Source organism: Pungitius pungitius, chromosome 7 (genome assembly GCF_949316345.1).
Source record: "Pungitius pungitius chromosome 7, fPunPun2.1, whole genome shotgun sequence".
NCBI lineage: Eukaryota > Metazoa > Chordata > Actinopteri > Perciformes > Gasterosteidae > Pungitius > Pungitius pungitius.
Genome location: NC_084906.1, coordinates 774,648 through 881,346, shown reverse-complemented (window position 1 = coordinate 881,346; position 106,699 = coordinate 774,648). Strand labels below are relative to the sequence as shown.

Here is a 106,699-nt window from a genome sequence, read left to right as displayed (position 1 = left end):
CATATTACTGCTTTGATATATTAATATTAGGGCCGGGACTCGATTAAAAATATTAATTAATTAATTAGAGGCTTTGTAATTAATTAATCGAAATTAATCGCATTTTAATTGCATAAATATTTGACCTGAGAACAGTGAGAAGTAATTTTTTTCACATGGATTTTTATTTTTGTTCAACCAATTCCAGCAGACAAGTGTGTTGTGTTGTGGATTCCAGCCTGAGAATCTATGAGAATTGAGGTTGGATTCAAAAGCATCAACAGGTGTGTGGTGGAACAGTGCAGGGAGATAGCAGGAAGGCTGAAGTGTGGAGGATCCTCAGTTCAAACCTGCTCTCTCAGAAGGAGGGTTTGGTTGCAGTCAGGGCTTCAAACTGTAAACTTTGAAACAGTTTTGAGGTTTAGTAAACAATCCCAAGGTCTAATATGAGAAACGGACACAATGAGGCATGTGCTTGAATAGCACAAGGGAACAACTGAAGGGCTGCAGGCTCCAACCTGGTGTCTGAGGTTGTGGGTTCTTGGCCCTTCATGCAGACATCACTTCTGCTTTGAAAGAGTTTTGAGGTTTGAGTAGCAGTCTCAAGGTTAAATACGAGAAACAAACTTTTAATTGGTGCATAGTGAGGTAGTGCAGCACAAGAGCTGAGGAGCTACTGTCCTTACCCTGTAAGTTGTGGGTTCAAGTCCAGTCTTGGGTTTGAGCCTTTGGCTTTACTTCAGGTTTGAGTAGCAATCTCAAGGTTAAATACAACAAACAAAGGGTTGGTTAGTGTGTGGTGAAGTAGCACAGTGGAAGAGCTGCTGCCACAAGCCTGCACTGCATTTGAAGGTTGTGGGTTCAAGCCCAGTCTTAGTTTTTTAGCCTTTGGCTTTACTTCAGGTTTGAGTAGCAATCTCAAGGTTAAATACAACAAACAAATCATTGGTTAGTGTGTGGTGAAGTAGCACAGTGGAAGAGCTGCTGACATAAGACCCTGCACTGCACCTGAAGGTTGTGGGTTCAAGCCCAGATGTGAAAATAGCATTTAAAAGAGTTTTAAAGTTTAACTCACATGCTCAAGGTTAAATAGGAGAATCAAAGTTGCCAAAATGTGACCAGGACTGGTAGTGTAGGGGTGCAAGCTAGAGCCCAGAAGCCTCTGTGCGCACCGCCAGTGGGTTCAAATCCCGCTCGTGCCAAGTCTTGAGCACACTACCGCGGAGGTAGTAGTGGGGGCATTGTCCCCACGGTTGTTTCTGAGAAGTGAACCCTAGGGGTTATGCAAAAACACAAGGCGCGTTCACTTGAGTTATGATGGCATGGTCAAGAATGATGAAGAATCTTTTGCTGATGAATTGAATTTGATGTTAATTGCTTTGCTTTAGCCTTTTAGCACTTATTAGCAGAGGTGGGATCAAGTCACTGTTAGGCAAGTCTCAAGTCATTGCCCTCGAGTCCCGAGTCAAGTCGAGTCAAAGACGAAGCAAGTCCCAAGTCGAGTCACAAGTCGTACCATTTTAGTTTCGAGTCATTTCGAGTCCTTTTATTATAGTGGGGACGGGGAACCCTGGGTGATGGTGCGCTGCCTCACAGACCTAGACTACGTAGGGAAGGGTAATGGTGGATCGACTGTGACTGTGTTATAGTACTGTAACGCTCACCCCAATGCTGCAGCGTAAATAAGGAGGCGATGACTGGCTTTATTTATATAAAACAACTCAACTTCGGTCACTGTTGGCCCCCCAAAACTCGGGTTGTCTCGCGTAACTACAGCTGGTAACGTGAACACATGCAACATCTGCATAACTGATTAACTAATAACTTTAACTCAGCTCATTACACTACTTTAAAACGGACGTTGACATAATGTTGGCGAGGATTTCCATCGGAGTCTGAATCCGGGTTCAAAAATCCCGATTTTTGTAACCATGAACGAGCTGTCTCGTTGATACGGTCAAATGGACTGCAGTGATTGGATGTCGTGCAGGCAGCGCGCGCTCCCTGCATACAGGTGGCGCACATTTTTTTGACAGATGCAGATAAACAGGGCGGCGCGGTGGTGTGAAAATGTTTTCCCCCAGTTTTCATGGGAAGTAGCAAGTCTTCTCGAGTCAAAAGGCTCGAGTCCAAGTCAAGTCACGAGTCATCGGTATTCAAGTCCAAGTCGAGTTGCAAGTCTTTGTACGTTTTGTCGAGTCGAGTCTCAAGTCATCAAATTCATGACTCGAGTCTGACTCGAGTCCAAGTCACATGACTCGAGTCCACACCTCTGCTTATTAGCCATGCTACGTAGCCTATAGGGTTCCACCTTTTTGACGGGAGAGAAGGCCACACTGACATGAAACTTATTACAGCCTCTGAGGGCATTTTTCAAGACAATCACATGTTTGTCTACTTCAGGGCATCCTGTGCACAACCTTAAACTGACAGTCTGGCACAGGGTGTAGATTTGTTTACCCTTTTTAGTGCATCCACCCTCCAATTCTCTGTTACATTCAAATTCAACTCACTTGTGCCTTCACCAATGCAGGAAGGATGAATATTGATGATTTCCCATTCACGGGGCCACCCGACACGGTCTCGTCAGCTTCTTCGTTCATGTTCACTGTGGTTTGTTGTTGTCTGAAGTCATGAACGCTAGTTGGTGCTCCAGTATAATCGGTCCCCCCGAAACTCATCCAGTGAGAAACGTTCCGCGGTGCAAAAAATAAGTGTAGAAATGCGTAAAAAATGTTTAATGTGTTATTTTTTGTGTAATTAATTAATCTTAATTCACATTGTAATTAATTAATCGTAATTAACGCGCTAAAGTCCCGGCCCTAATTAATATATTTACTTTCAACAGAAAAACTAATTCAAGCAACCATTAGTTCAATAAAGCACAAACCAATTGCACCAGTGGGGGGGCCAATAAATGTCCCTCCACTCAATGGATGGTGAGCATTGTTGCTGCGTGTCCTTTTAACCCGGCGGACTGCATTGACCGTCACATGACCGTCACGTGAACCCTTCACACGCACTCGTGACCGGGTCACACGGCGGTCAATGATGATTGGACACACGCATGGACAACAGTACTTAATGACTTTATTAATAATATGATTTAAAAATAAAAACAGTAAAATAACAATGTTTTGTCTTCGTTAAAAACTTGCATCATTATGGCCACATGGTGGCATTGTAATGCCAAGTTTTTTTTTCTTCAAAAAATACCAAATTATTCAGCACATCCAGTTTGTTCTTCTTGGACCACATATGAGAAAACACATTTCAGACATTTCTCCCCCACTTAAAAAAAAAAAAAAAAAAAACTTTTATAAATACAGGCATGTCCCTGTCCCCTTGTCACAGACACATCATGACGACCACTGACACAGGATACATCCCATCTGCACATGCCCCCCCCCCCCCCAACACATATTTGCAACCACCTGCTTTGTGGTTTAGCTTTTTCCTCATCCTCTAAAGATCCACACAGTAGATATTCTACCTTTGCTGTATTATACACATATTATATATAATATAGTCTCAGCTGAAATGTTCCACTCCAACAAAGCAGCAAAGGGTTGCAAAGTAAACGGGACAGGGGGTATTTCTCTGCAGCCTTTACACCCATTTGCACTTTTTTTCGGTGTTTAATGTTGCTCCACATAGATACAAAAGGGAAAATGTAACTGTTACAGTGGTTTACATTAGGACCACCAGTTTCAATCATCAACCCAAGTTCAGGAGATATCGTGTTCTATCGGTCCTTTTGGTTGGCAGGCGGCTGGGAGTACTACAATACCCATAAGCCTCAGCAGTCATCGCAATGGAGAAGGCGCCACATCGAGGCACAGTTGAGTAAAAAAAAAAAAAAAAAAAAAAAAAAAAAAAAAGAGGCCTGCAGCGCTTTGGAAAATGTGTTCTTCCTGCATCCAGTGATGTGACCGTGGCGCCGTTGGAGAGAACGGAGCTGCGACCTCGAAAACCGTGTCCGAAAATGTGACGGCAGAAGACATTATTGATGAGAGAATCGTTTTTTTTTCTTTTCGCCAAAGACGAAGTTGGAGTCTCAGTGAGCCGCTGGCAAGGCAGAGGGGAAGAGCAGCTACAGGAGGGGCACATTTCCACATGTCATTTTGTGGCTTGAGGATTTAATTGGACGAGCGTTGATGATTATTGGAACGCTGGTGGGATCTGATGCGTTTTAAAGTGTTCGGGTGTGGGTGAAGCGCGATGAGTCGAGACCAATCGGTTTGGAGGAGACTATGTTTGTAATTTCCAATATTATTTTGTTCATTTATCAGCCGTATCTAAAGTGCAATGCATACTGGTACATGTAGGCACAGCCGGCACGGCACCACAGCCGGAGGGAACTATATTAAAATAAAAACTGGGGAATTTCTTTCTTTAACGGATTACATTTAACATCAACACTCATTCAAGATGCCCGTTAAAATAGGTGGTAAATTTTCATTTTGCGTCACATTGGCAGAATTCCTCCTTAAAGGGACCCAAAAGTGAACGTATTGAAGAGATTAAACAATCAGTGGTCCCAAAAGCATCAGCTTGCGCTTCTGCCTGCGTTTAGCAGTGCACAAGATGGAACTTTATGCCCACTGATTGTAAGTTTCTCACCTCGCAGAGTTGAAGTTCACTACATTTTCAAACGCAGTATTTAAATCATTTGGACTTAATGATTGAATGGTGTGAGTTTCAAGTTGATTCATGCTGCAAAAGTGCTCGATCTCTGAGTAATGCAACACTGTCCGTGGGATGAAATGAACGGCATTTTTACTTCCGCTAGCAGCAGTGCTGACAACAACTTTGTTTCCTATGATGCATTTCTTCAGGCCCAAGTTAAGATAACTCAAAATGTTGGGCCTATTTTTGTTTGTGAATGAAGGAGTAGAAAAGAAAGACTCAAATCCCCACTGGACAGAAAAAAAACAGTTTTTTAGCAGAAAGGTTTAGTTCCCTGAAACAAATGGACTTGTTCTCAAGTTTAGCTCATCCAGCAAACAGTCCCCTGCACCTGCTTCTTGGTGATCAGCCACACAAAACATTAAGGGAACATCCCTCAGAACGTTTCACACCCAGAAATGTTTGTTTTGTGAATAACTGACAAATCATGCCAAAAAAATGACAATTAAATAAGAAAACAAAATGACAGAAAAAAAAAAAAATCAATTCATATTGTATTGCATGTAAATATTGTATAAAATCCTTAAAAATACAGTTCAGGTAACTACTTAAGTACTGAAGTCATCACAGCCAAAAGTGCAGAGGTCCATAAATAAAACATTGACAGTAGGGCTCCTCTCGAGTCCCCACGTAACCTCCCTTTCTCAACCACCACAAGGGACTGAATGAGTGCCTGGTCAAAGGTCAAAGTTCATGAACTAGGACTTAAAAGTTCCCACATCGATGCACAGAAGAGGACAGGAAAGTCTGGTTTGTTAAAACGTCTCCTATCGCTGACAAACACACTCCCAGATGCACGCACACCAGTCGCAAAGTTCACTCTCGGTGCTCGGGTTGTGTTGACGGAGGCACACCTCGAGAGGGTGGGGTGGGACGGGGTGAGGAGTGCGGGCAGGAGGGAGGGGGAGGGGTTACTGCAGGGCACATAAGGCGGCAGGAATCCGGGTTTTTTTTGTTCCTCTTTGAGACACAGTTTCCATGCTCAAACAGCGCTGACAGTGAGAGGGAGTGCGTTCATGGCGCTGAGCGCAGGCAACAGAAAAAGGGTTAAAGCTATCGAGGCGTCAGAATAAAAAACCCTGTTGGCAGGAAGGGAAAAGAAAGAAGAAAAAAGGGGGAGGGAGGGAATTGCTCATGGAAGGTTTATACCACAGTGGGCTGCTGTGTGTGTGTGTGTGTGTGTGTGTGAAGCCTAAAGGGGCCACAGGAACTAACACAACAGGGGCCTGAATCAAGAAGCAAGTTCACCTCATTCTGGCTTTCTTTGGGGTTTTCCTGCATCACAACACACCGGTGACCCTGGAAACCGGTCTCACCCGGCTGGCTCGTGGTTCTGTTCACACACAATTAACCAAAGTAGGGTGGAGTTTGTTTACATAATAAGATAAAACGTTTGACCTCTCTGAGGAAAGGTCAGTGCAGAAGTAAAAAAGACTAACTTTTAAATGACACTGTTACTTCTGCAAGGAGATAGAGAAACATCTTAGTTATTGATCATTGTTCTATAGGAAAGTATTTGACATACTAGATGACATGTAACCATAGCAACGATACTTGGTCATGGTCCTCACGTTGACGTCTATAGAAACACTGTTGAAGTCCCTCCATCTTCTTTTGAGTTGTACACTGGATTGTTAATGAAAAATAGACTACTCTGGATCTATTAAATAATTTAAAATACAAGCAACTTTAAATGTTAATCAACATTAATCACTGCTCACCTTGCTTTGGGAATCTGGGGTTAGCTTGAATAAAAGATTGGAAGTTGAAAGAGAAAACTAAATATATCGTAAAGGTCCGATATAGATTGCATGTAAAGTGAAGTGAGTTTATTATTATTAATTGCTTAAAGGTGATTTGATGTAATTCTTGAAAGGTTGAGAGGTCTAAAGCAAGCCGGCTTTGTGGGATCGGTCAGTTTGAGTTGAAGTGATCAATGAAACCCTCTGATCTTGCTCTTGATGCAGAACCCCTGAGAGACACAGCTCAGATTATCAGGGAGAGAACACACAAGCGGGGTTTTCTTCAGCTTATCTGTCTGCCCACGTGCCCTTTGTTGATGCTCTTCAAGCGCCTGGTTTCATGGGATCAAATGCTTCGAACCGCTTGATCGCCTATTCAACGACAAACGTCTCACGGAACACACGACACAGCCGAAGCAACCGTTACTAGCCATCATTTATGTAACTACAAGTCACCCGACGCATCCTCTTAAAAACACTAGGAACATTAAAAAACGGCCACCATAGGAGTCAAATCGTGGTCTTAAAACTTGTCGAGGGGTTAATTGATAAGAATGCCACGGATAACATCAGCCTACAGACACACTGGAAAAAGAAGCAGGGGTGGAGGCTATTAAGACAATACTGGATATTCAGGCATCTGTTTATATCACCTGTATAACACTTGTTTCCTCAAGGGGAGTATTGGGTGGGCGGTGGGGGGGGGGGGGGGGGATCTCAATCTGTGTAACCATGGCTAACAGAGTGCACCCCCCCCCTTCACACTGCAGGTAGCAGAAAAAGGCACTAGAGTGGGGCTGTTGCTATCCATAGAAAAGTAAAAGCAATTTACATTCATAGCTCACAGGTTTCTTTACCGCAGTCTGGGAATAAATACACAAAATGCACTTGTAGAAAAATAAAATGTAAAAAAGCCTGGCCCCCCCTTTTTTTTCCTCTCCTCATTTTTGGATTCTGGGAGTATGGCTACTTTTTCACGTCTTTTTGAACCCCCCCCCCACCCCCACCCTATTACCCACCACTTAGAAGGCAATTTAGGAGTGATTCTCCACGAGCAGTCGAGCCCTTTCATGAACGCCAATATGAGGATAAGGGAGGAGGAGAGATGGAGTGGGAGGGGGGGGGGGCTGTTGGTAGGAGGTCAGGGCTCAGCTTTCAGTGCGAGGAAGTAGGAGGGGGGGGGGGGGGGGGGGGAAACTCCATGTTCAGACAACAGAGAAACCTCATCCAAAACCAAGTCTTTCACACGCACACACAAATAAAAGAGTATGCCTAGAGAGAAATGAGCTCCAGCTGACAACAGGGGGAAGGGGACTGTTCTGCCGAGTAAGGAGTGTTCGTGTGAAGGGGGAGGGAGAGGAGGAGTGGGAGTCTTGGGTTTGCAAAAGAAGGAGTGCAGGAGGGTGAAGGAGGGGGTGTGAGGTGCATACCACAGCTCTGCAGACTAAAAAAAAACAAAAAAAAACACATGTAGTGAAAGTCCTCTGTAGATAGCCCTGCCAGTCCTCCCCCCCCCCTTGACCACCTCCTTCAGCTTCCCCCCCAGTGTCACTTGAAGGTGGTGCGTCCTCGTGTGTGCTTGTGTTTGTTGGTGTGATTCCATTTGTCTGTTCAATGGTTCAGTCGGGCCTGTGAAACAGCTGTGACATGATGTGGCTTCTCTTCCCCAACTTAAAAAGGGGAGTGGGTGGGGGTTGGGGAGGGGCATGTTGGCGAGTCTACCTCCGCCGACGCAATCCACAGGCCGGGTTCCCCGCGCCGGTGTCCACTTCCTGTCACGTGGCCGTCGCCTCCAAGTAGCTCTGTAGTTTGCGGACAGTGGACTCGTCCAGTGAAAAGAGGTCAAAGTCAAAGGTGGTGTTGGTCACGTTGAAGTGGCCCGTCTCCTCAATTAGGTTCACAATCTAAGAGAGGAGGGATCAATTAGCATTTGCCCAAATCACTTTGCCCTTGAGCCACATTAACAGGATATTATATATATATATATATATATATATGTATTTTTTTTAATCCCCACCATCAAAGCCCATATTCCGTCAGTAGTTGTCAGCAGCAGTAAATCTACTACGATTTTATTGGCTATTTCCCATTTGATAAAAGTCTGATGATTTTTTTTCCACCTGTCCAACACTTGTAACCTTCTGTCATAGTGAACTAAAATAAATTGCTCACAGGTGACGCAGTGTGCGCTACATTCACGTTCTTTTGTGAGGCTGAGCGGTTAAAAAAAAAAAAAAAGATTAGTATTAGTAATAGATTAGGAATATGAATATATTTTATTTATGGTCACTACATGGCTTACCCCTTTTAAACAGTGCAAGTCATTGGTTTTTCCATTCAGTTGTATCATATAAATGATTCCATGGTTATTACTTTTTCCTGAAAGGGTTAATCATTCGGATGCTAACAATTCTTATAATTCCATGTACAACATTACCAAGCAAAAAAGAAGCATGAACACACACACCTGCTGTAGGACATTACGTTCTCTTAAAGCCATCAGTCTGCGATGAAGGTCCACCAGTTCTTCTGTGTAGGCCTGCAGAGATAACAGAACACGGTCAGTAGAGTGACAAAGATGACGCAGTCATTGATTTTAACTGGAACTGTGTGTCCACATGGGGAAATGTATCCGCCTGACCCCTTGCATGTAATTGGATTACTATTTTCAGAGTAAAGTGGGAAATGACTATTTAGAATTCAAAATCATTGGAGAAACATTAAGGAAAACTGTAACTAGCAAGTTAAGTGTGTCCCTCAAATTAAGTATTTGCAGCAGAGTCAAAGTCAATTTTAATTATACAATTTTGGAAAACTAGATTTTTGGACTGCTGATCCTACACTCACTGCATTTGCTGCACAATAGTGAATCAAGCAATTAATATAGAACGGTGTTTATGGTGCATTGTGTTCAGTGTTATTCAGTAGCCCCGCCCCCCTCTTTGAATGTAAATCGCTGTGGGGATTGACCTTTCCTTTAATTTGCTTTAATATGGAGAGGTGATATAGGATTGGTCACTTCATGAATCATCTCGTACACCAAAGAGAGAAAAGGGTTTTCTTTCTTTTCAAGGGTTAATGGGCCACAGCCTGTCTGCACATCTGGATCAATTCACTGTCCGTGACTCCATCTTGAATTCGTTAATGCACTCAATGAATGTGGTAAAAATACTGCGTGTGTGTGTGTGTATGTGAGGAAAAGCATTAAAAAAAAAGTTTGATTTACCCTTCCTACCTTGTCGTATCCCTTCTTCAACACCTTCTCAGAGCGAAACGAGGAATCTGGACTCTTCCTGCCTGAAACCTGCAGAGAAAAGGAGGAAGAGGAAAAAAGGAAAGGAGGAAGAGGAAGAAGTGATACAACCAGTAACATGAGACCATCTGGGACACTGGATATGCAAGAGATGTGTGTGTGTCTGTCTGCTGAATATCTTTAGGCTATGTATGTTGGGCAGGAACCAATAAATTGGAATTATTAACATTTTATTTATATTATGTTCTTTGTCAAAACAAATGCCTTTGACCGTTTTACTTCTGATCAAAACATACAAAATACATTTTCGGAGTCAATCCCCACATAAAAACAACGTAATGCCTCAGGAAAGTCCGGCTCATGTAGGAGCTTCAGAGTACTGGACAAAGACAAACTCAATAATATTAGTGAGAATAAATGTCCATGTCTGTGAATGCTTCAATGAAAGCAGGCAGTAAAAGGAGGACGCTGGGACCTACTTTGTTATTGGAGGAGCTGTGTTTCTGCGGCGGGGGGGCGGGGTCTCGACTGAGACTGTGCGAGCCGTCACTGCTGTCGCTCTCGCTGTCCAGGCTTAGTCTGAAAGCGCGAGGTCAGAGGTCAGAGGTCAATCACACATGGACACACACGTCACATTGTCATTTTGTTTAGCAATATATAACCTTTATTTACTGCTAAAATTACAACAGATTATGATTAGACACGCTCAATAAAATCTTCGACATTCTGTGCGATATCAATTATGAGGAATTTTCCTGTGTCATGAAGGCCCCGAACTGCAAAAATCTCTCTCTATATCTAATATATATATATATATATATATATTGAGAAACGTCACAAGTAGCGTAACAATCTTGAGTTTCTCAAAATGTCACTTCTTAAAAAGTCCGTAGTAAACAGTGTTTTTGATTGAAGCCCCTGACATTTAAAGAGGGAGACTGACCGAGAGTCGCGGTTGGGGGGGTTGGTCTTGATGGGCGTCCCCTCCTCCGAGCTGCTGTCGTCGTCATCGGACTCTTCTGACTGGATCTCCTCCACCATGGATCGAAGGGGGCCTGGAGGAGGTGGGCAGATGAACACAATGAGACACACCGACCCGTCACACGAGGCGCGTCTCTGCCACATGACGAGGTGAGTGGACTCTACCTTGTCCTTGTTTCTGACCCGGCTCAAAGTCTGAATCTGAACTGGAGTCCGAGCTGGAACTGGAGTTGGAAGGACTTGAAGGGGCTGACTGCTGTAAGGGAGAGGATCAGAAGATGATGATGATAAAAACATCTAAGATTGTGGATTAATGTGAGGTCTAATCTCAAATGGTCTTTCCATGAATTAAATAGTTTAAAAATACAATTTAGCGTGCGCAAAAACTGTAGGTGAAATAATTCATTTAACAATCAATGAATCAACCTCTGACTTGGACGATGCTTCGTCCTCTGAATTCGATTCTTCCGACTCGGGGAGCTTCTTGGGCTCCTTCGGCTCTTGCGTGTCATTTTTGCCTTTGGCCCAGCGACCCTTTTCCTTGGGCGGTTTCTTCTCTGCGTACGGTTGGCCGGCCGCAGACGTGGACGAGACGCGAGGAGAAGTTCCCGTAAAGACCCCCCCGCTCGACCCCTTTGGCCCCTCGGAGCTGCCCTTCTTCTGCTTCTTAGCGCTCGGTTTGGGAGACTCAACAGTGGAGGGTCGTTTCCCCGGGACTTTGGATTCTGCAGGACCTCCTCCGCCGCCCCCTCCACTCCCAGCACCCCCTCCTTTTGGGGACGTACCTTCTATCTTCGACTCCTTCAGGGTGAGTTTAGGCTCCTTGAAGGCGGCCTTCGGCAGGACCTTCACCTCTTCTTTCACTTTGATCTCTGACGGCTTTTTGGAGGATGACGAGGATGAGGAAGAGGGAGGATCGCGGCCACTCTTGCTGCTTCCGTCTCGGTCGTTGTCTCCCTTCGAGGTGGCTTTGCTCTCAGAGTCTTTTCGGGGCCGTTCGCGGTGCTCCTTGGTCAGTTTGTGCGGTTTGGGTCCTTTGCTGCTGCCACCACTCCCCTCTTTGCTGGGTTCCTGGAGGGAGAAAACAAAAGCACAGGCGTTGATAATTTACCTTTAAAGCACACACCCAATAAAACGAGACGGACTCCGCAGCACAAAGGCCTCCGCGAGGCCTCGCCCGTCCACTCTGTCGTCACATTATTTGCATTGAAGGAGATGTCAGTGTGAACTTTAGCCAAAAACAATTCCTCTCAGTCCAAAGAAAACTAATGAAACCGTCTTCTCTACACAATAACACAACTGCAGTTCATGCTAAGAGACCTGCGACGCGTTACGTGGACGGAGTGGTGCTATTAGCTAAACGTTGAATTCATTAACATGTTGACCATGTTAACCATCTTTATGCTAACATTTTCTAAAACACAAGGTAAGCTTAGGCTGACAGGAACATCGTGTGTCTTTGCTTATAAACCATCCAGACGTCATTATGGTGGCGCTAAAGGCAGCAGCGGAGGATCCCATAAGTCTGTGGGAATGATCATTGGGGAGTTGAGACTGTCTGAATCCACACAGAACAACTATCAGATAGATTTCCATGAAATTTGGTACAAAGTGGTGGATCGACTAACAGACCACTATCCCTGGAGCCACAAAGAGGAGGAAAACACACACAGAGAGAGAAGATCACCATATAACACTCTAAAGCTGGACTGACAGTATAAGAGCCTCTGAAAGCTCTGATACCAAAACGAAAGCAACAGTGGAAAATGTAACGGGATCAGTGTCCGGTTTTCTCCTGATAGAGTTCTTCTCCATGGAGTTGATCAAAAACTGCTGGCTATGATTAGAAGTCTCAGTGGGAGCTCGAGACTGATTCAATTAGTTCATTTAGCCCCTACATCACCTCCGAAAAATGTCAATAGAAACTGACTGGAATGATCGTGGAGTTGTGACACTTTGTGGCTCCAAATGAAGGAGTAGTTCAACCAACCTTCGACACGTGAGAGGTCTTTGTCTTCTTGGGGTCGGAGAAGGCAGAGAGGGGAATGGTGGGGAGCATGGGGTAGTCTGGACTGGGCCTCGACACGGCTTCAGCCCCCTCCGGAACCACCAATACCTGAAATCAAGAAGAAAAAAAAGATGCTTGTGTGTCCGCTATTCCAAATATACGAAAAAAAAGCAAAAACGATTTCTCGGAAACAAAGTTGTAATAATTTGAGATGGATGCAGTGCATAAAGTGAACTGCAGCAATGAGGTGAAGCTGCTGCGGAGCCCCGATCTCTGCCTTTAAACCTGGGTCTGTCCAAGGTGGGCTGGTTGCTGCTGGCTGAGCTGAAGGACTTCCTAGTGAACCCGTGGGATTTTGTCTTAATTGGCAGAATCTCGGCCACTGGACCCCGATGAAAAGCATTAAAAAGGAGGAAGAAATGGCCAATGGCCGAGCTTGTTTACGTATGTACGTCATATGGAGGCTTTGTGTAAAACAAGGGTTAACGGTTCTTTTTGTTAAATGTGTACAAGACCTCCCTATGGCTCCTTATTGCGTATGAAATCATTTTATAACTTACATCACCATCTACCGTCAATGAACTACAAGACTTGTTAATACCTTCTACGGCCTGTTTTGAGGAAACTATTGACAACTCCATCATCAGCTCTGGACTCGAGTCAATCATCATCATGTGTGTGTGTGTGTGAGCCTCACCCCCCCGGCTTTGATCAGCTTTCTCCTGAATTCTTTGGTGGGGTTGTTGAAGGTAAGCTTCTCACAGCGCAGGTGGTTGACGGGTGGGTTGCCCTCCAAGTTGAGGAATAGGTCGTAATTGAAGCACACTTTTTTTGGCTCCTCCTGAAGGAAGACAACAATGCAAAAACAATGTTTTTTAGTCATTTTAGTTTCAAACTTCCTGTCCCAGCTGGTGGGACATGAACCTGCTTGAGGTCGTCTTTCTGTACTACACAGCTATATTTTACAGCAAAATAAAAAAGCTGAATGAATGAACTATCACACAGGAAGTAATAAAACAAACAGAAACAGCACACTCATAAGAATCAGCAAACATTCCAGAGAGAAGAAGTGGAAAGGTGGACAATAAAAAAAGGCAAGGAAAAGCATTAAGAAACGCTTGAGAGATTTTATAAAATGCAGATGATATTTACACTCTTCTTGCTGGCACTCAAAGTATTTCTCTTGATCTTCTTGACAGTTGTATCTATAATGTATAACTTAAATCCACATAAGAGGATGATGTAGCATTTGTGGGTGCGGTCCAGAGGTTTAATATTACACACAGCTGTAAGAGACGATGGTACACTAATGGGCACATACCTGCTAAATATATAAGGGTTTAAGCTTGCTGACTTTCATCATTCATGTTAATGGATTATGGTGCCAGTAATGAGGTGTGTGCTGCTTTTCTTTCTCTCGCTTAGACTTAAACATTCACTAACACAATCAGGCTTTCTGATTGGTCGGGTTCTTATTTGGAGTGTGTCCAGGGTGAAGCCATTCACTACAGTTTAAACCATTACCGAGTTGCACTAAATCAATCTGCATGTACTTACACTAGTCTCATAATTCTTGGCTTTGGACAACGACCTGATTTTTAAAAGATGTAAAAAAGGAACAATCTGTGTCTTTTAAACTTGTTATGGAATTAACTTACCGATACATTTCTGCTGGAAAAACCGGTTTTCCTCAATCAGTCAGTAAACATTTCAGTGATGTTCAACAAATGTGTCAACAGAATTTATAAATATTCTATAGTCAAACTACCACTAAACATGTAAATCAATTTATACAATTCAATATTGAAACCTAAACAACATGTTTTTCATTAAAAGCCATTCTTTTTTTCATTTCTATAAATACGGCAACAAGGAGCTTTACACTGCGTGTCCTGCCAACCTCACCTTGTTCTTAAAGTAAACCTCAATAGGCATAAGGAACCCGGCGTAGCCCGACTCCTCCACTTTGTACGGAGGCTCCTTGCATACTGCAGACAAAAACACGTCAGTTTCATTACTCGCACCAGTAAAACGGGTTAATGGGGGTACGCATCTATTGACTAGGACAGTCTGAGCAAACGTTACGCCAACATCAACTCAATGTGATGATTGAAAATAGATAAACAAGTCACAGTGATGAGTCAAAGGCATTTCTTTGAAGAACACAAAACAGTATCACATAATAATACATGATATACGAGTTCCAACTTGAAAGACATTTGAGCATTTACACCAGGGGCAGAGACGTACATGTCAGGAGACACAAGACACATGGATTATTTCCTTGCTCCATTATATCCACTAGTGGACTATTTGTGGAGGCTGTATGCGTACTTTCACCTCTGTGAATGATCACGTTAACGGTTCAATTCGAAGCAAGAACCTCATTGCACCTGCTTGAATGCTGATAAAAAAAGAATGCGGAAAAAACATGGAATCTTAGAAAGTTAACCCTCCCTCTATCTTTTGATTTGCCACTTTCTTCGATATATTTCTGTGTTTATTGTTTGAATTTGTGAAATGAGTTCTCATCATCCGTTTTTTTGAAGATCATCTAAAGCACTCGATTAGCTTCTCTGTGACAGCAGGTGAATTAAAACGTTGTGTTCTCACCTCTCTTGGGTTTGGGGAAGCTCTCGTGCAGGCGGAAGACGACCTTGTCTACAAAGTGCTGGATGTCGCCGGTCTCCGGCCCTCGGACGAACACCATCCAGTCGTGGGTGAAGCCTTCCGATGTCACTTTCTTCCTCAGCTGGGCTCTGTGGCCCAGCTCCAGCTTCACCTGCACTGTGCACTGAAAAAAAGACAAAATATCAAAACAATGTCGCTTTGCAAGGCCTGTAGACGTGGGAAAATGTTCATATGTCAAAAATTGTTGAATGGGAACTACACAGGGAGGTTGTTTCGATCAAGAAACGGATATACGTGTTAAGTAATGAGCAGAGAGAAATGCACTGAGATTGTTTTCTTCTTCTTCTTGTTGGTTGTCTACGATAAAACAAGTTTAAGTCATGTCAACTTTATTTTTCAAGCAAAAGATCACAGGCAGCGCTGCTAATGAGATTCTACGCCGTTATTCACTGGCTTCTGATTCCACCTTGAACTGAAACCTCTGAATGGCTATTTTTGGAGAATGTGGACTTTTCACTCGAAGAGGCGAGGCTGAACACTTGGTCAGGACAAACACTAAGCTGGACATGTGCTGGGACGCCCCCTGTGGAATGGGACTGATTAGACAGATCTATAAAGGATTGTCCGGAGGAGGGGAACCAAATCTCTGCAGAGAACAATGACAGCGACGCCACAAGTAAATGACACTGTGCTGGTGGGGACTGCCATAGCAGAGATGAGGCCATGGCATTGGGAGTGAAATGGGGAAAAGGTGTGGGGGGGGGGGGGGGGGTGACGAGAGGGGACAGAAAGCTACTTTATGTCCAGGGGAGGGCTAAAGAATGTGTGGATTTCGCCCAAGCACAGAGCAGCTCGTGAGCTGGGACTGAGTGGGGGGATTAAAGGGGACGGGATTGAGATGAGCTAGTCTGGCACTCTTTCTCTCACTGACACACACACACACGCACGCACACAAACAGACACGCACACCCCCCCCCCCCCCCCCCCCGCCTGGCACTCTGCCCAGCCATTCTGTGGCAGTAATGCCCTTAAACTCCAGACTCCACCACACCCACACTGTGCAGCCATGGAAGTCCTCCAATCCTCACCAGCAACTCTTCCACCCACAGACAACTCTACACAAATCAAGGTTTAAGGGGGACCTGGAAAACAGGATGATGATGACAGTGACATTTTATTAGAAAAAAATATATATTTTGTGAATAATAAAATGCACATAACCATCACGTAATTGGAATTCGCTCTAAAATGTTATGGATTCTTCTTTGTTTTGTGCAAAATCTTCTTCCACGCATCATGAAAATGGGCCAACGCGTTTTTTCTGCGATCCCGCAGACAAAAAGCCAGACAAATCTGTTCAAATTGAACTTAAAAATAAAAGCTTAAAATGTCTGTTGACGGACGTCGACATGAATGAACTGAGCCGTCTCAAACTGCGTGAAAATATGATGAGCGTGACCCCGAACACCTCTCAGCGGAGTAATTCTGACTGCTGATCACAACATTGAGAGCCCAGGGAGAAACGTTAGCCTGAGAAAACAAACACAATGAAGGTTGAAATGATCCGAAAAGTGGTACACTGCCCAAAACATCAATCATTCTATTCCACTAGCATAAGATGGATAAAATGAATGTTACAATACATTTATTGAGTTTCCCTCTACAGATGACATCAGAACCACTCACGTTGACATGGTGCACGCATGCTCTCTCTCTTCCCTCAGAACAGAGCTCCAATTGAGGGAAAATACAAATTCTGGCAGACACACTGGCTCCCATGAAAACAATGAACTCCCAGCTGACATGTAAATAACACCCCTCGAGACCATGTTAATCCCTGCCAGCTAATTTCACAATTACACATTTTTTTCAAATCAGAAAGTTTCCCCCAGAGGAGACACACAAACTCTTGTGACAGCAGCAGTGTTGTGATGAAGCTACAGGCTTCGGCTAAATTCACCATCGTCACAACAAAGCCGCACAACCGTTGGTTGTTTTGGAAGGCTGTCCATCCCAGAGACACACGCAGCAGTCACAGACCCTCAGCAGCACCAGAGGAAAACAAGCCAGAACTGTAAATAGTGTGTATGTGGATTATCAAAAGCTGCACAGCCACTCATCCTGTCGTCCCAAACAGCAGAGTTCATCATGCAGAACTCCAAAAAGGGCAAAGATCTGAGTATTTGCACACAAAGTCATGACGCTGTTTTACCATCCACACACGAAGCCCTCCGTCTGTGTCCTTACGCTGTAATGTGCAATAAATACAATATTTACAGACTGAACTTGATTATCTTTATCCAGGAGACTCAACTGCATGTCTATTTGGCTTTTCTCAAACGAATGGAGCATAATTAAATGACTCAGCAATGCATGTTAATTTCCATTAAAGTTATAATGCACAAACTACAAAAAACAGGTACGAAGTAAAGCAATTCCTTAAGAAACTTAAACTACAGTCTCAAAAATTACAATAAAGTTAAATCAACAACAATAAAACATTAACAACTGAACTTTATAATGTACATTAAGGTCGATGTAATAGTCATCAGCAGCTTGGGCCGCTCTACGTTCAGCTCATCATAGCAATAAATGGACAACAGGGCATCTATTTGAATAATACTTTGAATTTAAATAGCTAACATTCATCAAAGAAATCATCCAACTTCAGCACTTGTATGACTTGTAGCGGCAGACCTCCTCTGGATGAACACTCAGATCTAGTTAAAACTTCAAAGGGGCCAAAGCTGAATGGGGACTTGCTCCAAGGAAGTGGCTGAGCCACTTTCCATGGTTGTGTGTGTGTGTGTGTGTGTGTGTGTCATGTAACCCATTCTGAAGCAATATCTCCCTCGCAGTAGGCACATATGCAATTTGGTTTTCTGCTAGATAAATTATGCAGCTTTTTTAGAGATGGCATTAATCGCTATAAACTGTGGCAAATGTACACATGCAGTATTAATAGATTTGAGGAAGCAAAAGGGAAACAAGTTCCTTAAACCACGGTTTACATTCCAGGTGCTTTGCTTTGCATGAAAAAGGGTCTGCACACAAGACGACACGTTTGTCAGCTTTTTTCCGAGGCGGTTCACGCATCGCAGTCAACAATCAAAAACGTGGGACGCCTTAAACGTTCACCAAGTGTTGGCACACCACGCAATGCCATTGCAGAAGTTGTGCGGTGGTCGCTCGCTTCTTTTTTAGCCGCGCATGTGAGCTTCCAGGCCGCTGGCGGTGGAGACACAACCCCGCCTCTCCGGCACCGAGACCCGGAGAGGACAAACCGCTTCCCCCGGCGCCTCGTAGCGGCTCCTCAGCCTTTAGCGAACGGCCGACACTGTCTTGATAGGTGGGCTGGCTAGCTTAGCTTAGCTTCTACCCCCCCCCCCCCCTCCTCAAAAAAAAAGAGAAAAAACTCGGCTCAAATCGGTCTGCATGGCGTTCAAACAACGTGCGTGTGCGTTTCAAACGCAGCAGAGCGCAATGCACACAAGGTGTAAATCTCTTTGTGTGCCTGGTCGGGGCTACAGCTAGACAACGCTGCTGAATGGTGTGGTAGACTGAAGCTAGCTAGCTGTAAATACCGATGTATGAGTGCCCAGCTAGCATAGCTCCAGAGCCAAACAACTACGAGTTCATTAGCAGCAGGAGCATTTTTTTTCCTTCTGGCTAGCTGAACAGAGGCTTCATTCCTGTCCTGCCGGCGCGCACCCGGCTGGCATTTTCTCCGTGAACGTTTCAGATTTCACAAGGAGACACAAAAGCCACTGTACCTGGTTCTCCATGTTTCTCTGGCCTCAGTGATTGTTGTATTTATTTACAGCGGCGTTTTTGGAGCGTCTCCCCAGCCTCTGCTCCTCATTGTGTGTCAATCCAGCCCAGAAGCGGAAGGCAGACGGCTCCCCTCCCCTTCCAGACGGCTGCTGTGGCAGGCGATCAAAACAGAAAGCTCTCCCGGCCAATCACCAAGCGGAAAATGTGAGCACTCTTGAAAGGGACCAATGGAAATGCCGAAGAGGCGGGACACTTTCTGAGCTGCAAATACAATTAAAGCATTTTCTAGTGGTTTTCTCGAGTGACAGCGAAATTGTCCCAATGGTTACAGCTCTGTTTCAATTGTAAAATGCACATGATGCTAATTGATTAATCGGTGTTCGATTGCATGGCTTTTATAAGACAATGCAAAAACAATAACTTTTACCTTAATAACAAAACTTATTTTATTTTATCATAACTTCCTTCCTTTGTTTACAAAAAAATATGTGCATTATTGTCTGTGTGATGAATTTGCAAAGAGCTTCACAAACAAGTGAAGGATATTACTTTCCCCTACAATCGATGCCCACGCAATTATAATATCTTTAGTTACCCAACATTATATGAAACATTTAAAAGGGTCAATGCTATAATAATCCAATAATATCACATTGACATGGACAAAACAGGCATAACGCTTATACTTTTGATCTAGCAAGTGTTTTTTTTCCAGAAAATAATCTGATTTTCAACGCTTACTGAACAGTCAAAATATATATTCCATTGCAGGTGAAAAGAAAACATTTCAATGCAGTATATTTAGCAGGACCCTGTAAAGGGCAGTGTCCTTCCTCTTCTTTACCTCTAATAAATGGTTTCATCTTAAAGGAAGGCAGTACTTTTCTGATTGAAGACATCTCTCTTACCATACAGAGTCAGTGAGCGGGGGCTAGTTGCAGTCAAGTCTCTGTGGTTCCCAGACTTTGATGTGAGATTATCGGGCCTCAGCCATGGGACAGAAAGTCAGCACTCTCTCTTTGGCTTGGTTTCCTCGCCTTCTTCCCCGCCTTCTCAAATAGATGCAGTTTGCCTCTCAGTCTAATCTGAGTCAAAGACCCAAAAGAGTCCCACTGATATGGAGATATTAACCTTTAAATCCTCTTTTTAACATGAAAGAGGGGGAAGAAACACAAAATGTAGACATGCCCCACAGTTTCAAACACATAAGAGGAGTTTATCATAATGTAGAGTTTATTTTAGATTTTAGAAGTGACATTTACAAAAACAAAGAACGGGTATCCATTCTAATCGTTATTAACTAAAAATATAGTTGCATCAAAAAGCACTCAATAACACCTGTGTTTCTGTGTCTATGAATCAATGAATATGAATATGAATGAATAAATCCTAACTACTATAAGACTTTGTTACGTACAGTTTACTTGAGCGAAGCACTACGGTGACATTTGGTTTACATAGAGGTGCCTCAACATTATTTCACAGGCCAACTTTCAATTATGTACAAATATAAGCTAATTAAAATGGGATTAAAAGTCATTTTGACAACATTTTTTGACAAAACATTATTAGTAATGTGCTTGTAGACCTATTCATAGTAAGTATATTTGTTTGTATAAGCACAACTGTTAACTGTACATATTTCTTTTGCATGAATAATTAATCACTGAACTGTTTAAAAGCCTATTTTTCTGGTAAAGTTTAGAGAATATTCAGGTACATTTGCTTCCATTCACATGATCCTTCCTGAAGGAAACAATGGACGCAACAATAGAATATGCACACAGGCATTCTCTGGACTTCAATGCTCATCAGTGACCTCCTGTGGTTCATCAGATATTCAGAAGCTACAAGAGCTTTTAGAAAAGCCTGTCAAAGTTGGTACTTGTCCAGGCAGGGAAGTTTATCCACATCTTCTGGAAGGACTGGTTCAACATTTTGTGCAGTCATTTATGGCACCTGGACAAGAAATGGAATTACTTTGAGGGGAATCTCTGACTCCACCATCAGGTCAAAGTTTATATTTGTCTCATTTTTTTGTTATACCTAATAACATTAAAACCGGCCGAAAGTCATTCTCAATTGCAGATGAAATACCAGATTCTGTCTATAAATATCCTTTAAGTCAGGGTTTCTCAGAAAAACAATAGTACATTAATATATTCGGCGATGCATTTTATTTGCATTCATGGCTTGAAAATAAATAACAGCAGTTGATTTAAATGATCAAACATTCACACACTTAACCGTCAAACACTCTTAAGAAATACATTCAGGACGCCGATAGACACTTTATGAAACCATTCATTTTGCAGGTTCTTATTGTTTGAAAGACATTGTGTTAAAATGTCTAAAGAATACAAGTCTCATTATGCACACAGAAATGTAACTCTAAACACCAGCTGCCCTCCAATTCTGTTGCCTTACATGCCTTACTTTCTTGCCTTACATTTTGTGATTTAGATCACAAAAATTGTGGTCTAGAGTTAATCTGTGCTGTAAAGGTTAGACGTTCTAAATAAAGATCTAGATCATTTTAACGGCTTCCCATTCATATACACTTGTAATAATGAAGTGTTCTAATTTAAATGTTCAGCCAACGTCACAATTTACTCTAACTTAAGCGTGTTAGCAGCGTTTCTGTGTTTTGGTTGTGCCCCTCAAGACAATGTGAGGTAATCCAACAGCCCATCTATCACATGGCCAGTACTGCAGTCCGGGCAGAGAGTACGGTATCTCATAGTATGCATCCAGGTAAGCAATCAACGTGCTGGCGTAGGCCACGGCTATCACAATCAGAATATGCCTGCGGAAAAAACACATATGGAAGATCAATACACAAGGACGTCATTACAAAAGATACAATTCCACGTGGATACCACTAATTCACTCCAGGTGAATGATTCACCTGGACCACACACAAGCTGGGCTGGTCTAATGATGGACGTAAAAACACTGTGTTGGAAAGGAAAGGGACACAAGTAAGCAAGGACGTACCAGATGCCGTGCAGGTAGCAGAAGTTCAGCCTCTGCCAGAAGCTACAGCCAAAGCGGTCACTGACCCAGCAGGAGATGGCGAGCAGCCACAGAGCCACCGACAGCTTGGCCAATCGCACAGCCTTCAGGTCGGTGCAGCTGAGAAAGAGAGAACACAAGTCAAAAGTGGACCAATAACAGCCATGGAATGAACACAACCTCTACGTGTAGGTACCTTCTCATCTCGAGAACCACAACGTAAACCAAATGGAGGCCTAAGCAGTTTAAAACGTAGGCGTTGGCGGTAGGTTTGAAAAATGATGACAACGTGGAGATGACGGTGACCAACAGGACGAGGCTTGAAAAGGTGGACCTGTGGATGAAGGAGAGAGAATATGCAAGCTGTGAGGCAAGGGCTCCTGGTTTTGAATGAACTATTAATGATCAAAATTATAACAGCGATGGTGCTGATTAAAACCTACACCTAAATGTCAGTGTTCGTGGCTCTATCCTCATCAGCATACTGTAGATATTACTCAGAATACTGCAGCATATCACTTATGCAGGTTCTTCCTTACTTTAGGTATAACGTCTGCTTTGTTTCTATCTCTTTTGGTCTCCACATGATGGACATGTATGGCTCATCAGCTGACTAATTGCTAACAATGCTTGTTTACTGTATGGCGCTGAGCAGGTGGAGCGGGTTTTTTTCAAAGCTTTTGTAAACTGAACACAGCTGTCCGGCGCTGTGAGAGCACTGAGAGTCCAACCAGAACAGTAAAGATGCATAGCAAGTTTGCAAAAGGGCCCCTGTGACCTCTCTGGCCAGGTAGGACCTTTTAGGTAATCCATCATTTAAAAGGACTAACCCCATGACTCAAAAGTGTGAGGGCAGTGGGATTCTTTCCAGGTACTCATCAAAATGTAATTAATCTTTCTCATCTTGTAGTGTGAAATATTTAGACAGTTTGGGTGGAGCTTCATTCTTTTCACAACCGTTTCGTTCACGTTGAGGTGGAGCAGGCAGCTCCACATTGTGCCATTGTGACAATGACAAGCTGCAGCTGTCAGACAGGCTCCACCACAAATGCAGATTGGGTTTCAGCCCGGCGCGCCTCGGAGAAATCTATCATCTGTTGGTTGGTATTTGTCTTACCAAGGTATTATGGCGCTGTGTGTCTCCTGGGTAATAAATGGAGATGAAAAAAGACCAACACAAACTCTGGGTTCTTGGGTTGATGCTCTACCTGTCCTTAATAAAAGAAGGGTAGAGTCTGCGGGGGAACCAGAGAGCGTATCCCACCGCCAACACCCACAGGATGGACAGCTCATCCAACATCTGGCCAAAGAAACTAAGTGTCATGTGGAAGTATGCAGAGAAGAGTCCTGCAAAAACAAAAATAATATAGAGACTAAAGATGGAGTGATGGAGGGGGGGGGGGGGTATGAATCAAGTAAAGAAAAACGGACTATTCTTTAGATTTAAATCAGGTGATGTATCTAAAAAGTGGAAAAAAACACCACAAATTGTAGGAAGAAAAAGAGACTGACCAACGAATAGCATCAAGCTCCAGACCATGTGAATCGCCATGTTTCTTTCCTTAGCGTAAGGGTGCAGAAGGTAGAGCATGATGGGAGATATGATGAAGAAAAAAAAGCTGCTCATCTGCAGGGGGAACAACAGTCAACAAACTAAATAAACGATCAAACCTCCCATCCCTGGGTTCTTCAGTGAGATCATGGATATTTGACATCTGTTTATTCTCTAAAAAGGGTGAAAAAACTAGAGTATTCTGTGAAGGTAAGTAGTACTTCAGTACTGAAATGCAGTACTTACCGTGTTGAAGTACTCCACTACATGTTCAGAGTGTTTGTAGTTGTCTTCACACCAGTCGATCTCTGAACTCTCATAGGCAAAAACGCCTGCCATCTTTTCACTGGAGTAGACACCTGTCAGTCAGAGGGGGGGGGGGGGGGGGCAATTACCACTTATACCTAAAGCACACTTGGTGTTTTACAGACTTTAGTTTCAGCTGTTTCCATTTTCCATAAACTTGCCGCCTATCCAGGAGGCTTGTTTGTAGAGGTGGTTTATGGAAATCAGTTTGCAGGGTTGTATGTCGTTATCGCTCGTATTCAAATGTGGCTTCGCACCCTTTCTCAGAACCTTCATAATACCCATTTTAATAGCCATTTGCTGTGAGAAGGGGATAGTTAGACACCACAGTTTTCATTTAATTTACGTTTTTTTACGATACCATATGGTTGCATAACTGTTGGAATGAATTACAATATAATATTATGCCTAATAAAGTGGCAAGTAGGAAATACAATGTATAGAACTCGATTCAATATTGGGTTACGGAATAGTAAATTGGAGACACATTGCTATATGAAATAGATATAATCATCTTATGACGATTTATCCAAGCATTTTCACTCAGTAACTACAAGAACATGAATGGTCTCTGATTTCTGGTGCTAGTTTCACACTCTGAGATGAACATGAAAAGTCTAATTAATCCTTAGTTTTATGGTCGCATTATTATAAACCAATGTCTCTTACCTCCCATGGTGCTGTTGTCCCAGCCTTCAGACCGTGAGTTGTGCTGTGCTCCAGGAGGTAAAACAGGTGCACCGAAACGCTACCGGTGCTGTTGCGCCAGAATGTGACGTCACAAATCAACGCGCTGAGCGGCTTCTCATCTCTGGGACAACAAGTCAGACGGGGAAAATGTCTTGAATGCACTCACCTGTACACACCGACTTCATGTGACCTTTTAAGAGGGAAACATCTCCTAATGAAGACACTGAGGGTGAGGTCAAAACACTTTAAAATGCTGATTACTGAACAATCCTGTATTTTAGCAAAACATTTTTCCTACATATCATAAACGTGTTATTTGAATACAAAAAGCAGACCAATAGGATACAGAACAGCAGACTAATTATTGAAACAGGTGGTAGCTTCAGGGCTTTTCTCGAAAAGAAGTTCAACCGGTCCATTGACCATCGTTGGCTCTGCCCCACACCAGCGATGGAAGTTTCAAAATAAAAGCATGAGCATTCTGCGTGTGCAAAAAGAGCAGGTACTGCGTTTTTTCTTGCTCTTATTTTGAAACTAGAAAGTTCTGCATGATTTAGAAGAATTAAACACAGTGGAATATGAGTTGTAATATCATGTTCGGAGTTTAAATCAACTATGATTTGACTGTTTCAAACTTTTTGAATGAATGTCTTCAATCACTCACAACCTAATTAAACTATAAAGTACATTATTTCCTATAACCCAGTCAATGTGCTACATTCAAGGTCAATAACGTCTGTACAGATATATACATAACTTACTATTACATACATTGTTGAACATATGTCATATATAGGTTTTTGCTTTATATTTCCATAAGTTTGAGAGGTTTTATTAGTTATTGAAAATCAATTTTGATATCCTGTAGCCCTTGAGTGAACATTTAATTGAAAATTGGGAAAAGTAGTACACAAATTGAACAAAAGAGAATAATTCATAATCAGCGTTGTAACATTTTTTATTTATCCATATAAAAAACAAATATTGATTGCTTGTGAAGAAATTACATTGATTTACAAAATCAACCAAATATTAAAAAATAAAAATGGCAAATGTAAAGTTAATAAATCACCTTTATTTTTTGAAAATCAGAAATATTTCATAACTTACTGATGAAAGCATCAAACCAGTGCAAAAGTCCTTGAGGTAAAATATGAAAATATATTTATTTTACTGAAGTGAATGATATTTGTAATGTTAATTATAACTTTTAAGTGAGGCCTCAAGTATGGGTTTTGGGTTGCTACAGACCCAACATGTTCAATATAATTTAGAATATCAATTATTACTTCATTTCGTGTTGTTATTCTAACCGTACCCATACTGAGCATATTGGGCATTGCTCTGGAGAACACCTCCAGGGAAAATACGGACACTGTATACAAAAAGCAATGCCTTATTTGCTGGTCACCTTTGGGAAAGTAACGTCTCAAAGAAAGGTGTTGTGGGAGTAACAGTGAAGCCAAAGATGGAGATTGTTGTTATCATTCAGACGAAACCCGAGCAGCTCTTTGCAGTGGACCTTTAAAGGTTGTGTCCATAGCAACAATGTCTTCTGTGCTCTATTCCCACCAACAATGTATATGAGCCTGTAATATCAGTGAGGTCCAGCTTTAAACAGTTCCCATCATGGATGAAGCTCTGACTTGCAGCCATTAAAAGAGGCAGTTTTTGTGCTCAGTTTCTTAACAGACCAGGAAAGTCCACCAGGAAAGGCCGAGTCCTGTTCAGATCTTCTCCACATAGTTACCAGGGAAGAGACCTTGCTTTCCTTGAACCCTGCCGGTCCACCAGCCTGATGGATCTACAGAGGAAATAAATAAGTAGATATTAATACCACGAATCCCAGAAGGTCAATACATTTAGAGCCTACTGGTGATTTATTTGGATCTGTATTCACTCTGCATCTTGCATTCTTATCATCCACACACCCTCTTTGATGAGGTCGAACACGTCGTTGACGTCGAAGCTGATCTCGTCCGTGTCCTGGCCGATGTACTGGTAGATGGCGCGGCACTGGGGCCCCTTTGGTTGAGGCTGAGGCTTGGGAGCCGGCGGAGGCCGCTGACTGATGCTCCTTTTCCTCTGCTTCCTGTTCCAAAGAGAGAGCAGTTTGAGACGAAAGAAGCGGCTGAAGAGATGAAAGGGTGAAGTTCAAGGGTCAAACCACAGAGAACATGCTTAGGTTTGCATGTCTCCATTAGGGAAAACTTTAAATGATTTATGCTCATGCTTTCTTATTAAGCTGTAAGTGAAAACACACGAGCTCGTCATGCAGCAGCAGAGAGACAATTATCAGTTACTCTCAGAAAAACAACAGCATTTATGTCACCTCGAGGGTCGGCTGACCGAAAAGGACCAGTTTTCCCTTATCCTATGACGGCGGTCATTTAACTCAATTTGACTAACTAAACGGGTTTATCGATCTCAAAAGCAAACTCCCTCATTGGTCTGTGCTCAGCAAGTGTCGGGACTCGCCGTGACAACTTCTTTGAACTGATCATTTTTTGTGTGACGGATCAGCTCCACCCACACACGCTGTGATCATCCCTTCCTTCCCCTTTCTTTACACATCTTACCCGGACATGCCCTGGTCAGGCACATTGAGGAAGTCCAGGTTGCCGTGGTTGTTCTGGGAGTGGGCCGGCACCCTGGGGGCCCTCTGGGAGCCCAGTTTGGGCAGAGCCGCGTTGGGTGGCCGCGCTTGTTTGTGCGGGGAGGAATATGTGGCATCTGATGGTTGTTTGGGGAGGGCTCTGGAAGAAATGGCTGCTCCATTCTGGTGAGCTAAAGGGCGAGAACGTAATTGTCAGGGGTGGAAAAGTGTTATCATGATAGATATATAGGTATTATCACATATCTATAATCAATAGATACAAGTATTCTTAATGCAGGCAGATTGGCTCCAGTCAGTCTTATATAATGGGATTGTTACTGATGATTTATTCATTTGTTTGCTGATTGATTTCTAGGCATTTACAAAATTGTTGGTTAGTTTAGGGAAATGCTCAAAGAACAACAAACTATACTTGAGTAAATGTACGTAGTTACATTTAAGTTTAATTGGTGTTTTAATGGGGGACCTCACCTCTGGTGGCAGCATTATTCCTCCCTCCACCACGGGACTGTGGAGCACTCTTCCGGCTCGGCTCTGACGAAAAACATGGCTGGTTACAATTAACCGTCAGATGAACAGCAAAATGTACTTTTGTTCTGGTTCTATTGTAAGGGTCTGCCGTATCCCGGTGGTTGGGTCTAACTTACTGGACGACTTGGGTAGGCCGTCCCCTACTGTGATGCAGAGGGTCTTCCCTCCAGCTTTGAGCTCGGCCACGTCCCCTTGGCCCCTCTGAAACACCACCACCCTGGAGCCTCCTCCACCCCAGCCCTCCTTCTTCACTCTGAACTCCAACCTGCGGGGGGGGGGGGGTGGGGGGGGGGGGACAAAGTGTGTTCGTGTTTCCTGTATTTGCTGCAAACACCAGGTTGTCTGAGCATGTAGGTGCCTCTACCTGTCGGTGAAAGAGATTGACAGTTTTCTCTTGTTCACTTCCTCGTAGCGTTTCAGGAGCAGACTGAGGAACTCAGTCTTGAAGTTGGACTCCAGCAGACTGTCGTACTGCGACTCGTGTAGGATGAAGAAATCATCCTGCCTTGTGCTAAAGACAAAGAGAACAAGACCTTTAAGAGCTCCAAGGACAATGCAAACTAACATAGTTCGCTTTGTAAAGCTTTTTTGAAAAGGTAAGGTTAAAGTTTTGGAGTGTCTTTCAATGTCTTTCAATAGCTGAAGTCAAAAATGTTAAAGATGTGTGAAGCTGTACTTCATTACAAGTTACAGTGGTGATTAGGAAAGTCTTACGTTATATATTATTAAACATTGTGTTTTATTTTGCCAGCTTTGCATATCATTTGTACTTTTGAAAAGGAAATGTATTTGATTAACAATATTAAAAGGGAAACCCTGAAATGTAAAGATCTACATTTTGTTCAGTGAATTCTCAAGTTAGCGGTTAGCTTTTTGTCTGCTATATTTACTCCTGAAGCAACAGAGAGTTCTCACGCAGTGGTTGATGACTGTAAAAGCAGCAATGCTTGTTCTCGTATTTTCCAACCCAACATCAACCACAGACGGTGGTTGCGGTTGATGTTGCGAAACCTACCTTTACCGTTATAAACCTACCTGAGAGAGACGCCGCTGATGCTTCCGAACTCCAGTTTCCGTTTGAGCACCTCCTTTATCTGTCCCTTCTCGGGTCCTTTCTTCACCTTCTCTCGACCAATCAGGTAGATGCCCTTGGGGGTGAGGATCAAGTCTCTCTTGATAGACTTGGTTGTGACGAGAAAAAAAACAGAAGTGAAAACCTCCAGCTTGCCAGAAAGAAGAAGTCCACAAAGGGCAGTCTTACTTCTGACTGAGACCAGTCAACACAAGCTTCACCTTGAACCTGCGATCAAACTTGTTGACAGAATCAGCGAAGTCGACGCGCTCCCTTTTGGCGAGGAACTGTCGCAGCTCGGGCCTCTGCTCCAGGCCCAGGTAGTCCCCCACGAAGTTTCTGTTGATGCTGTTCTTCCTGCGCTCCTTGGAGTTGTACAGGATGTCTGAGGCTGTGATGCAACCATGGACAAAAAGTCAGAATCACTGCGCAACGCGTTTACTTAGAGAGCAACGGCATTTTGTCTCCGGAACTCACCCTCCTCTCTCATCTGTTCGTACTTCTTCCTGGCAATGAATTTTCTCCAGGATTTCTGAATGATTCTGGCAAAAGTGTCAAACTTCCTTTCCCTCATTTCTTCCAGCAGGAAAAGCTGTGAAACATGAGGTACAAGGAAGGACTTTATATTTGTCATTTATTATTTCTTAAGCAGATACAGATCATTATTGCTGATGTTTAAGTGACATTTACTGTTGTTTTGAACTACAATACATCCTGTTATGTAACTTAATTTTCACGCATGCATCATATTTTATGAAGTATCATATTGTCAAGATAAGATCTTTATTTGTCAATGATTGCAGTTTTATAAAAGTATACAATATTTCCCTTTGAATTGGAGTGGAACTATAAAGCAGCGTGGATGAAGATACTGTACAATACTAGTGAGTTAAAGTTGATCAAATTCAAAATTAAAGTACTTAAATTGATTCATTTAATTACATTGCACCACTGATCAATATAGAGTTTTTTTTTTTACCGATTCAGGGTTCTTGACAAAGATCTTGCTGCGTCCCATCTGGTACTGGTCGGTGTCCATGTTGACAGACCGGAGGAGGTGAAGGACCCCCTGCTGCTCAGGACCCCTCCAACACGGCCATGTCTCCGCTGTCAGAATAGCATACCTGGACACAAAAAGTCACCTTGTTTTGAACTCTGTTCTTCTTCCAGGATGAACACAATCACACATCACACATTCTCCCAACAAAGGATTGAACTCACCTATTCAGAAACTTATTGAAGACTCTGCGGTACGCAAACCCAGCCCGTCTCACGCGTATGTTTTCCCGCAGTCCTAGATATTCAACCTGATGTCTGCCTCTGGAAAACAGATGGAACGCCACCATTCATCAAAAGGTGTGTTTTGAGCGTGACCGTGTGTCACAGTGACGCCGCTGACCTGCTCTCCTCCCAGTCCTTTGGGCGCTTGGTCTCATTGGGTTTGATGCAGCGGATGTAGTGCGGAGTGCATTTCATCAACGTGTTCACCAGATCGTTAGCTTGTTTCTGTTGGAAATCGATTGTTGCATATTCAAATATATTGAGAGTTATTTTGATCGAAAGGGCCTTTTCATGGTTGATCTCACTTTAAATTCTCACCTTGATCTTGGAGCTGGCTGTGGTTGGCCGGCCTTTCTTATCCGTGTTGAGGTTTTCAGGAAACAAGCCACAGATGAAAGGACTGGAGAGACACATTTTATGAATGAACATAAGAAACCACAGAAAAGACCGACTTTTGGGCCTCAGGGCAGCATCTTGTGTGCCAGAACTACTACCAAACTAAAAGTTGTTCACTACAAAGCCAAGTTTATTTTTGTTCCTCCCCATTTTTGTCATGTTGAGTTTTCTCAATTATTTGGGATGTTCCTCAACAATTACACTTACTATTCGCTGCTTTGCATGAGCTCAATGAGGTCCGGGAACAGCACATCCCGGTTTCTTTCACAGAAGCCGACGATATCGTATGATACCTTAGAGGAAATTATAAAAACATCAGATTATATAACAAACAAACACTATGTGGTAGAGAATATTCTCAGGTTATATGCTTCCCAATTCTGAAATCAAATGCCTTTGCGATTTAATGTTTAAATGTAGCCAACTTTCAAGCTTTCTTTCAAGCTTTCCAATAGATGAAATATAGAATACATCTATAATATTTCTGCTGCTGGAGAGTCAGTTTGCCATGTTTCACGTTGTACCTTTCCAGCATAGTGATGTATGACAAAGCCAGAGTTCCAGTTGTTGAAATGTCCGTGTGTTCCCACTGCGGCCTGCAGTTTCTGCAGCAGAGTGCCGTCTGCACCCTCCCCTTTGGCGTGCATGGTGGCGCACACGTCATCCAGCACACTCATTATGCCAGGAGGGTTCTGCAAGGAAGATGGCTCGTATGAATCTTACTAAAATCAATCACCACTTGCAAATTATTTGACAGATTGACATATATTTTCAAACATAGAGACTAGAGAGTCATTATTTGGTGTAATAGTAGTAGTAGATTGCACAAGATTAATATTGATTATGTCCTATTTAAAATATAGAAAAATACACTTAAAATACATGTGACATAGTGTCTCACATGAGGTGATTGACATGCTGCTTCTTCAAGCACATCGCCCTGGTCCCTTGCAGGAGAAGCACTTGTTGTTCTTGTTCAAACCACTTTAAATGGATCCAAGTACCCTTGTGTTCATTAATGTGTTGGTCTCTTGGGGAGGGTAATAAAGCTAAGAGCTCACCAATTTATTTTCAATGAGGTCGCAAACAATCTTGTTGTTGAAGTACTCAATGGGAGTCCACTTGATACCCTCTTGAACGTACTCTTCCTGAGATACAAAGAAACGAGCATACAGGGAAGCAGACTGAAAAACATTTCATGACAGTGGATTTTAATTATTCACAACAATATTGAGCGTAAATTGAATAAAACTCTCTCTCTCTCTTCGGAACCCCATCTACCAGCATAGTGTAGATGTAACGGGACAAAAGATGTGGCAGCATTTGGAAAATCAACTACAACACGGTGGTTACCTGCTCGGCCTTCAGCGTCAGCTCAATGAAGATTTGTTGCAGTTTCTCATTCACAAAGTTGATGCAGAACTGCTCAAAGCCGTTTCTCTGCCAGGAGGAGAACGCAATCCAGTCAAGATCACAGTAAAACAAATCTGCTGAGCTGTACCATGCACACAACTAACATCTGTTATTTTTGCAGCAGCCTATAAATAAGTTATAAGAAAACTAACCTGGAATATCTCAAAGCCATAAATGTCAAGTACTCCGATGCTGAATTCTTCATGTGGTTTTTGAATGGCTTTGTTTATGGCCTGGATTCGACAGAGAAGGTAAAGCCAGAAAGAGAAATATGAAATTATATTTTGTACGCATTTATCTCAACTTGTGTAGGTCTCTTAAACAACCCCGGGATGCTACTGTGATAAAACTACCTCCACCAGGTAGTCAAAGAGTCGTGCATAGAGGGCTTTGGCCAGGGCGTCTCGTGTGTAGGTGGCCTGCTCCTGGTTCAGGGTCACATTAATGGACTCACTCTTCCCTGCCCACTTGGACTCCATCTTCCTGCTGGTCAGTTTGTCCTGCAGGCGGCTGGGATCGATGCCCAGCAGATAGGCAGGAAAGGCAAGCACTAAAGCAAACGAAAGCAAGCGGTTTTTAATCCACGCAAATATATTATGCCTAAATGAGGCTCATAATAAAGATTCGGATGTGTGCAAGATTGAAAGTGCACATACAGCCTGCCGACGGGTGTTTCTGCAAACACAACTGAATAAAATCTGCAGCAGAATTATTTGCACAATCACAGAGAGCCATTATCTAGTGTGCCGGGACTCCCCAGGCTGCAAACAAAGGCCAAGATAACCAAGGTAACACCGGTGTGCACCGACTCTATCAATTATCAGCGCCGTGTCTGCCGTGGGGAGCGCCATTACTCACCGGGGCATTTTATACATCAGGTGGGAATGTTTGTGCACCTGCATGGATGAGACATCACAGGTGTGCGTGTGACCCACTCACAGTCTGTGCTTTCCACCTTCCCATAGTTGCCTGCCTCTATGAAACTGATGTTTCCCAGGTGCAGGATGCCGGCGACAATGTGCAGGACCTGAGTCTGGTGGTCACCTGGGATCCCAATCACCTGCATGGCCTCCTGCAGACCACAACACGAAAGCAGACAGTGGAGCCATCGGTTTGCAGCAATTTCACCAATATTCAGTGGAAATGTTTCATAATCTGAAGGACATCATTTGTTTTAGTTAGTTTGCCTAAATATTATATTCCTTTGGATGAGCACCCTTTCAATGAATCCAAATGTTACTTTCATACATAATGGTCAAACTGTACTACATTCAATTGTTGTCTGCATAGCGATGAAGTTCAACACGTGGTTCAGCAGCACCAGAGACTATTGGCAACACCTAACATTACATCAGAAACTAACCAAGTTTGGGTTTAACCATATTATCACAAGATATTATCAGTAGAGGCTAGAAGAGTACTTCTTGTAGCTTAGAATAAGGCCGTGTATACTCCCTGGGCCTCAGCCTGCACCAGATCTACAGGTTGGAGGGATTTGCATATATTTGTATCTTCTTCTTTTTTTACTATTGGTTGAAATGCACTTCTTGTAAGTCGCTTTGGATAAAAGAGTCAGCTAAATGACATGGAATGTAATGTAACTATTCATAACATATCATTGATCGTGCACCCACACCCAGCCAGATGTTCTCCTGTATGCTGCATACGTACCATAGTCTCTTGGAAATCTTTGCTGTCATTGGTCCCATCCACCTTGTAGGTCCCAGACTGGTTGAGGTAGCAGTAGTAGTCTGGGGTCATGATGCCCAGGCCCTCTTTCTGCTGATCGTTGGCGCCCTCTATCATCTGGAAGACAGCAGTGTAAGTAGTGAAGAAAAGTCAAACACAAATCACAATGTGCACAGACAATAAGAGGAATAGTTCCACCTAACTGCCATTGACTGGGGAGCATGAAGGCTAGTTTCCCACGATAGAGCTGTGACTCTAACCTGATAGTAAATGTGGAAGTTCCTCTCGTTCTCGTTCTGGCTCACCACCCTCGACTTCTCCAGCAGGAAGTTTGAGATTTTGCCGCCATCTGGCTCTCCTCCTCTGCTGAACTGAATCTCAAAGTACTTCCCCTGGTGAAGGCAAAAATCACAGGAGACAAACATGCTGTCAGTGGATGAATTTGTCATCGATTTCCCATCGTTGTGCGATTGTCCTGAGCATCGTGCCACAAATAAAGAAAGCATGGATTGAAACAAAATGTCCCAACCTGCTGCTCTCTGACTGCGATAGTGCTTCAAAAAGCATCGGTTTTTCAGATGTTTCACCCTAATTTCTACATCAGTAACTACAAAATAGTCCCTCCACATTTAACAGCATTAACCCGGATGCAAAACTAGTCAATCGGTGACAGGAAACTGCACAGTGATGTGGGTTGTAGGTGTGAAATTAAAGATACGGGAATCCACAGATGGGAAATGAAAGGATGACATGAAAAAAACAACTTCTGCAGTGCATTGCAACGCAATAATTGTAGACCAATTGTCTCTTTTGTGTATAACATTTTATACCCTTTTCTACCGCCACTATATAGTATTATATTTTATAATCCTCTCTTTGTGAGAAAACAACACCAATTCATGATATCAGCTCTAATGCAAGAGTAAGTAGATCACCATCCTCTGGGCTCCATGAAGGAGTTTATCTGAATATACCTCAGTATAAAGTACATGATCTTCTTAGTGCAGTTAAACCTTGCGTCTGCAGGTGGGGAGCAAGGGTTGTACTCACAAACCGACTGGAGTTGTTGTTGCGGACGGTCTTAGCGTTACCGAAGGCTTCCAGCAGAGGATTGGACTGCAGGATGATGTCTTTAACATGCTGCGACACACACAGACACACACGTGAACCAAAGCGCACTGCAGGGAGTCTGAAGCCACTGGTTCCCGTCTCTACCTGAACTTTTGATCCTCCTCCGGATACTTTCGAAATGTAACTCATGATGTATTTGGCTGCCACCGTCTTTCCTGCGCCGCTCTCACCGCTACCACAAAATCATCAAAAAAACACAGCCAGGTGTTACTTTAAACTAACACCAACACTGGATGGAAGACAGGACAACAGGGCAGATGTGATCACCTAATGATGACGCATTGATTCTCTGCATCGATCATCATGTTTCTGTACATGTTATCAGACAAGGCGTAGATGTGGGGTGGATTTTCATACTGGGCCTAACGGACAAAAAAAAAGAGAAATGTACAGCAATGGAGTGAAGAACCAGAAGGTGAACGTCATGATTTAACAGGTCATGGCAACAAAAGGCTTTACTCACAGCTCCTTGGTACATTTCGATCTCTCTGTCAGTGAAGTAGGGCATCTGTTTGAACGGGTTCACTGATATCAATACGGACCCAATGTACGTCTGAGCAGCCCAGTTCAGGAATAAGCTAGTAAATCACTGGTACCATTGAATGGTGCATGTGAATGAATAAACATTAAAACACCTTTTATTACATGTAACTTAATCGATTGAGGCAGCTCTGAGTACATCAACTTATTTTAGTACGTCCAAATGAGCTGATTAGTACTAAATAGAAAGCACAGCTGTCATTTGGATTTGCAGGAAATTGATAGTCAACAAATAGACCCAATAATGATTAAGAGTGAAAGGATCATCACAACTGTAATGATTAAATGTGTTCGGGACATGGAGGTGTGTACCAAGCTACTTGGCAGTGACAGTTCAATCAATACCCTAAATGTCAACCTCATGGTGGTGAAACTCACCAAAGTCCCCTGGATGCAGCCTGTGTGAAGTTTGAATGTCTAGAACAATGAGTTGTTGAGATATTTGAGACATGGGCAGCTGTGCGATGCTGCCAGCCTGGCTGATGAATGACAGACTATTATTCTGGGGGGGGGGGGGGGGGTACTTGTGTCATGAGTCCTCCACGACTTACACCCGACAAACTCTAAAGTTGTTTGTATCGAGGCAGGAAAAGGGCTAACTCGTAGTTAATGATTGACGATCCACGCTGAAAATGCCAAATCCTGTGAATTTATAACTTGTGCTGCAGCATGGGAGTTTCACCTGAGGCAAAAACAGCTGCCCTTGTTTGTATAAAATTGAAGTGAACTCATTTCCTGACTCTAAATATGGGTTTGAAGTTGAAATGTTCTCAGAAGACGGAAGTGAGCGGTTGACTCACACAGTGAATGCAGAAGAGGAAGAGTGTATGGATTATATTTATGCCCTTGTTTGGTTGATTTTTTGACGGTATTTAACGTGGAGGGAGATGTTTTACGGTTACAGTGTGGAGCTTTGAGGGGCTATGGAACAAAATGTATTTCACATAAATGGAAATCAAGGGTTTGTGGTTCATTTTTCTATTTTCTGGTGCCTTCTGAGGCCTCCTGTCCCACCGACATTATTACTTCCTGCTCACCAAAATAAAACATATCATTTTGTTTTCGTTCCTATTAGTTTGCGTTGTAAATAATCTTGCTGATGTCCCAGCAGCTAAATTGTTAAAATTGTAAATTAATATGAAAACAAAATAAATGAATGAAACAAATACTGCTTTCGGGATACAAAGATGTAGTCGTCCAGGTATCTTTTTTTGAGGTTATCCACGATGGCGTCCTCTGTGATCTTGGAAAGCAGAACCATGTCGTCCACTCCGCTTTGCTTCACATTTTGACTCTGCCAGTGGTACTTTGCCTAAATCACACAAATGAGAGACAACGTCTGAAAGAGGCTGGTCTGTACACTCGAAACAAAGCAACGCGACCCGTTCGAAGTTGTAAAGCAGACGTCGTACAAAATTAGACTTCCCAGGCTCCAGTAACGCAGGTAACTCCAGCAGAATGAGGTCACCTGTGGACGGACACGCGGGGACACACATGATCCTACAGGCAGGGTTTACTATCGGGGCTTGGAGTGAGACAGAGACAGGGAGAGAAAGATAGAGATGGAGCTAGATAGACGGTGTGGTGCTGGGTTTGTTTTCGGGCCTCTTGTCTCCTCGGCTACTTTCCCTTCCTGCCTTTACGTGTTTTTCCTTTCCTTGTGAGGTCGGCCTCGCCCCTGATGTTACCCTCCCGTGTATGATCACCTCCTGCACCTCCCCAGCGTCTCCCGTCTGCTGCCTCATTGTCGATTGGTCCGTTTTTGTGCCCTGCTGTTCGGTTGATATCTGAGATCGATGGTAATCACTTTTGGACTCGCTGTTAGTTTTGTTTTGTTTTACTGTTAAAATCCCCTTTGATCATCCCTCTGTGTCTCTCACCATTTGGCTCCTCCACATAGATACACATCACATGTATATTAAAACAATAACGACTAGTTTGGCATAAGCATGGCTGGGTGGTAACAACAGAACTGTGGTTGCCAATTACGGGAAGTCGTGGCCTGTTGCCAAGCAACGGGTCACTCGTGACACGACATTTCAGAGAACCACCAAACTCTGTGTCTGACTCTTTGTTAATGAGGTGAATACGAACAGTGTGTGATCACAACACTGAATGGTAGTGTATTTGTTACTAGCAGGACGCTCACTGTTGTCTGTTGCTACGTGCTAACGTCGTCCTGCAGTGAACTCGGCTGCTTTTCCTTTTTAAAGATGTCTGTTTGATGTGCGTCATACAGGTCTGTGCTGTAGCGTGCCAACGTCATGGGTTTAGAAGTTTTCTTTCACTTAATTCCCTTCTTAGTTGTTTGGTTTTCCATATTTTGCAATAAAATGAAATCTAAAAAATCAATATGAAAAAATATATATTTCTGGAATATCATAAAATGTATCCATCTTGAACATAAATGTATACATTTCATTTTAACAGAATTCAAGAGTAGAAATCAAATTCAAACCTTTGAAAGTCATTCTGTTATAAATATCTTCCCTTTAATATAACTACAAACTGTGTACTGTTTACTCATTCATCCAGATTCAATGCTCTGACCGAATAGGATGATTTTCGATGCAATTGCTCTGCTTACTGCATCCTGTTAATAACCTCCCAGTTCAAACACGTTTTCTACCTCAGTGAATTCCTTTCTATCTCCAATATGAAATCTGTTTCCATTGAGAAACACGTTCTACTCTTTAAAGTCTAAACTGTTACTCTGAAACTTTGCTGGTGAGCTAAAAATAGTTGATGCCTTAAGAGCCACAAACACATCGTGGTGTTTCGGTAGAAGTCACACCAGCAGAGATCTAAAAACAAACCCTTGCATTATTAAACCAGAACCTTCTGCAAAAAAACAAACAAAACTGTATATTCCTGCCTCTGTTGCTTCACTGTGAGCAGGTCAGTGATGTTTGAATGGAGGATGGTGTACAAGCAGCGTCCTCTGCCTGTCTCTCACCTTTGACTTTGGTTTTCAAATCGATAAAAGCTTATGCAGATAATAGGAAGGTGTTTTTTTTTAAGCAAATGCACTGGTGGGGAAATGTATCAACACAATTTGATGATCTTTCTTCGAAAGTCTACTGAAGGAGTATAAATTGAGGACTGGCGATTGCCTGAGGACTTTGGCAATAAGTCTTTGTTTGGGAGTGCGAGTAGGAAATGTAAGTTCTTCTGCAGTCCACTTCCCCCTCTCACACCTCATCGCTGCCTCTTGTGAAACCCCATGAACATTGTTCATGCTACTGGTTCTCTTCCTGCAACGGCCTGCTGCTCACAGGGGGGGGGGCTGCCAAGGCGGTTTTACTGAAGTTTATCTTTTAAACTGTGATTAAACTACAGTAACAGCACCGTGTTCGAGATAATCTATTTTACTTCCCATTTTAACATCAACTCACTCAGTATGTATTCTGTGTGTATTTCTACTGTTGCCACTTTAAGTTAAAATCCACACACGCGTTTAAATACAACAAATCAAAGTAACACAAAGCAATCAATTCATTTGAGTTGTCTCGACTGTCAATGAAAGGGATCGTCCTAAAAAAAAAGAGGAAATTGCTGTTGGTGTGAAGGAGCTGGATTTCTGCGAAGAGATTTCCTTTTGAAAGACGCCATCGCACCGTTTAGCACTTAAAGAGCGACTGACTGAACACCTTAAACAACCTTTCATGGCAAACCAAATTAAGATTAAATGTAATAATCATGAGGTGTTGAAACTTTCACAAAAAGCCTCTTTAAAATGCAGCTGTTTGGTGGAACAAAGCATCGAGGGGGGGGGGGGACTGTTAAAATGTATGATATGTGTAAAGATAAAAGACTAATCGGGTCCAATGAACGTTACAGCTGCCTTAACGTGTGTGAGAGAAAGCAAATGAAGGTGTGGTACATTACCATCGTTCCAGCAGGGCCTCCTCACTTCCTCAGGTGTCCACTGTCCAGAGGGTGTGTGTGTGTGTGTGTGTGTGTGTCTGTGTAAATCCTCTTGTTAAAATCCACAGGGTGACCTCTTCAGACTGCAGCCATCAGAGCAGGTCAAACGTCAGAGCCAACGAGCCAGCGGCCTGCAGCACACAGCCCCCACTGACACATTGAAAACCTTTACTTCCTCCTACGGCCTCACAGGCAGTGTGTGAAACAAGAACTGCACCCGCGCACACACACACACACACACACACACCACACAAAGTCACCACCACTGCCGCTTCTGTTTATTCTGTCATCGGAGCGAGCGCCGAAAATAAGAATGAGCTAACGGGACGATGACGGCGTCCGTGTCAGCAGATCTGAGGGTTGACTGAATGGCACCAATTCGTTTTTCGATCCAAATCATCTCGAGTCGACGGCATCAACAACCGCCAAGTGAAACACCATCATCAGCCCCGTTGCCAAATGATGGTGTTTCACTTGTGAGCCGCCTGCTTGCTCCACCCAGGCTGTGGTTATTTCACGTTGGGTTCGTTTCACGTTGCTGCGTCCAACGCCCACAACAACAACAACGGCTGCTGCAGGCTCACACAGGTGTGCGTGTGTGTGTGTGTGTGTGTGTGCGTGTGTCAAACTGCGTTGTTTTTAGTGTTTTATGTCAAATAGTTCTCTCTTGTGCCCACAAAGCAAACCCACGGCGGATCAATGTTGATCCGCTGGGGTCAATTTGTGAAATAAGTAATGTGTTCACATTTACAGCCCTGATTCTTGACAATAGCACTTATGTAGACCTCATACATTTGGGTTGAGATGGGTTAGAGAGAATATGTCATTAGAAAGACTACGAAGCAGACGCGGGGTTGTGCTCCATGATGTTCTCACACAAACAGAAGCCGTTTGGAGTGCTTGTTGACATGGTTTAACAACCACGTCGTGTAGCTGGGATCTAGAATAAGGCGGAGATCAAAGGTGAAGGAGGCCCTACAAGGACGTCCAAAGTGAAGCGGGTCAGAAGGCGCCGCGCTGCATCCCACTTCCCTTTGTTCCTAGTTGCGTGTTTCTTTGTTGTCATCTTGTATCTGAAGAAGCGAGGCTACAGAGGTTTGGTCCACGAAGACGTTCATCCGTGATACTACGGCTGGTCATACAGGCTCTTTGGATGCTGCTATTTTTGAAAGGCTAAATTAAAACATGCAAAACAAGTTTCCTCAGACTAACAAGTCAAACAGTGTTGAGATGAAGACAGCGTAAAGAAAGTAGAAGAGAACAAATACACGCAACGGATGTGAGCCTCATTGGACAAGAGGAAGACGTTATTGCTTAAGCTTTTCCACGAAGTCTGTCTGATTCAAATATAGACGACGATGATCTCAACAATTGTCATGTGCCTTTCAAGTCATTAGAACTAGAAGTAACCCGAGTATAAAATGACTCAAATGACCAGATCGGATTTATTGGAATCAACAATGCACCATGTTTAAATCAATTTAATATTTCCTTTTAAACAGATGTACATGGGGGGCAAATGGAGTCATCTTCTATACTATTGAAAACATAGCGTTCATGTCATGTTATAATCAGCATGTGACAAAATAAAATGACAACTACCGGTACTGTCCATCTTCTTAGTGTTAACCTTAATTATAAGCACAGGTAGATACATAGAATAAAATGCCTTTCAGACACTAAAATATAAATCTCTTCTGAAACTTTATGTGCAACTGAAAATTATACAAATGGTATTTCAAGATGTTCAGTCATGGAAAATTGTGTGTGACGTGACCGCACACACTGATGTCATATAAATGAACTCTGCGAACATATAAAATCACATAATATTCCCATGGGTGGGTTAGCATACCATCTGACTGTCAGATCCTCATAACCTACTTTTATTCCGGAAAGTCAAACGTCTGGTTAATGCCTCAACCATTGGTTCATTTTCATTGTTAAAAAAAATAATTTAGCTTGGAAATGTTGCCCCTTTGGATTGTTCCAGTATTTGACCTAATTCAACAATTTGCATGGTTAGCAGTATCTTGTGGATTTTGATTGACGAGTGGCTACATCAACCACATGCGAGGGTGGAAAGTAAAAGCATATATTTTGATAGAAATGAACCATGGGGCCCATAGAGGAGCCTCAAAGGCAAGGTTCCAAATCTGCAGATTAGTAGAACAGAAAGCACAAAAAATAATTAAAAGCACACTTGTTAAAAAAAATAACAATGACAACAACAGTGAACTGATAGCACCACAAGAAGCCTCACACAGTGATGACTGATCTCTAAAGCAGCTTAGGCAGCATTTCTAATATTGTTTAGGACGGAGAAACAGCTAAATCTGCATTTTTATTTACTCCATATAAAAAATAAAAAAACAGACTTACACAAATTTAGGTGAGTTGACATTTTTCTAATGACCTTAAGGGTCGACATAATCACTGGACCTTCGAGAGCTCACACAGGGGTTTTGCAGTTTTAGAGAATTTTAGTATCAAACTGCGTTGATCCAATAGCGCAGCAATACCAATATTTATACACCATCGATGTACAAAATGAGGATGTACGAGTGATTCATCTACAGACAATCATCACCTGAGTCTGCAAATGCTCTGGACTTCATGGTACTTTATTCCAGCAGATTGTTCAGCTGTCCCGTTTCAGTGGAAAAGCTCTGACTGTTGTAAGCACTGCGTACCCGGCACTGGACAGAGTTACACACCACGGGGCGCTTAGCAGTTAAATCGTCAGATATTTCCCTCAGCAGTTCGGAGAGAGTGTGAATATTGTGATAACGTTATTAGCACCTTCAAATGAGCAGTAACACGTGGCAAAATGATCCAACAAGAAGAAAGGAAGGACAGCGCTCGTGGACTTTCAGATAACGACACCGAGCCCAGTTCAGTTTTTTTATAAGATTCTTTGCCCAAGCTAGAAAAGAGCGTGAGTCGGCACTGGCTTCATTACTAAAGAAGTGTGTCTGTGTGACAGAGCACGGTGGAAGTGTGTTTTACTCAACATGATAACATTTAAGCAAACTAACCAAGATGGCATGACCACGCCGCTTTGAGACCTTCAAAGCTTCCACAGATTCAGATTCTTATAGAAGACTCCCACAGAGACACTAAGTGAACATAAAACACATCACTACATTAGTCCTCTGACTGCTGACACTGTGCAAATCCAACTCTGCTCTTACTTCAGCGGAATAAAAGCGAGGACCTAAAAAAATACATTGATACGAAGCCATGAAACAAAGTGATAACGTAAAAACAAATCTTTCATTGTATAGCATCAGATATTCCTCCTCGCCACCAAACAAATGTGAAAAAAAAAAAAAACTATTTCCTTTACAAAGTGGATTTTACAACTAAAACAAATACCACCTGTTCACGTCAAGGTTTGAGAAGAGTGCTGCGACCAGGAGAAGTATAGTAGCACCAAATATTACAACAGAGTTAGGAAGAAAGACCACGTCTATCCCTCCCTCCCTCCAGTGGAATGTCAAACGCGGCGGCTCTGGCTGTTTTGGCAGAGTTCGGCCCGGAGAGTCGCCTTGGTTAAAAAAAAAAAAAAAGGGTCCCACTTTAACAGTAAACGGACCAGGTGTCAGTCTGAAGGGGTCCAGGTGAGGTCTCACGCTCCTCTGCCAGGGGTAGTGTGAGGGCTGCTGTGAGCAGGCTCGGGGCTTCAGGCTCATGAACCCCATGCTGTGAGCTCCACAGGGTCCAGGTCAGTGTCCCTGGCAGGTCTTGCAGCACATCTGTCTGAAATATGGTCTGCTGCAGAACTTGAACCTGAGCACTAGGGGGCAGTAGGCCACAGTGTTCACATCTTTACACTCTGCAGGGAAGACAAACAGCGAACAGCTTTATTAATGTTTTAAAATGACTTTTTTTAGAAACATTGCAGGATTTCAAATCAAAATACCAAGATATTGTCACTTTTATGCACCTTTATTGTTCAGACTTATACGACTTGTATGGAATGACATAAATCCTCCCGACATTTGGCCTGTGGATTAAATAATTAATTAATCAACTTCTTTTTTTTGTCTGTATGCTAATGTTCTATAAACATACACTTCAATCAAAACGGATTAAATTGTATCTGAAGACTAATACACTAACACCAAGAAAAGGCTGACCAACAGCTCACTGTGTGTATTTACCACATTTTGAGTGGGGGGGTAGAAGCTTTTAAGTGATATTCGATTTAAAGCACTTTTCTTGACCGGAACATTTCTTGGATGTTCTTTCTATGCCACATGAGGTGGGGCAATGATTTGACCTCTGACCTTCAGGGTTGTCTGTACTGATGGGCAGACTGAGGTCACATTTGCTCTTGCACTGTTGCATGGCCGACGGCCGCTGATGCTCCAGACACTCATTGGAGGGCTGGCCGTTGGGGGTCAGACATTGCACCGAACGCATCTCCTGACCCAGACCACACCTGGCAGAACACTAAGACAATGGAGGGGGGGGGGGGTGTATTTAAGTACAAAAAGGACATCAGCTGTTGAACAACGTCCCATTATGAACATGAGTAGGACCAAGAATAAACCAAAAGCCTGTGTTACCTCTCCCCAGGGACCCGTCACCCACTGAGGGGGGGGGCATCGCTGCAGGTTACAGCGCACCCTGGAGGTGGGCCGGCCATGTTTGGAGCATTTGGAGTCTGGCAGACTCTCACCGCTCTCACCCCTCTTGCACAAGACCACACGGTGCCTGTAGCCGGGACCACAGCTGGGCGTACACTGCAAACAGAGCGAGGGAGGGAGGAAAAAAAACATCAGGCAGGGGGCCGGCGAAGGGAGGGTGCAACATGGGGTCATTGCGGTCATAAGAATTAAAAAAAAAAAAAAAAGATATCTTCCTGATTCACTCGGCAGAGAGCAGCAACTGATTGAGAAAGCGATGCAAGAGCCTGGCTGCTTCCTGAAGGCCAGCTGGACATGATCCCTCTTCTGAGTCTGCTATTGCTACATTGCACACGATGTCACGCGAGAACATGTGTAGAACACGACGCTAACACACCAACACACCAACACTCGCTGATAACAGAGTCAAGTAAGGTGAGAGGTTTTCAGGTGCAACGTCTCAAAAGCATAGTTTCCATGTCTGTAAAGACATAAAATGCACTCCATCAGGTGGCTCAAACGAAGGGTTCTAAATTCAAAAGGATTATGGAAGTGTAACAATACTTTTTCGCCATGATTCGTGTGTTTGCTCTGTGCCGATTGCGTCATCCGAGAGGAATCCGCCACAGAACGAAAAATAGTTGTTTTGAACCTCGGCCATGATTTCAATATAAAAATCAAACCACATGCGAGATGGGGGACCTCTGAGGTGTGCTTACCTCTGACCAGGCCAGGGCCAGCCACTCAGGGGGGCAGCTTTGGTTGCTGCAGGGCTCAGTGAGAGAAGGGCGGGGGCTTGCACAGGCCGAGTCGTCCAGCACCTTCTCCTCCGCCACCGAGATCCTCCTTTTACACAACACCTCCCGCGTCTGCAGGCCGCTGTTACAGCTGCGGCTGCAGTCCGACCAATCGCCGGTCCGCCAGCTAGCGGCAGAAAGGGGGCTTTTCGGTTTTTTAGCTTCCTCATTTGCGTTTCATAATATCGCGTGGACATCAAACCGTACAACACAGGAATTACCAGTTCAATAGGAACCAAAAGCCCAACCACACATAAACCAAACTTGATACATCTTGTATTAAATGCAAATAAAAGTTTAGATCTTTCCAGCAAGAGAGCACTCACGATGGGGAGCACGGCTCAGTATTGCAGGATCTTCTCTTCTCCTTGGGTTTGATCTTCTTGTCACAGAAGTGATTGTAGACAACCGAGTGGTCCGCCTGCTTCCTGCACACCACCTGCTGCGTCTGCACACCTGACCAACAGGAGACAAAGATGCAGGAGGCCGAGAGGTCGCTCAACATTCATTCTTCGTGTTAAGCATTTTCAGTAACGGGCATCAAATATCCGTTATCTGTTTCTGTGCTTTTGAATGGACCCTGGCTTTAGTGTAGTGCTGACAGAGGACGGCCTTCCTGATGATGCAAAGCCTCTTGATGTTTGAACTAAACACCCAAGCAAACACCCTCCTTCCATCAGTGCTTACAGAACGCTGCCATGTGCCAGAATGATCTATCTGCTCTCATCAGGTAAAGCAGCATGCATCATTAACCCACAAAGGCCGGAGAAGAAAACATGGACTCCACAAACACTCAACACGGGTTACCAAACAGATTCTATTTAGCCATTTAATCCATAACCTTTATGTGACATCTGCCCCCAGGTGAGTGGGTTCATCACGCCACGGGGCCGTTCACCTGCCCACCCAATCACAAAAGACCCCACAGGGTAAATCATTGCATTCTGGGGCACAAGACTGGCTTTGGCTGATTGTGGTTGGGCATGTGTTACTCTTCCTCTACGGTTAGGACAGCGTGCTTGTGTGTTACTGTGCGATTGTACCTCCGGCACAGAGAGCTGAGCAGCGTGACCACGAGGTGTGGTGCCAGGCAAAGCCAGTGAGAGGTTCCCTGTACTGGGGGGGGTTGAAGCGATAGTGGATCCCCGGGTTCTCCTCCCGCACCAGCACCTGCACAAACAGCCAAGCAACCACTTCACACCACGTGGCGATGGACATGGCGTCTCTTCGGAGAGGTGGGCTTCCGCTCGCTTCCTACCATGACAATCAGGGTCATGTTGGTGGGCCCCAGGGCTTCCAGAGTTTCTGGTCCATCGGTGGGCCGCCTGTAGTGGAAGGTGGTGCCCGCAACATTGAATCTGCGAGGCGTGTCGATGGTCAGCTTCCCGTTGATGAAATACTGGTCTCCTTTGCTCTTCAGCACTGGACACGGAGGAGAAGGAGACGTGCTTAGAGGAAGAAGTCAAATCTAAATCATCGGCATGGGAGGGATCTTTGAAGCATGAGCTTTTTATTTGTTGTATTACAATAGTTGGATCGTGATTAGCCAATGCTTAAGTGGGAAAAGATCAGGTGTTACTAATAAAACTAACAATGTGTTCTGTATTATTCAATTGTCCCAGTGAGTCACGACGGCGCAAAAAACGTCATTTAACGGCTTTGTTCCAAACCCGATTTCTCTCTCCTCAATCTGAGCTCTATTCTGAGACATCAAGATGGACATCCCAATTCCTAAAATGTATCAGAAAAAGTGAGGATGGAGGACCATGGATCGAAGAGGCATGCTGGAGAAGATAAGATCGAGGAAACAAAAGGTTTTTTGGCTCACAGAAGAAAAACATTTAAAAAAGGCGTGAGCCACAGCTGTAATGACCTGGACCTCATAATCCTACTGTGTTCTCATACAGAAATGTAGGCTTCAACTAATAAGAGATGGTGTTTACAAGTGCAAACAGCTGCAGATGTCAAATTAGTTCATTAATAGAAGTCAACGTCAACTTTCTCTACTTATATTTCTATATACGTTGACATGAGAGCATGAAAATCCTCTTACCAAGGTAGTTGAGGGAGATGTTGAGCTCTTGTAGGTGGATAAACACGGATCCTTTAGGAATTCTGACCACCTCTTCATAACCTGAGACACACAAAGTCAAGGTGAGGCGAGGTGAAGGAGGCCTATTCACTCATGTCACGTTCATGTCACGTTCATGTCACGTTCATGTCGCCTCCACCCTTCATGCATCGGCTCTGCTGTGCAGCCCTGCAAATAACTTGCCTCACTCGAGAATGAAATGATTCCTTTTCCAGCTTTGACCACAACAGGAAAGGAGAGGTTTTGGCTTGTGACCTGTGTGTGGAGCTATATGAGCTTGGACTGACCCTGCTCTGGGTTTCTATATTAGTCAGAGCTTCAGGTTTTTGCCCTGAGAGACAAACAAAGAGAGGGCAAATGTGCAAAGTGCGTTCATCTGGTAACAATCTGGAACCTGTTTGTGGAAACAAAGAGCAAAAGGAGCTATTGACCTTCAGCGACCCCTCACTGCCTACCGGTCACAGGCTGGATTCATTCATTCATTCACTAGCTGCAAGAACATGGCCCCAACTTCCATTTGTCATTCATGTTGTTTTTCTTTCTGTTTTATGGTGTCGGTTTAATCCGAGGCGCTATTAAATCCGCTATTTAAGGTCGTAGGAGTTCAAAGAAGTCAGTGGCTTTTTATGGAAATGTGATTCTGCCAGTGATGAATTCTTCTGTGTCCTGAAAAGGCCTGTAGTCCAAGTTCTTAGTTCACTCTTGGGGGGGATGGGGGGGGGAACTAGAAGTGAAGATGGTGCAAGGCGTGATGAATTCATCCGATGTGCCCGACGTGGTCGTGCACCTTTGAAACCTTCCACACGCCACCAGAGATGTGACACAAATAGTTCACTGACATGAGCACCATTCCATGTCTTCATTCACAAACAAGGCGTCATCCAAATCTTCATTCGCTCAAATCAAGTTTCTATATTATGCATGTCATTCTTGACACCTTGAGTCAGTACATTGTGTTTGTTGGCCTTCTAGTGAGGATAAAGCAAAGAACGTGCAGTCAGTGTCGTGCCAAGTTGTCTGCAGAGGATCTCACAGTGGATTCCATCCCCAAACACACAACTAGGGAAACTTAACTTTTCAGCCTTACTAACTAGGTCACCAATAATCTCAGATATTTTGAGGCTGGTTGAGACCTCAGCTGGGGTTGAGAGGCTGGCCCGGTCTCTGTGGTAAAGAGCACAGCTGCCTCCCCAGGGTGCCTCCCTCCTGAGGGAGGGCTGAATGGTGTTAACAGCTGGGTGAGAAACTCTAAAGTTGGTTTTGCCTGGAATAGACGCACCTCAAGCCACAGTGGTCAGATCGCTCTTAAATCTGTCTGCTACGGGTCATTAGGTGGCTTTTGGATAAATATATGTATGTGCATTCAACATATGGGCTGGTTTTATGTTGTTTGTTCATATGGGACATTGAGGTGACTTCAGAGACTAAAGTGCTAAACAAGTAGAGTCCTTTCACCATCACGCCTGACTTGTTACGCTGTCACACTGTTGATCTAAACATCTTTTATTCCTTAAAAGTCTGTTAAACTTGGTATCATAACTCACTCTATCATATAGTTAGAACACTTGGCGTTACATGAAGGATTGAATCTGCGTCCTAATATGTCATTAGTAGACAAAATATCTGGTTTCATTAAAACGCAAATGATACACAATGTTCTTGTCAACCTCATACAACAAATACTGATGGAACAGATATGTAATATTTCATCTAGATTGTAATAAAACATAATATGAAGAAGCAGCTCAAAGTAGACCAGACTTGAAATATTCTTAGGGAATATCTACATCAACTGTTTAATATACACATCATTGATCTCTGAGCACATCTCCTGCAGCTTTGTGGAGATAAATAACTGCAGCAGCATGCTGCGGTGCAGGGAGTTTGCATGAGAACAGACAATTATACGATACATTTTGAATGTCTGGGGATCATAACTCACATCACAAGGCACCTGTCCAACATGCATTCACTGTCCACAGCAGCAGAATCCAAAGGTTGCGTTTTATTTTTTGGACAGCAGTGCATTTAGGTTGCAAAACTTCTTATGTTACAAAAGCAGAGAATTTTCCAAATGCACTTTAACCCCCCCCCCCACAAAAGGAAAACAGGAAAGATGAAAAAAAAACTGTGGCAGCAACTCCCAAAATGTGTGCGATGGCGAGTGCTTTGGCGTTTCAGTTCCGTACCTCCTTCGGGCAGCGAGTTGTTGAAAAGCCCCTCCACAGAGACGCAGCTGCTCCCGTCCCCCCCGCAGACCCGGCAGCGGTCCTCGCGAACCTCCGAGCCCAGAACTCGATCACAGCCCACGTGCTGCAAAAAAAAAAAAAAAAAGAAAGGAGAAGGGCGAAAGAAGTGAGCTGCAGGGTCACTTGGGGTCAAGGGCCACAGTCAGGACGTTGAGAAGTGTCAGAGGCCGGGCTGAGGGATTACCTCTAATGTCTTCCAGACCGCTTTTCCAAAACACAGAAATATCAGATGGTAAGTCCAGATGTGTTTTCTGATCCTGTGCAGACATAATGCTCTTAGGTTGCTAAACTCATAGCTGTCGACATAAATAAGTTTCATGATGAGCGAAGCAGGTGGTTTTACTCAAACTCTTTAACAGTGAACCAAACCTAAACAAACGTGGAGGGAATGAATGGCAACTGCTCGCACACTTGTATATTCATATGGAGGTTGTTTATTGTAGAGAGGGATAGTGAAGCTTGGGTTTATTATTACTTTTACACTGATTACAATTCAAAACCAAATATCCAGCTGAAACTGTGATTCGCTGCATGGCTAAATGATGTGGGTGAGTTATTGAAAGTTAAAATGATTTGGGTCCAGTTGGAGGAGTCTAGTTTCTAAATGCAGACGACGCGTTTCCCAGAGCGCATTGGGACCGATGATTCCACAATACGGAGTATATAAGAAAATGGAATGAAAAAATAAATAATAAATTCAAGTGAGAGATGGGACATGGTGAATGAAACAACAGATGTTCACACCACAATTAACAAATGAATCATCTATTGATGTTGGTTTGTGTCTGTTAAATTTAAAATGGAACTTGAATATCTGTGAACCGAGGAATCACTACAGAAATAAACTTATACCAGTTAAGTGTGTGTCTGGCATAGTTAGGTTTATAATTAACATCTACCAGCACGGTCTGTCTTTCTTGCCTTAATTGCCTTTTTGTTCAGATAAATGCTTAAATAAACAAAGATAAATACATTTTGAGGACTATTCTGTGTAATAACAAATGTTGTGTTCAAGTGGAGTTGACCATAGCAAATATTCTGTATTCAAGTGCATTACATTATCATTATTCTTCTTCTGAGCCCTTTGATCTCATAGAAAACCTCCCCCCTGAACTATGAAGTCTACTCAGGTACAGCTGACTGCACCCTTTCCCTGATGAATCTGTCCCTCTGTAGAAGTATAAGCTCTGATAGGCCGTTCATCTGCAGCGCCACGTTGTGTTCAACTACACCATCTGTTCCCAGGTATCTCCAACACGACACATCCTCCCGTTTGGTTCCTCTTTCTCAGGCACTTAGAACTGAAGGCAGCAGCATGCAACGACTGGGAGAGATTCCTCCACAGAGGTCTCCGTGCACAAAGCCTACGAGAGGCGAGATGATGGAGCAGAATGAGAGGATCTGACTGGACTCGCAGATTGAAAAAGTGAAGGGGGAAAAAAAGGAGGGAAACGGAGAAAAAGTCAGAAGGGGAAAGAGAAATGGAGAGAGAGAGAGAGAGAGAGAGAGTGCAGTGAATGAAAGGCTGTCTGCAGAGAGCAGAGCTGCTGAGCTGCAGGGTCACTGAGTTCCTCCGGTGCAGAACAAAGCCGAGGGAAAAACTGAGGCAAGAACAATGACGAGATGCTGATAAACAAAACCCGAGTTCAGCCTCCCTCTCTCTGCCTCTCCTCTTTAAGACTTAAAAAAAAAAAATGGAGATCATGGGTGGTAAGAGCCAGGAGATGTGGAGCTCTCGGTACTCAGCAGGCAAAACAACAGGCTACAGAGCCTCACTTAGACTTACTTTGTGCAGAAGAGCTAAATCCAGAATAAACATCAAGTGGACCCAACAACAAAAGGGGAATCAACAGCATCTCCGCAAACTTTGCTACATTACCATTCTTTTTTTTTTTTTTGTCAGACTGAGTTCCAGGAAGCGGTTGGCGCTCCGTGTGGTCGCCGCTTCAGAATCAGCAGCAGTGAAATGTTTTGTTTTCATTAACAGCTGGGATTAGGAGAGCGCTTTGCTAATGGGAATCCAAGATCACTGCCAACGTTAAGGAAATTCCTGCGTTAAGCAGCTGATTGTGATGATGGTCAGCAGTCAGTGTGCAAACCAGACAGTGGCTGCCGTCCACGGTCTAGACAGCCAGTATCAACAATATTGTCTCAGTCTTGTGTTGATCCCCCATTGTGCTGTTTCAACTTAAAGTGTCTGCTCACATGCAGATGTCGAATGGCTCCGATGCATTTCAATAACACGCTGGCATGTGAGCTTACACACACACACACACACGCACACAGAAGGGTCTTATCTCACCTTACACTCTCCGTTAACACACACGTCCAGAGAGTCGTCTCGGCAAGGCGTGCCGTCCACCACAGCTGGAGCACGCTCGGTGTAGAAGTTGTATCCTTCTGCCAAGCAGTTGAGAGAACAGGGCTTAACCCCACCTGCACACACACACACACACACACACACACACCGATTTACTACATCTATCGACATTATAGCACACACACGTGGTAACAAAGACAAGGTTGTCTTCACACGTCAAATGGCATGCACAAGATCATGATTTTTTTATTTCTTTTCCTATGTTTTAATTGAACTTTGGGACAAACATCAATGACAACTCTGTGATACTATAAAACATCATGAAGCTATCATCACAACAGGACAACTACATGGACCCTTTGCCAAGGCCAGAATTGAACTTTTGCTGTGTCAATGTAAAAGTCAATAATAACTTTGCCAGCTGTAATCATCCAAACAGCTACTAAACTGAGCTTGAAGGGATATTGTTTTGTCAAAGCCAAAACATCACTATATGAGCTCTGTTCCCCCCACGGCCCTCAAATGTGATCTTTACCCAGTGAATGTAATGGAAAAAGGATGAACGCTTTCGAGACATCTGTCCAAGAAGTGAAATTGCATTAGCTCGCTAGCTTGTGGCCAGCAATTTGCAGTCTGAGCTAATAAAAATATTCCAAACCGTGCCGAATTCAATGTGATTTTCACTGAGACAGCAGTCAAACCTCCTGAGGAGCTTCTGCCCAAAAAAAACACAAGTTGCAGGTTCACGAGCAGCTCTGCAAGTCATGTTGAGTTTGATCTGCTGTTTTTACGCCTTTTGGGACGTCTAATTCACTGTCAGCCGACAGGAAACGGTAAAACATTAATGAGACAATAAATAACAAGTAGTGACAAACTGTTATATTCGAACAATCATTATTTTATAAAATCAACAATTCTAAACAAATATCATGAGATAGAGACATATGAAGCACCAAATCCTACTAATTAAAGAGCTTGATTCCAGACCATTTTGATCATGTGTGATCACACACACACACACACACACACACACACACCTCTCCTGACTCCCAAATGTAGCCAAGTATGGAGGAAACAAACCTATTCATACACACACCCTCCTGCTTGAGCTTTTCCCATCCAAGCAGTATAACATGTATGACATGTATCAGTGGATTTAGGCATGTGGGCCTGGTCAGGACTGGGCTGTGCTCGTTGGTGCTGGCAGCGCTGAAGCAGGTACAGTGTGTACTGGAACAAGAGGATGAGAGTGTGTACTGGCTACGTTTCCCACCGAGCATAGCTCTGGCGAGGGCAATCTCAGCTTGCAACAGGGTCTCATAGCTCGCATGGTGTGTTGTATGGAGTGTGAGGGTTGAATGTGAAGGCTGCGAAGACTGCAAAAAAGCAATGTAGAGCAAAATAAAAGCTGCTTCAACCACTGACCTTATGAATGACCTGGCGCAAGGCTGGATCTGTTCTCAGTGTCAGGAGTGAGTGAGTGAGTGTGCATAATTGTGAACTAGATCAAGAGAGAGACTACAGCATTGATGACAAAGATAAAAAAGCAAGCTTGAGTTAGACGGCTTACAGTTGAAGGAAAAGAGCTAAAAGAATTTGAGAAGTGTGAGCGGGGTGCAGAAGACATGGAGGGGGCTGGCGGTGTGATCCAGCCTTAACGCAGGGCAGAGTCTGTGGCACCGCTCCTATTTTAACAGCTGCAAGGGATTTCCATTGTAAAATCAGCTGACTTGATGAAAGGAGCACTTGTTGCCTGAAGTTGGAAATGGCTGGCTGGCCATCTCTGTGAGCCATTATGTTATTGGAGGGCTAGATTAAAGGCAGTTATGCCGTTTAAACTATTTATCTTTTACGTCCAGCGTAGTGCTCATCAGGAACGAGGAATTCTCGCAAGGCATTGTGGGAATGAATGGCGCTCTGCAGGCCAGCATCTGCAGGCCAGACAGAAAGTTTGCAGCTTCTATTCACTTTCTCTCACACACACACACACACACACACACACACACACACACACACACGGTAATTATCTCTTGGCTCAAATCGTCCCGTTTGTCTTCATCTGTTCACCTTTAATTCTTCTAATCAGCTTTTAGCTTTTTTTTGTGTTGTTTCAGGAACATTCTGACATGTTACATTACCAGTGTCTCTGAAGATTATCTAGTAGCAGAGTTGCGGTTGTTTCACCTCATCACTGCTCTCTCTTCAATTACTGTCCCCGTTTTATTGATACATGATAACAAAAGTGAAACACAAAATCCACTGTCAATCGTCCCCCTTGACCGTGAATTATCATCACGACTAGTTTATTAGTTGGAATAAATTGAAATGTAATTCTATAGAAACTTCTGAAGGGAAAATCCAGCGTGTCGAGCAGCATTGGGTTTTTCTTTTGGCTTTTAAAGGTGTTCATCACAAACTGTGAAGTTGCTGAATGTGAAACAATGAAAGATGCTAACACACTCCTTACGATTGAGAGGCATGTTAAGGGCAAAGAGGAAACCTGCAGATAGTTACACACACACCTTGGACAGAGATGGGTTACTCACTCACCCCCTCTGTATGGCTTCCAGGTGTAAAACTTTCCCCGGAAAGGAACGCTGTCGAAATCAGAGCATTGAATAATCCGGAAATCCTTGGAGCCTGCAGGGCACTCCTGCAACAAACCCCGTGATCCACATGTGGACATGTAAATACACGCAAGCCCACGCGTCCACTGCAATGACCAAGCACAAGTCAGGATTTTACTGCCAGTTGAAGATGAACAGCAACACTCACGTCAATATTGCAGGACCTGAAGCGCTTTCTCTCCCCCAGACAATACTTTCCTCCAATAGTTGGCCTACAACCAAACACAAAGGGAATCAGGCCAGTCAGTCACATCTGACAACAATTTGAAAAGATCTAACCTCGGCCCCATCACCACACACCACTGGCTCCCGATCTCGGCTTTGTCTGCCTTCATGTGTGTTTCCAATCTCACTGTCTGTCTTTTTCATTGCTTTTTCAGAGGCACAACAACACCTCTTCATAAAAAAATGCAATAAAAGAAGTAAAAAGGAGCCAGAGTGAACCAATGTCGAATGGCTGCCTCTGCTAAACCTTCAATGACTTCTAACAGAGGATCCACCAGAACACCGTTGGCCTCAGATTGGGTTCAATTCATTTTAAACATTAAATATCAGTTTCAGCTGAAACAATTCAAGGTGAGGGATATGGTGACTGAAAAGCCAGGGTGCCAGTGATGCTCAGTGATGATTCACCTATTTCACATGCAGTAGAAACAAAATAAATATCATCCCTTGTGCTTGTTCTTACTTACCGAACCTCATTATTTGGGACCGCTCATGATAATAATGAAGCGTTGTATTTTTTCACAGTGCCCTATTGTATCAATAACTCATAGTTTGCTAGTTTGTTTCAACACCTTTACATCACAAAAAGAGGAAAATGATGATGGTAAACGATGTTTCTTTTCGAAACTGTGATGGAAAGACACTTTTTCCTGCAGAATTTGGGGCCCGGATACTTTCCCTCCACCTCAGTCAGGTCCCTCGATGATTGCATCCGGAACGATTAGAGTGACCAGTAACAGCCTGAGAGCATTAAGAACACCCATCCTGAAAAGCACCTCATTTGGAGCAATGCTATGACTGCAATGTATTCTGGGTAGCTAACTAGGACGAAATGAGCGTTGACCCCTACCTGGGGCTGTCACAGTGTCTGATAGACGAGGAGACTCCCCCTCCACAGGTCCTGCTGCACTCCTCCCAAGGGGACCACAGCCCCCAGCCCCCGTCCACGCCCTCTGGACGCGTCCCGTACGCCACACACACCCTCTTGTAGCACCACTGGGGCACAAACACACTTTTAGAACAGCGACTGTATTGTCATTATTATTTCGGTCGGTAAGACCATTCAGTCACAAGGTGCAAAAATAATCATAGTGGAAGAAAAAGGTTCATTTGAGTATTTACCCCTTTCTCGATGGTGTTTGTCTGACAGATAGTTCCCTCTGCAGCGGGAATGCTGCTGGTAATGCAACGGTTGCTCTTGCTCATGCACCAAAGTTCACTGCAGACTTCCTGTGTGTGTGTGTGTGTGTGTGTGTGTGTGTGTGTGTGTGTGTGGAAGGAGACAAAATAGAAGACAAACAACCCGTGTTGACGAGAGCAGTCGCAACTCCCATTCTGCTACAGCCATTGCCTCTAGTACACAGGATTATATTTTATTACGTTCATATGCTCTGACCACATGGTATCTGTGTAATGAGTCTACAAAGCTGTGTGCTGTTCAAGATGTCTTTTCATTCTGAACAATAAAAGTTGACCACCGATGATGAAGCGTATGCCGTTCAGCCAATATTCAAGATGTTTCCCATTGTAAAAGGAGGCCGACCTACATGGGAGAGCTGGGGAAATAAAATCAGGAGTGAGCCCTGAGGTAAATAACTTTAATTGACATGGAGCCGGCTAACAGAGAAGGATTAAGTCAGCGCGGTTGCATCAAGAATTAGAGATGAAGGTACTAAATTTAAAAAGGGAACTGTATTAAATCATTTTTATGTATTCTACAACATCAATCATCAGTTGTGCTTAATGGCTCAGTTGACTGAGCCTCTTGGAAAAAAAGCAAAGATGTTTTGATGTTGAATGCATTCGGTCACTGGGAGAAACATTGCTCTACAAATGGAAATTGCACTTTCTTGTTTGGTGGGCCGACCTTACTTTGGTCCAAACTGAAAAACCTCTATACACTAATGCTGTTCTTATTTGCATATATGTAATAATAATAATACATTCTATTTGAACAGCACTTTACAAGGTACTCAAGGCGCTTTACATCCCTAACTGTTGAACCTGAAAACGTTATTTTGAGCATGGTAAAAGGATGAGGTTAGCATTTAGCTCTCCTGCCGCTAGCGTGGGGAAAAGGTCAGCTGGAAGAGGAGTTCGTAGGGCGTCACATGGACACAGCACTCACCGCGTATTTACATTGTCGAGATCTGACGCCGTACTGGAAGCGGCACTGTTCGTCTGCGTCGTAGGCCTGACCCGGTGCCGTGGTGGGGTACACAAACTCCTGCTTGGGAGGGACGTTGTTCAGACAGGAGCCCATTCCTGAGCTGAACCGCACCGGAGAGAAGAGAAAAAGGAGTGAAAAAAGACACTCAATTCAATTCAAAATCCATCTATTTGATCGTATCTCTCTGCATCCGAATTGTTCCTTCTCGAAACCTCTCGTTCCAAATAATTGGCGGTGTTGCAGAAATGTGAAAGGCCGACTCACTCCAGGAAGCTGGTGATGTAATCCCGGCTACACGCGGACCAGATGAACGGGTTGGTCTTCATGGTGATGTGGTCAGCCATCAGCTTGGCGGTCTCCTGGCTGCGGGGCCCGCAGGCGTTCCCCATCCCGTCATGGTTCATCCCGAACCTAAAGCCCGTGGTCACACAGCGATACACTATGAGGCCTTGTGGCCTGGTGATACTTGTGGGCAGCAGGGACATTTAAGACATTTAAGAATCAAACTGCCCCCAATGTGAAAGATTATAGTCCACGAATCAACAACTGCAACAAATGTCAAATCTATGATCCCGTTTCATAATTATCCTCAAAGGACAGCAATTATCTTTCCATTAAAGCACTCAGGGTTTCGTTTGTGAAATATTGGAAATCAGCTGAGCCAATAGTTGCAGATTAATTAAGATCGATAGATTACCCTCATTTCAGGTTTCACACCTGAAAGGATAGAACAGAGCTCTAGATTTATATAAAAATGACTATGATGAAAGTTTACTTAAGTGTATTAAATCAGTTCTGTCTTGAACAGTCTGCTCTTTTCATGTGGGTTTCATCTGCCACAAAGAGGCCTGCATTTAATCTAATGCTGCACTGTGATGTCAAAACAATTGATATAACAATTCCAAACAAATGCTCCTGGTCTTGAGGCTGAGGAAACACATTTGATTTATCGGCACACTACCGTATGTGCAGTTATGTTGGCTCGTGGGCCTTGTGGTCGCAGAACTCAAAGGGTACCTGTGTTAACCATTAGAGGCACAACTACAAATGATCCCCCATCTGTCTCCATGTCTCTGGGCTGTGTGCAGACATAACGCCACGGATGACTCAATCCACCCTCAAAGGCCGAGAGATGACAAGTCACCTGGAGACCGCCTAGATGTGTCAAATAAAAAGAAGCAGCGTCTCCATACGAGTCACATGTAACTAGTTCTAGATCTAAAAAGTGTGACCTCAAAAGAAAATAAACGGCTACGGACACATTCTCAGCGGCTCAAAATGCTCTCTCTAGAGATTTGGAGGTGTAATCCGAGGAGGAAGAGGGATGACATTAGACCAGAACATGAGAAACCTCAAGTATTCCTTCATTTTGTTTCAGTTAGAAGTTAGAAGGTAACTTCAGAGTTTTCCAACTCATCCGCCCTGTGGAGCATTTTTGACCATATCTTGTTTTGGTGCTCTACAACTCTGGCTTAACGTAGCAAAGGAAGAAATGCGTTTTTAAATGGAAATAAAGTAGTAACTTTATTGGTAACTACTGTTTTTTGTATCAGACAGCGGAAAAAAGGTCTTAACTTAATCTGCACTATTTGCTAAATATATTTACAAACCAATTGGACTTTAATTTGACTCAACAGGCCTTTTTTTGAGACTCAGGAACAAGACGGTCCTTTAAAAGACACGGGTGACAGTAACCCGATGTGCTTGGCAGGCTTACAGCGTGTGTTTCACTCACGTGTGTCCGATCTCGTGGGCGATGGTGAAGGCCGTCCCCAAGCCGATGTCCTCATTGATGCTGCAGCTCCTCTCTGGCTCACACATCCCTCCTACAGGGGCCAGACCTGTCGCACACACACACACACACACACACGTATAGGGTTGCAATAATATTATTATGATGATTAGTATCATTATCAGCTGAAGACATATTTGCGTTCAGATGTATAAACATTTTGGCCAGTTTTCTTAACATTGAAACTTTAGAAATTCAGACCTGGGTGTTTGATGTATGGGGTGAGCTTAGGTATTTACTGAAGAGGGTTTACATTTCAGCTTAGGGGGGAGGCTTTGCTTTATGTCAGTAGTAAGTACAGTAAGTATAACGTATGAGAAGTGTGTGTGTGTGTGTGTGTGTGTGTGCACCTAGGGTTTCACAGGGCTTGTTCTTTTGGATGCAGATGTCGTATCTGCAGATAGGAAGGAAAATCAACCAGGCTGTTAAACTAATCATCGGATGCACACACACACATATATAGAAGCAGCATCAGCAAGGCTACAATTACAGTTAGACATTATGCAACCACGTACAAACATGTTGGACATGGACATGCAGTACACTCACAGATGGGGACAGGGACGCTCACACAGAGTGGACAGCAGAGATAGTGGACAGATATAGATATAAAAGAACAATTGCAGGAAATCGTGGACGGTTACTGTGGTGTCATCTGTCTGGACAGTTTCCCTCCTCTGCTTGATAAATCCCGTCATAAAAACCACGAGACATTCATCTGCCTTTGCTCTTAGCGAAGCTCATTTCACATTCTGGGAGGAAGAAGAGGAAGGTATTTGTTTCAGCCCAGTCCCACAGCACCCTGACCAAACCACTGTTGTGTTGTTTGCCGTTGCACATTCCTCACTCAATAGCATCAGTGTTTTTATCTGCTTCATACGCATCCACCACGCTCGTCTCGGTCTTCCAGCAGCAGTACCAGTGACACAGATTTTAGAGACAAATTGGGAGAAAGCAGCGTCGTTATTGAACGAAAACAGCTTTCCTTTCATTTCTACCCTTCTCCATTTTGTCTGGGCTGTTTCTGATTCTCCAAAAAAGATGTAACAATTTAGCTGAGAGGAAACCGTTTAACCCTTTGAGGATCGGGAAAGCAGACGTGCATACTTTTATTTAAGAGGTTGCAGAAGGTTTTCCACCCACATAAACACGGCGACTTGCCTTCCACCCGCACTTCGTGACCATGGTCACACAAACAATGTCTTCATTCTAAATTACCTTTATCTATATATGAAGAAAACTCCAGAGCAGAGTTAGAGTCTTTATTTGTTCCTCCTGGGAGAAAGGTTTGCCTGTTTGTATTTCTGACCTGGTGATAAGCACAGCAGTGTCATGGTGAGCGATCCCGTTGTCTGGTATGGCGTTACCGTAGCTGCTCCGGTGCTGAATGTTCTTCTGCCACTTACAGAAGCTGTCTAAAGACTTCCCTGCATGGTGGTTGATCTCTAGCGTTGGCTGGAAGAGAGACGGGGGGGAGGAAACGTAGAGTCAAAAGCAAATAAGGGGAAAACAAATGTATTCAAATCAGAAAGACACAGAAATGGAGGTTAAAACTCCAGCAATTTGATATTGACACGAGGGGTTAAAGAGGTTGTTGCCGTGCCGACAAGGAGGGATTGCAAATATATATATATAATGATATGGTGACGCGTCCTGCAACCAATGGGCAGGTGGCAGTGACTTTTAACACTTATTTGAAACATTTTAATAATCCAGATAGAAACTTCCGTAGTAATTGGAGGTCATGCATGGTGAGAGAACATTCCTAAAATTTGGATTCCAGGATTAAAACGCGTAAGGAACCGTCCTCTCTTCTATCGAAAAGCAAGTGTGCGAGCAGGGTCGGGGTGAAGGCGCGTTCTGCTGTTACGAGAGTGCAGAGAGGAACAGGAGAAGTAAAGGAGGGAGTTCTCTGCTGGCCACAGCTGGCCAGAACTCGTAACCCAGGAATGCGTGCGGTGACATAACTAGTAATTGTCTCATCCCACAGTCCCTCATTTCTGGGCCCGCTGCTGGCCTGATTTCATTTTCCAGAGGCAGCTTGCCGTTTTCAGACCTGGAAACCGGCAGCAGAACCGCCAGCCGAGACCACTTTCGATCCGGTCCCGACCTCAACCTCGATGGCCCGTGGGGAATGAATGACAAGACTACTGCCCACCGCTAATGATCCCGACATTTACACATCCAAGCTGTAAATTCTGAGGCTAATTTTGAGGCAGTATGAACAGTATGAATCACATATGTTCCCTAATAAGACGGCTCTGGAGGAAATCCCAGAGCCGCACAGTAATAGCCATTTAATTCAGTGCATTTCATCTCTCAAATTGCTGCAAGTACAAACATTGCGACCGAGCCACGGTTAATGATGGGCTACTAAGGTCAGTCACTGGGTAGCCAGATGGCCCAGTTATCGGTGTTTGCCTGGTCGTTCACGTTTTATGAGCCTGTCTTGTGGTCCAGTTGTGGGTTCTAATTCTGCACTCTATCCAACCTCCGCTCACTCACTTATAGCAGGAGCCAGGCCGGGCACACCAATTATTTGAGCTAAATGCTAACTTGAGCATGCTTAGAATTTCCAAAAACCAACCATCTGATGTTCTGTACCTTATTTCAGCGTGTTAGCATGCTAATTAGCAGCGAGCACAAAGTGCAGCTGTAGCCAATAAGAATGTCATTAGTTTGCGGATGGTAATAAACAGCAAAAGTCACCAAACATATGGTTACAAGGTGGAGATGAGGAATATCCATACAGAGTCAACCTCACGGTGGCGCTAGAGGGATGGTCAGAGGATCACCAGAGTTTATGTATAGTGTAGTATATGTGTAGTTTACGTAAGGCCGTCTATCCAGAGACAATATTGGTAAAAACCACATCAAGACCTTGACGAATCTGGTGAACTTGGATGTTTTTTGCATTAGCCAGTAGATCGTAACTTACGTTTTTGACAATGGTCACAGAGGTCAAACTGCTTTGTCTTACAGGTACAAAAAAAAACACATGTCGTGACTTTTCAGTCGTTCTGATCTCCCTCTTCCTTGCTAGCCACCACCTACACATCTAATGGGACGGTGGTGGAAAGACACTTAAACCAAGAATCATACACAACGAGGACGTCACAGAAACATGTTGTGCAATCAAGAAGGTAACAAGGAAAACAAAGAGGCATACAGAGAGGGTGGTTCAGCATGTACCTGGTCTTCCATGAGCAGAACGAGCCGCGTAACCACAATGTTGACTGCATTCCCCAGGCTAGAATCCTGGAACAGTTTGGCAACCTGACCTCCAGGGAAACAAGAAAAGACCAGTCTTAAAAACAGCTGATACATGACACCAGAGTTGAGAAACATGAGAAATACACATCGGAGCGAAGCATCATGAGTTAAGATGCGTAAAGGCCCAGTTTGCTAAGAAGCAAATCCTTTTTTTCCAAAGATCAAATGAAAGAACTAAAGCAGGTCCATTAATAGAATAAAGAGTTAAACTACAACTAGCACTAAAGCTGCAGTCAGAGACTAGCTTCCATTGAAGTTTGGTGTAATCAGGCCCACTTTGCTCAACGAGACGGAGGAAATGCTGCTGCTTTCTGTAACAGTCTGATCACAGTGTGATGACGTCCAACCTAAGCCCATGTGACTCAAACATTGCTTTTCTTTCTCTCTCTAAGCATTAAAACATGCCATGATATCAACACAAATCTAATACATCTCTAATTAAGTGCAAAAGAAGTTCATTTCTAACCATTTCCTGACAATAGGGAATTACTGAACTGATGGTTTGTGTTTCTAGAAAACACAATATGATTGACCAAGAAAACTCAAGCTATACAAAAACATCACTTTCACATGAAGCATTTCATAATTCTTTACTTTATAACTCTGACGACACCGGAAAAGTTTATTCCTGAGATATTGTGCACGTACATCTTTTGTTGTGACACTTACAATATTCATGACGGCCAGGATGTACTGCTCGATGTCCCTGCGGCCATGGTAACCCACCATCATCTTGTCGGCCACCACCAGCGTCTCCACGTAGCGCTCCCGGCTAACGGAGCGCTTCAGAGGCAGCTGGCCGCGGCCCACGTGGTGCGGAGGCGTCTTCAGAGTTCTCTGCCACCATGACGCACCTTTCATCGGCTTCTCATCTGAGGATTTTTCATATAGTAGAAGCAGTTAAGCCAATTCTACATTAGAAAAATCACTTAATGGCATAACTGGGCAAGACATTATCATCAATTCTTTACTTTACCAAGTACAATTGTTCTTTTCTTGGATGAAGAGCAGAACAAAATCTCATCACTACAAAGTTTTTTTTGGTTTTCTTTTACTGGTCAAAAGGTGGTTTTCCAAACATACTTTTGCTCTTTCAGCAACGCCCTGCAACACAGACTCAGTCGCACCCAATCGCAACTGGGACCCAACCACAAGCCTCTGCTGCTGGCTGCAATGCATGTGAACCTGGGTGGGTTCATGGCTCCTGTCTGGAACCAGTGCTGCTACCAAAAGGACCAGGCACATCTCTCCTCCTCTCACCTATGACTCCACAGGACTGGCCCTTGTACTGATGGCGGAGCGACGAGCGCTTGTAAACCACATGGGGACGCGCCTCAGACTCCTCCCCCTTCTCAGTGCCGGTCTGGTTATCTGGTGAGACAAGGGGTTCAATCAGGTACTCCTCTCCCCCTGCAACAATCACCCCCTGCTGCAGAATAGAAGAGAAGAGAATAACAGGAATCATTGCTTTCGTAGTACAAATATCACAAATGTCACACTATGTGGATCTTGACTCCATTCATGTCACGACTAAAATGAATTACTCTTGATATTTGCAGGAAGAATGAGCAATGAAGCAGGCAGGGTAAGTTAAGGTGAGCAGAGTTTAGATCTTTGTGCTAAAGGCTCAGAAAACTGACAGCTTGAGGGGACGATTGATGACTGCAATGACGAAAAGTTGTAATCAAATGTAGAGACCTGACAGGTATCACACAATTGGATTTAAAAAGAAGAAATAATGTTGTTTTTATCAAATTACCAATTTATTATATGTATACATTTTTCTTTAATAAAAATATGGAAATAAAAAGCACAATGACATGCAATATATCATTATTAAGGAAATGCGTTCATCGTAATATTGTTATAATTAGAGAGAGTTTTGTATCAAAGATACAAGCTTAGTATTATCATCATATCACTTTGTATTAATACTGTCCCACTATAACCCCCCTCCAAAGGGCCCTCTGTTTGACCCACCTGAGCCCACACAAATAGACAAAAAAAACCACATACACACGCAGACACACACAAAGATGTGAGAGCATGAAAGGGTGACTGAGAGCGAGGGAAAAAAAAGAGCAAAGACAGAGAGCGACACAATGACACTTTCTTTGAATCGAATGTGTCGGCTCATTCGGAGCGAGTGTCTCCGCTGGCGGCGGCTCTCAAAGTGCCTTTAATCTCATAATGGAGTTAGTGCTGCTCCCCCGGACACACCGCCCGCTCAATGGTGAATGTGCTCATGCTGGTCTGACCCAACAGTAATTATGTGTGCCGCTTATTAACGCTTTGTGAACATGTGTAATCCTCAGCTGTGTGTGGAGCCTGCTGTTTGCAGTGAGAGGGTGTACTGATTCCACTGTGATGTAAATGCAGGAAAAAAAGCATTTCTGCAAACAAAATGATGCATCGCAATGAAGCCGTCCAGTCCAATGATTCAGAGAGCGGGGCGGCGACCTTTGATCTTCTAGTTTGGGGCGTTATCAAGCAGATTTCCTCATGAGAGTAAGAAAGAAATGCTTGGGAAACAGTTACAATATATAGAAGAATTAAATGGCTCTGTTGACCATAGCTCCAGTTAACAGTATTCTCTTTAAAACAGCCCAGAACATGATGCATTGTGGGTTGTCGCTGAAGATGCTGAAGCGTCCAGCAGCACAATTACAAACCTTCTAAAACCAGCCACCGTGGCCCCTGAACATTTCATGTAAAATCTTATCCAATCCATTCCATATGACGTGTCGATCAACAGGCCACACGCGCTTAAGAGAGTAGAATCCTTAAATGTTAAAATTATTTATCAATGCTGGTGAGCATGAGTTTAGGATTGGGTCATTTCATTTCCCTTCCTGGGGACTGCACTGATTGGGTTAAAACATAAAGCCGAATACTCAATCCAAATAAAGTATTACTAATCCCTCATTAGCAGAGCCATTGTTGCCGGTGACCTCACTACTTGAATCAGATCTGGAACCGACGTGCAGGTTTCAGTCTCACCAGGCCATTGCAGTTGCTGAGGGCCACTTTGCTGGAGTGCGGCTGGTCTTGGAGGTGTCCCACGTAGTGGCAATGGGGAGAGTACGGATGACTCCAGGCCAATCGGCCTTTCTTCCAGTACTCCACCCTGAACTGTCGCGACAGCAGGCCTCCCTGCAGCGTGAGGTTAAGCAGGAAGTTGTTGCGTGAAGTGGACAGCTGGTAGAAGAGCTGGGAGATACAAAAAATAAACCAATTTAATTAATAAAACCTCTTGCATCAAAACATTAGGTATATTCTCATAATGATGGGAGGGAACGTTTTAAATGGCAGTACAGAGTCGGGCAGTCCGTCCTCAGTGCTGCGGCTCCTTCTGTGACGAGGTTCTGTGTCCAGCGCCGCGCCGTGGGGTCCGACGCGGACCGGGATGGCAATCTCATAACCACCTAGATTGGACAGGAAAGCAGCTAGACGGAGAGTAATGAAGAAGGCATAAAAAACTCATTAGTTTAACTTATTAGAGCCAAAATTCAGCTTAGCCTAATTGATTCTAATTGAATACAGTGGAGGATTAGAGAGCTGCGTATTCAGAATAACACCAGAGGGCTTTCTATGGAGAAAGTTACCTAGTTGGCAAACAGAAACTATTTTTGGAAACAGCTTTTGGTCCATTACTGACTGGGTCCCTCCACTGCAAGAACCCGCTCCCACATGAGGCCGAGGGGAGGTTGCCATGGCTACCCTGAAACTGTATACTTCCTGTCTGTCCCGGTCTGTGCAGAGGCCTGGTGGAGATTTATTGTCCAAACACACACAGAGCTCTAAACAGCCAACGTCAGCTAACTAACGGGGAAAGGTCACCATCATAAGAGGCCAGTTTTCATCAAACCTCTGGCCGCCGTCGCCGGGCGTCGCAGCCCCTTCCCTCACAGAGTAAATACCCAGAGGTCAGAGGTCCCTGGTACAGACTTGGAGAGCTCTGTACTGCCTTTAACAAACTGCCTTCACATGGACCCAGCGAGGTGGTACTGTATTTTGGGGAAATTAATAAAGTATTCATTCAAAGCTGTATTTCCGGACGCCTGACGAGCAAAACATGTAATACACAGTCTTTAAAAACGCCCAATCAAATGTCTAGCTTGCTATTTCTGCTACAACCATCAATAAACGTGTTTAAAAGCACAAGCTTTGTAGGAGCACTTGATGTAGTTTGTGTTTCCCACAACACATCCGACCTGCTCTCATGTGGTATTACCGTTAACTTTGAAGCACAGGAAAGCTCCTGGAGGAAGAATGAAGGGAGGGTGTTAATGAAGTGGATATAATTCACCTCCAAGGAGGACATTAATGAGCCCACACACAGACTAATGAAAACCAGGAAAGATACAGTTTGAACATAAAGTTTGAGCGGAAGTATTTCATTCCTTTTAATAAGATAGATGAGGAATGCCTTGAGTTTTTATAACTGTATTTCATCAACATACCATTTAGCAGAGGTGTGGACTCGAGTCATGTGACTTGGACTCGAGTCAGACTCGAGTCATGAATTTGATGACTTGAGACTCGACAAAACGTACAAAGACTTGCAACTCGACTTGGACTTGAATACCAATGACTCGTGACTTGACTTGGACTCGAGCCTTTTGACTCGAGAAGACTTGCTACTTCCCATGAAAACTGGGGGAAACATTTTCACACCACCGCGCCGCTCTGTTTATCTGCATCTGTCAAAAAAATGTGCGTCACCTGTATGCAGGGAGCGCGCGCTGCCTGCACGACATCCAATCACTGCAGTCCATTTGACCGTATCAACGAGACAGCTCGTTCATGGTTACAAAAATCGGGATTTTTGAACCCGGATTCAGACTCCGATGGAAATCCTCGCCAACATTATGTCAACGTCCGTTTTAAAGTAGTGTAATGAGCTGAGTTAAAGTTATTAGTTAATCAGTTATGCAGATGTTGCATGTGTTCACGTTATGCTCCGTTACCAGCTGTAGTTACGCGAGACAACCCGAGTTTTGGGGGGCCGTGTATGCGGAAGTGTTCGTTCGGCGTGGTGACGGCCAACAGTGACCGAAGTTGAGTAGTTTTATATAAATAAATGCACCGGAGTTGCAAGCCAGTCATCGCCTCCTTATTTACGCTGCAGCATTGGGGTGAGCGTTACAGCACTATAACACAGTCACAGTCCATCCACCATTACCCTTCCCTACGTAGTCTAGGTCTGTGAGGCAGCGCACCATCACCCAGGGTTCCCCGTCCCCACTATAATAAAAGGACTCGAAATGACTCGAAACTAAAATGGTACGACTTGTGACTCGACTTGAGACTTGTTGGCTTTGACTTGTGACTCGACTTGGGACTTGCTTCGTCTTTGACTCGACTTGACTCGGGACTCGAGGGCAATGACTTGAGACTTGCTTGTGACTTGCCTAACAGTGACTTGATCCCACCTCTGCCATTTAGGAATGTGAGTATTACTATACATGCAATGAGCTCTTTCCTCTTGTAAAACATAAGAGAACAAACAGACACTCCCAGGCTGAGGAGGTTTCATACAGAAGCGTGCTGATAAATACACCCATCAGCACCCGTCTGTTATCACCACATGGAAATAGCTGAAGGAAAATACTCCGGCCCTGTCCAGGACACACCTTCATGCCGACCCATGTTTTTGATGAAACAACCAGGCAGAAGGTCTTTGTGCTATTCCCTGTTGGAAGTCTCTCTGCGCCTCCATTTCACTTCTGCTGTGTGCAGTCTGGGTCACACTCACGTGACAAGTGACACACGCACGTACACTGCACACAGCGTGCGGACGGCCGCGTCCAGACACAATGTGGCGGAAGTCTCTTTAACTTTGTCCCTGCAACACTGGCACCTCAAGACTGTCGAAACACAACATTACAACCCAAATGTACTTAAAACTTGACTGATGTGCACAGCCAGCTTAATATAGAAGTGGTTTTCCCAGTTTGGTGAAAGACTCGAAACCAGCATCTTTGGGTTGAGCCGGAACTTTGCCTCGTCGCTTAAAACCAGTAGCCGACCTAATGCCCTTGTGACTAAAGCATTTGTGGCAGTGTATGTGCACAGTGTATGTGCACTACCACTAGACTACAAATTCAGATCATACAAACGACCTGTTACAGATGTTATGGTGCACTTGTTGCCTATTTCCACGTCCAGCCACCGCGAAGCAACATCTGCCATGATTTTCCGAGGTCTTTCTTCAACCGGATGAAGGTGTTCGCCAGGTTATCGCTCCCTTTTTTTGGGGTCTCTACCAACTCCTGAGTAAACTCGGGCTCTTTAGCAGCTAAATGCGCCGCTTTGTTCACCAGCATGTTGCCAAGTTTGTCTTTCTGGTGTTCGGTGCTTAGCATGTCATCATATTGAAATATTCCTTTTACATTACACACAGTTATTGAAGACATTGTTCATTTTAAATGTTAAGTCCATAGCAGTGAAAGCTGAGACCAAACTATCTGTAACTATTGAAATGTCTCGCAGCTTCTGGACCACATCTGGTTTTGAGGGGTGTTTTTTTTTTTTTTCAAGGAAGCAGCACAGCGGCGTATTGGAAACAGCTGCGTGTGAGAGGTTAGAGGTTAAGTTTAGGAAATACACAATCACAGCCTTGTTCAGGGTGACGAGACGTGGACAGTCAGTAATCTTCAGGCGGATTTCAGTGTGTGTGTGTGTGTGTGTGTGAGAGAGGTGAGGGGTGAGGGAAGGTGGGTGGGATGGAGGAGGGTCACACGTGGCTGAGCCAGCTTTGCCATTTGTGGACACAGAGTTCATGTTGAGCAGCCTGGACCTGCAGGCCTGGACCTGCTGGCCTGGACCTGCTGGCCTGGACCTGCAGGCCTGGACCTGCAGGCCTGGACCTGCTGGCCTGGACCTGCTGGCCTGGACCTGCTGGCCTGGAGCGCACCGCCGGTCAGGGAACAGGTTCCCAACTGAAATGTTTTCTCCGGCTGATTTCACACAGGTTTTTCCAATTTGAGCACTGTGCATGTGAATTATAATTCAAAACAATTACGGTAACTATGGAACACATGTTAATCCTTAAATCACAGTTAAACTAAGTTAAATACAAATTTAAAACCGGTATTTATTCAGAATTTCTAAACATGGGCAGCAAAGAATGCTGAAATGAGAAACAGATTTCAATCTGGGCGCCTTGACAATAAAATACATTAAAGTTCTCTTGCTCTCAAGAGACTGAAAATAATTAAAGCAACTCACGGTATGAAGCCAGTATCACAGACAATAAAACAATTCTTTTTTTCGCACTATTCATCAAGACTTTAGACAATAAGGTCTGTGCTGTTAATACCATGCTCCTTTCTAACTCAGGTATCCAACACTCTTTGACATTGGTTTGAAAAGGTCAACATTTGTTATGCAGCCCGGGCTGCGACCTCCAAGACCAGAGCAGGATGACCACACGGTAATTAAAGAACACGTTTCTTTAAGCTTCTCTTTGCCTCAGAAACACTTGAACGTGATTGAACTTCTTGAATCAACATTTTTTCCTCAATTACATTAATGACATTTAAATGTCGTTGTCGATAGGACTCCTCGTCTTTCTTCAACACCTCCGCGAGGAATATTTCTTACAGACAATCTCCAATGTGTGTTCTATGTCTCAGTAGAGATTTTGAAAATATGCATATGTTAATTTTGATAAATTGACAAAGTAACAAGATCTGGCATCGAGGTTATAAAGCCTGCATCGCTTTGCTATGTGGAGGCAAACTGCACATAAGGGCCTATTTTTACAGTGAACATTATTATACACAACTAAAAGTATTTAGATTGAAATGCGCCTACAGCTCACAACAGGCTGAACCTCAGAGCTAAGGAGCCCGAGGAACATCATCGCCTCCTCTCACCTTGCGACTGGGAGAACTCATTTTTCTGACCTCCTTCGGCCCCGGTGGCAACCGCGATGACGATGACAATGCAGACCAGACCAGCCCTCTGTAGCGTTTCCATGGTTACTACAGCAGCTACAGTAACAGAATTCAGTGCAGTGGTCTCCGGGCCTCTGTCCCAACATGTCTTCTGCCCTCTCGGATGCCCTGCCACCTAGCAACGGGCCAGCGCAGTGCTCTGTCGGGCCATGACTGCAGCAGGATCGGTGGGCTCAGACGGACATAGCAGCCTCCAAAGGGTGTTGGTCAGCAAGTGGTGATGGAGCCTGGACGAGTCCTCGTGGAGAACCTAGACCTAGCAGCATTGGACTCCTCTCTGTAGCCCTGTGGGAAAGAAACAATTCAATGAGGGAGAAGAAGGCCAAGGAGAAGGGTGTTTGAGAAAAAAAAAGAATAGGGCAACAAGGGCGATGGAAACACAGACCGAGAGAGAGAGAGAGAGGGGGGGGGGGGGGGGGGGTCTGAGATCCCATTGACCCGTGTAGTTCCCAGTCTAGCAAGACAAATCCACCCAGTTCATATTCAGCGTCCGGTGAAAGACCGCCTTGTCCTGCATTGTTCCTCCAGCTAATCAATCTTGGCTTTGGCGAAGGGCACACACCATGTCTTTCACTCTGATGACCAGAGACAACAGCAGGTCCCAACCTGGGGCCCCCGGGGGGGGGCCCCGCTCCTTAAGCTGCCCGCCCACCGGAAAGAGTTCAAACACAAAGGAAGCCATTGATCTTGTAAAAATCTGCACTTAATGCCCAAAACAGGGCTTGAAGTGGGTATTATGTCAGAGGCTCTAGGGGTAAAATGAGCCAATTTCGGAGGAGCAGCAGGTCGCCATCGCTGCTTCGCTGGCTGGCTGCTGGTCGGCTGGCTGCCTGCCTGACTGTACAGCTTACTAATTGGCTGGCGTCCTGGCCAGCAGATGGATGGTACGAGGGCCTATAGGACGTTTGTTTACATGCGAGACAAAGGGTGGAGCGCTGTGGAGATCACAGCCTGAGCCACACGGGGGGGGGGGGGGGTTTCTGAGAGTCCTTGTTTTAACACAAGAAATAAACCACCTTAAAACAAATAATTCTCAGAGATACAAACTGACCAGACATCGAACATACAACAGAGAGCAATCAGCGTCTCGGTCCAAACACGGCCGCGTTCTGTTGGCTCAGGTTGAAAAGCAGCATGTTACCTTCTATTCTTTCAAACATTTTACGGTTTAAGGTTACAATCCAACTCTAAACCAATGACACATCATTGTTGTGCTTAATCTGTGGATGTGAGCAGTGATCTATTTAATGTTGCTGTTATTCACCTGGGACTCAAAGGACAGGTGGACAAACCAAACAGGTGAGCAATACGAGCCCTGTTGCTTTGGGGCTAATTATAAAAATGTCTCATGACATCCATTTCCTAAGTGCAGCCTGGCGAGACATGACCCTCGTATTTGGGACTGGGTTCTGTCCTAGTGGTTTTTAAAATGAAAGTGAGTTCGAATGACGGCACCCAATGATCATCTGAAGGACATTACAGATTGAAATCTTTTTAGGTCTTTTCCACACTTCTAATATATATTTGTCCAGCGCTAAACATAAACACCAAGTTCCTTTATAATTGAGCACTATTCAAATTTGAATACTTACCAACATAAGTGAGAGTCTGCTTTATAATAACAATGGAAAAATAACTAGACCCACGATACCCATTAAAAAAAAAAACCAGAGCCAGGATCAAGAGTCCCATTTCCATGGTGCCCTCCTCTTTGACTTGAGTTTCCTGGCTGTGGATCGCAGTGTCAGCTAAAAAAAACAACCGTTGCTTTTCTCCAGTAAAGTCTGCCCACCCGGTTCTCTCCTATCCAAGCCCCCCCCCCCCCATCCCACCCTCAGTGCCGCCTGGGGAGGGAAGAGGCGAGCGGAGACGCCACACCGGCCCAGATGGCTGGCGGTTAACCAACTGCAGCCAAAGGTAATCGGAAGCAGATGGGAAACCTTTTGGTGACGAGGGAACACGTTCCCTCCTGAAAAAGAACCAGCGCAAGGCCCGGGGGGGGGGGGGGGGGGGGGTAAAAGAGAGGCGGCGCAGTGTAAGGTTCTTTGAGCCAGCTGGGAGAGCCATTCTCCAGTGTTAATACCCTGAACCGAGTGTGCAGGAATGAGCTGAAAAGAGCTCTTAAATCATTTCCAACAGCAGCAGAAAGGTACAGGAACAGCAGAGCGCGCTTGGGTCTCAGCGCTGTTGCGGCTTCCCTCATACGTGGAACAACTGAAAGTCTCTCTCTCTCTTCCCCTCCCCTCCGGCTTTCGGGTCATTTCCTGCACAAGTCAAACTCCCCCTTTATTTCCATTATTTCTTCTGGTCTCGATTTATTGTGGGGTTATTAAAACGTGTAGCTTGATATCAAGTGCTTTTCATTACCACTAACTCGCTTTCTGTTTATTTAAACAAGATGATGAATCGGACCCCACTTAACTGTCCCTTGGTGCTCTTTAAGCACAACTGCTTCAAAGGACAAATCTAAACAACAACATGCGTGCACATCTTTCTGTGTAAATGACAGGAACTCCTTTAGCAAAGAGGAGCAGAGGGACGTGTGTCGCAGGCCTCTCGTGGGTCCCGTGGGCAGAACTCTTACTGTGGTTTCTAATCACTTTTGAGCCAAACCAAAAATGTATGTTTGTCAGCAGGCCAAGCAGGCGCACACACCAGCTCCCCCCTCCCAGCTCCGCTCGGGTTAAGCCGAGAGTATCGAGCATAGAGCTGCAATCACAGCAGAGGGAGAAAAGGCTCTGCAGACAGGCCACATCATTTCCAATGCAATCACAATTTGCAAAAAGAGAAAAGTGAGAGGGGAGAAGAAAGGGGTGGTTGTTAACAAGAGAGAGAGGGAGAGAGAGAGGGAAGTTGGACACGTCGGGATGATTAGGTGGGAATTTGCGGGCCAAAATGTCATTGTTGTCAAGCCAGTGGATCCCGTTTTGACACGTCCTTCTTTCATCTTGTCATCCACTATTAAATGGTGTGTTTAATGTAGTGTAACAGATGTAGAGCGAGTCGTTTGAGAAGACTAGGGCTAACTATGCTGTCCTTGTCTTTAGCTGTTGCCAGGGAGGGCCGAGCTATCCGAAAACTAGCACACTAATCAAAGCCATATGACCGTCTCAAAGTAAAGGCTGTGTGGAGCGAACAGATGCTAAGTGTCCCAGCTCAGCTTAGCTTCGAGTCTAGCACTCCCCGCCATTCACACACACACACACACACACACACACACACACACACACAGTTTCCACTTTGATCAGGGAGTCGCTGAGGATTCAGTTTTAAGTTGAGTTTCTCATTCTGTCAAACTGGAGTTGCAGCTCCATGAGGCTGTGGGATCGAATGACACCGACGTCACAAGTCAGAGGAAGCGTTAAGCCGGATCCAGCAGCAATGACTGCCCCGAGAAGTCGAGCTTCACACCGATCTCCACATGGAACCTTGAGCAGGTGATAGAAGAAATCGAGACGGTGGGGGGGGGGGGGTTGTTTCTAGACTAAACTCTCATTCTATTCGTCTGGTGCAAAGACAGAAAGAGAAAAAGGCGGAGGTTCCTTTCACAATTTCCCCAAATAAACAGTGTGCAGATGAAAAGTAGGAACATAAACAGGCCAGAGAACCTTGAATGTGCTTCCCTAACTCTGAATAATGTGCCTCTTGAGTCTAAAAACAATATTTAGTGAGAGCAAGAGCTGACTCGACACAAAGTGAGTCAGTCGGTAATACTGGGAACGCAGCACATATGGTAGTGGAAGCTTTTCTCTTTCTGTCTCTTATAATATAGCTTTCTGCATAGCTTTAAAGTTATGTATGACTCCCAAAAGCCCAAATGTACTTAGCATGCAGGACAATTGTCATGCAAGACAAAGAAAGCTGAAAATCTTTGCATTTTGTGAGAATGAAAAGGTTTAACTAATTGTTTCAGCAATTATCTTGATCCGTCCCATCGGGGCACTGATGGAGTTCAAATGAATACAAGTAAATGTGTGTGTTTGTCGAGGTGTGTATTAGTGATGTAACGTTTCTTTATAATGAAATTCAGTGTTACAACTGTCACCTATCAGCATTCAAGTTTTTGGTGCCACATCAACACCTCATCTAGCCTTACATAAAGATTACGGCAATAAATTCTGCACAAATCTTCACAGAAATACATTCAGGGGTAAACACACAGTCCTTGTTTAGATGAAGCATCGGAGGAAAAACGTGGATCATTCATCTCCAGTGTGCAAGCATGTGTGTGTGGCCAAAAAAAGAATCTATGTCTGCATAAGAAAACTGAAATACATACAATTGAATGAGGCTGCACACATTTTAACAATGCAACTACGATGACAAATAGACATTCATCTGCAGATTGTTACAAAAGCAGCTGATGTTCACTGCTGTTCACTCAGTGAGCACCGATTCCCATCCATGTGGAATAAATACCACATCCAGCCTAATTACGTTATATAGCTGCGTTACATTGGATTACCTCAAAGTGAGCTGGAGCAAGTTTGAGGGTTTTAACAGATCAATCCTTATCAAATGTTTAATAGTTTATAGGGTAAAGCGTTTCTTTGCGGTTGTCTTCCATTGGGAAGTGACATGTCCCCCCGGTGGACGACACTAGGCCACTCTGAAAAAAGCCTGTAAGGACCAAGTGAGCCTCTGCAGAAACACGTCATGGAGAAATGAGGGTTTCTAGAGTTGATGGGGGCCGGCTGCCGGCACCATGTCATGACCGTCGTCCTGCAGAGGAGTGCACGGAGACGCAAGCAGCGCTGACCTACCTTCCCCCGTGTCTTCGTGCAGAAGTCTGTCCCGTGTCCTCCGCTGCAGACCGGAGAGGAGGCGGCGCCGGCGGGTGACTGAGGAGACTCGACTGTTTCCACCTCCAGAACCACACGGAGCCGCAGTCTGATGTCGATTTACCCAAACTGGGATTTTTTCACTTCCGGTTACAACTTGCAAAATAAAAGTCGTGTCTTCAAAAAGGGGGTGACATGAAGAGCTTAGCTGAACGTTTATTCGGGTTTATTGATATGACTTGATTAAGACCTCTATGGATTTTTCATCGCCCAACTTTGGGAATGTTTAGCATTCAATTCCTTCATTCCCCCCCCATGTGGCATCATTGATGTAGAAAAAAGAAAACAGATCTTTGTCTAAGATACTACTGTGTTAATTAAAATCTCAAATCTGTACCACAAACCCTCAGATTTTTTCAGATGATTTTTTTTTAAACTTTTGCAGATTCCAGGTATTTAGGTTACGGTAGTAGTCAATGAATATTCGAAAAATCAGCAATATTGACCACAGCTTGTTTCAACAATTGAGATTAGCAACATGGTTATTATAGTGTCCTTTAATATTGATTTGCGTGAGGTTATCCTAATGCTAAGATTGACTAAACAGAACAAGAGGCATTGATATAAAAAATGTTTCATCATATAAGTATGTCATTAGTGCATTTTATTAATGCACAACAGAGGAGAAAAAATATCATTTTATATGGCATTAAAAATGGCATCATGCAGAAAATGGCACCAAAGAAACATAACGGATGTACCTAAATGGCACCAATTCAAACTTGCACTGTATAATCATGTATTTCCTGTAATTCATTTTTGTAAATGTTTTTAGCTGTGACGATGGAAAAGGGTGACCGCTTGTTGACCTGTTAGTAATCTGTATGGGTGTCCGAATGAGAGAGAAAAAGCCCATCGCTAAAATAATAGTAGTGATTCCGGCTTTTGTTTTGAAGGTAAACCTTTTCCGGTCCGTTTTTCTTCCATCTGTTGGACTTGATTTAGAGGCTCCTGCTGATTGGCTGCCTGGTCTACGACTCCAAGGACGCAGCTGCAGCCGTGGGGGTGGGGGGGTTTGGGGGGCGGGTTAATCTAACCCTGCTATCGACACCGCGGTCAGTGCACAGGTGTCGGTGTGGTCTGTGTACGTGGCATAATGGCTTCATACAAATGATTTGAGTGTAACTAACGTTAGTTTATATGGTAGTTGTGTAGCACCAGCTAAAGTTGAAGTAACAAGGACTGGAGTTAGCTTAGCATAGGGAGTGGAAAAAGGGGTTATACCCCCTGCTCTTCTAAAGATGATTAATTAACAATGTATTGTTAAGTTTGTTCTATCGACACAATAATTAAAGTGAAATAACTTTTATTTTATTTAGTTTCCCTTTAGACAGTAAGATCACTCAGCTGTTTTTGCTCAGCATGCTAAGCTAAGCAGTGCTAACCAATATCATGTGTGAAGTAATAGTTTTACATTAGATTTAGAGAAATATATATTTTCTGGTAGAGATTTTTAATTGAACAACCACCATCAATCTCTCATCCAGACCCACCCAAGCAGGGAATAAACATAACAGTCTCCACAATGTGTGTGTGTGTGCGTGTGTGTGTGTGTGTGTGTGCGTGGGTGTGTGTGTGTCATTGTCTCTAACCCCCACGTGTTCACATCCTTACCTACTCTGGTGTCAGATTAACAGATACTACTTTGTCTCTAAAGCAACAGCATCGCTCTACTGTTGAAGCAGTGAAAACTGTAAGTAGTTTTTTTTAAATGTATTTCTGCTTTAACTTGTTTTGTATCGGTGGATTACAGAGACTTTAAAAATGAAAAGACAATACAAAAGGTTATGATTTGAGAAAGACAAAAAAGAGAGAGACAAAAAATGTAAATAACTCGACCTTGTTAATGAGGTTTATTTTTCTCTAATCAATGACACATATTTGAAACCACACGTTTCAGTTTACAGTTGTTTAATAAAAGCAGTTAGCTGTGTTCAAAGTAACCGACAGCAATTCAATCCAAATTGAATCTCTGAACCTGAATGATCTATTCAATCTATTTATATTAGCATTTATTCTTTGAATCTAAAAAAAAGAAGAAAAAAAAAGCTCTCCTTTTTTTAAAATTGTGTTGATTTTTGTATTTGCGCAGCTGTAAAAAAGAACAAAAGTATGTGGGCCCCACAGTCGGATCGAGGCATTGTTGCGCTGGCTTACAAAATGTAAGATTACATGTGCCAAAATATAAATAGCTGCCTTCATTGTGCCTTGAAATGGAAAACCAAAAATGGGTCAAAAGATCTTTGCGTGTGTCTTTTATCGCCTGTTACTTTTCTTAAAATTACGGGATGTATTTTTGGTTCCTGGACGAAGGCATTTCTGTAAAATGTTCCAGCCGCAGTCGGACGACATTGGTTTGGAAAGCAGTGCGAGGGATAAATGCACACAATGTGCAGCGTAATTAACAGTGTGAAAGAGTTCACAGACAATTTGAACCTTAATTAAGTTTCACTAACAGCTTGCTGCTGGAGTCTCATGTATTTTATTTGTTCAAAAAGACAGAAATGGAACTATTGATTTTCTGATTGTGTATGTAAGATAAAGTATTTAAATCTAAAAATGTTTTAAAATGTTCCATTTTCTTAAACTCTGGAGTATTATAATCTAAATCTTTCACATGCAAACTGAATATTTGAATGTCATTTGTTTCCATAAATGCAGGAAGCTATGATTCAGTTTGGAGCGTTTCGGCCCCCCAACACAAACGAGTCTCTTTTCCAAGTCAGCCAACGGCTTTTGCCATTTTATAATCATCGTTGAAAAAAAAAGTGATTCTGTTGCTGTGGGAGGGTTAAAAGGGCAAAATATCTGTATGTGGAGGATGCTCACACAGTCTCAAATGCTGCTAAATATGAGGAGGAATGCTGTGAGTGACATAAGAACTAACCCCACATGCTAGTAACACAAGCAAAATAATCATGGACTAAAATCCCTTTAAAAGCTGAAAGGGATCTCAATAAGAATCTCATGATCTACAAATAACAACAAAAATAGATCTGGGAGATTAGAAGCCCAATGACATCACTTACATCACTGTGTCTCTGCACCAATAAGCTGCTGCGTCTGTACGCTGTTGGGATGCTTTGCTTTTTGTGTTTTTGCTCTTTTCAGGCCGACATAAAGAGGTCACTATTTACCCAATGCCCACGCTAGCGTGCTATGGAAGTTTGGACATCTTAGAGTCAGTTTGGGTGTTGTGTTACACTAAAAGCACAACAACAACAATGTTAGCGTTTAGCTGGAAACACACGTGCCTCGGTGCAGTCGTTCCGAGCTGCGAGAGTGGATGTGAAGTTATTTTCTTGTTATACTCTTAAACTACACAGCATAGTTGTGGATAAACGCACGTATGTTAACTTGAGTTCAACAGAGCGATTTTAGCTCAGTAAAATAAAAATTTTACTTGTGATAATTGTGTTGCTTTAATTGATGAGTTTGACTTTTGGTGGGTTGTTTTGTATTAATTTATATTTTATTTAAAATCAGTGACCTGAATAATATCAGAAAAAGTTTCCCCTCTATGAGCAGTCTGTAGATCCGTCACTTACATTAACGTACATTACTTTTTCCACTTCCCACTGGCTCACCATCTGCTCACTATGCAACACCTCATTTACAAAAGCATTTTTTATGCACTATGTGTATTTAGTTTCTGTCAGTTTAAGCGCCTTGAGACGAAAGAAAAGGAAAGACGTGACGCTGTTGGTTCTGTAATGTGTCACCTCATCTCTCACCAACGTTGGCCTTTGTGGTTCCGTATCTCCCGGTTGAGGAGCCGTATGACCGGCAGAACCCCGATGCAGGGTTTACAAGGGATTTGTCGTCTATAGACTGAATCTCTCCAAGCCGAGCTAACATTATCTAGAACACACTTCTTCCAAAAAATAGTTTAGGTGTGGCTCCACAAATGATCAAACAAAAGTCACTCCGCTCTAGGAGGAAAACAAAAAAAGACTTAACTTTATCAAAATAACGGCTAAGCACTCTTTCTGCAGAGGCAACGTCACTAAACAAAAACCCTCCTTAATATGAACGATTATCGAACCAAACACCCTCCTTAATATGAACGATTATCGAACCAAAAACCCTCCTTAATATGAACGATTATTGAACCAAAAACCCTCCTTAATATGAACGATGATCGAACCAAAAACCCTCCTTAATATGAACGATTATTGAACCAAAAACCCTCCTTAATATGAACGATTATCGAACCAAAAACCCTCCTTAATATGAACGATTATCGAACCAAAAACCCTCCTTAATATGAACGATTATTGAACCAAAAACCCTCCTTAATATGAACGATTATTGAACCAAAAACCCTCCTTAATATGAACGATTATTGAACCAAAAACCCTCCTTAATATGAACGATTATTGAACCAAAAACCCTCCTTAATATGAACGATTATTGAACCAAAAACCCTCCTTAATATGAACGATGATCGAACCAAAAACCCTCCTTAATATGAACGATTATTGAACCAAAAACCCTCCTTAATATGAACGATGATCGAACCAAAAACCCTCCTTAATATGAACGATTATCGAACCAAAAACCCTCCTTAATATGAACGATGATCGAACCAAAAACCCTCCTTAATATGAACGATTATCGAACCAAAAACCCTCCTTAATATGAACGATTATCGAACCAAAAACCCTCCTTAATATGAACGATTATTGAACCAAAAACCCTCCTTAATATGAACGATTATTGAACCAAAAACCCTCCTTAATATGAACGATTATCGAACCAAAAACCCTCCTTAATATGAACGATTATTGAACCAAAAACCCTCCTTAATATGAACGATTATCGAACCAAAAACCCTCCTTAATATGAACGATTATCGAACCAAAAACCCTCCTTAATATGAACGATTATTGAACCAAAAACCCTCCTTAATATGAACGATTATTGAACCAAAAACCCTCCTTAATATGAACGATTATCGAACCAAAAACCCTCCTTAATATGAACGATTATCGAACCAAAAACCCTCCTTAATATGAACGATTATCGAACCAAAAACCCTCCTTAATATGAACGATTATCGAACCAAAAACCCTCCTTAATATGAACGATTATCGAACCAAAAACCCTCCTTAATATGAACGATGATCGAACCAAAAACCCTCCTTAATATGAACGATTATCGGAACAAAAACCCTCCTTACGGAGGAAACAAAAGAGCACGAGAACTTTAACCATTCACCTAAATCTAAATGATACAAAATCTTACAAAATCCAAATCACTCAATTCTCAATTCAAATGATTGAGGTAAGTGACCAGAAGACAAAATAAAATAAATAAATAAAACAGGAAATGATAAGACAAAAAGGACCAGACAAAATAAAACCAACCCAACAACTGTGACACTAACATGTTGCAGGCTGGAACCTGCAGATGTTTGTTGGTCCACATCTTCCAGTCTAGAGGTCTTTGTTGTGGTGTGTCCTTTATGTCTTGTGGCGTCTAGATGTTTGTGCTCGGTTGTCCACTGTGGATGTGGGCAGCAGCACTTTGGCTTTGTAGCCAGGAAGCTGAGGTTTATCTTCTTCTCTAAGACACTTAAACACATTTCAATAAATGCGGGTTGGAGCTTTTCCATTTATTACATTACATGAAGGGATAATACATTAAAAACAGTTTACCTCAACTTAAGTGAAACCATTTATTTATTTTTTCACTAGTCTTTTCAACACGGAATCTTGGACTTTTAACTTCAAAACAAACTGAATTTTCTTTTCCTTTTGAATATTCTGTAGTTTGATGTGATATGTCATAATATCATATCTTATCTTGATATCTTCATCACATTACAAGCTCTTCTGCATATACAGATGTTCTTTTCTCTGCGTGGTGTGACCTCACGTCCTGGTTTTATCTGGTAGAGATCATAAAATGTTCTGCTATCATAAAAAACCTACTTTATTTTAATCTTTTCTTGATGTCTTCGCCACTACTGAAGCCTCACATCAGATCCCTAACAGACACACCATGTTGCAGTTGTTTTAAAGATGTTCTGGGTTCTATTCCCCCGTGAAGTCTCCCTCGCGCGAAGGAACATTTACAAACTTGTGTCTCTAAAGCAGAAGGAATTTTCTCGAAGCAAAAAGCACCTGTTCAACGGAAGAACAAGATGTTGGATAAAGGAGGCTGCGAGGGCGGACTGCAACTTCCTGTTGTGGCTTTTGTCACCAGTTTGTCATTCGGCGCCTTTGAAGCCGTGTCTATACGTGCGGGTGCTTCTTGTGAACATCATCCAGACACATGACACCCCGCAGCTTGTCTGTGTGGAGCTGACAGACCCGAGACGAAGAGGAGTTGAGGTTCACTGGATGACGCTGTTTTTTCCTTTCTCTATATTTCCATGTAGATCCTAATTTTCTATGCGGTAGATGAGAAGTGTGATTGCTTGAGCAGGCGGTGGATGGGGGGGGCTGTGAAGTCAGATGTTGGTGTGCCGAGTCGCCATAGAACAGACCTCCAGCTTTTTCATTGTCCCTCAAATGCTTTTTGCTGTCTTGTCTCTGTAATTCATTTCCATCATCCACATCCGTCTGGTCTCTCCCAGATTCTGCCATGTCCATCGACCCGGCCGCCGAGCTGCCGTTCTACTACGGCAGCATCAGCCGCTCGGAGGCCGAGCAGCACCTGAAGCTGGCCGGCATGGCCGACGGCATCTTCTTGCTGAGGCAGTGTCTCCGCAGCCTGGGGGGCTACGTGCTCTCCGTGGTGTGGGGCGTGGAGTTTCACCATTACCCCGTGGAGAAGCAGCTCAACGGGACGTACTGCCTGGCGGGAGGGAAGCCCCACTGTGGGCCCGCCGAGCTCTGTGAGTTCTACAGCAGAGACCCCGACGGGCTGGTGTGCACCCTGAGGAAGCCCTGCCTGCGCTCCCCGGACACCGGGATACGGCCCGGCGTGTTCGACAGCGTGAGGGAAAACATGCTGAGGGAGTACGTGAAGCAGACCTGGAACCTGGAGGTGAGGCTCTGCTGAGGAGGTTCAGTCTTCAGGAGTTCAAATGTAGGGGCCTCCATTATCAATACACTTAATAAATGATTGAGGTAGCTTCAAGTGTGCGCCACTAAGATTTAGAGAAAATATTGTGGCCTACTATTTTACTACACTTCATTCATTTGACAGATATAGTAACTGTGATTTTATATAAAACACAGAAATGTGATCCATATTTAAAATACAACACATTAAATCAAGTTCAAATCATCTGCCTTTCTCAGGCATTTGGCCTGTGACCCCTGTGCTAAAAAGGCCTTTTGGGGTTTTTCCAAAACGAGGGGCGGATTTGAATTATTTCCCACGCACCTGAAATAGAGCCTTCATCTGCTTCTTCTTTGCTCTCCCTCTGATATCTGGTGACCGTTCTGAAAGACGCGGGCCGTAGGTTGGGAACCACTTTACTGACTCATACAACACTTTCAAAGTTGTATTTGTGCATTATCGTAATAACACTAATAGCGGGTAAAGGTATCGGAGTACTTCTTCCTCCACAGGTCGGGTCCCCCAAATTACAGAACGCATCCACAGACAAAGCAAAATAAGAAGAATCTCCAGGTGCACCTTTTAATTTCCGTATTATCGTTCACTCACTTTGAGGTCTGGCTCCCGGATGTAAAACTTCAATCCAAAGTCCTGTAGTGTTATAATTTGTCTCCGGCTGCAGACAGTCACACACTGAGACCAGTAGCCTTTTATTAGTGGTGTGCTTCTGCTAAAGAGCCAAACCGGCTCCAGATGTTTTGTGGACTCCCAGCTGTGTTCAGGGGGAAGAATTCATAGTCTCTGCAGTGGGACCAGTTAGCAGTGAGTAACCAAAGTGGATCTACTCAGGTACTCCTCAGGTACTTTACGTCTGTAAACACATTTATAAGGAAATGTTCTTTCTACTGCAAGTTACATTGAAATAAAAACAGGTAAAAAACGTGTTATATACAAAGCATTACTGCACTACTACATTAGAAATGATCCGATGTAAAAAATATAGAAAGGAGTAAGATTAAAGAAAGGTAAAACAGAGGCACATTCATTTGGGAGAGTTCTATCCTCCGTTGGTGATTGGTAGTTACTGAACTGACCGTATTTAAGAAGTGAAAACTAGTTACAAGTCTACCAGCTGCAACAGTACAACGTTTGGTTCATATGGGGGTCTTGAAGCAGGCCAATAAGTCTAAATTTAAGAATTTTCGTTGGATGCTTTTGTAGGGAGAAGCCATGGAGCAGGCCATCATCAGCCAAGCTCCTCAGCTGGAGAAACTGATCGCCACCACGGCCCACGAGAAGATGCCCTGGTACCACGGCAAAGTCACCCGGCAGGAAGGGGAGAGGCGGCTTTACTCTGGAGCACAACCAGACGGAAAGTTTCTGTAAGTTGCTCAGGGGAGTTTTTCTTTCTGCACTTTCTTTGCCGGCACAAGGTCAACGTTTTGCCAGCAACGCTGTTTTTGGTTCCTCAGGATCAGAGACAGAGAGGAGTCGGGCAGCTTTGCTCTCTCCATGATGTACGGGAAAACGGTGTACCATTACCAGATCCTCCAGGACAAGTCAGGGAAGTACTCCATGCCAGAGGGAACCAAGTTTGACACAGTGTGGCAGGTCGGCCGTCAAACCCTTTTTGTCTTGTGTTACATGCGTGACTGTGTTTAAGATAAAGGAATACAGTCATTTCTGTTTCATAGTAAATCAAATATTATGTTATCTCAACATTTCCAGCTGGTGGAGTACCTGAAGATGAAAGCTGACGGCCTGGTGACTATTCTTGGGGAGGCCTGTGTCACCGGAAGTACTGAACATTTAATTCATTTTTCTCTGCCATGTCAACATCGTGTGCTTGCTGTGAAACTGCTTGAGTTTAAAGTTCATTTTTATGGTTTAACTGTAACATTCTGCCTAGTTGATGGTAACTTTAAAAGTCTCATTTCACAATCTTTCAGAAACACCCACCCTACCTATGACAGTGAGTACTGACAATATCCTTATTATTATTATTATTATTAATTCTGCCTGTTTTTTCTTCCACTGACATTCATTTGAATATTTCTCCTTCAGAGGCGGGCCGGACAAAATGGATACACACCGCCCCCCCAAGGTCAGTCCCCTGAAGGGCACCCGGCTCATCCCTCATACAGATGCTCTGTTTAAAATGACTTTCATCAGACGTGGGTGAGATAAATCAAGTATCTGAACTGGATATATTTGACTTTAAAGTATGCAGTGAACAAGAAAGTACATTAAAAAACTGGGGGGGAAGTGTTCAGATCGTTACAACAATAAATTAAAAAAATTACTTAATGACAAGTAGAATACCTTCTTCAATATTATTATTGGTAAATATACTTATAGTGTCAATGTTAAAAGTACATTACATTATAGTATATTAATAAAAAGTGATCATCACGCTCTTATGTATGAGCAGCATTTAAGTGTTACCACTGGAGGTGACACTCATTTTAAAGGGCTTTGTGTATTGTTTGCTAGTTTCTGGCAATGCACTGTTCAACAATGCACAATGTATAAATGCTCAGGTAAAGTACTGTTAGCTAAAAACTGCCTCCAAGCCTTTTTCAGTTAATGGAGCATTTCCAAACCCACACGTTACACACAAGTATAATCTTTTGAAAGCAGTGTTTCCAAGAAAAGAAAAATCAGTTAAATAGCAAAAAAAATCGACTATTTAATAGCACGTACAAATATCAAAGTGGCATCACACTTTATGTTTGGCATCTTCACTTTCCAGCTGTTGCAGCAAACTCAAAGTTGGTCACCACTGCGCCGGCTAACCGTGAGCTTCTGCCGATGGACTGCAGTGGATTCAACCCGTACCACAACCCCAATGAAGTGAGGAGGTTCAACATCCAGAGGAGCCAGCTGCTCATCGATGAAGTGGAGCTCGGCTCGGGGAACTTTGGCTGCGTCAAGAAGGGAGTCCTCAAGACCGAGTCGTAAGGACTGAAATATTACGGAGCATTAACTGTATTGTAAGTTTTACCAAAGAAGCCTTTGTTCACCACGTTCATCCCAAACGCTTTTGGTTTGCTTTCCCTCAGGGGCCAGATTGATGTGGCCATCAAAGTCCTGAAGAGTGAAAACGAGAAGCTGGTGAGGGAGGAGATGATGAGAGAGGCGGAGATCATGTACCAGCTGGACAACCCCTTCATCGTTCGCATGCTGGGTCTGTGCAATGCTGAGAATCTGATGCTGGTCATGGAGATGGCCTCCGCCGGACCCCTAAACAAGTTCCTCTCCTCCAACAAGTGAGTTAACGCCTCTGATGATCATTAAAAGCATATATTTAGGTTTATTACATTACATTACATGTCATCCAGATCAGGGGTTCTTAACCTTTTTGACCTCAGGGCCCAACTTTTTAAGTACAAAGTGACCCGGGGCCCGTTCAAATATTAACACCGTCTTGGATTAACTAACTGATATCATTCTAGGTTGAATTTGTATTTAATGACTAAATAAAATAATAAAATAAAAGTTTACCAAGCAACAACCTGATACAGGGATGGAAGGAGCGACCGCTCCCCCAGCCCGAGATGAAACATCTTTTTGACCACGTAGGGATACTGTAACCGTGGAGACCATTGTGAGCCTGATGCACCAGGTGTCGATGGGAATGAAGTATCTGGAGGAGAAGAACTTTGTGCACAGAGACCTGGCGGCTCGTAACGTCCTGCTGGTCAAGCAGCAGTTTGCCAAAATCAGTGACTTTGGGCTGTCTAAGGCCCTCGGAGCAGATGACAACTATTACAAGGTACTTGTTGCACTGCAAGACAAAAAAACCACTAAAGGACAGGTGTTTAGGGATTATCAGCCCCCCCCCCCCACCATCCTAGTAAAAAAACAAATAAACATGTAACGTAAATGATCTAGTAGTTCAGATCAGTATTAAGGGAAATAATATCTGCCTGTTATCAATCCAAACAAGAGAGGGGTTTTAGGCGCTTTTGCACTGTGGATGCTATTTGGTTTAAGTTTTTATCAAAAGTAAAATTAGCAATAGATGTTGAAATGGTGCATGTAATCAAATGTTGCTACAGTAAACCTTTACATTTAAAAATTGGAAATGAACAAATCTGGCATCAGCCAGCACCATTAAAGTGCCCCACAAAGCCTTTAAATACAGTAAGTTGACTGAAGTTGCCTGACACGCTGCTTGTTGTCCTGCATGTCGTGTTGTACAGGCTCGTACTGCAGGTAAATGGCCTCTGAAGTGGTATGCTCCAGAATGCATCAATTTCCACAAGTTCTCCAGTAAAAGTGATGTGTGGAGTTTCGGTGTAACCATGTGGGAGGCCTTTACCTACGGAGGGAAACCTTACAAGGTACCAAGAGTGTCTGCTGAGCCCCGTCGTCTATCATTTGTGATTGACAGCTTCCATTACAGCTCATTTTCTTTCCCAATCTTGTCTAGAAAATGAAAGGACCTGAGGTGATGCGCTTCATTGACAGTGGGAACCGCATGGAGTGTCCAACAGCATGTCCAGAGCGGATGTACACAGTGATGAAGGAATGCTGGATATACAAGTAAGAAATGATTGATTGATTCTGATTTAGATCCCACATCTAAACTATCTGCCAGCTACAAACTTGTGAGTACTTACAATGACTCATAAGTGAGGTGGGCAGGTTCTTAAAAGCACACTGCAACCTGAAAAACAGGTTTAGAGATAAAGACAAATCATCATGTTACATTTGATGAATCATGAAACAACTTTTTCTGTCCCTCTTTTCTCACTAGGCACGAGGAGCGTCCTGACTTCAAGAAGGTTGAGGAGTCCATGAGGTCTTACCATTACTCCATATCGAACAAGGCCAAGCCGGAGGGAGCTGCAGCCACCGCCGAGCTGATCAAGTAGAGAGAAACAAAGGCCAATCTGTCCCAGTGCTCGACAAAGCATCCTTTCAACTGGGCCCTGAACAAGCAAAACAAAGAGCTTCCTATCAGCGGCACACACTGACAGGCTTTGACTACAGTTCTCATTCAGCTAAACAGGCCTCAGAGACAATAAAGGTGCATTTGTAAAGTTAAGTGTGTGCGCCATGGGAGGAGGATTTCAATGTGTGTGTGTGTGTGTGTCTGTCATGGTTTGAATGTTAAGAGTCAACCTCCCTATAATGGGAGCATGTGCTTCATGTTTTTTATTCCTCTCGATTCATGTTTTTTTATGACAAACCAAATGTAAGTAGATATAAACCGATAGAACTTATTATTAATATTATAATATTCTTTTAACATCCCTTGAAAAGCCAGTGATCAATTGTGATAATTTGGTTTATTTCAACACAAAGAGGAAGTTTATATTTGTTTGACCAGGTAATAAAGGCATTTTTCTTATTTTCATGCATTATGCAGAAAAGCAACAAACTATTTATAACAATTTAACAATATAATAATTTGTTTTCAAAAGACCCTGAAATGAATGAATAAAATCAGTATGTATATTAAGCATGTATCAAAAGAATATAAACAGTAAACCTTCTGCATTGTAAAAGCACAAGGGAGATTTTATGTACAATATTCCGCCAAAATAAAAAGCACAAATGATAAAGGTTTACTACATTTCAAGAAGAAATATACACATTAAGGAGTAAGTGTAGGAGAAGGTCTATCTAATCAGTAAAATATAAACGGGTTTTTGTGGTTATATTATTGTTGCATGTTTTGAATGTCTTTAATTAAGGTGGTTTAATTTCAAGTCAACGCCAGTCTCCCGTTGCCTGCAGTCACAGAGCATCAGAGGAAGTGCTTCTGAGTCGCCGGGCAACATCTGAAGAGGACGCGACACCGGAAGACAAAGGATTAGTCAAAATGAGGGCGTAACGTTTTTACAGAGTAAAACATCAGATGCGGCATCTCAAATGAATAGAAGAATATAAACTCATGCTTTAAATATACGGAACAATATGTAAATATAGTTACATATTTAAAAAATCTTAACATTCGAGGAAATATCAATAAACTAATCAAAATTCAAAATAGTTTATAAAAAATGGTTTCACTAGTACCTTGCTTTTGAAATCAATTTTGAGATCGCAACAATACATTAAGAAGACATTTGGCTACACTCTTCAAATGTCTAATGGTTTGCAATATTTTATGAGCTTTCAAGTGCACAATCTTGATCTTTGATGTTAATAATTACAGCAGTCATGGTGTGTTGTAAAATATACAGAACCCCCCCGATATTTAGTGAAGAATAAGTAAATATGTAGCCTAGCACAAGCTCAAAACTAATATTTTAGTTTAACTAACATTTCATCTCATTTTGTATATATATATATATATATATATATATATATATATATGGGTGTGGAATGATTTGGGGAAAACTGATATTCATTATGTCTTTGCTTTGAACATATTGATCATATTCTTTCAGTTTGGTGCTCACAAATATAATGAGTAAGTTAAATGTTTTGTGCATTACATTACACCGGTCAAATGGGTACATTACTTTGAAGGTGATGACCGGAAGTTGACGTGAACATCTCTAACTTGACACTAGTGTACTTTTCATTTCGTAAGGAGGAGTCAGACGTTAGTTTCCTTATTAAAGTGACATGTTTATTAAATTAACAGTAATTTTACAACATGTATCGCTCCACGTGTCCATAATGTAGTCTTTGTATGTTGTTGATGTAAAGCTATTGTTTGGTAATCAGATCGTTTTCGATTAAAAAAAAAGAGAGATCGAGAGAAACTAACGGAACAGGAAGGCGGAACAAGTAAGTTGGTGAAAGTGTCTTTCGACTGCGCGGTTTCATCGTCTCTTAGAGATAAAGGTCGTCTTTTACACGGTTTATATCTACGCCATGATGTGTAAAACGTGTGTGTATAACGCGGGGCTCTCCCGTGTCGCTCGTGTTATTAGCTAGCTCTCTTTCCCAGAGCAACAAGTCCGACGCGGTTAGCTTCTCACGTAACGAATGAACTTCGCGCAGTCGTCACGTGTCCTGCGGTTTTAATCTGTCGCTTAAAGTGTGCAAAACACGATAAAAACGTCCGCTACACCGCGACGATAAGAGCGGCGCACCTTAATTCGTTAATTCGGTTTTTTTCTGTCGTCCCCCCGATTATTCTTATCGGAGCCTCGGTCTCACGGCAAAGAAAAGGGGAAATGACTCATGTTGACTTCAGAGGCGACGTCCCATCACTGTTGAGACTTGTCCTGTCTCCGGGATGCTCGGGGACCCTTAAGGACCAATCACAGTGTGCCCCTTTGTCACCATGTCAGCGGTGAAGGAAATAACGAGTGATAAGTAACACGTATTGTGTCCTGCGTTCGGTGATACCTCGCGTGTGTGGTCTCATCGTGACCTGACCCACGTTTTCTATGAGAGTATTATGATGAATATTATGATGAATATTATGATGAGTATTATGATGACTATTTTCCACAGGAGGAAGGTAAGGGCTTTATTCTGCTGCCACATCTCTACGAGCCATTTGAGGCCCCGGACAATGAAAAAACTGGAACACAGATGCTATTGTTGCGTAATTTCCAAGCCAGCTCTGATGTATTATGTTTAATACGATGGTATTAGAACGGAGAATTTAGTTTAGTTTTTTCATTTTTAAAGTTTTTTGCAGGATCTATATCAGTGACAATACCGACAATGCATTTAGTTTAATTCCATGTTGCTATGAATCATACATCATATACGTGGAATGACAGTTATGTTTAAGTTTTGACCAATTTATTACTGCATTAAAAAGGTTACACTTCATTTTGAAGAGTGTTCAACCATGTTGCTTAGCACCATTTATTATTTTGCTAATACATCATATGTATTCATACATGTGTTACATTTTGTCTGTAAAGTTAGGAAAGCAATTTTTAAGTGAGGCCTGATGTTGCTTGAAACATAAAACAATGATCACAGTGACTTTCATATTGGGTAGCGTACAGCTTATTAATGTAACACTGGTTCAGTAGTTGGTGGCAGCAGATAACCAAAGCCAAAACCCAGATATTGTATCGGTATCAGTACTGATAATATATATATCCCTTAGATCAGGTCAAAAAGTATGCATGACATTTATTAATTGAACTCTGACCCTTTCTGGTTCTCCCCTCCTTTTCATTGTATTCAGGATCTCAGACCAATCAAAGGCCAAAACATTGCCCATAATATCATTTCGGCACTGGTTAATTACACAACCTTTTGACTGCTTCTATTTGAACTGTTAACATTTCACAAGAAGCATTCAAACCAATTGCCGTGCGCCACCACATGCAACCATGTCCATGGCCCTGAAACAAGTCTTCAACAAAGACAGGACATTCCGGCCCAAGCGCAAGTTTGAGCCGGGCACGCAGCGCTTCGACCTCCACAAGAAGGCCCAGGCGTCTCTGAACGCGGGGCTGGACCTGAAGCAGGCCGTGCAGCTGCCCCACGGCGAGGACCTCAACGACTGGGTGGCCGTCCACGTCGTCGACTTCTTCAACCGCATCAACCTCATCTACGGCACCATCAGCGACTCCTGCACCGATCAAACCTGCCCCGTCATGTCCGGCGGGCCCAAGTACGAGTACCGCTGGCAGGATGAGCACAAGTACAAGAGGCCCACGGCGCTGCCGGCCCCCAAATACATGAGCCTGCTCATGGATTGGATTGAGGTACAGATCAACAATGAGAACATCTTCCCCACCAATGTAGGTAAGTGTTGACATTGAGCTTCAGATCGTGTGTTACGGGAGATCCAGAATGAGTTGCCACGCCTTTTTGCTTGTGTGCGTCTTTAAAAAGAGAGAAACTTTATCTTCGTGCTCAACTTCCAATAAATCCTACAGTAAAGGAAGGATTGGTTGAAATCAGTTCATAGAAACAAACATTAATCTGTTCAATATTAAATTCACACATTTCAAACAAACAAATGCAAAACAATGTTGCTGATTAACATCAATCAAACCTATTTTTAAAGCGATGTCTAATCACAATTGACTCAAACTGAGACAGTTGAGATGCTGAATGATTAACAAAAGAGGAAATGTTAAAAGAACACACTGATGCTGCACTAACGCTTTAGATTTTTTGTTTTGTTTGCAGTTTGTAATGCAAAAGTCTGAACTTTTTTCGTTTTTTTTGAAAATACTTGTAACACAGGAAAATAATCTCTCAATGGACTATTCATGTCAGTCACATAAAAGAATAACAAATATAAAATTCCCATAAAACAGTTAACTTAATGAGATAGTGCTAAAATTCTGCAGAGTGAATGTGAGTGTTTCCAATGTGATGCGTGAGATTTGCGGCGACCGACATATGTCTGAGATCTAATCAGCAAGGCCACGTTCATCAGATCACCACCAGTTCCTCTCCTCATGCTGTGGCCTCGGCATCTGACGAACTACAGAAACATCCAAGCAATGGATTAAAAATGGGTCACACAGTGTAAAGGAGGCTGTGAACAGAAACAACCTCTGACGCGTGTGTCCTCTGGAACAGATTCCTGAAATATCTTTGAATTAGTCAAAGCAAAACGAAATACTTAATTAATCACCAGATGAGAGCAGAGGCTTATCCTCCAGCCCAAGTTGTGTTGCTTTTCCATTAATGTGGGAAGTAATCCTGGCTGGGTCCTTTCTCATCATACTTGTATACATCCTGAGCCCTTCCAGGCGACACAGAAACGCACTGAAAAGTTCATCTCAGTTCAAATATTCTGTATTCTGTATACTTCTTGAGAATATCATCATCTGAGAAGCAATTAGCATGAGGTCACCCTGGACTGACGCGGTGTTCTCCCGTCTCCATCTGTCTGACGCGCAGGTACTCCCTTCCCTAAGACCTTCATGCAGGTGGCTAAGAAGATTTTGTCTCGTCTGTTCCGGGTGTTCGTCCACGTCTACATCCACCACTTTGACCGCGTGAGCCAGATGGGGGCCGAGGCCCATGTCAACACCTGCTACAAGCATTTCTACTACTTTGTCACTGAGTTCAACCTCACGGACCACAAAGAGCTGGAGCCTCTGGTGAGTCAGAGGCATTCAACCTGAAGCTGCATGCAAAAATATACGTATATGTTTGAATATGTTGAAATGATGGAATTTCAATTGATCCACCAAGATCATGTTGAACCAGGGTTGAAATAATTTGAAGGAGTGGTTTTCTCAAAGAACGAGATGGACGGCCAATGGCAGGCTGATACTTACTCTGTTCCAATGAGCTTTGAATGTCTAAGCCGCTCACAGCAAGCGGAAGTGCGTTGACATTTAGTTCCCTTTGCCGCTCTAACTGGTTGCCTGTGCTCGTTGGGTCTGCAGAAGGAGATGACCTCTCGAATGTGTCACTGAGGGGACACGACTGGCCGGTCGACGCGCGCCAGCCCAACACAACCGTCCATCTAGAAGACTGCGGAACTAAAAGAAGAAACAAATTCTATTTTTATACTTAAGTACTGTAATCTATTTTAGCCACATACTGTGGGTTTTAACCTCGTCAGATGAGGCAATCCGTTCATTTTGAGCACAGTTTTCAAGCATTCTATCAAAATATTAAGAGATGTATGTCTGTGTTGATATTTTTCTATTTTATTTGAATCTCAATCATTCCAGGATGCTGTTGTCTCTCTGTTTGTCTGAAAGGATCTGAAATGAATATAATTCTTTCTACTGTTAATCTATAAATGTACTGTTATATCAAATTTCTCTTTATAAATTGAATTTGGCAATCAGTATTTAAATTAACTGTGAATGGTGTTCCTTTCTAATCAATTGTTTTTTTTTTAGTCCCAATTTCTTCTGTAAGACATTTAAAGCTGTTTTTTATGACAAACATCTCAACAATCAATGCAGTAGTAGTAATTTGGTATTTTTATCAAGCATAGAAAGTATTATGTACAAATGTTACCATAAGAAAAATACATGTTTTTTTCTCTTTCTGGGATTCTTTTTTATGTTTCGGGGATCATTTGACACATTTAAACACATTTTGGTGCTTGGAACCATAAACTCGACACACACAGTTCTAAATGCCTGCTGGTCTGCGACGTTGGGCCTTTGGCGGCCAGGAAGGTTCTCCGATGTCAAACCCGCGGGTGTCTGTTGCAGATACGCCAGGCGGCTGAAGGTCACACGAGACGTAAACCTCACACGCCAGAAGTCAGGCGGCAGCTCGCGTCTGACCGACTGAACTGTCCACTGGGTGGCGTCAGACACCAAAGGGCCACCGCAGGGAGGGAATAACTAATCCTTCCTGTTTAATGTTGTAAGCTTTATGCAATCTGCCCAATGTCCCAGTTATTGTCGTGAAGAGAGTAACTCGGGCCTTGCTGGACCTGATTCGGGTTAATGATTCGATCAAACTGGTTATGCAAGAAACAGGCCACACTCTACTGGGATGAATGACTTTTGCTTCGAATGGGCCTGGCTCTGCATGGCTGCGTCAATGGTCACGAATAGGCTCGAGAACAACATTTTTGGTCCAGTTTAGAAGCAGTTATCTGTCACACATGTTGTTTAATCTGTGATGATACTGCAGAACTGATGACGACGGTGTGAAGTTATTTTAATCTGCAAATAAACTAGTAACGAGGCCTCTATATTGATATCAAATGGAAGTAGTCAAGAGAAAAAGAACCTCACAACCTAAGTTTGCGTGAATGTACTCAGATCCCATCCCTGTCAGTAAAGTCACAATAATATTGCACGTTATTACACGTTTTAATAAACCAAGATGTTATATTATATTATCCACCGCGGAAATGACCTCATCGCCTGCTGAAACCTGATCCTCTTACAGGATTGTCCCTCCTCTCTGGGGAGTCACTTCCTCCTGAACTCCCCTTTCCCTGCACCGTGTTTTCCTCTTCTGGAATGTTCCAGACTGCTCCAGAAGGGGGTTGCATGAGGGGAAGGAAAGTACTGGAAGGAGGCCAGGCACAAGGGGGGAGGGAATCGGGCTGCAGCCAATCAGGCGGGAGGTCGTCACACTTTGTCGGTGTTTACGCAGCGATGTGGGCCCGTTGTTTTCATGGTGCGGTGTACGTTTCCACGTAGAGACAAGGGTTTGGGAGATAATCTGACTCAGCACATTTTTGGACTGGGAACACACCCTGAACGCGCTTGTGTCTTGTGCCTCAGGATGTTGGGGGTCTGCTGCTGAAGAGGAGGCAAAAAATAGTATTATTAGTATAAAAGTATTATTGTAGTGGGTCACTATTTAAGCCCCCAAGCCATCTGTTAATAATGAAATGTATGTAATAAGCAGAACTGCCAAACATTTGCTTATGCAAGCACGTCGAAGAGTTGCAAAATCCTCAGTGACTCTTTTATTGAGTTAATAATAAGGGATTCATTTCAGCGCTCCAGTAGGTTGTCTTTCTACTGCAAAACTTAAAGTAAATACATTTTTACTAGTGGTTAGGTTTGAGTTTTTACCAGGATAGGAGTTACTCGTTTCCAGGATTTTTATTTCTAGGAAGTTTTTTTAGAACCACAATGCACCCTGGGGCCCTGCAACCTTCCTACTGAAGAAATATTTCCAATTTTTTGCAAGCGTTTATAAAACTGTTGCCGTTTGCAGTTGAGAAAACATTGTTCCAACAACACATCAATCAAAATGATGTTGAGCCATAAACAAAGCCGTTTTTGTCATTTAGATGTTTGGGATTTTCACTATTTTTATCAGGCTTTTTTATTACCTTAAATTCAAAGTTTTCTACTTCTACTTGTTAAGTAGCCTCGAGGTTTCTGACGCAGCTCACCATTAAAAGTGAATTGACAATTATGCTGACCTAGGTATCAAAACGCAATCCTCTATTTGTTGTGGCTGCACCGTAAGTATCGTATCGTACTTGTCTCGTTCCTGATTTGGTATCTCAGCATGGTTTGCATGGTGAAACATTTGGAAATGCATTGATTTAAATTACCGTGCAGCCGACTGTGTTGGAAAGTGATACACTAACGATATGAGAGCGCCATTCCAACACAATCATTCAAGTGCACAGACCTATTCCAGTCCCCTCAGACCTATTCCAGTCCTCCTCCCGTGTATCGCCTGATTGAGTGTCATTTACATTAGAAACGAGGTTGCTGCCATCTGAAGTTATTGATGGTGGCCTTTCCCTCTCCCTTTGACCGCTGGTGAAACAGGCCCGCCCCTTGCACTTCAACGTGTGATCTTGTTTTTCCTCTAAACCGACCGCACCATGTGCTCCTAGCCAGGGATAGTCAGCCAACTACTTGCGTAATGCTTGCTGCTGTTGGGCTAATGCTTTACGGGTAGAAGGTGAAAGAAGGAGGACAAGCAGAAAGCCTCCGCTCACAAGACATTTGAAAACACCCCATACATGGTTTCATCTTGAACGCCTTTGATAAACAATACCACAACGCTACATGGAGCAGGTCTGTGGACAAGGGATTATGTGCACTGATTAATAGTTAACAAAGGCAATTAAAGAGAACATAATGTACAGTGTCACAACGAAGAACGTGGTACAATAAAGCTTTTACACTCCTTGGCATATGATGTCTGTAACATGGATTTTTAAAAATCTATTTATTAAGACAGTTTTTGTCAAATTACCATTGCCGTTCTCTGAGAATACAGAATGGATTTGTCATGTCTGTGGCAGTATTGCGTTGGCATCTCACAATTAGCTGAGGGGTGAAGAGTGCACACATTTCTACATCATCAGAGTTCTTGGATTTCTTTCATTATCACAACCATGAGACAGCGTCTTCACCCTCTTCTGAACAGCCCCACCATGGCTCCACAACCTTCTGTGTCCCCCTTTAGATCAACAGATAGTATGTGACACTATTAATGTAACTTTACTTCATGCAGCCACAACCAAAATGCTGCATTTATTGTAATCAGTGCTCCAATATAACCAAACTGGAGTCATGTTTATTTCTAAACTTGAAACTCGGTCCGTGCATGTGCGTGTGCATGTACGATACTGGAATGAGTCCGATTTCCAACAACATCCGTGGTGAGGAATCAGAATAATTAGGAGAAATTAGAAATTAGGACAAATGTATATCATCCAAGTTCTGAGACACAGGGGGGGGGGAGATGGGTGGTCTATGTCTGCTTGCACTCATTATTTATATATTAACATTTATCATACAAGCTATTGTTCAGCTTCTATTCAACGTGGCCTTGACGTGACAGCAGCACGGAGCTATTACACACTATATTTAAACCCGTGGATCTGGTTTGAATACGGGTTGATCCGCTTCACTCCACCTCCATCAAGATCTTTTTGCCCGGAACACCCGTTTGTGCTGACCGTGTTTATGTGCACGTTCACGCCGTTTTTTTCCGCTGTACATACCGTGAGGCCCCTCGAGCAAAACAAAGCTCCCTGGCCGCGTCCCATTTCGTGGGTCACCCTCTTTTTCGCCTGGACATTTGCCTGATTTAAGCTCCGATATTCGCCAAAGTTGATATAAAACTATTTAAATTACATAATTAATTAAGTTATTGTATAATTGTATGACTTATCGACCACGTCGGACGGCTATTTTCGCGCATTTCTTTCAGACGCGATAGAGTTGTTTAACGAAATGGTACGATATCCGTTTCCATAAAGCACGTGAGCCAGTCTGCCAATCTGGTGACGCGGTCCTGCAGGGGGAGGAGACTAGGAGGAGCCACCGGGGAGGTTATAAAAAACACCCACGACGTACAGTCTCCACCACCTTCCACGCACTCACGATCAGGCGACCCCTTCCCTCACCGTCCTCTGCGGCTTATGAAGCAGCGGGTCAAACAACGACGCTAACGCTGGAGCTATAATATCAACGACGGGGTGAGTTCCAAAAAAATATATATATATATATTTTTTGTTTTATTTGGACAGGTATTCATTTCGCGACTTGTTTAGAAAATGTTACAATTCTTCCCGCAGAATACATTTGTTCCAGCGTTAACTAACGTCAGTTGTCGTTAAGATCAGACGTCCAAACTAAACGTGTAACGTTAGCTCTTCGGGACTGTCGCTACTCTGTGGCCAGTCGGTGTTAACTCAAAGGACAGTGTTGGACTAAATGCAGCTTTGCTTTATAAATGTTACCATTTCCCCCAAAATATAACGTTAGTATTGCAGGGAGTCCGATGTTGCACATTCTTAACATGACTCGTTTAGCGTTAAATGGCTGCAACGCAACGTAACGGTTGAACACGACTGGCGCTGTTGCCTCTATGTTGCCTCTATGTTGCCTCTCTGTTGCCTCTCTGTTGCCTCTCTGTTGCTGTCGTTGCTCTGATTTGTTTCTTTAGGAACAAACCTCCGCTAATGTTTGTCTGTCGTGGAAGGTTTCGTTATCTTCCGCTCTTGTTTGAACGGTCAACAGTCTGTAGATTAGACTCTGGTTGGTCTCCGGGTGATGTGTCATGGCGGCGTGGGGTTTTAACGCTGCGTCTGTGTTTTCGTGTCGTCCGCAGGGCTCCCGTATAAAACGCCGCAGCAGCCGACAGCGCAGTGTGATCACTTGCGACTCTCTCTGAAACGACTTCGTTTTTGGAGGAGTGCGTGAATTGATACACCAACTAAAAAAAGAAAAAAAACTCACTGCCGCTGCATATCCGCCAAAAACCATCCCAAATCGAAATAAATATGGTGCAAAATAAGATCACCGAAGTCACTGGATTCCATCGCTCCTTCAAGGTGAGTTTGACATCATCTGAGGCTGAAAACGCAGAGCTGTAATCATCATCATGCCTTTTGAGATGTCGCTATAATCATAGCTGTTGTCAGAATGTATGAGCAGGACCCCACCTCGCTATATATATATATAAACACATCTGTTGCCCTCCCACGTGCTTGGGCGTGCAGATATCAGAATGTGGTCTGGCTGCACGTGCACAGTCAGTAATGGTCATGAAAGAGTTGTGGAACTGTTGCAGGATGTGTGGCTCTCGCAAGATCCATCATTTGCATTATGTGGTCGCTGCAAGCAAACAGAAAAAACAGCGTTACCAGTTTTAACTGTCAGAATGGTTTAAAGATCAGAATCCATTATGACCAACAATTTATCCTCCCACCTGAATATCCTGTAGATTGAGTTGACAAATGTTAACGAGCACATTTTTCTCTAGGTCCAAAATCCCTTTGAATCTGACGACTTCACAAAAAATGGATCCCATCTTCTGGATTCGTCATTTAATTTTGATTCCTCCCCAAGACATGGTGAGTGTTTGAAGTATAATCTGGAACTGTCTTGTCTGTTAAGTTAGTCAATGTAACCAACAGTGCTTTAGTTGAAATAAATACCCAGTTAATTTGTTGTCGAGCTTTGACAACTCTGCATTATTTTTGCAGTGCTTTCCTCAAGTTTATTTGGGTGTTTTTTTTTCGAGCACATGATAATGTTGGCACTCCTATTTTGACAGACATCCCCTCCAGCCAGCCTATCGACATCCCCGACGCCAAGAAGAGAAACAAGAAGAAAAAGCGTTGCAGGGCAACTGACAGTTTCTCTGGACGATTCGAGGGTAAACTCCCTTATTTCTAGCATCACCATGCGTGTGGTGCGAATTGAGCGCTTCTGCTTGAATGTTTTCCTAATGCTTCGAACTGTGCTACAGATGTCTACAGGCTGCATGAAGAGTTGCTAGGAGAAGGGGCTTATGCCAGAGTGCAAACATGCTTCAACCTCATCACCAACAAAGAGTATGCTGTGAAGGTAAGACGGCAGACATTCTGACCGTGTTGTCTTTGCTTCTGTCTAACACGTCTGACTGTCATTGTTGCCCCGTAGCAGAGTGTGAGGTGCAATGTAGAAAGTCCCATTTTTTTTTTACTTTTGAGATGGGAGTAGAATGATGACATGCCTTTGTACACAGCGGGAACGCCATGCCATCGTGTTGCTAAATGAAAGAAAAACCTCCCGCACGATGCGAGGCGGTCTGGTTTTCTGTGTACGTTCTTTAGAAATCTTGTTGAGAAGGATATTTCTTTCAAGTTGATCTTGGAGTGGATTTCTGCAGGCTCTAAAGTGTGGGGTGCTACTGCTGCACGATTTATTTTCCTCTTACGAAGTGTACAACACTAGCTGATGTTAGACACTTCCCCTCAATGTTTGTACAGATGGCCAGCCTATCACAGAGCTGAGGGGTACACCTACGCCCCTTTGCTTTCCTCCTATTGCCTACAGAGGACGCTCGTTGTGAGAACATAATGTACGAGTTACTGTGCCAAAACAAAATGTACATCAGAGCGGAAGGAGGGGCGCCGGGTGAGGGCTGTGACCCAGAGTGTTTACACTGCTTTGTTCGTCTTCTCACCAGTTCTGTTTTTTTTTTTAGTTTTGGATTTGGACACGTGAACTTCCTTTTTTCTGTTTTTATATATAAAGCTTATTTCCTAATTTTTAGTTGCAACACGTTGAGAGCTTGCACCCCCCCCCCCCCCCCCCCCCCCAAAAAAAAAACTTATTTGGAATTGCTGTTACATTCTGTTAATGTTTAAAAAAACCTGTTTTTTAACAGGTTAGGGTTCCCCCCCTAAGAAAAGTGTCCATATCGTACTAATTAATACTTCAGGGGAATCTGAGCACACATTCATGTGTCATGTGACAACGATCCATTGGCGTTGTTTACTTGGGTAGTTTGGTAGGTCCCTTGGGGGAGGAGGGAGGGCAGTTATTGGAGGTCATTTGGGAGTCTGAGGGGGCTGCTGCCAGATGTCCTGTCTCGCCCCTCCCCCCCCCCCCCCAGACTGGGTTGAGTCGTATGTGTGGGCTCCCAACAAAAGCCTCAGAGCACCCAGGGGGAGCAGAGGGCTGTGCACTAACCCTAACCCATCTGAAGCTCACAAATCCGTGTTCAAGGCAGTGACTTTGTTTTGTAGTCGGTTGTGGTACATTTGATCTTTTTATAGGACAAACGACTATAAATGGAGTACTTTTAAACTGCCCACGCACTTGCGATAACGTGTTTGGGGCCGTTTCTTGATCTCCTTGCCATGAGTCGTGCTGTTTTGGGGGTCTGTTTGTGCTGCTCACTGGCACTAGAACAGTGCTGCAGGGTTTGGGCTGATCCCCAGCCTCGTTTATTAATCCTAAACACATACTCACGCACTGACACTGTGGCCCCAGTGGGCTTCAATAGCGGCTGTAATCCAGCTACCAGGAAACATGCACAGACTCTCGAGCAGACAATAACCAACTGGGCTGGAAAATTCAGACCTTTTGCTTTGGTGTCAGCGGTCTGTGTTTCTGGCTCGATCAGCAGGGATCGGCCTGCTTGTTTTGTTCAAGGAAGCAAGTTATATTTAGAGATAGTTCTTTATAGTTTAGGATTATCCCTAAGAGCACCAACGATTTATATATGGGTCACGGGTGAAGTGCTAAATATAGATTCTGTGGCTCGTTACATTCTCATTCTGTTTCTGCTTTGGCAGGTGGCACTGAAGTAGGTTGACTATCTTTAGAACTGTGTCACAGAGGGGGGAGGGGGGTTAAAGGTAGGAAAGGAGATAATGCTGGTCTGGAAGGACACGAGCCCCAAGCTAGCAGCCTGTGTTATACACTAAACCAACACCAGTTCATGGGTGCAGCATGATGGCATTCACAGAAACATGAACTCATGCACCCATCTGACATATTTTAGTATTCATTGGTTCATATTTACATTTTGTCAGTAGTGATCTCCACCCTCTTTTGTGGGAAAATGGAGGTTGCACTCACTTGTTAAGTGGATATAATTAAAGGGACTGAATATTTCTGTTACAGATCATTGAGAAGAGACCGGGTCACAGCCGCAACCGTGTCTTCCGTGAGGTTGAGATGCTCTATCAGTGCCAGGGCCACAGGTAATGCCTTTTCAAATGATGAATATATGGAGACGGTACCACTGACCGACCCAACTTGTGCGCAGCTTTTGTTGAATCCCCGTAGTCCTCTTATAAAATGCCCAGAGACGACTGGACATGGACTCATAGTGCTCTTTTCTGCAGTAACATCCTGGAGCTGGTGGAGTTCTTTGAAGAGGAAGACAAATTCTACCTTGTGTTTGAAAAGCTGAGAGGAGGTTTGTGAATGCTCCAGGATGCTTTTTTTATTTTTTTTTAAGTGTACCGTCTCTAGTTTCTAGTCTCTAGCCTCTAGACAGTTGTTTGGTAAAGCATTCATTTTATTTCTTGCAATTATATACTCACATTATTTTGCCCCCATTAGGGTCGATCTTGGCGCATATCCACAGGAGACGGTACTTCAGTGAGCAGGAAGCTAGTGTTGTTGTGCAGGACATTGCCAGTGCTCTAGATTTCCTGCATAACAAGGGTAAGACAACTTGTACAAGCTAGTGACTTATGTTAGGGCTCCTCATGAGCACCAAAAAGCCCAACATCAATGAAAAGGGTTTAATACCATAGTTGCAGAACATCTTCTCATATTTGTCTATTTTTGACAGGACACAAAGCCCCATTTGTTGGCACAAGCATAAAAATGCTTGGTTCTTATTAAAGCTTTTGTATGTCTCTAGGAATGGCACACCGAGACCTGAAACCTGAGAACATTCTCTGCAAGAGTGCAGACAAGGTGAGTTAGTCCAAAAGATAAAATGAGAATAGGAACACTGATAATTATCAATCTGGCCCAACAAGTAGTCTACACAAAATGATAATTTAAAAATCCATGATCGAAATGTCAATTTAATGAAATGATCTTGTATCTTTGTCAGATTTCCCCAGTCAAGATCTGTGACTTTGACCTTGGCAGTGGGATCAAGCTGAATAGCGACAGCTCGCCCATCTCCACCCCTGAGCTCCTCACTCCTGTAAGTCCACCTGCACATTGTGCTTATTTTGTTTGTCAAACAGTTAGGAGCCCTTTTATAGCTCTGAATGGGATGGTGCTACAGAAGGAAAATGCGTGCCAGTAATTTATGAGTAAGTCAGGTCCTGCGATCTGCTCGCCTGCAGCGCAGCCCACTGATTGGTCGAGGGGAAGGTAGTTCAATGTTGGCACATTATCTGACATATGATGGATTGCCTCTTGAATGTTCCAATCTGGCAGCTTTTACAGCTTCAAACCTGGATAGATGTCCCTCAGTGAAACGTCAACATCCTACTGCTTATCGGTTGAGGCCCACGCATTTTTACAGGCTTTGGTTGTTTAGCTCTCCAGTTGCATCACAAAGCAAACACCAGAGAAGTGGGGGCCTTAGTAAACTAAGAAAAGGTGAACTGGCTGCTTTGTTTCAACAAGCATGCGGGGGGTGGATAGATGGACCAGAGCAGGTGAAGGATAGCCGTTTAGCCCACAGGAATGTGTGAGGGGGGGGTCGACAGTGGTAACTTAACCTTTTAGCAGAACTAATGGATAGAGCCCCTCCCTGTATGATTCTTGTTCTGTGTTCAGTCTACACAGCCTTGGATGTCGGGCCTGATCGACCTTGTGTGGGTTTGGTGCAGATGGGCGCCGATTTGTTTGATGTTGGTTTGTTTTTTTTAAACATTTTCTCCCTGAAGTTGGTGAACACAACCCCGAGACTTTATCTAATGCAACGATTTCAGTGGACGAAACGTTGATGCCCAAGGACGGAGCACAATGTGAGGGCCCCGAGGGCCGCAGGGAACGCATTGTGACTCTTTCAAGGCCATATCCTGTGGTGTAAGGTTGCAATGAAACCAAAACATACCCAACTCTTGTTCGTTTCACTTTTCTCTCTCTGTGGTTATGAGAATAAAACCCTCCAGGCTCTTTCTGCCTAGTCTCCGCCCACTGGCCCCAACGGGCTTCCTTTATGCTCTGTATACAAAGGCTGAGCACAGGGCCTGTTCTAGAAAGTCTTTAGCCCTTTACCTAGCAACTGGGATGCCATTGGTTAGAGCAGCGGGAGGGGGAGGGACAAAAACCACTCTGCTCATGCGCCGTTGCTTGTTTTCAATCCCCTGATCACAAGAACAATGTTATCGGGTTTTCATCTCACTGTTGCCCTGCTCCGCTGCCCACATTCCTACAGTTGCTGCTGCACATTAAAACCTGCCTTTCCATTTTGTCGGCATGTTCTTGATCTCAGTGAGTGTGTCTAATAAACTAGGGGCTGTTTTTATAAGCTCGATTTTTTTTACTCTGGGGGTTTGCCGGTTAGTGCATTGGACACTCGGGCCGTTCTAGGAAAAGGCTAATTTTAGTTTACTGAGTACTGTGCACAAATCACTGCCTACCTGCCAGCTGGGTGTGAAATTAATTTGACTGATCAGATGTCGACACTCATGTGCAGCATTTGGGAACTGGGATACCCAACAAGGAAACACAAAATGTACTTTGACGGTTTGAAAGGGGAAAAAATAATAATTGTCAGATTACCTGCAGCTGCATGACTACACAAGTCTTTTTTTCCCTTTAAGCCTCACCCGATAATCTGTCATCAGTGGTGTCAGTATGACCTGACTAGTCACATGGTTGTAGGAAAGCCCCAGGTTGCAATGCCAATACCAAATGCTGTGGTAGCTGCTGCTGCTGCTGCATGAAAGTCTGTAGGAGGATCTGAGTGAGCAAGTTCAGAAGGTGGTTGCAGCACAGGAAGCACACGTCTTATTTTGCTGCTGTTCAGCTCTTACTTCTGGCACTCCTGGAAAGCTTCACCCCGACATGTCTGTTTGATTTGGATGGCTTTGGAACAGGATTTGGCCCTATGCTTGTTTTCTTTGTTTAGCACAGCCAAGTTGCTTTTAGCTGTGCAGCACCTTAGCAGGAAAAACTATTCTTTTGTGACTGCCTTTTATTTCTGTGGCAGCTGCATTTAGCCTGAAACCAGGGGTCCCGCCTACGGAGGCAGTGGTCATGGTATAGATGTGGGGGTTGGCGATTTTACTCTGACTGAAGCAGCTTTGTCTGAGATGAGATTCCTGTGTAGCAAATGCCATTACATAATGGTCCAGGGAGGTGGAGGAGGAGTCGTGAGGGGACAATAGCTGTCTGCTCCCCCACCCAGAGGGAAGGATGTAGGCCAGGATGCAACTAGTGACCTGCTCCTAAGTATCAAAACAACATTTGGTGTTTGTCTCTGAGTCACGTAACTGCCGATGGCTCCATTCTCTGGCTTTTTTTTTTTTTCATCCCACTTAGGGTTTGGCCCAATTCTGATCTTAGCTACATAACAAGGTATCGTCAGAGCTGAGCCTGTTTCATTGTAATGTAGCCGCTACCTCCACTTGTGTGTCGGTTTAACGCATGTTATAAATGACTCCATTACTTAACATAAGCATGTGACTTTCACATACGCTGCCCACTCTCAGCACGCGGCCCAAGAGAAGCCCCCAAGCTCTGACACTTGCAACCACGAGGTATCCGCTGAATGAGGGAATGTGTTCCACAGCCCCTGCAATGATCCCCCAAAAGTGTAACAGTCTTGTGTTCTATTTCTCCCCAGTGTGGCTCAGCAGAGTACATGGCACCCGAGGTGGTTGAGGCCTTCAGTGAGGAGGCCACAATTTACGACAAGCGCTGCGACCTGTGGAGCCTTGGGGTCATCCTGTACATCATGCTGAGTGGCTACCCCCCCTTTGTAGGCCGCTGTGGAGGCGACTGTGGCTGGGAATTAGGGGAGCCATGCCACACCTGCCAGGTAAGAATTGGACACAATAATTCATCCCCTTTGTGGGACATTAGTGAGTAAAACGATGCATTTCACCCGTCCGATCAAGTAAACAATTGTGCATATTTGAATCCCCATTTTGTAGAACACACTCTTTGAGAGTATCCAGGAAGGAAAATACGAGTTTCCAGAGAAAGACTGGGCTCACATCTCCTCAAGTGCCAAAGACCTAATATCCAAACTCCTGGTTAGAGATGCCAAAAACCGCCTGAGTGCCCGCCAGGTGCTGCACCACCCTTGGGTCCAGGGGGTATGTCGAAAGTCCTCTTATGAACATTTTTACATTTAAAAGGTAGTCAAGTACTTGGGTTGTAACTTTTATTTTTAATGTTTTATTCAGGGTGCGTGTGACACTTTACCAACATCCATTCTGCATCAAAGGTGAGAAAACATTTGTTTACAGCTACAACAGATCCTTATGAATGGATGACTTTTCAAAGTTAGATCACCATGTCCATTCTGCTTCCCTCTTTAGATCCAGCAAAGCCAGGGATCTTACGTTCTTTGCTGACAAGGCCATGGCCGTGAACCGGCAGCTGGCTGAACAGGATGGAATAGACGCCCAGCAGCACCAGGAAGCCCCGTTCGTCGTTACGGCCACTGGCTCCTCCATGCGCCTCTCTCTGCTTTCCAACTCCAGGCTGGCCCGGCGCAGGCAGCAGAACAGCCAGGGGGGGCCCGTCTCTGCTGCAGAGCTTCGTCAGCTCTTGGCCCCTCTCGTCATTGTGGGAGACTGTGCCTGATCTTTGTCAATCATGATCTCTGACCTTCCGTTAAGATTTAAGCCCCCATCTCAGCCTACCCTCAAGCTCTTTCTCCCCAATGCTGCCCCCCCCCCCCTCCTCTCTCCCCTCTAGCTGGCCTTGGTTCCTCTGCCATTCAGGCTCTCTTGCCTCGCTGTAAAGGGAGATGCTGCTCGCAGTCCTTCCTCTAAATGCCTTCTACAGCACTTCTGAAGCACATCAGCACAGGGCCTGCACACAGGCACGTCACGGTTGGGGAGGAGGGCCAGTTCATCATTTGAGAGAGAGCAGGTTTTTTGTTTCCATAAAACTCAGTTCAGAAGTAAGCAGACCACTTATCTTCAAAACTAAGCTTGTACACCAAAGGATGACCTGTTGTGCTGCTCCCAAGTTACAACTGGATCCACTGTGAATTAAGTTATCTGGAATGTTTCTTTGCCTGTATGTACATCCAATGGCCCATCTGCACATAGGTACAAGCTTATGCAATACGCCAACATGAAGGCTGCTCCCGTCTCCAAAGGGATTCGGTACAAGAGGGTTTGAAGGGCTGTAAGCCGATGCTGTCCGTGCCTGGTGCAGAGCATTCATGTGGCTGGGCTCTTCAAGGCTTTTTGTCTCCATTTAAGAAATTCCTAAACACTGAGCCTCCTGTAAATGTCTGATAAAACGAGCACTCATCTAGCTTATTGGCCGTGCACTTAATGCTCAGAGAGCAAAGAATGTCTGTACCCAGCCAGCCACGGCGTATGCTGCATCCATTCATACACTTTCACATGAATATATATGCCAAATTATCTGTGGCTAAATCTTTCAGTGTTTGAGACCAGTCAAGTTCAATGGGATTGAATGAAGCCGTTTTACTTGTATTACGATGCATGGCTGGTACAAGTAAAATGTTAATTGGCTTTGTAAGTGAATTTGGTTCTGATTCTCTCATTGTAATTCATGACCTTGTATCATTTTTTTGGTTTTGAGTTTTTGCTCCTGCAAATCAATTAATGCATTTGATTTCACCTTGACTATTTAATGTTGAATGTTTCAGGGGTTTAAAAAGCCCGTTTTGGCCAATCCGTGGCTCTGTATAAATGCGCATTACAACATTAGAAGCAAATAACATTATTCAAAAGAGAAACAAAAGGAAACATTCCAGAAAAATAATAAAAAGTCTTCTATAGACATGTAGCTGTATTAAGTTTACTTTTTCAGGTTTGAAAACTCCATTTCATTGTGCCACTTTTATTTTTATTATGTATGGTTAAGCTTTTTGAAATTATTTTTTTGTTTCTCGTCAGTTTTTCATTTAACGAGTTCAAGTGAAACACCGGATGTTTTTCTTGTGTATTTTTATTTTTTAAATGTTCAGAGTATGTGATGTATGAGGTGAGGTGTAAGCGGTGGTTTAGTGGTTCTGGAGCGTTCATGCCCAGTTAAAGCAAGTTTTTTTTGTTTGTGAAAGAGTTGGCAATAACTTTTATTTTCTTCAAATCTTTGTTTTAATTTTTTTATTCTTTTTTTTTTTTTTTTTTTTTAGTTGAAGCTCATTCTATAAATGCCAGGAAATGGACTGATGATGAGGTCCCCCACCACTGTAGCAATGTCACCAAAGAGGGTTCCAGTCATGACATTGATCATGTGATCTACTGAGCAGTGAAGTGGGGGCTTCTGATTGTCCGTGTCCTGGTGCCAGCGATGCAGCACCGGTACTCTATTGTTCTCTTGGTGTTAATATGCTGATGATGACGCTGTAATAATTCTACAGTTGCATTGTCATGGGAGTTTTGTCTTATAATAAGACTTACTTGAATTTGTATGCAGCTGTTTTTTCATTTGGGGAAACTACTTTGCTCCCAGTAATCTCAAAGCATTAAGCTGGTCAAGCAAATCTCGGGCTTTTGAAAACATCGATACAGTTCAGTATTCTGCCTTTTACTCCCCGTTGAGCATCAGATGAGTTCGTCCTGATCTTTTTTGATATGGTTGGATACTCGAATGCACAAATTTTGGCCGTAATATCCTGAATGGTATGAGTGTTTTCCTTGTCATGACCATTTCTACTTTTGTCAAATGGCAGTAGCTTTTTGGACTGCCTTTTATTGGGGGGGGGGGGGGGGGGGGCAGCAGACAATGGGATAAAGTTGTATCCTTAAGCCTCGCAA

The 106,699-nt window shown here is 43.5% G+C and overlaps 7 protein-coding genes across 11 annotated transcripts; 3 read left to right on the top strand and 4 right to left on the bottom strand.

The window, feature by feature from the left end:
• Window positions 1-7,601: 7,601 nt before the first annotated feature.
• Window positions 7,602-19,181, bottom strand: mllt1a (MLLT1 super elongation complex subunit a). 2 transcript variants are annotated; one of them, XM_037470089.2, is made up of 12 exons: window positions 19,057-19,181; window positions 15,266-15,446; window positions 14,558-14,640; window positions 13,350-13,493; window positions 12,635-12,760; window positions 11,071-11,715; window positions 10,810-10,900; window positions 10,607-10,718; window positions 10,143-10,242; window positions 9,637-9,714; window positions 8,878-8,949; window positions 7,602-8,314 (listed from the first exon to the last, which is right to left on the bottom strand). In XM_037470089.2, the coding sequence occupies exons 1-12, from the start codon at window positions 19,066-19,068 to the stop codon at window positions 8,186-8,188; spliced, it is 1,773 nt and encodes a 590-aa protein (XP_037325986.1). In that variant the 5' UTR covers window positions 19,069-19,181; the 3' UTR covers window positions 7,602-8,185. The 2 variants fall into 2 exon arrangements, with proteins under 2 accessions (XP_037325986.1, XP_037325987.1); XM_037470090.2 differs by having other exon boundaries at window positions 9,646-9,714.
• A 2,002-nt stretch (window positions 19,182-21,183) lies between these two features.
• acer1 (alkaline ceramidase 1) lies at window positions 21,184-24,661 on the bottom strand. Its single transcript, XM_037468632.2, has 7 exons — window positions 24,600-24,661; window positions 23,871-23,983; window positions 23,585-23,699; window positions 23,281-23,419; window positions 22,269-22,406; window positions 22,055-22,192; window positions 21,184-21,863 (listed from the first exon to the last, which is right to left on the bottom strand). Exons 1-7 carry the CDS (start codon window positions 24,604-24,606, stop codon window positions 21,686-21,688), a joined length of 828 nt encoding a protein of 275 aa, XP_037324529.1. The 5' UTR covers window positions 24,607-24,661; the 3' UTR covers window positions 21,184-21,685.
• A 904-nt stretch (window positions 24,662-25,565) lies between these two features.
• On the bottom strand, window positions 25,566-39,392 carry myo1f (myosin IF). Its single transcript, XM_037470237.2, has 28 exons — window positions 39,179-39,392; window positions 36,474-36,602; window positions 35,214-35,303; window positions 35,018-35,112; window positions 34,835-34,922; window positions 34,670-34,759; window positions 33,880-34,011; window positions 33,602-33,736; window positions 32,870-33,002; window positions 32,284-32,480; window positions 32,083-32,163; window positions 31,871-31,957; window positions 31,579-31,665; window positions 31,042-31,209; window positions 30,725-30,810; window positions 30,440-30,521; window positions 30,240-30,346; window positions 30,062-30,160; window positions 29,820-29,964; window positions 29,318-29,432; window positions 29,062-29,231; window positions 28,804-28,949; window positions 28,133-28,279; window positions 27,885-28,033; window positions 27,709-27,771; window positions 27,200-27,407; window positions 26,552-26,712; window positions 25,566-26,424 (listed from the first exon to the last, which is right to left on the bottom strand). The coding sequence occupies exons 1-28, from the start codon at window positions 39,179-39,181 to the stop codon at window positions 26,348-26,350; spliced, it is 3,270 nt and encodes a 1,089-aa protein (XP_037326134.1). The 5' UTR covers window positions 39,182-39,392; the 3' UTR covers window positions 25,566-26,347.
• A 1,264-nt stretch (window positions 39,393-40,656) lies between these two features.
• adamts10 (ADAM metallopeptidase with thrombospondin type 1 motif, 10) lies at window positions 40,657-74,263 on the bottom strand. Of its 2 annotated transcripts, XM_037469383.2 has the most exons (27): window positions 74,124-74,263; window positions 69,280-69,645; window positions 64,712-64,842; window positions 64,397-64,606; window positions 62,657-62,825; window positions 62,066-62,268; window positions 61,316-61,399; window positions 59,433-59,578; window positions 58,474-58,517; window positions 58,067-58,172; window positions 56,596-56,742; window positions 56,290-56,431; window positions 55,284-55,391; window positions 55,012-55,157; window positions 54,085-54,148; window positions 53,860-53,962; window positions 51,292-51,425; window positions 48,930-49,053; window positions 46,702-46,782; window positions 45,907-46,070; window positions 45,692-45,818; window positions 44,975-45,104; window positions 44,571-44,775; window positions 43,792-43,968; window positions 43,510-43,675; window positions 43,167-43,226; window positions 40,657-43,055 (listed from the first exon to the last, which is right to left on the bottom strand). In XM_037469383.2, the coding sequence occupies exons 2-27, from the start codon at window positions 69,380-69,382 to the stop codon at window positions 42,946-42,948; spliced, it is 3,384 nt and encodes a 1,127-aa protein (XP_037325280.2). In that variant the 5' UTR covers window positions 69,383-69,645; window positions 74,124-74,263; the 3' UTR covers window positions 40,657-42,945. The 2 variants fall into 2 exon arrangements, with proteins under 2 accessions (XP_037325280.2, XP_037325281.2); XM_037469384.2 differs by lacking the exon at window positions 43,167-43,226.
• A 1,534-nt stretch (window positions 74,264-75,797) lies between these two features.
• On the top strand, window positions 75,798-86,954 carry LOC119217033 (tyrosine-protein kinase ZAP-70). Of its 2 annotated transcripts, none has more exons than XM_037470327.2 (13): window positions 75,798-75,894; window positions 80,786-81,198; window positions 82,438-82,598; window positions 82,689-82,827; window positions 82,945-83,014; window positions 83,166-83,188; window positions 83,281-83,320; window positions 83,969-84,173; window positions 84,279-84,485; window positions 84,799-84,991; window positions 85,422-85,562; window positions 85,652-85,764; window positions 85,979-86,954. In XM_037470327.2, exons 2-13 carry the CDS (start codon window positions 80,794-80,796, stop codon window positions 86,094-86,096), a joined length of 1,815 nt encoding a protein of 604 aa, XP_037326224.1. In that variant the 5' UTR covers window positions 75,798-75,894; window positions 80,786-80,793; the 3' UTR covers window positions 86,097-86,954. The 2 variants fall into 2 exon arrangements, with proteins under 2 accessions (XP_037326224.1, XP_062419575.1); XM_062563591.1 differs by lacking the exon at window positions 75,798-75,894 and adding an exon at window positions 80,481-80,540.
• A 774-nt stretch (window positions 86,955-87,728) lies between these two features.
• mob3a (MOB kinase activator 3A) lies at window positions 87,729-92,123 on the top strand. The gene is made up of 4 exons (XM_037470331.2): window positions 87,729-87,966; window positions 89,336-89,901; window positions 91,015-91,217; window positions 91,509-92,123. Exons 2-4 carry the CDS (start codon window positions 89,484-89,486, stop codon window positions 91,536-91,538), a joined length of 651 nt encoding a protein of 216 aa, XP_037326228.1. The 5' UTR covers window positions 87,729-87,966; window positions 89,336-89,483; the 3' UTR covers window positions 91,539-92,123.
• A 3,748-nt stretch (window positions 92,124-95,871) lies between these two features.
• mknk2b (MAPK interacting serine/threonine kinase 2b) lies at window positions 95,872-106,073 on the top strand. Of its 2 annotated transcripts, XM_037470329.2 has the most exons (15): window positions 95,872-96,001; window positions 96,637-96,859; window positions 97,291-97,381; window positions 97,585-97,686; window positions 97,780-97,877; window positions 99,927-100,006; window positions 100,151-100,224; window positions 100,371-100,475; window positions 100,678-100,733; window positions 100,876-100,971; window positions 103,439-103,486; window positions 103,573-103,767; window positions 103,883-104,047; window positions 104,138-104,178; window positions 104,273-106,073. In XM_037470329.2, exons 2-15 carry the CDS (start codon window positions 96,809-96,811, stop codon window positions 104,538-104,540), a joined length of 1,470 nt encoding a protein of 489 aa, XP_037326226.1. In that variant the 5' UTR covers window positions 95,872-96,001; window positions 96,637-96,808; the 3' UTR covers window positions 104,541-106,073. The 2 variants fall into 2 exon arrangements, with proteins under 2 accessions (XP_037326226.1, XP_037326227.1); XM_037470330.2 differs by lacking the exon at window positions 103,439-103,486 and having other exon boundaries at window positions 95,873-96,001.
• The last annotated feature ends 626 nt before the right edge of the window (window positions 106,074-106,699 follow it).

Bases quoted from the DNA above. Each gene is read 5' to 3' on its own strand.
- adamts10 (XM_037469383.2), bottom strand. From the start codon at position 69,382: ATGGAAACGCTACAGAGGGCTGGTCTGGTCTGCATTGTCATCGTCATC. The intron at 64,843-69,279 runs GTGAGAGGAGGC...CTCTCCGTCTAG, and splicing joins TGAGTTCTCCCAGTCGCAAG to CTGCTTTCCTGTCCAATCTA. The intron at 46,071-46,701 runs GTAAGAGGATTT...CTCCGTGTCCAG, and splicing joins CATCTCCCTCAACTACCTTG to TGCTGAAGAGCAAAGGAGAC.
- myo1f (XM_037470237.2), bottom strand. The intron at 35,113-35,213 runs GTGAGTAAAGCC...TTTGTCCGTTAG, and splicing joins TCGAAATGTACCAAGGAGCT to GCCCAGTATGAAAATCCACC. The intron at 31,958-32,082 runs GTTAGTTTTCTT...TCCTCCTGGCAG, and splicing joins ATGGCTTTGAGATATTCCAG to AGAAACGGCTTTGAGCAGTT.
- mob3a (XM_037470331.2), top strand. From the start codon at position 89,484: ATGTCCATGGCCCTGAAACAAGTCTTCAACAAAGACAGGACATTCCGG. The intron at 89,902-91,014 runs GTAAGTGTTGAC...TCTGACGCGCAG, and splicing joins CATCTTCCCCACCAATGTAG to GTACTCCCTTCCCTAAGACC. The intron at 91,218-91,508 runs GTGAGTCAGAGG...TTGGGTCTGCAG, and splicing joins ACAAAGAGCTGGAGCCTCTG to AAGGAGATGACCTCTCGAAT.
- LOC119217033 (XM_037470327.2), top strand. From the start codon at position 80,794: ATGTCCATCGACCCGGCCGCCGAGCTGCCGTTCTACTACGGCAGCATC. The intron at 82,599-82,688 runs GTAAGTTGCTCA...TTGGTTCCTCAG, and splicing joins CAACCAGACGGAAAGTTTCT to GATCAGAGACAGAGAGGAGT. The intron at 84,992-85,421 runs GTACTTGTTGCA...CGTGTTGTACAG, and splicing joins CAGATGACAACTATTACAAG to GCTCGTACTGCAGGTAAATG.
- mknk2b (XM_037470329.2), top strand. From the start codon at position 96,809: ATGGTGCAAAATAAGATCACCGAAGTCACTGGATTCCATCGCTCCTTC. The intron at 97,878-99,926 runs GTAAGACGGCAG...TTTCTGTTACAG, and splicing joins ACAAAGAGTATGCTGTGAAG to ATCATTGAGAAGAGACCGGG. The intron at 100,476-100,677 runs GTAAGACAACTT...GTATGTCTCTAG, and splicing joins AGATTTCCTGCATAACAAGG to GAATGGCACACCGAGACCTG.
- acer1 (XM_037468632.2), bottom strand. The intron at 22,407-23,280 runs GTAGAGCATCAA...CTTCATCCACAG, and splicing joins CCTTCTTTTATTAAGGACAG to GTCCACCTTTTCAAGCCTCG. The intron at 21,864-22,054 runs GTACGTCCTTGC...TTTTTTCCGCAG, and splicing joins TGCTACCTGCACGGCATCTG to GCATATTCTGATTGTGATAG.
- mllt1a (XM_037470089.2), bottom strand. The intron at 13,494-14,557 runs GTGAGGTTGGCA...GTCTTCCTTCAG, and splicing joins AGGTTTACTTTAAGAACAAG to GAGGAGCCAAAAAAAGTGTG. The intron at 9,715-10,142 runs GTAGGTCCCAGC...TTTTCTCTGCAG, and splicing joins ACAGCTCCTCCAATAACAAA to GTTTCAGGCAGGAAGAGTCC.